This window comes from Tachyglossus aculeatus, chromosome 22 (genome assembly GCF_015852505.1).
Source record: "Tachyglossus aculeatus isolate mTacAcu1 chromosome 22, mTacAcu1.pri, whole genome shotgun sequence".
NCBI lineage: Eukaryota > Metazoa > Chordata > Mammalia > Monotremata > Tachyglossidae > Tachyglossus > Tachyglossus aculeatus.
Genome location: NC_052087.1, coordinates 37,859,434 through 37,985,060, shown reverse-complemented (window position 1 = coordinate 37,985,060; position 125,627 = coordinate 37,859,434). Strand labels below are relative to the sequence as shown.

Below are 125,627 nucleotides of genomic sequence, written 5' to 3'. Positions count from 1 at the left end.
CCTTCTAGACTGTGAGCCCGTTGTTGGGTAGGGACCGTCTCTCAATGTTGCCGACTTGTACTTCCCCAGCGCTTAGTACGGTGCTCTGCACACAGTAAGCGCTCAATAAATATGAATGAATGAATGAATTTGGCTTTAATTCTATTTGTTCTAACGACTTGACTACGCCTGTCCACATGTTTTATTGTCTGTCTCCCCCTTCTAGACTGTGAGCCCGTTGTTGGGTAGGGACCGTCTCTCAATGTTGCCGACTTGTACTTCCCCAGCGCTTAGTACGGTGCTCTGCACACAGTAAGCGCTCAATAAATATGATTGAATGAATGAATGAATTTAGCTTTAATTCTATTTGTTTTAACAACTTGACGACGCCTGTCCACATGTTTTGTTGTCTGTCTCCCCCCTACTAGACTGTGAGCCCGCTGTTGGGTTGGGACCGTCTCTAGATGTTACCGACTTGGACTTCCCAAGCGCTTAGTACGGTGCCCTGCACACAGTAAGTGCTCAATAAATTCGATTGAACGAATGAATGAATTTAGCTTTAATTCTATTTGTTCTAATGACTTGACGACACCTGTCCACATGTTTTGTTGTCTGCCTCCCCCTTCTAGACTGTGAGCCCGCTGTTGGGTAGGGACCGTCTCTAGATGTTGCCGACTTGTCCTTCCCAAGCGCTTAGTCCAGTGCTCTGCACACAGTAAGCGCTCAATAAATATGATTGAATGAATGAATGAATTTAGCTTTAATTCTATTTGTTTTAACAACTTGACGACGCCTGTCCACATGTTTTGTTGTCTGTCTCCCCCCTACTAGACTGTGAGCCCGCTGTTGGGTTGGGACCGTCTCTAGATGTTACCGACTTGGACTTCCCAAGCGCTTAGTACGGTGCCCTGCACACAGTAAGTGCTCAATAAATTCGATTGAACGAATGAATGAATTTAGCTTTAATTCTATTTGTTCTAATGACTTGACGACACCTGTCCACATGTTTTGTTGTCTGCCTCCCCCTTCTAGACTGTGAGCCCGCTGTTGGGTAGGGACCGTCTCTAGATGTTGCCGACTTGTCCTTCCCAAGCGCTTAGTCCAGTGCTCTGCACACAGTAAGTGCTCAATAAATATGAATGAATGTGGGGTTGGGAAAGGAGGGAGAAGGCGGTGGCACGGAAGCAAGGCCCGGGCCAGTGTTGGGGACTCCCGGGGGGCCTTGGAGAGCGTGGGGGTCCCGGGTGGGGAGGGATGGAGGGGGTCGGCGCTCTGATGTCACAAAGGTGGCGGGGTGGGGGCGGCGGGCCCAGGGCCGGCCTCCGCCCGGAGTCGGGCCCTCGGTGGGGCCATGGGTTGCTGTAAATCCACGATCCCGGAGCCGCCCCAGGAAGCCCAGGAAGCGGAGCCGGCGCCGTTGCAAGGTTGGGGGGCGAAGGGAAGAGGGGGCGCGGGGCCGCCCCGAGGACCCGGGTCCTAATCCCCACTCCTGCCCATCGCCCGCCGTGCGGCCCGCGACTTCCCCGTGCCTCGGTTTCCTCGATGAGCTCCCCGTTCTCCCTCCCGCTTGGGACCGTGAGCCCCCCCGGGTGGGCTGATTGACCCGCAGGCACCCCGGCGCTTAGAGCCGTGTCTGACACACGAGGAGCGCCTAGCAGATGCCGTAAAGAAAAAAGTGGGGGCGCGGGACAGGTGCAGCAGCGTGGCGTCCTACATAGAGCCTGGAGGCCGGGAGGTCAATCAATCAATCAATCAACCGTATTTATTGAGCGCTTACTGGGTGCAGAGCACTGGACTAAGCGCTTGGGAAGTCCAAGTTGGCAATATCTAGAGACGGTCCCTCCCCAACAGCGGGCTCACAGTCTAGAAGGGGGAGACGGACAACAAAATCAATCAGTCGTATTTATTGAGCGCTTACTGTGTGCAGAGCACTGGACTAAGCGCTTGGGAAGGACAAGTTGGTAACATCTAGAGACGGTCTCTACCCAACAGCGGGCTCACAGTCGAGAAGGGGGAGACAGACAACAAAATCAATCAATCAACCGTATTTATTGAGCGCTTACTGTGTGCAGAACACTGTACTAAGCGCAACAAAACATATCAACAGAATAGAGTAAATATGTATAAGTAAAATAAAGAAATAAGTAGAGTAATAAATTCACTCAATCGTATTTATTGAGCGCTTACTGCGTGCAGAGCACTGGACTAAGCGCTTGGGAAGGACAAGTTGGCAACATCTAGAGACGGTCTCTACCCAACAGCGGGCTCACAGTCTAGAAGGGGGAGACAGAAAACAAAATCAATCAATCCTATTTATTGAGCACTTACTGTGTGCACAGCACTGGACTAAGCGCTTGGGAAGTCCAAGTTGGCAACATCTAGAGACAGTCCCTACCCAACAGCGGGCTCACAGTCTAGAAGGGGGAGACAAAGAACAAAATCAATCAATCAATCAGCCGTATTTATTGAGTGCTTACTGCGTGCAGAGCACTGTACTAAGCACAACAAAACATATCAACAGAATAAAATAGAGTAAATATGTACAAGTAAAATAAAGAAATAAGTAGAGTAATAAATTCATTCATTCAGTCGTATTTATTGAGCGCTTACTGTGTGCGGAGCACTGGACTAAGTGCTTGGGAAGGACAAGTTGGCAACATCTAGAGACGGTCCCGACCCAACAGCGGGCTCACAGTCTAGAAGGGGGAGGCAGACGACAAAATCAATCCATCAACTGTATTTATTGAGCGCTTACTGTGTGCAGAACACTGTACTAAGCGCAACAAAACATATCAACAGAATAGAGTAAATATGTACAAGTAAAATAAAGAAATAAGTAGAGTAATAAATTCATTCAATCGTATTTATTGAGCGCTTACTGTGTGTGGAGCACTGGACTAAGCGCTTGGGAAGGACAAGTTGGCAACACATAGGGACGGTCCCGACCCAACAGTGGGCTCACAGTCTAGAAGGGGGAGACAGAGAACAAAATCAATCAATCGTATTGATTGAGCGCTTACTGTGTGCGGAGCACTGTACTAAGCGCTTGGGAAGGACAAATTGGCAACACAGAGAGACGGTCCCGACCCAACAGCGGGCTCACAGTCTAGAAGGGGGAGGCAGATGACAAAATCAATCCATCAACGTATTTATTGAGCGCTTACTGTGTGCAGAACACTGTACTAAGCGCAACAAAACATATTAACAGAATAAAGTAAATAGAAGAAATGCGTACAAGTAAAATAAAGAAATAAGCTCCGCCACTTGTCCGCTGTGAGGCCTCGGGCAAGTCACCTCGCATCCCTGCTTCCCTGCTGAAGAGAAGCAGCGTGGCTCAGTGGGAAGAGCCCGGGCTTTGGAGTCAGAGGTCGTGGGTTCGAATCCCGACTCCGCCACAAGGCTGCTGTGTGACCTTGGGCAAGTCACTTCACTTCTCTGAGCCTCAGTTACCCCATCTGTAAAAATGGGGATGAAGACTGTGAGCCCTACGTGGGACAACTTGATCGCACAGGTGATCGGGTTGTCCCACGGGGGGAATCCCAGAAGCAGCGTGGCTCAGTGGAAAGAGCCCGGGCTTTGGAGTCAGAGGTCATGGGTTCAAATCCCGGCTCCGCCAATTGTCAGCTGGGTGACTTTGGGCAAGTCACTTCACTTCTCTGGGCCTCAGTTACCTCATCTGTAAAATGGGGGATTAAGACTGTGAGCCCTCCATGGGATGCCTTGATCATCTTGTAACCTCCCCAGCGCTTAGAACAGTGCTTTGCACATAGTAAGTGCTTAATAAATGCAATTATTATTGTATCCCCCCCAGCGCTTAGAACAGTGCTTTGCACGTAGTAAGCGCTTAACAAATGCCATGATTACTATTATTATTATTATTATTATTCCCTGAGCCTCAGTTCCCTCGTCTGTCAAATGGGGATCGAGACCGTGAGCCCCACGGGGGACGGGGACTGCGTCCAACCCGAGCTGCCCGTCCCCACCCCAGCGCTTAGTACAGCGCCCGGCACCTATTCATTCATTCAATCGTATTTATGGAGCGCTTACTGTGTGCAGAGCACTGTACTAAGCGCTTGGGAAGTGCAGCTAGTAAGCACTTCACGAAGACCAGTGGAAAGAGCCCTGACTTGAGAGTCAGAGGTCATGGGCCTTCTTCTAGACTGTGAGCCCACTGTTGGGTAGGGACCGTTTCTATATGTTGCCAACTTGTCCTTCCCAAGCGCTTAGTACAGTGCTCCGCACACAGTAAGCGCTCAATAAATACGATTGAATGAACGGGCCTCTTCTCTGGGCCTCAGTTACCTCATCTGTAAAATGGGGATTAAGACTGTGAGCCCCCCATGGGACAACTTGATCACCTTGTAACCTCCCCAGCGCTTAGAACAGCGCTTGGCACATAGTAAGTGCTTAATAAATGCCATTATTATATGGAGAAGCAGCGTGGCTCAGTGGCAAGAGCCCGGGCTTTGGAGTCAGAGGTCATGGGTTCAAATCCCGGCTCCGCCAACTGTCAGCTGTGGGACTGTGGGCAAGTCACTTCACTTCTCTGGGCCTCAGTTCCCTCATCTGGAAAATGGGGATGAAGACTGTGAGCCCCAGGTGGGGCCACCTGATCACCTTGTAACCTCCCCAGCGCTTAGAACAGACAGTGCTTTGCACAGAGTAAGCGCTTATCAAATGCCATTATTATTATTATGGGTTCAAATCCCCGCCAGCTGTGTGACTTTGGGCAAGTCACTTTACTTCTCTGGGCCTCCGTTCCCTCATCTGGAAAATGGGGATGAAGACTGTGAGCCCCAGGTGGGACCACCTGATCTCCTTGTAAGCTCCCCAGTGCTTAGAACAGTGCTTTGCACATAGTAAGTGCTTATCAAATGCCATAATTATTATTATTATTATTATTACGGGTTCAAATCCCCGCCATCCCCGCTCCGCCACTGGCCAGCTGTGTGACTTGGGGCAAGTCACTTTATCAATCAATCAATCATATTTATTGAGCACTTCCCGTGTGCAGAGCACTGTACTAAGTGCTTGGGAAGTACAAGTTCCTTTACTTCTCTGGGCCTCAGTTTCCTCATCTGGAAAATGGGGGTGAAGATAGTGAGCCCCGCGTGGGGCCACCTGATCACCTTGTAAGCTCCCCAGCGCTTAGAACAGCGCTTTGCACATAGTAAGCGCTTATCAAATGCCATTATTATTATTATTATTATGGGTTCAAATCCCCACCATCCCCTCTCCGCCACTGGCCAGCTGTGTGACTTGGGGCAAGTCACTTTATCAATCAATCAATCAACTGTATTGAGCGCTTCCTGTGTGCAAAGCATTGTACTAAGCGCTTGGGATGTACAAGTTCCTTTACTCCTCTGGGCCTCAGTTTCCTCATCTGGAAAATGGGGGTGAAGATAGTGAGCCCCGCGTGGGGCCACCTAATCACCTTGTAAGCTCCCCAGCGCTTAGAACAGCGCTTTGCACATAGTAAGCACTTATCAAATGCCATTATTATTATTATTATTATGGGTTCAAATCCCCGCCATCCCCGCTCTGCCACTGGCCAGCTGTGTGACTTGGGGCAAGTCACTTTATCAATCAATCAATCAATCAATCGTATTTATTGAGCGCTTCCCGTGTGCAGAGCACTGGACTAAGCGCTTGGGAAGGACAAGTTCCTTTACTTCTCTGGGCCTCAGTTCCCTCATCTGGAAAATGGGGATGAAGATAGTGAGCCCCCCATGGGGCCACCTGATCCCCTTGTAAGCTCCCCAGCGCTTAGAACAGCGCTTTGCACATAGTAAGCGCTTATCAAATGCCATCATTATTATTACGGGTTCAAATCCCCGCCATCCCCGCTCCGCCACTGGCCAGCTGTGTGACTTGGGGCAAGTCACTTTACTTCTCTGGGCCTCAGTTCCCTCATCTGGAAAATGGGGATGGAGATAGCCCCGCGTGGGGCCACCTGATCCCCTTGTAAGCTCCCCAGCGCTTAGAACAGTGCTTTGCACATAGTAAGCGCTTATCAAATGCCATTATTATTATTATTACGGGTTCAAATCCCCGCCATCCCCGCTCCGCCACTGGCCAGCTGTGTGACTTGGGGCAAGTCACTTTATCAATCAATCGTATTTATTGAGCGCTTCCCGTGTGCAGAGCACTGGACTAAGCGCTTGGGAAGGACAAGTTCCTTCTCTGGGCCGCAGTTCCCTCATCTGGAAAACGGGGATGAAGACGGTGAGCCCCGCGTGGGGCCACCTGATCCCCTTGTAAGCTCCCCAGCGCTTAGAACAGTGCTTTGCACATAGTAAGCGCTTATCAAATGCCATTATTATTATTATTACGGGTTCAAATCCCCGCCATCCCCGCTCTGCCACTGGCCAGCTGTGTGACTTGGGGCAAGTCACTTAATCAATCGTATTTATTGAGCGCTTCCCGTGTGCAGAGCACTGGACTAAGCGCTTGGGAAGGACAAGTTCCTTCTCTGGGCCGCAGTTCCCTCATCTGGAAAACGGGGATGAAGACGGTGAGCCCCGCGTGGGGCCCCCTGATCCCCTCGTATCCTCCCCGGCGCTTCGAGCGGTGCCTCGCGCGTAGTAAGCGCCTACCATATACCAGCGTTGTTATTCATCATCATCAATCGTACTTATTGAGCGCTTACTGTGTGCCGAGCGCTGGACTAAGCGCTCGGGAAGGGCAAGTTGGCGACGTATTGTTGTTGTTACGATGGAAACGGGTTGTCGCGAGCCGTAGGCCGTGACCTGTATATATGTATATATGTTTGTACAGATTTATTACTCTATTTATTTTGCTTGTACCTATCTATTCTATTTATTTTATTTTGTTAGTATGTTTGGTTTTGTTCTCTGTCTCCCCCTTCTAGACTGTGAGCCCACTGTTGGGTAGGGACCGTCTCTAGATGTTGCCGACTTGTGCTTCCCAAGCGCTTAGTCCAGTGCTCTGCACATAGTGAGCGCTCCATCAATACGATTGATGATGATGATGATGACCTGGTCCCCACAGAGGCGGACGGCAGCCGGGAGCCGGAGGCCGAGCGGGGCCACAGGTCCCGCAAGTCCAACGACAGCCTGAAGATCACGGTCATCTGGCGGCGGATGTCCGCCTTCAACCGCAAGGGCTCCGCGCGCAACTCGCAGACGTCTTCCGCCTCCAACTCCCTCGCTCCTTCGACCAGGCTCGGCGTGGTGGAAGAATAAATGGAGTGGCGGCCTTGGGGACGGGGCCCTGTCTGACTGATCCCGCGAGGACGCGGCCGGTTGCGGGGCCGCCAGGGAGTGGGGGGAGTGTGCGAGTGTGTGTGTCTGTGTGTGTGTCTGTGTGTGTGTGTGTGTGTGTGTCTGTGTGTGTGTGTCGGGGGGGTCTCACCCCTGCTCCCCGGCCTCCGGTCCGGTCAGCGCTCAATAAATACAAACGAATGAATGCAGCGTGGCTCAGTGGAGAGAGCCCATTCATTCATTCATTCATTCATTCATTGTGAGAGTGTGTGTCCGTGTGTGTGAGAGTGTGTGAGTGTGTGTGTGTGTGTGACCCCTGGTCCCCGGCCTCCGGTCCAGTCAGCGTTCAATAAATACAAACGAATGAATGCAGCGTGGCTCAGTGGAAAGAGCCCATTCATTCATTCATTCATTGTGAGAGTGTGTGAGTGTGTGTCTGTGTGTGTGTGTGGGGGGGTGGTCTCACCCCTGGTCCCCGGCCTCCGGTCCAGTCAGCGCTCAATAAATACAAACGAATGAATGCAGCGTGGCTCAGTGGAAAGAGCCCATTCATTCATTTATTCATTCATTCATTCATTCATCCATTCATTCATTGTGAGAGTGTGTGAGTGTGTGTCCCGGCCTCCGGTCCAGTCAGCGCTCAATAAATACAAATGAATGAATGCAGCGTGGCTCAGTGGAAAGAGCCCATTCATTCATTCATTCATTCAGTGTGAGAGAGAGAGTGTGTGAGTGTGTGTGTGTGTGTGTGTGTGTGTGTCTCACTCCTGCTCCCCGGCCTCCAGTCCAGTCAGCGCTCAATAAATACAAACGAATGAATGCAGCGTGGCTCAGTGGAAAGAGCCCATTCATTCATTCATTCACATTCATTCATTCATTCACTCACATTCATTCATTCATTCACATTCATTCATTCATTCATTGTGAGAATGTGTGTGTGTGTGTGTGTGTGTGTCTCACCCCTGCTCCCCGGCCTCCGGTCCAGTCAGCGCTCAATAAATACAAATGAATGAATGCAGCGTGGCTCAGTGGAAAGAGCCCATTCATTCATTCATTCATTCATTGTGAGAGTGTGCGAGTGTGTGTCCCGGCCTCCGGTCCAGTCAGCGCTCAATAAATACAAACGAATGAATGCAGCGTGGCTCAGTGGAAAGAGCCCATTCATTCATTCATTCATTGTGAGAGTGTGTGAGTGTGTGTGTGTGTGTGAGTGTGTGTGTGTGTGTGTGTGGGGGGGTGTCTCACCCCTGCTCCCCGGCCTCCGGTCCAGTCAGGGCTCAATAAATACAAACGAATGAATGCAGCGTGGCTCAGTGGAAAGAGCCCATTCATTCATTCATTCATTCATTGTGAGACTGTGTGTGTGTGTGTGTGTGTGTGTGTGTGTGTGTGGTGGTGGTGGGGGGTCTCACCCCTGCTCCCCGGCCTCCGGTCCAATCAGCGCTCAATAAATACAAATGAATGAATGCAGCGTGGCTCAGTGGAAAGAGCCCATTCATTCATTCATTCATTCATTGTGAGAGTGTGTGAGTGTGTGTCCCGGCCTCTGGTCCAGTCAGCGCTCAATAAATACAAATGAATGAATGCAGCGTGGCTCAGTGGAATGAGCCCATTCATTCATTCATTCATTCATTCATTGTGAGTGTGTGTGAGAGTGTGTCTGTGTGTGTGTGTGTGTTGGGGGGGGTCTCACCCCTGGTCCTCGGCCTCCGGTCCAATCAGCACTCAATAAATACAAATGAATGAATGCAGCGTGGCTCAGTGGAGAGAGCCCATTCATTCATTCATTCATTCATTCATTGTGTGAGTGTGTGTCTGTGTGTGTGTGTGGGGGGGGTGTCTCACCCCTGCTCCCCGGCCTCTAGTCCAGTCAGCGCTCAATAAATACAAATGAATGAATGCAGCGTGGCTCTGTGGAGAGAGCCCATTCATTCATTCATTCATTCATTCATTGTGAGAGTGTGTGAGTGTGTGTCCCAGCCTCGGGTCCAGTCAGCGCTCAATAAATACAAATGAATGAATGCAGCGTGGCTCAGTGGAAAGAGCCCATTCATTCATTCATTCATTCATTGTGAGTGTGTGTGTGTGTGTGTGTGTGTGTGTGTGTGTGTGTGGGAGGTGCCTCACCCCTGCTCCCCGGCCTCCGGTCCAGTCAGTGCTCAATAAATACAAACGAATGAATGCAGCGTGGCTCAGTGGAAAGAGCCCATTCATTCATTCATTCATTCATTGTGAGAGTGTGTGAGTGTGTGTCCCGGCCTCCGGTCCAGTCAGCGCTCAATAAATACAAACGAATGAATGCAGCGTGGCTCAGTGGAAAGAGCCCATTCATTCATTCATTCATTCATTCATTCATTCATTGTGAGAGTGTGTGAGAGTGTGTCTGTGTGTGTGTGTGTGTGTGGGGGGGGGGGGTCTCACCCCTGGTCCTCGGCCTCCGGTCCAATCAGCACTCAATAAATACAAATGAATGAATGCAGCGTGACTCAGTGGAAAGAGCCCATTCATTCATTCATTCATTCATTCATTGTGAGAGTGTGTGAGTGTGTGTCCCGGCCTCCGGTCCAGTCAGCGCTCAATAAATACAAACGAATGAATGCAGCGTGGCTCAGTGGAAAGAGCCCATTCATTCATTCATTCATTCATTCATTCATTCATTCATTCATATTTATTGAACGCTTACTGTGTGCAGAGCACTGGACTGAGCGCTTGGGAAGGACAAGTCGGCAACATAGAGAGACGGTCCCTACCCGACAACGGGCTCACAGTCTAAAAGGGGGAGACGGACGACAAAACAAAACGTGTGGACAGGTGTCAAGTCGTCAGAACAAATGGAAATAAAACTAGATGCGCATCATTAACAAAATAAAGAGTAGTAAATATGTACAAGTAAAATAGAGTAATGATAATGATGGCATTTATTAAGTGCTTACTATATGCAAAGCACTGTTCTTTCTGGACAGCTGTTCAGGTTGTCCCACGGGGGGCTCACAGTCTTAATCCCCATTTTACAGATGAGGGAACTGAGGCCCAGAGAAGTGACTTGCCCAAAGTCACACAGCCGACAGTTGGCGGAGCTGGGGTTTGAACCCGTGACCTCTGACTCCAAAGCCCGGGCTCTTTCCACTGAGCCACGCCGCTTCTCGCTATCCCCCCCGCCTTACCTCCTTCCCCTCCCCACAGCACCTGTATATGTGTTTGTACGTATTTATTACTCTATTTTATTTGCACATATTTATTCTTTTTATTTTGTTCATATGTTTGGTTTTGTTGTCTGTCTCCCCCTTCTAGACTGTGAGCCCACTGTTGGACAGGGACCGTCTCTCGATGTTGCCAACTTGTCCTTCCCAAGCGCTTAGTCCAGTGTTCTGCACCCAGTAAGCGCTCAATAAATACGATTGAATGAATGAATATTTATTTATTTTATTTGTACATATTTATTCTATTTATTTTATTTTGTTCATATGTTTTGTCTGAGACTGAGCTCCTTGTCTTCCCTCCCAAACCCTGCCCTCTCCCTGACTTTCCCATCTCTGTTGACGGCACTACCATCCTTCCCGTCTCACAAGCCCGCAACCTTGGTGTCATCCTCGACTCCGCTCTCTCGTTCACCCCTCACATCCAAGCCGTCACCAAAACCTGCCGGTCTCAGCTCCGCAACATTGCCAAGATCCGCCCTTTCCTCTCCATCCAAACCGCTACCCTGCTCATTCAAGCTCTCATCCTATCCCGTCTGGACTACTGCACTAGCCTTCTCTCTGATCTCCCATCCTCGTGTCTCTCTCCACTTCAATCCATACTTCATGCTGCTGCCCGGATTATCTTTGTCCAGAAACGCTCTGGACATATCACTCCCCTCCTCAAAAACCTCCAATGGCTACCGATCAATCTGCGCATCAGGCAGAAACTCCTCACCCTGGGCTTCAAGGCTCTCCATCACCTCGCCCCTTCCTACCTCCCCTCCCTTCTGTCCTTCTCCAGCCCAGCCGGCACCCTCCGCTCCTCCGCCGCTAATCTCCTCACCGTTAGGCCTCGCTCTCGCCTGTCCCGCCATCGATCCCCGGCCCACGTCATCCCCCGGGCCCGGAATGGCCTCCCTCCGCCCATCCGCCAAGCTCGCTCTCTTCCTCCCTTCAAGGCCCTGCTGAGAGCTCACCTCCTCCAGGAGGCCTTCCCAGACTGAGCCCCTTCCTTCCTCTCCCCCTCGTCCCCCTCTCCATCCCCCCGCCTTACCTCCTTCCCTTCCCCACAGCACCTGTATATATGTATATATGGTTGCACATATTTATTACTCTATTTATTTATTTATTTTACTTGTACATTTCTATCCTATTTATTTTATTTTGTTGGTATGTTTGGTTTTGTCCTCTGTCTCCCCCTTTTAGACTGTGAGCCCGCTGTTGGGTAGGGACTGTCTCTATGTGTTGCCAACTTGTACTTCCCAAGCGCTTAGTCCAGTGCTCTGCACACAGTAAGCGCTCAATAAATACGATTGATTGATTGATTGTCTGCCTCCCCCTTCTAGACGGTGAGCCCGCTGCTGGGTAGAGACCGGCTCTATCTGTTGCCGACCTGTCCTTCCCAAGCGCTTCGTCCAGTGCTCTGCACACAGTAAGCGCTCAATAAATACGCTTGAATGAATGAATGAATGAATGAATGAATGAATGACAATGACTGAATGGATGATGATGAAGAGGACGGGGGGAGGGGTCCGGGGGAGGCTGCCCATCGCCCACTCGGCCGCTAGGGGGCGGCGGCCCGCCCTGTGCCGGCCGCGGGCCCCGCACGTCTGACGTCAGAGGGGGCGTGGCGACGCACGGGGGAGACGCAAGGAGGGGGCGTGGCGACGCGCGGAGGGGCGACGCACGGAGGGGGCGTGGCGACGCACGGAGGGCGGGGCGACGCACCTGGGGGGTGACGTCCGGGTGACGTGTCGGCCTCCGGTCCGGTTGTCGGTGGGTCCGGGGGGCCGGGGGAGCAGCGGCAGGCGGAGCAGGTTTGGCGGGAGCGGGAGGAGGAGGAGGCCGCGGCGGCGGAGCGGAGGTGCGGGGCGCGGGGGGCGGCGGGTTGGGGCCGGGGGAGGGGGTGGGGAGGGCTGCTGGGAGGAGGGGGCGTAATGGGGGGAGGGGAGGGAAGGGGAGGGGAGCCGGCCGGCCTCACCCCGCCCCATTGATGCCGCTTGCAGCCCGTCGGAGAGGCGCGCGTCGGGAGGAGCAGCCGGGCCAGCCAATCGGCGGCGGGAGGAGGCGGGGCGGACCCGCCGGGCCAGCCAATCGGCGCCGGTAGGAGGTGGGGAGCGCCAGCCGGGCCAGCCAATCAGCGACGGGGACAGGCGGGCGGAGCAGCGGCGACGGCCGATCGGCGTCGAAAGGGGGCGAGGAGGAGCAGCCGGGCCGGCCAATCAGCGTCGGGAGGAGCAGCTGGGTCGGCCAATCAGCGCCGGGAGGAGGCGGGGAGGAGCAGCTGGGTCGGCCAATCAGCGTCTGAAGGAGGCGGGGCGGTGCAGTTGGGCCGGCCAATCAGCGTCGGACGTAAGCGGGGAGGCGGGGCTGGATGGAGGGGAGGGTTTTCCGGCTTCATAGCAACATTTTGGTTCATTCAGTCGTATTATTATTATTATTATTATTATTATTATTATTATTATTATTACTATAATTATTATTAAGTAATCACGTATCATCTCTCCCCCTTTTAGACTGTGAGCCCACTGTTGGGTAGGGACTGTCTCTATACGTTGCCAATTTGTACTTCCCAAGCGCTTAGTACAGTGCTCTGCACGTAGTAAGCGCTCAATAAATACGATTGATTGATGTATTATTATGGGAAGCAGCGTGGCTGAGTCGTAAGAGCCCGGCCTTGGGAGTCCTGAGGTCGAGGGTTCTAATTCCGGCTCTGCCACTTATTATAATAATAATAATGATGGCATTTATTAAGCGCTTAGTATGTGCAAAGCACTGTTCTAAGCGCTGGGGAGGTTACAAGGCGATCAGGTGGTCCCACGGGGGGCTCACAGTCTTCATCCCCATTTGACAGATGAGGTAACTGAGGCCCAGAGAAATGAAGTGATTTGCCCCAAGTCACCCACCTGACAATCGGCGGAGCCGGGATTCGAACCCATGACCTCAGACTCCAAAGCCCGGGCTCTTTCCACTGAGCCGCGCTGCTTCCCTTTCCCACTTGTCAGCCGGGTGACTTTGGGCAAGTCACTTCACTTCTCCGGGCCTCAGTTCCCTCATCTGTAAAATGGGAATGAAGTCTGTGGGCCCTACGTTGGACAACCTCATCACCTAGTGCTTAGAACAGTGCTTAGCACACAGTAAGCACTTAACAAATACCATTATTATTATTATTATTATTGAGTGCTTACTGTGTGCAGAGCACTGGACTAAGTGCTTGTTTGTGTGTGTGTGTGTGTATCCCAGGTTGGGACACCTCCCTCAGTTATTCATTCATTGAATCATATTTATTGAGCGCCTACTGTGTGCAGAGCACTGGACTAAGCGCTTGTTTGTGTGTGTGTGTGTGTGTGTGTGTGTATCCCAGGGTGGGACACCTCCCCCAGTTATTCATTCATTCATTCAATCGTATTTATTGAGCGCTTACTGTGTGTGGAGCGCTGTAGTAAGCGTTTGGAAAGGACGATCCCCGCCCAACAACGGGCTCCCAGTCCTGGTCCTCCCCCCAGCTCCTCACCCTTTGAGGCACCATCGGTTTCCCTCCCTCTCCCTCGGAGCTGGAAGACAAGGCAGCCCCAAGGCCAAGGCAGGCTCGGGCTTAAAGCAGCGGGGCAGAGGTTGTGGGTTCTAATCCCGGCTCCGCCACATGTCTGCTGGGTGACCAAGCAGTGGCGAGAGCCCGGGCTCGGGAGTCAGAGATCGTGGGTTCTAATCCCACCGGTTGTCAGCTGTTTGACTATGGGCAAGTCGCTTCACTTCTCTGGGCCTCAGTTCCCTCATCTGGAAAATGGGGATGAAGACTGTGAGCCCCATGTGGGGCAACCAGATCCCCTTGTATCCCCCCCAGCACTTAGAATAGTGCTTTGCACATAGTAAGCACTTAACAAATACCATTATTATTATTATTATTGGCACAGTAAGCGCTTAACAAATGCCACCATTTTCTTTTTTCTTTTTTTTTTTTTTTTTACTTCTCTGGGCCTCAGTGATCTCATCTATAAAATGGGGATATTATTATTATTATTATTGGCACAGTAAGCACTTAACAAATGTCACCATTTTCTTTTCTTTTCTTTTTCTTTACTTCTCTGGGCCTCAGTGATCCCATCTATAAAATGGGGATATTATTATTATTATTATTGGCACAGTAAGCGCTTAACAAATGCCACCATTTTCTTTTTTCTTTCCTTTTTTTTTTTTTACTTCTCTGGGCCTCAGTGATCCCATCTATAAAATGGGGATATTATTATTATTATTATTATTGGCACAGTAAGCGCTTAACAAATGCCACCATTTTCTTTTTTCTTTTCTTTTTTTTTTTTTTTTTTTTACTTCTCGGGGCCTCAGTGATCCCATCTGTAAAATGGGGATTAAGACTGTGAGCCCCATGTGGGACAGCCTGATCACCTTGTATCTATCCCAGTGATGGCATTTATTAAGCGCTTACTATGTGCCAAGCACTGTTCGAAGCGCTGGGGAGGTACAAGATGATCAGGTTGTCCCACAGGGGGGCTCACGGTCTTAATCCCCATTTTACAGATGAGGCCCTGTCTCTCCCTTTCCCACTGGCCCTTCTAACCTCTCCCGCCTTAATAATAGTAATAATGGCATTTGTTAAGCGCTTACTACGTGCCAAGCACTGTTCTAAGCGCTGGGGGGGATACAAGGTGATGAGGTTGTCCCATGTGGGGCTCACAGTCTTCATCCCCATTTTCCAGATGAGATAATTTGAGGCCCAGTGAAGTGACTTGCCCAAAGTCACTCAGCTGACAGTTGGCGGAGCCGGGATTCGAACCCATGACCTCTGACTCCAAAGCCCGCGATCTTTCCACTGAGCCACGCTGCTTCTCTGACAGATACCGTCATTATATTATTATTATTATAAGTACGATCGATTCCTCTCCCCCTCCTCCCCCTCTCCATCCCCACCGCCTTCCCTCCTTCCCTTCCCCACAGCACCTGTATATATGTTTGTATGGATTTATTACTCTATTTTACTTGTACATATCTATTCTGTTTCTTTGATTTTGTTAATATGTTTTGTTTTGTTGTCCACCTCCCCCTTCTAGACCATGAGCCCACCGTTGGGTAGGGACCATCTCTATATGTTGCCAGCTTGCCCTTCCCAGTACTGTATATACGTTTGTACGGATTTATTACTCTATTTATTTTACTTGTACATATCTCTTCTACTTATTTTATTTTGTTAATATGTTTTGTTTTGTTTTCTGTCTCCCCCTTCTAGACTGTGAGCCCGCCGTTGGGTAGGGACCGTCTCTATATGTTGCCAACTTGCCCTTCCCAGTACTGTATATACGTTTGTATGGATTTATTACTCTATTTATTTTACTTGTACATATCTCTTCTACTTATTTTATTTTGTTAATATGTTTTGTTTTGTTGTCCGCCTCCCCCTTCTAGACTGTAAGCCCACCGTTGGGTAGGGACCGTCTCTGTATGTTGCCAACTTGCCCTTCCCAGTGCTGTATATATGTTTGTGCGGATTTATTACTCTATTTATTTACTTGTACATATCTCTTCTACTTATTTTATTTTGTTAATATGTTTGGTTTTGTTGTCTGCCTCCCCCTTCTAGACCGTGAGCCCGCCGTTGGGTAGGGACCGTCTCTATATGTTGCCAACTTGCCCTTCCCAGTACTGTATATATGCTTGTACGGATTTATTACTCTATTTATTTTACTTGTACATATCTCTTCTACTTCTTTTATTTTGTTAATATGTTTGGTTTTGTTGTCCGCCTCCCCCTTCTAGACCGTGAGCCCGCCGTTGGGTAGGGACCGTCTCTATATGTTGCCAACTTGCCCTTCCCAGTACTGTATATATGCTTGTACGGATTTATCACTCTATTTATTTTACTTGTACATATCTCTTCTATTTATTTTATTTTGTTAATATGTTTTGTTTTGTTTTCTGTCTCCCCCTTCTAGACTGTGAGCCCACCATTGGGTAGGGACCGTCTCTATATGTTGCCAACTTGCCCTTCCCAGTGCTGTATATACGTTTGTACGGATTTATTACTCTATTTATTTTACTTGTACCTATCTCTTCTACTTATTTTATTTTGTTAATATGTTTGGTTTCGTTGTCCGCCTCCCCCTTCTAGACCGTGAGCCCGCTGTTGGGTAGGGACCGTCTCATTTATTTTACCTGTACATATCTCTTCTACTTCTTTTATTTTGTTAATATGTTTGGTTTTGTTGTCCGCCTCCCCCTTCTAGACGGTGAGCCCGCTCTTGGGTAGGGACTGTCTCTCCATGTTTCCCAAGCGCTTAGTCCAGTGCTCTGCACACAGGAAGCGCTCAGTAAATACGATTGATTGATTGATTGATTGATTGAATGAAGGTCGGGGAGGGAATGACCCTTGCCTCTCCGCTACAGGACGAGGTTATGCGTCTCGATGAACACGCGGAAACGCTACGGATCTAAGAACACGGATCAGGGAGTGTACCTCGGTCTGTCCAAGACGCAGGTCGTGCCCCCCGCAGCGCCCGGAGGCAGCGGCGCCCGCCCCCCCCGCGCCCCCCGCCGCGGCCCCGGCCCCGGCCCCTCGCCCGCCGGACACCATGTCCTGCCGAGACCGGACCCCGGAGTTCCTCTCCGCCTGTAAATCCCTGCAGAGCCGGCAGGTGAGTCGCCGGGAAGCCTGGCGGAAACGGGGAAGGAGCCAGTGACCTCCGCCGCTGGGAGAGATCATCATCATCAGTCGTATTTATTGAGCGCTTACGACGTGCAGAGCACTGTACTAAGCGCTTGAAAAAATAATAATTGCATTTATTAAGCGCTTACGATGTGCAAACCACCGTTCTAAGCGCTGGGGGGGATACGAGGTGATCAGGTTGTCCCACTTGGGGCTCACAGTCTTCATCCCCATTTGACAGATGAGGTCACTGAGGCACAGAGAAATTAAGTGGCTTGCCCAAGGACACACAGCTGACAGATGGCAGAGGCGGGACTCGAAGCCATGACCTCTGACTCCCAAGCCCGGGCTCTTTCCACTGAGCCACGCCGCTTCCCCTAGAGATGCCCCGGGAAGCGCTTAGTCCAGTGCTCCGCACACAGTAAGCGCCCGATAAATACGATTGAATGAATGAGTTGGCCGGGAGGAGGTTCCCGCCTCTTCTGCCGTCATCCGGAGTCCAGTTCTGGGAATTGGGGAGTAGTCAATCAGGCGCTTACTATGTGTCCAGAGCACTGCCACTCGCCAGCTGTGTGACTTACCGTGAGCCCGCTGTTGCGTAGAGATTGGCTCCATCTGTTGCCAAATTGTACTTCCCAAGCGCTCAGTACAGTGCTCTGCACTTAGTAAGCGCCCAATAAATGCGATTGAATGAATGAGTTGCCCGGGAGGAGGTTCCCGCCTCTTCTGCCGTCATCCGGAGTCCAGTTCTGGGAATTGGGGAGTAGTCAATCGGGCGCTTACTATGTGTGCTGAGCACTGCCACTCGTCAGCTGTGTGACGTACCGTGAGCCCGCTGTTGGGCAGGGACCGTCTCTATATGTTGCCAAATTGTAGTTCCCAAGCGCTTAGTCCAGTGCTCTGCACATAGTAAGCGCCCGATAAATGCGATTGAATGAATGAGTTGCCCGGGAGGAGGTTCCCGCCTCTTCTGCCGTCCTCCGGAGTCCAGTTCTGGGAATTGGGGAGTAGTCAATCGGGCGCTTACTATGTGTGCAGAGCACTGCCACTCGTCAGCTGTGTGACGTACCGTGAGCCCGTTGTTGGGTAGGGATTGTCTCCATCTGTTGCCAAATTGTACTGTCCAAGCGCTCAGTACAGTGCTCTGCACACAGTAAGCGCCCGATAAATACGATTGAACGAATGAGTTGCCCGGGAGGAGGTTCCCGCCTCTTCTGCCGTCATCTGGAGTCCAGTTCTGGGAACTGGGGAGTAGTCAATCGGGCGCTTACTATGTGTGCCGAGCACTGCCACTCGCCAGCTGTGTGACTTACCGTGAGCCCGTTGTTGGGTAGGGATTGGCTCCATCTGTTGCCAAATTGTACTGTCCAAGCGCTTAGTACAGTGCTCTGCACACAGTAAGCGCCCGATAAATACAGTTGAATGAATGAGTTGCCCGGGAGGAGATTCCCGCCTCTTCTGCCGTCATCTGCAGTCCAGTTCTGGGAATTGGGGAGTAATCAATTGGGCGCTTACTATGTGTGCCGAGCACTGCCACTCGCCAGCTGTGTGACTTACCGTGAGCCCGTTGTTGGGTAGGGATTGGCTCCATCTGTTGCCAAATTGTACTTCCCAAGTGCTTAGTCCAGTGCTCCGCACACAGTAAGCGCCCAGTAAATACGATTGAACGAATGAGTTGCCCGGGAGGAGGTTCCCGCCTCTTCTGCCATCATCCGGAGTCCAGTTCTGGGAACTGGGGAGTAGTCAATCGGGCGCTTACTATGTGTGCCGAGCACTGCCACTCGCCAGCTGTGTGACTTACCGTGAGCCCGCTGTTGGGTAGAGATTGGCTCCATCTGTTGCCAAATTGTACTTCCCAAGCGCTCAGTACAGTGCTCTGCACATAGTAAGCGCCCGATAAATGCGATTGAATGAATGAGTTGCCCGGGAGGAGGTTCCCGCCTCTTCTGCCGTCATCTGGAGTCCAGTTCTGGGAATTGGGGAGTAATCAATCGGGCGCTTACTATGTGTGCCGAGCACTGCCACTCGCCAGCTGTGTGACGTACCGTGAGCCCGCTGTTGGGCAGGGACCGTCTCTATATGTTGCCAAATTGTAGTTCCCAAGCGCTCAGTACAGTGCTCTGCACATAGTAAGCGCCCAATAAATGCAATTGAATGAATGAGTTGCCCGGGAGGAGGTTCCCGCCTCTTCTGCCGTCATCCGGAGTCCAGTTCTGGGAATTGGGGAGTAGTCATTTGGGCGCTTACTATGTGTGCAGAGCACTGCCACTCGTCAGCTGTGTGACTTACCGTGAGCCCGTTGTTGGGTAGGGATTGTCTCCATCTGTTGCCAAATTGCACTTCCCAAGCGCTTAGTACAGCACCTGTATATATGTTTGTACGGATTTATTACTTTATTTTATTTGTACATATTTATTCTATTTATTTTATTTTGTTAATATGTTTTGTTCTCTGTCTCCCCCTTCTAGACTGTGAGCCCGCTGTTGGGTAGGGACCGTCTCTAGATGTTGTCGACTTGTCCTTCCCAAGCGCTCAGTACAGTGCCCTGCACACAGTAAGCGCTCAAGAAGTACAATTGAATGAATGAATGAATTAGAGAAGCCGTGTGGCCTAGCGGATAGAGCACGGGCCGGGAAATCAGAAGCAACCGGTCTCTAATCCCGGCCCCGCAGCGTATCAGGTGTGTGACCTTGGCCCGGTCACTTCGCTTCTCTTTGCCTCAGTTGCCTCGACTGTAAAGTGAGGATAGATACAAGATGATCAATCAATCAATCAATCGTATTTATTGAGCGCTTACTGTGTGCAGAGCACTGGACTAAGCGCTTGGGAAGGACAAGTAGATCCTCACTGTACAGATGAGGCCCAGAGAAGCGAAGTGACTTGTCCGAGGCCGCACAGCAGACTCGGGGCAGAGCCGGGATTCGAACCCAGGTCCCCCGACTCCCAGGCTGGTCGGGACTCTAACCCCTAGGCCACGCTGCGTCTCAACCTCGAGCTCAACTGAGGAATCTACCATAGTTAAGACTGAATAATAATAATTATGATGGTATTTGTTAAATGTCTTTTAGACCGTGAGCCCACTGTTGGGTAGGGACTGTCTCTGTATGTTGCCGATTTGTACTTCCCAAGCGCTTAGTACAGTGCTCTGCACATAGTAAGCGCTCAATAAACACGATTGATGATAAGCGCTTACTATGTGCAAAGCACCGCTCTAAGCGCTGAAAAAATAGATATCGCTAGTAGAGCCTTTCCTATATATATGTATATATGTTTGTACGTATTTATTACTCTAACTTGTACATATTTACTCTACTTTTTTTATTTTGTTAATATGTTTTGTTGTCTGTCTCCCCCTTCTAGACTGTGAGCCCACTGTTGGGTAGGGACCGCCTCTAGATGTTGCCGACTTGGACTTCCCAAGCGCTTATTACAGTGCTCTGCACACAGTAAGTGCTCAATAAATCAATCAATCAATCAATCGTAAATACGATTGATAAATACGATCGAATGAAAGAAGGAATGAGGACTAAGACTGTGAGCCTTCTGCCGGACAGGGACCGTGTCTAACCTGATTAGCTGGTGTCCAGCCCGGTGCTCGGGAGACTGCCTGGCACGTAGTAAGCGCTTAGCAAATACCATTAAAAAAATCGTGGTTGAGGAAACTGGCCCGGTCACTTTGCTTCTCTGTGCCTCAGTTGCCTCGACTGTAAAATGAGGAATAAGACTGTGAGCCTTCTGCCGGACAGGGACCATAATCTGATTAGCATATCTATTCTATTTATTTTATTTTGTTAGTATGTTTGGTTTTGTTCTCTGTCTCCCCCTTTTAGACTGTGAGCCCACTGTTGGGTAGGGACTGTCTCTATATGTTGCCAACTTGTACTTCCCAAGCGCTTAGTACAGTGCTCTGCACACAGTAAGCGCTCAGTAAATACGATTGATGATGATGATTAGCTGGTATCCAACCCGGTGCTCGGGAGACTGCCTGGCACATAGTAAGCGCTTAGCAAATACTGTAAAAAAAATCGTGGATGAGGAAACTGGCCCGGTCACTTTGCTTCTCTGTGCCTCAGTTGCCTCGACTGTAAAATGAGGACTAAGGCTGTGAGCCTTATGCCGGACAGGGACCGTGTCTAACCTGATTAGCCGGTGTCCAGCCCGGTGCTCGGGAGACTGCCTGGCACGTAGTAAGCGCTTAGCAAATACCGTAAAAAAAATCGTGGATGAGGAAACTGGTCCGGTCACTTGGCTTCTCTGTGCCTCAGTTGCCTCGACTATTAAAATGAGGACTAAGACTGTGAGCCTTATGCCGGACAGGGACCGTGTCTAACCTGATTAGCTGGTGTCCAGCCCGGTGCTCGGGAGACTACATGGCACATAGTAAGCGCTTAGCAAATACCATAAAAAAAATCGTGGATGAGGAAACTGGCCCGGTCACTTCGCTTCTCTGTGCCTCAGTTGCCTCGACTGTAAAATGAGGACTGAGACTGTGAGCCTTATGCCAGACAGGGACCGTAATCTGATTAGCATATCTATTCTATTTATTTTATTTTGTTAGTATGTTTGGTTTTGTTCTCTGTCTCCCCTTTTTAGACTGTGAGCCCACTGTTGGGTAGGGACTGTCTCTATATGTTGCCAACTTGTACTTCCCAAGCGCTTAGTACAGTGCTCTGCACACAGTAAGCGCTCAGTAAATACGATTGATGATGATGATTAGCTGGTATCCAACCCGGTGCTCGGGAGACTGCCTGGCACATAGTAAGCGCTTAGCAAATACCATAAAAAAAATATGGATGAGGGAACTGGTCCAGTCACTTCGCTTCTCTGTGCCTCAGTTGCCTCGACTGTTAAATGAGGACTAAGACTGTGAGCCTTATGCCGGACAGGGACCGTGTCTAACCTGATGAGCTGGTGTCCAGCCCGGTGCTTGGGAGACTGCCTGGCATGTAGTAAACGCTTAACAAATACCATTAAAAAAGTCGTGGATGAGGAAACTGGCCCGGTCACTTCGCTTCTCCGTGCCTCAGTTGCCTCGACTATAAAATGAGGACTAAGACTGGGAGCCTTATGCCGGACAGGGACCGTGTCTAACCTGATTAGCTGGTGTCCAGCCCGGTGCTCGGGAGAGTGCCTGGCACATAGTAAGCGCTTAGCAAATACCATAAAAAAAATGTGGATGAGGAAACTGGTCCGGTCACTTGGCTTCTCTGTGCCTCAGTTGCCTCGACTGTAAAATGAGGAATAAGACTGTGAGCCTTATGCCGGACAGGGACCGTGTCCAACCTGATTACCTGGTGTTCAGCCCGGTGCTCGGGAGACTGCCTGGAACATAGTAAGCACTTAGCAAATACCATAAAAAAAATCGCGGATGAGGAAACTGAGGAAAAGAGAAGCAAAAAGTGACCCGATAGCACACACCCCTTGACCAACAGCACGTAGGGGAACGCGGCCAATTCTCCCGACCACACGCTGTAGTCTGTCCAGATAACCGTGCGTCGTCGGAGGGACGTCCCCCGATTCCCCGACGGCGTTCAGTCTGGAGGGCCCGGTGGAAACGCCCGCCGCGGCCGGACGGAAAGAAAGATAAGAAGCGCTTATTAAGCGCTTATTAAGCTTAATAGCTTCCGGAAAGAGGAAGGGCAGGAGGGGAGTGCGAGGGATCCGCCGACTTCCCCTCCCGATCTTTGCCTCGTAGAACGGGCTGCAGACCAGTCGACCGGCCCTGAGCGCCGTCCGGCAGCGCAGCGAATTCACCCTCATGGCCAAGTGAGTTGGGGAGGGGGAGGTGGGGCGGGTGGAGACGGGCAGCTTGAAGGCCTCCCGCTCCTGGGCCCGCGACTTGGACCGGACTTCCCTCCCCTCCGTTGCAGGCACATCGGGAAGGACCTAAGCAATACCTTCGCCAAGCTGGAAAAGCTGACGATCCGTGAGTGTCGGCGGGAGCCCTTGGGGTGGCCGGGGCGGCTTCCGGTCAGGTGCGCGACCACCTTTTCTTCTTTTCCTCCTTTTCTTCTCAACGTTCCTCTTGACAGTGGCGAAGCGCAGGTCCCTGTTTGATGACAAAGCGGTGGAGATTGAAGAGCTCACTTACATCATCAAACAGGTGAGGCGGAGAGTCAGGCGCCGAGAGCAACGACGGTTGGGGTATCCGTCGAGCGCTTACCGTGGGCCGGGTCCGAGGAACCCGTCCCTGTCTCACGTGGGACTCTCCGGTCTTAATCTCCGTTTTCTTGGGGAGGTGACAGGCCCGGAGAAGGGAAATGACTTGTCCACGGTCACACGGCAGTCGAGGGGTGGAGCTGGGATTAGAACCCTGTCCCCTAGACCTGTGCTCTGTCCACCGAGCCACGTTGCTTCCCTGCAATCAATCAGTGGTATTTTTTGAAGCCACGTCGCTTCCCTGCAATCGATCAGTGGTATTTATTGAAGCCACGTCGCTTCCTTGCAATCGATCAGTGGTATTTATTGAAGCCACGTTGCTTCCCTGCAATCGATCAGTGGTATTTATTGAAGCCACGTTGCTTCCCTGCAATCGATCAGTGGTATTTTTTGAAGCCACGTCGCTTCCCTGCAATCGATCAGTGGTATTTTTTGAAGCCACGTTGCTTCCCTGCAATCAGTCAGTGGTATTTTTTGAAGCCATGTTGCTTCCCTGCAATCGATCAGTGGTATTTATTGAAGCCACGTTGCTTCCCTGCAATCGATCAGTGGTATTTATTGAAGCCACGTTGCTTCCCTGCAATCGATCAGTGGTATTTTTTGAAGCCACGTTGCTTCCCTGCAATCAGTCAGTGGTATTTTTTGAAGCCATGTTGCTTCCCTGCAATCAATCAGTGGTATTTATTGAAGCCACGTTGCTTCCCTGCAATCGATCAGTGGTATTTATTGAAGCCACGTTGCTTCCCTGCAATCGATCAGTGGTATTTATTGAAGCCACGTTGCTTCCCTGCAATCGATCAGTGGTATTTATTGAAGCCACGTCGCTTCCCTGCAATCGATCAGTGGTATTTATTGAAGCCACGTCGCTTCCCTGCAATCGATCAGTGGTATTTTTTGAAGCCACGTCGCTTCCCTGCAATCAATCAGTGGTATTTTTTTAAAGCCACGTCGCTTCCCTGCAATCAATCAGTGGTATTTTTTGAAGCCACGTCGCTTCCCTGCAATCAATCAGTGGTATTTATTGAAGCCACATTGCTTCCCTGCAATCGATCAGTGGTATTTATTGAAGCCACGTCGCTTCCCTGCAATCAATCAGTGGTATTTATTGAGCGCTCACCGTGTGCAGAGCGCTTGGGAGAGCACACTAGGATAATCAATCAATCAATCGTCTTTATTGAGCACTTACTGTGTGCAGAGCACTGGACTAAGCGCTTGGGAAGTCCAAGTTGGCAACATCTAGAGACGGTCCCTACCCAACAGTGGGCTCACAGGCTAAAAGGGGGAGACAGAGGACAAAACCAAACATATTAACAAAATAAAAGAAATAGAATAGATATGTACAAGTAAAATAGAGTAATAAATATGTACAAACATATATACATATATACAGGTGCTGTAGGGAAGGGAAGGAGGTAAGATGGGGGTAATAGGATAATGTAACAGACGCGTTCCCTGCCCACAACCAGCTCACGGTCTAGTGTTGTCTACAGGAATCCTCTTCCCCCTCCGCCGTGCTGTCACGCACTATAGCAATGACCTCGCTCCCTTAAACCCGCAAGCCTCCTGCTTCGGACGCCTCTCCGGAATCCTTTGCTTCTCCCGACCTCCTCATCCCACACTCTTCCCGAGACATTCCCCGTCTCCGCATGCCTTTTCCGTCTTTCGCCAGAACCTTCTGTTTCTGGAGAGCTTCCCCAGGTGACTGCCGGCTTCCTTGCTGCCGGTCCCTGCATCCTCTAGGTTATAAGGGCAAGAGAAGCCGCGTGGCTCAGTGGGAAGAGCCCAGGCTTCGGAGTCAGGGGTCATGGGTTCAAATCCCGGCTCTTCCACTTGTCAGCTGGGTGACTTGGGGCAAAGTCACTTCACTACTCTGGGCCTCAGTTCCCTCATCTGGAAAATGGGGATGAAGACTGTGATTCCCCTCCGTGGGACAACCTGATCACCTTGTAACCTCCCCGGTGCTTAGAACAGTGCTTGGCACATAGTAAGCTCTTAATAAATGCCATCATCATCATCATTATTATTATTGTAACCTCCCCAGCGCTTAGAACAGTGCTTGGCACATAGTAAGTGCTTAATAAATGCCATCATCATCATCATTATTATTATTGTAACCTCCCCAGCGCTTAGAACAGTGCTTGGCACGTAGTAAGCGCTTAATAAATGCCATCATCATCATTATTATTATTGTAACCTCCCCAGTGCTGAGAGCAGTGCTTGGCACATAGTAAGCGCTTAATAAATGCCATCATCATCATTATTATTATTGTAACCTCCCCAGCGCTGAGAAGAGTGCTTGGTACATAGTAAGCACTTAATAAATGCCATCATCATCATTATTATTATTATTATTGTAACCTCCCCAGTGCTTAGAACAGTGCTTGGCACATAGTAAGTGCTTAATAAATGCCATCATCATCATTATTATTATTGTAACCTCCCCAGCGCTGAGAGCAGTGCTTGGCACATAGTAAGCGCTTAATAAATGCCATCATCATATCATTATTATTATTGTAACCTCCCCAGCGCTTAGAACAGTGCTTGGCACATAGTAAGCGCTTAATAAATGCCATCATTATTATTATTATTATTATTACAATTTCCTCTGATCAAGCGATCGTATTTATGGAGTGCTTACCGCGTGCAGAGCACTGTACTAAGCGCTTGGGAGAGTCCACTAGAACAATATGGCAGGCACGTTCCCTGCCCACAATGAGCTGACGGCCGGCGGTCATAAAACCGGGGGTGTCCACGTCATCCGGGCTCTGAAATCGGACTTGTTTCTTGTGAGTCACTAGGTGGTTTCTTTGCCCATCCTTGGTGGCGGGGGTAGTAGTATCAATCAATCAATCAGTCGTATTTATTGAGCGCTTCCTGTGTGCAGAGCACTGGACCAAGCACTTGGGAAGTCCAAGTTGGCAACATATAGAGACGATCAATCAATCAATCATATTTATTGAGCGCTTCCTGTGTGCAGAGCACTGGACCAAGCGCTTGGGAAGTCCAAGTTGGCAACATATAGAGACGATCAATCAATCAATCGTATTTATTGAGCGCTTCCTGTGTGCAGAGCACTGGACCAAGCACTTGGGAAGTCCAAGTTGGCAACATATAGAGACGGTCAATCAATCAGTCAATCGTATTTATTGAGCGCTTCCTGTGTGCAGAGCACTGGACCAAGGGCTTGGGAAGTACAAGTTGGCAACATATAGAGACGATCAATCAATCAATCGTATTTATTGAGCGCTTCCTGTGTGCAGAGCACTGGACCAAGCGCTTGGGAAGGACAAGTTGGCAACATATAGAGACGGTCAATCAATCAATTGTATTTATTGAGCGCTTCCTGTGTGCAGAGCACTGGACCAAGCGCTTGGGAAGGACAAGTTGGCAACATCTAGAGACGGTCCCTACCCAACAGTGGGCTCACAGTCTAAAAGGGGGAGACAGTATGAATGAGTACTAGTATGAATAGTAGTCCTAATAATAAGTGCTTACTGTGTGTGGAGCGCTGTGCTAAGCGCTGGGAAGGAATCATCATCATCAATCGTATTTATTGAGCGCTTACTGTGTGCAGAGCACTGGACTGAGCGCTTGGGAAGGACAAGTTGAATTCACGGTCCCCGTATCCCCGGGCGGGCGGGGATGGAGGAACCGGCGGGACGCACGGCCGGCGGGAAGGGGAGGACGGGGGGGACGGCCGCCCCAGGTGACCCCCGTTTCCCCGGACCCGCGCAGGACATCAACAGCCTCAACAAGCAGATCGCCCAGCTGCAGGACTTCGTGAGAGCCAAGGGGAGCCAGAGCGGCCGCCACCTGCAGACCCACTCCAACACCATCGTGGTCTCCTTGCAGGTGAGGGCCGGGGGGCGAGGCCAGGCGGGGTGGCCGGCGCGGGGAGGGAAGGCTTGCCGGCCCTCACCGACTCTCTTCCTCCCCGTCTCCAGTCCAAACTGGCGTCCATGTCCAACGACTTCAAGTCGGTGCTGGAAGTGAGGACAGAGGTGAGAAGGGGGGTGAGGGCCCAGAGGGAGGTCGGGCGCTTCACGGGGGGCGGCTCCCGCCCCGCCGGGCACCGACCCCCTCTCTCCCGTCGACCGCAGAACCTGAAGCAGCAGAGAAGCCGCAGGGAGCAGTTCTCCCGGGCCCCGGTGTCGGCCCTTCCCCTCGCTCCCAACCACTTGGGTGAGTGACCCCCCCCCCCCCTCCGCCCCCCTCATCCTCATCAATCGTATTTATTGAGCGCTTACTGGGTGCAGAGCACCGGACTAAGCGCCTGGGGAGTACGAGTTGGCAACATAAAATGAATAGAATAGATCTGTACAAGTACAATATGTTTGTACGTATTTGTTACTCTATTTATTTTACTTGTACAGATCTATTTATTTTATTTTGTTGGTATGTTTGGTTACTCTATTTATTTTACTTGTACAGATCTATTCTATTTATTTTATTTTGTTAGTATGTTTGGTTTTGTTCTCCGTCTCCCCCTTTTAGACTGTGAGGCAACCTAAAATGAATATGTGAATTTTAGACTGTGAGCCCACTGTTGGGTAGGGACTGTCTCTATATTTTACCAATTTGTACTTCCCAAGCGCTTAGTCCAGTGCTCTGCACATAGTAAGCGCTCAGTAAATACGATTGATGATGATCAATCAATCAGTCAGTCGTATTTATTGAGCGCTTACTGTGTGCAGAGCACTGTAGTAAGCGCTTGGGATGTACAAGCTGGTAACATATAGAGACAGACTCTACCCAACAGTGGACTCACAGTCTTGAAGGGGGAGACAGAGTACAAAACCAAGCATACTAACAAAATAAAATGAATAGAATAGATAGGTACAAGTAAAATAAATAAATAGAGTAATAAATCTGTACAAACATATATACATATATACAGGTGCTGTGGGGAAGGGAAGGAGGTAAGATGTGGGGGATGGAGAGGGGGTCGAGGGGGAGAGGAAGGAAGGGGCTCAGTCTGGGAAGGCCTCCTGGAGGAGGTGAGCTCTCAGTAGGGCCTTGAAGGGATGATGATGAATAGAATAGATCTGTACAAGTACAATATGTTTGTATATATTTGTTACTCTGTTTTACTTGTCCATATCTATTCTATTTATTTTATTTTGTTAGTATGTTTGGTTTTGTTCTCTGTCTCCCCCTTTTAGACTGTGAGCCCACTGTTGGGTAGGGACTGTCTCTAGATGTTACCAATTTGTACTTCCCAAGCACTTAGTACAGTGCTCTGCACATAGTAAGCGCTCAATAAATACAATTGATGATGATGATGAATAGAATAGATCTGTACAAGTACAATATGTTTGTACATATTTGTTACTCTATTTTACTTGTACAGGTCTATTCTATTTATTTTATTTTGTTAGTATGTTTGGTTTTGTGCTCCGTCTCCCCCTTTTAGACTGTGAGCCCGCTGTTGGGTAGGGGCTGTCTCTAGATGTTGCCAATTTGTACTTCCCAAGCACTTAGTACAGTGCTCTGCACATAGTAAGTGCTCAATAAATACAATTGATGATGATGATGAATAGAATAGATCTGTACAAGTACAATATGTTTGTACATATTTGTTACTCTATTTATTTATTTATTTTACTTGTACATATCTATTCTATTTATTTTATTTTGTTAGTATGTTTGGTTTTGTGCTCCGTCTCCCCCTTTTAGACTGTGAGCCCGCTGTTGGGTAGGGACTGTCTCCATATGTTGCCAGTTTGTACTTCCCAAGCGCTTAGTCCAGTGCTCTCCACATAGTAAGCGCTCAATAAATACGATTGATGATGATGATGAATAGAATAGATCTGTACAAGTACAATATGTTTGTACATATTTGTTACTCTATTTTACTTGTACATATCTATTCTATTTATTTTATTTTGTTAGTATGTTTGGTTTTTTTCTCTGTCTCCCCCTTTTAGACTGTGAGCCCACTGTTGGGTAGGCACTGTCTCTATATGTTACCAATTTGTACTTCCCAAGCGCTTAGTACAGTGCTCTGCACATAGTAAGCGCTCAATAAATACGATTGATGATGAATAGAATAGATCTGTACAATACGTTTGTACATATTTGTTACTCTATTTTACTTGTACAGATGTATTCTATTGATTTTATTTTGTTGGTATGTTTGGTTTTGTTCTCTGTCTCCCCCTTTTAGACTGTGAGCCCACTGTTGGGTAGGAACTGTCTCTAGATGTTGCCAACTTGGACTTCCCAAGCGCTTAGTACAATGCTCTGCACATAGTAAGCGCTCAATAAATACGATTGATGATGATGATACATATATACAGGTGCTGTGGGGAAGGGAAGGAGGTAAGAAGGAGGTAAGATTCTATTCTAAAATCATCATCAATCGTATTTATTGAGCGCTTACTGTGTGCAGAGCACTGGACTAAGCGCTCGGGGAGTACAAGTTGGCAACATAAAATGTATAGAATAGATCTGTACAAGAGAAGCAGTGTGGCTCAGTTTAAAAAGCCCAGACTTTGGAGTCAGAGGTCATGGGTTCAAATTCCGGCTCCACCACTCGTCAGCTGTGTGACTTAGGGCAAGTCACTTCACTGGGCCTCAGTTCCCCCATCTGTCAAATGGGGATGATGACTGTGAGCCCCCCCGTGGGACAACCTGATCACCTTGTAAATTCCCCAGCGCTTAGAACAGTGCTCTGCACCTAGTAAGCGCTTAATAAATGCCATCATTATTATTGTTAATGGCGTTTATAAAGCGCTTACTATGTGCAAACCTGACCACCTTGTAAATTCCCCAGCGCTTAGAACAGTGCTCTGCACATAGTAAGCGCTTAATAACGGCCATTATTATTATTATTATTATTATGATAAGTGGAGACTGGAAGCTCGTGGTGGGCAGGGAATCTGTTGATCGTCTCATCGTCACCCTCTCCCAAGCGCTTAGTACAGTGCTCAGCACGCAGCGAGCGCTCAATAATGACGATTGAATGAACGAGCGAATGAGAATGGGGGGAGGGCAGGAGGGAGGCGCCACGTCTTGCAGCTTTTCTCGCCTCCTCCCTGCTTTCTTCTCCCTCCCTGCAGTAGTAATAATAATAATAATAATAATGGCATTTGTTAAGCGCTTACTATGTGCAAAGCACTGTTCTAAGCGCTGGGGAGGTTACAAGGTGATCAGGTTGTCCCACGGGGGGATCACAGCCTTAATCATCATCATCATCATCAATCGTATTTATTGAGCGCTTACTGTGTGCAGAGCACTGTACTAAGCGCTTGGGAAGTACAAATTGGCAACATATAGAGACGGTCCCTACCCAACAGTGGGCTCACAGTCTAAAAGGGGGAGACAGAGAACAAAACCAAACATACTAACAAAATAAAATAAATAGAATAGATATGTACAAATAATCCCAATAATAATAATAATAATGGCATTTGTTAAGCTCTTACTCTGTGGAAAGCGCTGTTCTAAGCGTTGGGGAGGTTACAGGGTGATCAGGTTGTCCCACGGCGGGCTCACAGCCTTAATCCCAATAATAATAATAATAATAATAACGGCATTTGTTAAGCGCTTACTATATGTGCAAAGCGCTGTTCTAAATGCTGGGGAGGTTACAGGGTGATCGGGTTGTCCCATGGGGGGCTCACAGCCTTAATCCCAATAATAATAATAATAATGATGGCATTTGTTAAGCGCTTACTATGTGCAAAGCGCCATTCTAAGCGCTGGGGAGGTTACAGGGTGATCAGGTTGTCCCACGGGGGGCTCACAGCCTTAATCCCAATAATAATAATAATAATAATTATGGCATTTGTTAAGCGCTTACTATGTGCCAAGCACTGTTCTAAGCGCTGGGGAGGTTACAGGGTGATCAGGTTGTCCCACGGGGGGCTCACAGCCTTAATCCCAATAATAATAATAATAATAATAATAATAATAATAAAAATAATAATAATAATCATAATGGCATTTGTTATGCGCTTACTATGTGCAAAGTGCTGTTCTAAGCGCTGGGGAGGTTACAAGGTGATCAGGTTGTCCCACGGGGGGCTCACAGCCTTAATCCCAATAATAATAATAATAATAACGGCATTTGTTAAGCGTTTACTATGTGCAAAGCGCCGTTCTAAGCGCTGGGGAGGTTACAGGGTGATCAGGTTGTCCCATGGGGGGCTCACAGCCTTAATCCCCATTTTACAGATGAGGGAACTGAGGCCCAGAGAATCAATCAATCGTATTTATTGAGCGCTTACGGTGTGCGGAGCACTGTACGAAGCGCTTGGGAAGTCCAAGTTGGCAACATAGAGAGATGGTCCCTACCCGACAGTGGGCTCACAGTCTAGAAGGGGGAGACAGAGAACAAAACCAAACATACTAACAAAATAAAATAAATAGAATAGATAGGTACAAGTAAAAGATGAATGAATGAACAAGTCGGCGACATCTAGAGCCGGTCCCTACCCAACAGTGGGCTCACAGTCTAGAAGGAGGAGACAGAGAACAAAACCAAACATACTAACAAAATAAAATAAATAGAATAGATAGGTACAAGTAAAAGATGAATGAGTGAACAAGTCGGCGACGTCTAGAGCCGGTCCCTACCCACCAGCGGGCTCACAGTCTAGAAGTGGGGGACGGACGCCGAAACAAAACACGTGGACGGGTATCAAGTCGTCAGAACGAATAGAAATAAAGCTAGGTGCGCATCATTCCTCAAGCGCTTAGTCCAGTGCTCTGCACACAGTAAGCGCTCAATAAATACGATTGATCGATTGATCATTAACAAAATAAATGGAATAGTAAATATGGACGAGCAAAAGCGCCTCCGTGGCCGCAGCAAGTCAGGGGTGTCGGAAGACGAAGCCCAGGGGTCGACGCCGGTTTTTTGGACGTTTACGGGAGAGGGGAGAAGACCAGAACCCAGTTGGGGCTTCCCGCCCTCCCTTGTCATCCATCCGGTCGTATTTATTGAGCGCTCACTGCGTGCGGAGCGCCGGGCTTAGCGCTTGGGGAGGAGAAATGGCGGCGGTGAGGATAGTGACCGATCGATGAATATGTGAATTTTAGACTGTGAGCCCACTGTTGGGTAGGGACTGTCTCTAGATGTTGCCAATTTGTACTTCCCAAGCGCTTAGTCCAGTGCTCTGCACATAGTAAGCGCTCAATAAATACGATTGATGATGATGATGAATAGAATAGATCTGTACAAGTACAATATGTTTGTACATATTTGTTACTCTATTTATTTTACTTGTACATGTCTATTCTATTTATTTTATTTTGTTAGTATGTTTGGTTTGGTTCTCTGTCTCCCCCTTTTAGACCGTGAGCCCACTGTTGGGTAGGGACCGTCTCTAGATGTTGCCGACTTGGACTTCCCAAGCGCTTAGTACGGTGCTCTGCACATAGTAAGCGCTCAATAAGTACAATTGATGATGATGATGATGATCGGTGATGTCCTTAGGTGGCGGGGCCGCGGTGCTGGGGGCGGAGCCCCGGGCCCCCGGAGACGTGGCCATCGACATGATGGACTCGCGGACCAGTCAGCAGTTGCAGCTCATCGACGACCGGGTAACTTGGCACCGGGGCGGGGGGCGGGGGGCAGAAGAGCCGTGGGGTTGGAAGGGCTCAGGAGATGTGGAAGCAGGGGGGCTCAGTGGAAAGAGAGCCTGTATATATGTATATGAATAGACATGCATATATATATATATATATATATATGCATATACATATGCACATATATATATATATGCATATACATATGCACATATACATATATATGCCTGTATACATATATACAGATATATGCCTGTGTGTGTGTGTATATATATATACACACACACACACATATATATACATGCACATATATATATATATATATATACACATATACATATATATGCCTTTGTGTGTGTGTATATATATACACATATGCACATGTATGTATGTATGTGTGTGTATACACGTGTGTATACACATACACATACATGCATGCATATATGTGTATGTGCATATACATACGCACATATGTGTATGCATGCATGTATATGTATATATGTGCATGCGCATATACGCATGCACATATATGCATATATACGTGTATGTATATGTGCATGCATATATATGTGTATGCATGTATATGTACGTGTATATGTGTACGTGCATATACATATGCACACATATGTATGTATATGTGTGTGTATATGTGTATATATATATGTATAAATATATGTTTGTGCATATTTATTACTCTATTTTACTTGTTCATATCTATTCTATTTTATTTTGTTAGTATGTTTGGTTTTGTTCTCTGTCTCCCCCTTTTAGACTCAGTCTTTTAGACTGTGAGCCCACTGTTGGGTAGGGGCCGTCTCTATATGTTGCCAGCTTGTACTTCCCAAGCGCTTAGTACAGTGCTCTGCACACAGTAAGCGCTCAATAAATACAATTGATTGATTGATGTATATATATGTATATGCATATACATATGCATATATATATACGGGCTCTTTCCACTGAGCCACCCTGCTTCCACATCTCCTTAGCCCTTCAAACCCCACCGCTCTGCTGTATATATATACACACATGTATATGTATATGTGTATATATACATATATGTATATATACGTATATATATGTGTGTGTGTGTGTGTTCGTATATATATCCTGTATATATGTATATATGTTTGTACATATTTATTACTCTAGTTATTTATTTATTTATCTTGTACCTATCTATTCTATTTATTTTATTTTGTTAGTATGTTTGGTTTTGTTCTCTGTCTCCCCCTTCTAGACTGTGAGCCCGCTGTTGGGTAGGGACCATCTCTATGTGTTGCCGACTTGTCCTTCCCAAGCGCCTAGTCCAGTGCTCTGCACACAGTAAGCGCTCAATCAATACGATTGATTGATTGAATGAGCCCGGGCTTTGGAGTCAGAGGGCATGGGTTCAAATCCCAGCTCCGCCAGTTGTCAGCTGGGTGACTTTGGGCAAGTCACTTCACTTCTCTGGGCCCCAGTTCCCTCGTCTGGAAAATGGGGATGAAGACTGTGAGCCCCACGTGGGACAACCTGATCACCCTGTATCCCCCCAGCGCTTAGAACAGTGCTTTGCACATAGTAAGCGCTTAACAAATACCATCATTATTATGTGGGATTTGCTGATCTTCCTGCCCCGTCCCACCCCCTTGTCACCCATTCATTCATTCAATCGTATTTATTGAGCGCTTACTGTGTGCTAAGCGCTTGGGAAGTACAAGTCGGCAACATATAGAGACGGTCCCTACCCAATAATGGGCTCACAGTCTTGTCCTTCCTCAATTCTTCCTTTTCCCCTGATAATAATGATAGTTGTGGTATTTAAGTGTTTACTACTTGCCAGGCACTGTACTAAGCGCTGGGGTGGATATCAGCCGGTGGGGTTGGACACAGTCCCTGTCCCACATGGGACTCACTGTCTCAATCCCCATTTTACAGATGAGGTCACCGAGGAGTGGTGGAGTTCGAAGGGCTAAGGAGATGTGGAATTTGCTGATCTTCCCGCCTCCCCCTTGTCCTTCCTCAATTCTTCCTCTCCCCATAATAATAATAGCAATTGTGGTATTCGTTAAGCGCTTACTATGTGCCAGGAACTGGAGCGTGGCTTAGTGGAAAGAGCCCGGGCTTGGGAGTCAGAGGTCGTGGGTTCTAATCCCGGCTCCGCCACTGATCAGCCGTGTGATTTCGGGCAAGTCGTTCATTCGTTCAGTCGTATTTATTGAGCACTTATTGGGTGCAGAGCACTGTACTTCTCTGGGCCTCAGTTCCCTCATCTGGAAAATGGGGATAATGATAATAACGATGGTATTTGTTAAGTGCTTACTACGTGCCTAGCACTGTTCTAAGCGCTGGAGTCGATACAAGGTAATCAGGTTGTCCCACGTGGGGCTCACAGTCTTCCCGTCCAGGAGGCCTTCCCAGACTGAGCCCCTTCCTTCCTCTCCCCCTCGTCCCCCTCTCCATCCCCCCATCTTACCTCCTTCCCTTCCCCACAGCACCTGTATATATGTATATATGTTTGTACACATTTATTACTCTATTTATTTTACTTGTAGATATCTATTCTATTTATTTTATTTTGTTAGTATGTTTGGTTTTGTTCTCTGTCTCCCCCATCTAGACTGTGAGCCCACTGTTGGGTAGGGACCGTCTCTATATGTTGCCAATTTGTACTTCCCAAGTGCTTAGTCCAGTGCTCCGCACACAGTAAGCGCGCTCAATAAATATGATTGATTGATTGATTCCCCGACACAGAGTGAGCTGATTACCTTGTATCGGTTCTGGCGTTTAGAGCAGTGCTTGGCACATAGGAAGGGCTTAACAAGTACCGTCATTATTACTATGATTATTACTAAGGGCTGGGGTGGGCCGTCGACCCCCGGCCCATGTCCTCCCCCTGGCCCGGAATGCCCTCCCTCCACACAGCCACCAAGCTAGCTCTCTTCCTCCCTTCAAAGCCCTAATCAATCCATCAATCAATCGTATTTATTGAGCGCTTACTGTGTGCAGAGCACTGGACTAAGCGCTTGGGAGGTACAAGTTGGCAACATAAGAGAGCTCACCTCCTCCAGGAGGCCTTCCCACACTGAGCCCCCTCCTCTCCCTCCCCATCCCCCCCAACCCTACCTCCTTCCCCTCCCCACAGCACCTGTATATGTTTGTACAGATTTATTACTCTATTTATTTTACTTGTACATATTTACTATTCTATTTATTAGCCCCTTCCTTCCTCTACCCCCTCGTCCCCCTCTCCATCCCCCCATCTTACCTCCTTCCCTTCCCCACAGCACCTGTATATATGTATATATGTTTGTACAGATTTATTACTCTATTTAGTTATTTATTTTACTTGTACATATCTATTCTATTTTATTTTGTTAGTATGTTTGGTTTTGTTCTCTGTCTCCCCCTTTTAGACTGTGAGCCCACTGTTGGGTAGGGACTGTCTCTAAATGTTGCCAACTTGTACTTCCCAAGCGCTTAGTCCAGTGCTCTGTACACAGTAAGCGCTCAATAAATATGATTGATTGATTGATTTTGTTAATATGTTTTGCCTTGTTGTCTGTCTCCCCTTTCAAGACTGTGAGCCCGCTGTTGGGTAGGGACCGGCTCTAGATGTTGCCAACTTGGACTTCCCAGGCGCTTAGTCCAGTGCTGTGCACACAGTAAGCGCTCAATAAATACGATTGAATGAATGAATGAATATAAACCAACGGGGTTCTTCGTCCTTGGCAGGATTCCTACATCCAGAGCCGGGCTGACACCATGCAGAACATCGAGTCCACGATCGTGGAGCTGGGCTCCATTTTCCAGCAGCTCGCACACATGGTCAAGGAGCAGGAAGAAACCATTCAGAGGTGACGTTTCCCCGGACTCCTTAAGTCGCCTTCCCGGGGTAGCGGGGGTTCCCCCTTCTAGACTGTGAGCCCACCGTTGGGTAGGGACCGTCTCTACATGTTGCCAACTTGTGCTTCCCAAGCGCTTAGTCCAGTGCTCTGCACACAGTAAGCGCTCAATAAATACGATTGAATGAATGAATGAGTGCAGGAGGGATGGAGCCGTGGGGGTGGGGGTCTTGCGGATAGTGAAGCAAGCGTGAGCAGCAGCGTGGCTCAGTGGAAAGAGCCCGGGCTTTGGAGTCAGGGGTCATGGGTTCAAATCCCGGCTCCGCCAATTGTCAGCTGGGTGACTTTGGGCAAGTCACTTCGCTTCTCTGGGCCTCAGTTCCCTCATCTGTAAAAGTGGCGATTGAGACTGTGAGCCCCACGTGGGACAAGCTGATCACCTTGTAACCTCCCCAGCGCTTAGTACGGTGCTTTGCACATAGTAAGGGCTTAATAAATGCCATCATTATTATTATTCTCTGGGCCTCAGTTACCTCATCTGTAAAATGGGGATGAAGACTGGGAGCCCCCCCCCGTGGGACAACCTGATCACCTTGTAACCTCCCCAGCGCTTAGAACAGTGCTTTGCACATAGTAAGCACTTAATAAATGCCATCATTCATTCATTCAGTCGTATTTATTGAGCGCTTACTGTGTGCAGAGACTATACTAAGCACTTTGGAAGGACAAGTTGGCAACATATAAAGATGGTCCCGACCCAAAAACGGGCTCACAGTCTAGAAGGGGGAGACAGACAACACGAGAAGCAGTGTGGCTCAGTGGAAAGATCCCGGGAGTCAGAGGTCATGAGTTCAAATCCCGGCTCCGCCAATTGCTAGCTGTGTGACTTTGGGCAGGTCACTTCATTTCTCTGGGCCTCAGTTCCCTCATCTGGAAGAAGGGGATGCAGACTGTGAGCCTCCCCTTGGGACAACCTGATCACCTTGTCACCTCCCCAGCGCTTAGAACAGTGCTTTGCACATAGTAAGCGCTTAACAAATACCATCATCGTCATTATTATTATTAACGTAACAAAACATGTAGACAGGTGTCAAAAACATTATATATGTTATATATATATATATGTATATATGTTTGTACATATTTTTTACTCTATTTTACTTGTACATATCTATTCTATTTATTTTGTTAATATGTTTGGTTTTGTTCTCTGTCTCCCCCGTGCAGTCCAGTGCTCTGCACACAGTAAGCGCTCAATACGATTGATTGATTTGATTGATTGGGAAGTACAAGTTGGCGAAAAGGATCTCTTCAACTCTCTCATTCTCTCTCCTCCCATCCCCGATCCATTCATCCTATCACTAACGACCATTTCTCAGCTCGTCCCCATCCCGTCTCTCCTGCACTTTCCACGCACATTACACTCTGAAGACGAGGGGAAATGAAGCAGCCCCGTTGTCTCAGGGCCCTATAATGTGGGCAAAAAACCCCACGGATTCGAATTCTGGTCTCCGCATTTTTCCGGAGAGCGACGCCCTTTCCGTGTCCCAAGCCACCCTTCCCTTTCCGCCTCTCCCCTCCCCGCCTCTTCTCCAACATCAGGATAGATATTTTACTAGGCAGGCTGACCACTCTGGGCCTCCTACCGCCTCTGATCCCTATTCCTAGCGTGGGGACTCCACCATCATCATCATCAATCGTATTTATTGAGCGCTTACTATGTGCAGAGCACTGTACTAAGCGCTTGGGAAGTACAAATTGGCAACGTATAGAGACAGTCCCTACCCAACAGTGGGCTCACAGTCTAAAAAGGGGAGACAGAGAACAAAACCAAACATGCTAACAAAATAAAATAAATAGAATAGATATGTACAAGTAAAATAAATAGAGTAATAAATATGTACAAACATATATACATATATACAGGTGCTGTGGGGAAGGGAAGGAGGTAAGATGGGGGGGATGGAGAGGGGGACGAGGGGGAGAGGAAGGAAGGGGCTGAGTGTGGGAAGGCCTCCTGGAGGAGGTGAGCTCTCAGCAGGGCCTTGAAGGGAGGAAGAGAGCTAGCTTGGCGGATGGGCAGAGGGAGGCCATTCCAGGCCCGGGGGATGACGTGGGCCGGGGGTCGATGGCGGGACAGGCGAGAACGAGGTACGGGGAGGGGGGATGATCTGGGCAGAGTGAAGTATCACCATCTTTGATCGGGGAGAACTTCTGGCCCGTGAGAACCGGGGCCTCCTGCCTCTAACGGGATCCTGTCCTTGGCCTCCCCTCCAGGATCGACGAGAACGTCCTGGGCGCCCAGCTGGACGTGGAAGCGGCGCACTCGGAGATCCTCAAATACTTCCAGTCGGTGACCTCCAATCGCTGGCTCATGATCAAGATCTTCCTCATCCTCGTTGTCTTCTTCATCATCTTCGTGGTCTTCCTCGCCTGAGCCCCCCCCCCCCACCCCCCGCGGTGGCCCAGACGGGATGGATCTCCTCGGCGGGGCTCGGCTGCGGCCCATCCTCTTCGGCGTGGCGGTAGGTGGCCGGCCCCGGGGGCCGAAGAACCCCTCCTCTCTGCCGGGACTGATGAGGATGGCCCGAAACCCTCCCGCTTTTCACTTTTCTATACCTGGACTTCGCTGTGAAGGGGGCGGAAGGGATGGGGGCTCCCGGCCTCTTCCCGGGGCCCGCCGGGCCCGTTGCACACATGGGGAAGAGGCCCCTCCAAAGGAGAGGAGAGGAGGGGAAATCTAACCCGGGCACTAACTCTGTTAATCCCCTTCCCTCCATCCCACCTGGGGTCCGCCCGGTCCCCCTCGGCCCCAACCCGGGACTGCCGGTGACCGTGTCAATTGGCCCAAGGCCCCGTCACCCCCACGTTGCCCTAATTACATCAGAACTCAGCCCCAACCGGCCGTGGCCTCATTCGGGACGGGGACGCCGCAGGGGACGGGACGGGAGCCGGTTTTGGGGTGGCGACGGGCTCAGGAGTCGTCGAGGTCAGAGGCGAGCGGGGCCGGGATGGGATCGCAGCTCTACCCTTCCCTCCCCGTCCTCGATTTTTGGCCGAGCGCGTTAACCTCATCCTCTTCCTCACGAGCCTCTTGTTTTGTAGCTTCCTTTTCCCCGTCCCAGAACTCCAGCCTAAAAAAGGAAAGTGAACGTGAGAAACGAGCCTGGACTCTTTTAGACTCACAGGCTGTGAGCCCACTGTTGGGTAGGGACCGTCTCTATATGTTGCCGACTTGGACTTCCCAAGCGCTTAGTCCAGTGCTCTGCACACAGGAAGCACTCGATAAATACGATTGATTGGAGGGAGCACTTATTGAGCACTTACTATGTGCAGAGCACTGGACTAAGCGCTTGGGAAGTCCAAGTCGGCAACATATGGAGACGGTCCCTACCCAACAGCGGGCTCACAGGCTGGAAGGGGGGAGACAGACAACAAAACATATTAGAAACATATTAGAACAAAACATAGAGAAGCAGCATGGCTCAGTGGAAAGAGCCCGGGCTTTGGAGTCAGAGGTCCTGGGTTTGTATCCCGGCTCCGCCATATGTCTGCTGTGTGACCTTGGGCAAGCCACTTAACTTCTCTGAGCCTCAGTTACCTCATCTGTAAAATGGGGATGAAGACTGTGAGCCCCCCGTGGGACAACCTGATCACCTTGTACCCCCCCCCCCAGTGCTTAGAACAGTGCTTTGCATAGAGTAAGCGCTTAACAAGTGCCATTATTACTATTATTACTATTATTATTATTATATTAACAAAGTAAAATAAATAGAATAGTAAATATGTACAGGGTCACAGAACAGGCAAGAGGTGGAGCCGGGACTAGAACCTGGGATTGATCCATCGATCGTTGGTATTTATTGAGCGCTTACTATGTGTGGAGCGCCGTGCTAAGCACTAGGGAGAGTACGGTACAACCGAATTAGCAGACACGTTCCCTGCCCGTAACAAGCGTACAGTCTAGAGAGGGAGACGTTAATATGAACAAAATCAGTCAGGTTCAATCTATCAGTTGTATTTATTGAGCGCTTACCGTGTGCAGAGCACTGGACTAAGCGCTTGGGAAGTACAAGTTGGCAACAAGGATCTCTCCTCATCCACACTTTCTAAATATGGATGGGCTCCAAGCCTGTTGGACAGAGCTGGCTTCATCCAGGTCCCTAGCTCCATTTCCATTCTTTCATTGTCATATTTATTGAGCGCTTACTGTGTGCAGAGCACTGGACTAAGCGCTTGGGAAGGACAAGTCGGCAACATACAGAGACGGTCCCTTCCCAACAACGGGCTCACAGTCTAGAAGCTTCCATAGGAGCTTCGGCTGAGGGGGGCCTCTCCGTAGGCCGCTGCTGGGGCTTGCTTTTTATCCCACCCTCAATCAATCGTATTTATTGAGCGCTTACTGTGTGCAGAGCACTGTGCTAAGCGCCTGGGAAGTACAAGTTGGCAACATAAAGAGACAGTCCCTACCCAACAGTGGGCTCACAGTCCTTACTTTTCGGAGATAGACCTTCTGTAGAAACAGGCCACCCACAGTGGAGGGAAATGAGCGGGAGCAAAATGCCCGCCTGCGTGAGGCCAGGCCCCCTGGTTTTTCCACAGCTGGGCTCCGCTCCTCGAATCCACTCCCCTCAATCAATCAATCAATCAATCGTATTTATTGAGCACTTACTGTGTGCAGAGCACTGGACTAAGCGCTTGGGAAGTCCAAGTTGGCAACGTGTAGAGACAGTCCCTACCCAACAGTGGGCTCACAGTCTAAAAGGGGGAGACAGACAACAAAACCAAACATACTAACAAAATAAAATAAATAGAATAGGTATGTACAAGTAAAATAAATAAAGTAATAAATCTGTACAAACATATATACATATATACAGGTGCTGTGGGGAAGGGAAGGAGGTAAGATGAGGGGGATGGAGATGGGGACGAGGGGGAGAGGAAGGAAGGGGCTGAGTGTGGGAAGGCCTCCTGGAGGAGGTGAGCTCTCAGCAGGGCCTTGAAGGGAGGAAGAGAGCTAGCTTGGCGGGTGGGCAGAGGGAGGCCATTCCAGGCCCTCAGGGCTGCTCCCATATTAACGAGAGGTGAGGAACCAGCGGGTGGGGGTGAGGGTACATATTCGGCGACTGTAGGTCAATCAATCAATCAATCAATCATATTTATTGAGCGCTTCCTGTGTGCAGAGCACTGGACTAAGCATCTGGGAAGTCCAAGTTGGCAACATCTAGAGACGGTCCCTACCCAACAGTGGGCTCGCAGTCTAGAAGGGGGAGACAGGGAACAAAACCAAACATATTAACAAAATAAAATAAATAGAATAGATATGTACACGTAAAATAAATAGAGTAATAATCATATATTACTATCATATATATTATATGTATTATATTACATATAATGGAGTGCAATCATATATACATATATACAGGTGCTGTGGGGAAGGGAAGGAGGCAAGACGAGGGGGATGGAGAGGGGGACGAGGGGGAGAGGAAGGAGGGGGCTGAGTGTGGGAAGGCCTCCTGAAGGTCCCCTCCGTCCTCCTCTCTCCCATGGCTCGCGTTGCGCCGCGGGCAGCTGCTGGCCTCTGGCACGAAGGTGTTGTTGGGTCCCGGTCGGTTGAGGGGCTGGAGGGTTTCTTATTTCTTATTCTGCGGGGGCCCAAAAGGGAGGCTTAGCGGAGACGTCGCATGCCTGGGAGTCAGAGAGACCTGGGTTCGAGTGCCGCCTCCGGGTTCTAGCTCCACCGCTTGACTGCCTTGTGACCTTGGGGAAGTCACTTCACCTCTCTGGGCCTCAGTGACCTCATCTGGAAAACGGGGGTGACGACCGGGAGCCACCTGTGGGTCACGGACCGGGCCTAGCCTGATAACCTTGGATCTAGCCCGGCGCGCAGAACGGTTCCGGGCACATAACAAGTGCTTAACAAACCTGTATATATGTTTGTACATATTTACTACTCTATTTATTATTATTATTATTATTATTTATCTTGTACATATTTGTCTTGTACATATTATCTTGTACATATCTATTCTATTCATTTTATTTTGTTAGTATGTTTAGTTTTGTTCTACGTCTCCCCCTTCTAGACGGTGAGCCCACTGTTGGGTAGGGACCGTCTCTATGTGTTGCCGACTTGGACTTCCCAAGCGCTTAGTACAGTGCTCTGCACACAGTAAGCGCTCAATAAATGTGATTGATTAACAAATACCATCCTCCCCAAAAACCAGCTATGAGAGGAAAGAGCCATTTCCACAATCCAAGAGAGGGTTTTGTCCCAGTCCTTCCCACCCCCTCAAAATCCTACTTGACCGCCACTCCGCGCCCATCTTCTCCAAGTCTGGTCCTCGCTCCCACCCATCTCCCCATCTCCTTTCGGTATCTCGGTTCCCTCGGCGGGGGACTCTATCAATCAATCGTATTTATTGAGCGCTTACTGTGTGCGGAGCACTGTACTAAGCGCTTGGGAAGTCCAAGTTGGCAACATAGAGAGACAGTCCCTACCCAACAGTGGGCTTCCGGTCTAAAATGATAACTCTAGTATGATAAACCCCAGGGGAATTTCATTTTTCAGGCATCCATTCAACCGGATTTATTGAGCACTTGCTGTGTGCGGAGCATTGTACTAAGCGCTTGGGAGAGTCTAATACCACAATAAAGATACATTCCCTGCTCAAAACGAGCTTTCAGGCTAGAGGCCTTGTCCCCCAAGAAGCCCACCGAGTGCTCTCCCGCTTGAGGAGCAGCTTGGAGGAGTGGATGGGGCAGGGGCCTGAGACGGAAGGTCATGGGTTCTAATTCCGGCTCCGCCTCTCGTCTGCTGCGCGACCTTGGGCGAGTCGTTTCACTTTTCTGGGCCTCAGTTACCTCACCTGCCAACTTGTACCTCCCAAGCGCTTAGTACAGTGCTCTGCACACAGTAAGCGCTCAATAAATACGATTGATGATGATTGATTGATTGATCTGTAAGATGGGGATTGAGACTGTGAGCCCCATGTGGGGCAGGGACTGTGTCCAACCCCGTTTTAGACTGTTTTAGTCCCTTTTTAGTCCCTTTTAGACTGTGAGCCCACTGTTGGGTAGGGACTGTCTCTAGATGTTGCCAATTTGTACTTCCCAAGCGCTTAGTACAGTGCTCTGCACATAGTAAGCGCTCAATAAATACGATTGATGATGATTGATTGATCTGTAAGATGGGGATTGAGGCTGTGAGCCCCATGTGGGGCAGGGACTGTGTCCAACCCTGTTTGCTGGTATCCACCCCAGTGCTTAGTACAGCTCTTGGCACGTACTAAGTGCATAATGAATACCATAATTCCTTCCCAGGCCAACTAGAAGGTGGCTGTGCTATGAGGGTGGGTTAGATAAATACAGCTGTTCCGCTTGGCATCAATCAATCAATCGTATTTATTGAGCACTTACTGTGTGCAGAGCACTGTACTAAGCGCTTGGGAAGTACAAGTTGGCAACATATAGAGACAGTTCCTGCCCAACAGTGAGCTCACAGTCTAAAAGGGGGAGACAGAACAAAACCAAACATACTAACAAAATAAAATAAATAGAATAGATATGCACAAATAAAATAGAGTAATAAATCTGTACAAACATATATACATCTATACAGGTGCTGTGGGGAAGGGAAGGAGGTAAGATGGGGGGGATGGAGAGGGGGATGAGTGGGAGAGGAAGGAAGGGGCATATGGTAAGTGCTCAATGAATACCATAATTATTATTATTATTCAGATGGTGGTAGAAGTAGGAGTAACAGTGATGGATGAAGAAGCGTGGCTTGGTGGAAAGAGCCCGGGCTTTGGAGTCGGAGGTCATGGGTTCGAATCCCAGCTCCGCCAGTAGTCAGCTGTGTGGCTTTGGGCAAGTTCTTCACTTCTCTGTGCCTCAGTTACCTCATCTGTAAAATGGGGATGCAGACTGCGAGCCCTCCGTGGGACAACCTGATCACCTTGTAATAATAATAATAATGAGGGTATTCGTTAGCGCTATGTGCAAAGCACTGTTCTAAGCGCTGGGAGGAATACAAGTGCACCGCACACGGTAAGCGCTCAATAAATACGATTGAATGAATGAATGAGCCCGTTGTTGGGTAGGGACCGTCTCTATATGTTGCCAACTTGTACTTCCCAAGCACTTAGTACAGTGCTCTGCACACAGTAAGCGCTCAATAAATACGATTGAATGAATACAAGGTGAGAAGCAGCATGACTCAGTGGAAACAGCCCGGGCTTTGGAGTCCGAGGTCAGGGGTTCAAATCCCAGCTCTGCCAATTGCCAGCTGTGTGACTTTGGGCAAGTCACTTCGCTTCTCTGGGCCTCAGTTCCCTCATCTGTAAAATGGGAATGAAGACTGAGCCCCCCGTGGGACAAACTGATCACATTGTAACCTCCCCAGCGCCTAGAACACTGCTTTGCACACAGTAAGTACTTGATAAATGCTATCATTATTATTATTATTATTGTTGTCCCACATGGGGCTCACAGTCTTAATCCCCATTTTACAGATGAGGTAACTGTAGCCTCCCCAGCGCTTAGAATAGTGCTTTGCACATAGCGCTTAATAAGTGCCACTATTATCAGAGAAGCAGCGTGGCTCAGTGGAAAGATCCAGGGCTTTGGAGTCGGAGGTCATGGGTTCAAATCCCGGCTCTACCAATGAACTCTGTGACTTTGGGCAAGTCACTTCACTTCTCTGGGCCTCAGTTACCTCATCTGGAAAATGGGGATTAAATGTGAGCCCCCCCCATGGGACAAGCTGATCACCTTGTAACCTCCCCAGCGCTTAGAACAGCGCTTGGCACATAGGAAGGGCTTAATAAATGCCGTCATTATTATTTAGTGACAACAGACGTCGTGGGAAAAAGGTCGCTCCAGGGCGCAGGCGCAGTGAGGGAAAACGAGCGTGCGCAGGCGCAAGGGAGGCTAACATGGGATGTACATATTGTTTATTTTATTTTGTTAATATGTTTTGTTGTCAGTCTCCCCCTTCTAGACTGTGAGCCCACTGTTGGGTAGGGACCGTCGCTATATGTTGCCAACTTGTCCTTCCCAAGCGCTTAGTCCAGTGCTCTGCATTAAGTAAGCGCTCAATAAATACGATTGAATGAATGACGGGGGGCGGGGCGAGGAGCGAGGCGGGAAACGCGCGCATGCCGCCCGCTGGAGTCCATGCGCAGGCGCACTGAAGCAGAGTCCAAGGCTGCGCAGGCGCAGTGAAGCAGCGCCCAGGTATGCGCAGGCGCGCTGAAGCAGCGCCCAGGTATGCGTAGGCGCACTGAAGCAGCGCCAGGTATGCGCAGGCGCGCTGAAGCAGCGCCCAGGTATGCGCAAGCGCACTGAAGCAGCGCCAGGTATGCGCAGGCGCACTGAATCAGCGCCCAGGTATGCGCAGGCGCACTGAAGCAGCGTCCAAGGATGCGGAGACGCACTGACGCACCAGCCAGGGATGCGCAGGCGCAGTGAAGCACCGCCCTGGGATGCGGAGACGCACTGAAGCACCGCCTAGGGATGCGCAGTCGCACTGAGGCAGCGTCCAAGGCTGCGCAGGCGCACTGAAGCACCGCTTCGGGATGCGCAGTCTCACTGAAGCAGCGTCCAAGGCTGCGCAGGCGCAGTGAAGCACCGCCCGGGGCTGCGCAGGCGGACTGAAGCAGCGTCCAAGGCTGCGCAGTCGCACTGAAGCGCCGCCCAGGGATGCGCAGTCGCACTGAAGTACCGCCCAGGGCTGCGCAGGCGCACTGAAGCAGCGTCCAAGGCTGCGCAGGCGCGCTGAAGCACCGCCCAGGGATCCCCGACCAGGTGGCGCCTGCGCATCGTCCCTCCCCGGCCGGGCGGCGCATGCGCATCGTCCCCCTGCCGGGGCGGAGGGCGGGCCGTCGGCGTCGAAGGCGTCTCGGCCCCCATGGCGGACGAAGGGAAGTCCTACAACGGTGCGTCCCCGCAAGGGAGGCCAGAAATGGGTGGGTGGGTGGGTGGGCTGAGTGTGCTGAGGAGGAAAGGGGCCCGGGAAACCCGGGGGGGGGGCGTTGGTTTGTGGCAGGGGCACCGGGAGGGGGGTGGTGGGAGGTCAGAGGTCAGAGGTCAGGCCTCAGGGGGGGCCCGGCTGAAGGGCCAGGGCGAGGGCGGCCATGGCCCACACGGGGCCTGAGGGAGGGAGGGAGGTCATTCATCCATCCATCCATCCATTCATTCATTCAATCGTATTGATTGAGCGCTGACTGTGTGCAGAGCGCCGGACTAAGCGCTTGGGAAGGCCAAGTCAATCATCAATCAATCAATCAATCGTATTTATTGAGCGCTTACCGTGTGCAGAGCGCTGGACTAAGCGCTTGGGAAGGCCAAGTCAATCAGCAATCAATCAATCGTATTTATTGAGCGCTTACCGTGTGCACAGCACTGGACTAAGCGCTTGGGAAGGACAAGTCGGCGACATAGAGAGACGGTCCCTACCCTTCATTCATCCATCCATCCATCCGTTCATTCAGTCATATTTATTGAGCGCTTACTGCGTGCAGAGCACTGGCCTAAGCGCTTGGGAAGGACAAGTCAATCAATCAGTCGTATTTATTGAGAGCTTACTGCGTGCAGAGCACTGTACTAAGCGCTTGGGAAGAACAAGCTGGCAACGTAAGTCGGCGACAAAGAGATTCATTCATTCATTCATCCATTAATTCATTCAGTCGTATTTATTGAGCGCTTACTGTGTGCAGAGCACTGGACTGAGAGCTTGGGAAGGACAAGTCGGCAACATCTAGAGACGGTCCCTACCCATCATTCATTCATTCATTCATCCACCCGTCCATTCATTCAGTCGTATTTATTGAGCGCTTACTGTGTGCAGAGCGCTGGACTAAGCGCTTGGGAAGGACAAGTCGGCAACATAGAGAGACGGGTCCCTACCCATCATTCATTCATTCCATTCAATCGTATTTATTGGGCGCTTACTGTGTGCAGAGCACTGGACTAAGCGCTTGGGATGTACAAGTCGGCAACAGCGACGGTCCCCACCCATCATTCGTTCATCCATCCATCCATCCGTTCATTCAGTCATATTTATTGAGCGCTTACTGCGTGCAGAGCACTGGCCTAAGCGCTTGGGAAGGACAAGTCAATCAATCAGTCGTATTTATTGAGAGCTTACTGCGTGCAGAGCACTGTACTAAGCGCTTGGGAAGAACAAGCTGGCAACGTAAATCGGCGACAAAGAGACTCATTCATTCATTCATCCATTCATTCATTCAGTCGTATTTATTGAGCGCTTACTGTGTGCAGAGCACTGGACTGAGAGCTTGGGAAGGACAAGTCGGCAACATCTAGAGACGGTCCCTACCCATCATTCATTCATTCATTCATCCACCCGTCCATTCATTCAGTCGTATTTATTGAGCGCCTACTGTGTGCAGAGCGCTGGACTAAGCGCTTGGGAAGGACAAGTCGGCAACATAGAGAGACGGGTCCCTACCCATCATTCATTCATTCCATTCAATCGTATTTATTGGGCGCTTACTGTGTGCAGAGCACTGGACTAAGCGCTTGGGATGTACAAGTCGGCAACAGCGACGGCCCCCACCCATCATTCATTCATCCATCCATCCATCCGTTCATTCAGTCATATTTATTGAGCGCTTACTGCGTGCAGAGCACTGGCCTAAGCGCTTGGGAAGGACAAGTCAATCAATCAGTCGTATTTATTGAGAGCTTACTGCGTGCAGAGCACTGTACTAAGCGCTTGGGAAGAACAAGCTGGCAACGTAAGTCGGCGACAAAGAGATTCATTCATTCATCCATTCATTCATTCGGTCGTATTTATTGAGCACTTACTGTGTGCAGAGCACTGGACTCAGCGCTTGGGAAGTCCAAGTTGGCAACATCTAGAGCCGGTCCTTACCCATCGTTCATTCATCCATCCATCCATCCATTCATTCAATCGTATTTGTTGAGCGCTTACCGTGTGCAGAGCACTGGACTGAGCGCTTGGGAAGGACAAGTTGGCAACATCTAGAGCCGGTCCTTACCCATTATTCATTCATCCATCCATCCATCCATTCATTCAATCGTATTTATTGAGCGCTTACTGTGTGCAAAGCACTGGACTAAGCGCTTGGGAAGGACAAGTCGGCAACATCTAGAGACGGTCCCTACCCATCATTCATTCATCCATTCATTCAATCGTATTGAGCGCTTACTGTGTGCAGAGCACTGGACTAAGCGCTTGGGAAGGACAAGTCGGCAACATCTAGAGACGGTCCCTACCCATCATTCATTCATTCATCCAGTCGTATTTATTGAGCGCTTACTGTGTGCAGAGCACTGGAGTAAGCGCTTGGGAAGGACAAGTCGGCGACATCTAGAGACGGTCCCCACCCAACAGCGGGCTCACAGTTTAGAAGGGGGGGACAGACAACAAAACATATTAACAAAATAAAATAAATAGAATAGTAAATATGAGAAGCAATCATTATCCTCATTCCTTCAGTTCAATCGTATTTATTGAGCGCTTACTGTGTGCGGAGCACTGGACTAAGCGCCTGGGTAGGACAAGTGGGCAACATCTAGAAACGGTCCCCACCCAACAGCGGGCTCACAGTCTAGAAGGGGGAGACAGACAACAAAACAAAACATGTTAACAAAAAGAATAGTAAATATGGAAAATAATCATTATCATTCATTCAGTTCAGTCGTATTTATTGAGCGCTTACTGTGTGCAGAGCACTGGACTAAGCGCTTGGGAGGTCCAAGTTGGCACCTTATAGAGACGGTCCCTACCCAACAGCGGGCTCACAGTCTAGAAGGGGGAGACAGACAACAAAGCAAAACAGATTAACAAAATAAAATAAGTAGAATAGTAAATATGGAAAATCATCATCATCCTCATCATCACCATGGCATTTGTTAAGCGTTTACTATGTGCCAAGCACTTTTCTAATCACTGGGAGGGATGCAGGGTCATCAGGGTGCTAACTTGTACTTCCCAAGCACGTAGTACATTCATTCATTCATTCAATCGTATTTATTGAGCGCTTACCGTGTGCAGAGTACTGTACTAAGCGCTTGGGAAGTACAAGTTGGCAACATAGAGAGACGGTCCCTACCCAACAGCGGGCTCACAGTCTAGAAGGGGGAGACAGACGACAAAACAAAACAGATTAGCAAAATAAAATGAATAGAATAGTAAATATGTACAAATAAAATAGAGTAATAATAAATCTGTACAAACAGATATACAGGTGCTGTGGGGAGGGGAAGGAGGTGGCTCAGTCTGGGAAGGCCTCCTGGAGGGGCATTTGTCATCATCATCATCATCATCAATTGTATTTATTGAGCGCTTACTATGTGCAGAGCACTGTACTAAGCGCTTGGGAAGTACAAATTGGCAACATATAGAGACGGTCCCTACCCAACAGTGGGCTCACAGTCTAAAAGATTTGTCAAGCACTTACTCTGTGCCAAGCACTGTTCTAAGCGCCGGGAGGGATACAGGGTCATCAGGTTGCTAACTTGTACTTCCCAAGCGGTTAGTACAGTGCTCTGCACACAGTAAGCGCTCAATAAATACGATTGAATGAATCAGGTTGTCCTACGCGGGGGCTCCCAGCCTTCATCCCCGTTTGACAGAGGAGGGAACTGAGGGAGTGCGTTGGGTGTTCCCTTGTTCTCACCTAACTGCGTAGTACAGTGCTCTGCACACAGTAAGCGCTCAATAAATACGATTAATAATGATGTGTTAATGTCCAGCACTTGGCACGTAGTAAGCGCTTCACCAATGCCATCGTTACTATTAATGGTATTGGGCTGGGGGCTGTGTTTGGTATGTTCTTTGGTATGTTGGTTCCCAGGGACTGGGAAAGAAACATGATAAATAATTGATGATTTATTTATAAAATGATTTATTTATAAAAAGTGAATGATGATGGCGTTTATTAAGCGCTTACTATGTGCAAAGCGCTAGGGGGGATACAGGGTCATCAGGTTGTCCCATGCGTCTTCATCCCCGTTTGACACAGGAGGGAATTGAGGGAGTGCATTGGGTGTTCCCTTGTTCTCACCCAACTGCGTAGTACAGTGCTCCGCACACAGTGAGCGCTCAATAAATACGATTAATAATGGTGTGTTAATGTCCAGCGCTTGGCACGTAGTAAGCGCTTCACCAATGCCATCGTTACTATTAATGGTACTGGGCTGGGGACTGCGTTTACGACACGAAGGGCGCTCTTTGGTATGTTGGTTCCCAGGGACCGGGAAAGAAACATGATAAATAAATGATGATTTATTTGTAAAATGATTTATTTATAAAAAATAAATGATGATGGCATTTATTAAGCGCTTCACCAGTGCCATCGTTACTATTAATGGTATTGGGCTGGGGACTGTGTTTACGACACGAAGGGCGTTCTTTGGTATGTTGGCTCCCAGGGACCGGGAAAGAAACATGATAAATAATTGATGATTTATTTATAAAATGATTTATTTATAAAAAGTAAGTGATGATGGCATTTATTAAGCGCTTCACCAATGCCATCGTTACTATTAATGGTATTGGGCTGGGGACTGTGTTTACGACACGAAGGGCGCTCTTTGGTATGTTGGTTCCCAGGGACCGGGAAAGAAACATGATAAATAAATGATGATTTATTTGTAAAATGATTTATTTATAAAAAATAAATGATGATGGCGTTTATTAAGCACTTACTATGTGCAAAGCACTGTTCTAAGCGCTGGGGGGGGGGTACAGGGTCATCAGGTTGTCCCAGCGTCTTCATCCGTGTTTGACAGAGGAGGGAACTGAGGGAGGGCATTGGGTGTTCCCTTGTTCTCACCCAACTGCTTAGTACAGTGCTCAATAAATACGATTAATAATGATGTGTTAATGTCCAGCGCTTGGCACGTAGTAAGCGCTTCACCAATGCCATTGTTACTATTAATGGTATTGTGCTGGGGACTGTATTTACAACACGAAGGGCGTTCTTTGGTATGTTTGTTCCCAGGGACCGGGAAACGGGTGAAAAAAAAAGTGATAAGCGCTTACTACGTGCCAAGCACTGTTCTAAGCACTGGGGAGGTTACAAGGTGATCAGGCGGTCCCACGGGGGGGGGGGGGGGGCTCACAGTCTTCATCCCCATTTTACAGATGATGGAACTGAGGCACAGAGAAGTGAAGTGACTTGCCCAAAGTCACCCAGCTGAGAATTGGCAGAGGAGGGATTTGAACCCGTAACCTCTGACTCCAAAGCCCGGGCTCCTTCCATTGAGCCACGCTGCTCCTCGGGGGAAAAGGGAGGGCGGTGGAGAATCAATCAGTCAATCAATCGTATTTATTGAGCGCTTACTGTGTGCAGAGCACTGCACTAAGCGCTTGGGAAGTACAAGTTGGCAACATATAGAGACAGTCCCTACCCAACAGTGGGCTCACATTCTAGAAGTCTATTAATTTATTTATGTATTTTACTTGTACCTATCTATTCTACTTATTTTATTTTGTTAGTATGTTTGGTTTTGTTCTCTGTCTCCCCCTTCTAGACTGTGAGCCCGCTGTTGGGTAGGGACCGTCTCTAGACGTTGCCAGCTTGTACTTCCCAAGCGCTCAGTACAGTGCTCTGCACACAGTAAGCGTTCAATAAATACGATTGATTGATTGATTGATGCACACGGTAAGCGCTCAATAAATACGATTGATTGATTGATGCACACAGTAAGCGCTCAATAAATACGATTGATTGATTAGAAGGGGGAGGCAGAGAACAAAACCAAACATATTAACAAAGTAAAATAAATAGAATAGATATGTACAAGTAAAATAAATAGAGTAATAAATCCGTACAAACATATATACATATATACAGGTGCTGTGGGGAAGTGAAGGAGGTAAGATGGGGGGGAATGAAAATGGGGTGCAGACGGAAGGACCATTGGGAGGTTCAGGTGGAATTTGAGAGGGGTAAGTTGGGGGGAAAAACAGGGCCTTTGAGGAGAGAATTCATTAGTTGGCATCAATCAATCGTATTTATTGAGCGCTTACTGTGGGCAGAGCACTGTACTAAGCGCTTGTGAAGTACAGGCTGGCAACATGTAGAGACGGTCAATCAATCAGTCGTAGTTATTGAGCGCTTACTGTGTGTAGAGCACTGTACTAATCGCTTGGGAAGTCCAAGTTGGCAACATAGAGAGACAGTCCCTACCCAACAGTGGGCTCACAGTCTAAAAGACTGTTATTCCCAAGGGGAATAAGCCCGGCAAGGCCGCACGGAGCGGGAGCGTGCTGGGATTATCCAGAAGGATGGCACCTAGATGTAGGCGTTTCCAGGGGCAGCCGTCGTGGCTCTGACGGCTTAGGAGGGAGGAGGGCTCACAGTGTCCCCGCTTCCGTCCCCCCGGACACTCACACGCGCCCCTCCACTCCAGAGCACGACGACCGCGTCGGGGGCAGCTTCCCCCCGAGGAGGCGGAAAGGCCGCGGCCCCTTCCGATGGAGGCCGCACGAGTCAAGCCAGCGACCCCGCAACCGCGGCGGGCAAGGCCCCCGGCCCCCTCGCCCCGAAGAGGACGACGGTGATGTGGCCATGAGCGACGCCCACGAAGCTCCCCGTGGCCGATTGTGAGTGTCCGGCTCCGGGAGGGGGGAAAAAGGACCGCAGCCCTAATAATAATAATAATAACGACGGCATTTATTAAGCACTTACTATGTGCAAAGCACTGTTCTAAGCGCTGGGGGGGATACCAGGTGATCAAGTTGTCCCACGTGGGGCTCACAGTCTTCATCCCCATTTTTACAGATGAGGCTCAGAGAAGTTTAAGCGACTTACCCAAGGTCACACAGCAGACTTGGTGGAGCCGGGATCCGAACCCATGACCTCAGACCCCAAAGCCCGTGCTCGTCCCACTGAGCCACGCTGCTTCTCTGGATAGGTTGCACCCGTATCAACTAGCTGTTTTGTAGGACTTTGTATTAATGGTCAATTCACAGAACGACTCACGGGTGACGAGCCGGTCATCAGGCGCCACGGGAGCCGTGCCGTACGGCTTTACCCGCGGTTCATCGTAGAGGCTCCGATCAGGGAAATCAATCCCCGGGGAGCATCCGGCCAGGCACATCGGGATGCTCATCCCCAGGGGGTCGCATATTTGGGGGAAATGGGAGTCACTGGGGTCCCCCTGGGTCCCAAGGGGCCAAAGTTGGGGCCTGTATTTTGGGTTGGGGGCATACGGGGTCCATTCCTCGGGGCTAGACCCTGACTGGACAATCGGGGGGAAAAACCCGTGGGTATCTTCCCCGCTCATTTCGCCGCAATTTAGGACAATCTCTCCCAAAATGACCCTCCTGATGACAATGAAAGCAACGCCCCATCATCATCATCATCATCAGTCGTATTTATTGAGCGCTTACTATGTGCAGAGCACTGCACTAAGCGCTTGGGAAGTACAAATTGGCAACATCTAGAGACAGTCCCTACCCAACAGAGGGCTCACAGTCTAAAAGGGGGAGACAGAGAACAAAACCAAACATACTAACAAAATAAAATAAATAGAATAGATATGCACAAATAAAATAGAGTAGTAAATATGTACAAACATATGCATATATACAGGTGCTGTGGGGAAGGGAAGGAGGTAAGATGGGGGGGATGGAGAGGGGGACGAGGGGGAGAGGAAGGAAGGGGCTCAGTGTGGGAAGGCCTCCTGGAGGAGGTGAGCTCTCAGCAGGGCCTTGAAGGGAGGAAGAGAGCTAGCTTGGCGGATGGGCGGAGGGAGGGCATTCCGGGCCTGGGGGAGGACGTGGGCTGGGGGTCGATGGCGGGACAGGCGAGAGCGAGGTACGGTGAGGAGATCAGGGAGTAGGAGTGGCCCATAAGCAGGACCCCTGCAGCATTAGTGGGTTTCATATTTTGTACAAGACGCGCAATCTCTCGCAACTCTGACAGAGGTTTTGCTGCCCACCCGGGAATATACTTATCAAAATAATTGGCGAACCCCCCGCCCCCGTTTCACAAAGACAGTAGTTAGGGCCCTAGCATCCCTTTCGTTATTCAGATTCAACCGTAGAACCGGGCCCTAGCGCCCAGAACGCCCCCCAGGCAGCGGAATTCCCGCCCCGTGTTTCTCCGGTCGCTTCCCGGGGAGCGGGACTGGGGGGAGGAGGATGCCGAGCGTCCCCGCGGAATCGGGATTGGCCTCGCGCGAGAGGGATGTCATCCCTGGAGCTCACCGCCTCCCTCCCTGCCTTCCCCCGCACAGTAATCCCTACGCTCGGCTGAACCGCCGAGGGGACAACTGGCCCGAGAGAGCCCGCAACGAGCGGCGGGACAAGAACGCCCAGGACCGAGGCGGGGCCGGGGCCGCCCAGGACGGCTCCTCGAAAAACTGGTTCAAAATCACCGTGAGTACCGCTGGGGAGAGGGTAGGGTGGAGGTGGGGGCGGGCGGAGAAGCAGCGGGGCTCAGCGGAAAGAGCCCGGGCTTTGGAGTCCGAGGTCATGGGTTCGAATCCCGGCTCTGCCAGTTGTCAGCTGGGTGACTTGGGGCAACTCACTTCACTTCTCCGGGCCTCAGTTCCCTCATCTGGAAAATGGGGATTAAGGCTGAGCCGCACGTGGGACAACCCGATCAACTGCTTAGAACAGTGCTTTGCACATAGTAAGCGCTTAACAAATACCATCTGTCGTCGCTTATTATTACGTATTACGCACTCTTGCCCGAGTGGGGCCGCGCCGAAGGCGGAATGGCGGGACGGTGGAAGGGTCGGGTGGAAGGGAGGGGCGGAGAAGCAGCGCGGCTCAGCGGAAAGAGCCCGGGCTTTGGAGTCCGAGGTCATGGGTTCGAATCCCGGCTCCGCCAATTGTCAGCTGGGTGACTTGGGGCAAGTCACTTCACTTCTCCAGGCCTCAGTTCCCTCATCTGGAAAATGGGGATTAAGGCTGAGCCGCGCGTGGGACAACCCGATCAACTTGTATCGCCCCAGTGCTTAGAACAGTGCTTTGCACATAGTAAGCGCTTAACAAATACCGTCATTAGTTGTCGTCGCTTATTATGACGTATTACGCACTCTTGCCCGAGTCGGGCCGCGCCGACGGCGGAATGGCAGGACGGTGGAAGGGGCGGGCGGAGAAGCAGCGCGGCTCAGCGGAAAGAGCCCAGGCTTCGGAGTCAGAGGTCATGGGTTCGAATGCCGGCTCCGCCAATTGTCAGCTGGGTGACTTTGGGCAACTCACTTCACTTCTCCGGGCCTCAGGTCCCTCATCTGGAAAATGGGGATTAAGGCTGAGCCGCGCGTGGGACAACCCGATCAACTTGTATCGCCCCAGTGCTTAGAACAGTGCTTTGCACATAGTAAGCGCTTAACAAATGCCATCACTAGTTGTCGTCGCTTATTATGTCGTCGCTTATTATTACGTATTACACACTCTTGCCCAAGTGGGGCCGCGCCGACGGCGGAATGGCGGGACGGTGGAAGGGTAGGGTGGAAGGGGTGGGCGGAGAAGCAGCGCGGCTCAGCGGAAAGAGCCCGGGCTTTGGAGTCAGAGGTCATGGGTTCGAATCCCGGCCCCACCAATTGTCAGCTGGGTGGCTTTGGGCAAGTCACTTCACTTCTCCGGGCCTCAGTTCCCTCATCTGGAAAATGGGGATTAAGGCTGAGCCGCACGTGGGACAACCCGATCAACTTGTATCGCCCCAGTGCTTAGAACAGTGCTTTGCACATAGTAAGCGCTTAACAAATACCGTCATTAGTTGTCGTCGCTTATTATTGCATATTACACACTCTTACCTGAGTGGCGGAATGGTGAAAGGGTAGGGTGGAAGGGGTGGGCGGAGAAGCAGCGTGGCTCAGCGGAAAGAGCCCGGGCTTTGGAGTCCGAGGTCATGGGTTCGAATCCCGGCTCCGCCAATTGTCAGCCGGGTGACTTTAGGCAACTCACTTCACTTCTCCGGGCCTCAGTTCCCTCATCTGGAAAATGGGGATTAAGGCTGAGCCGCACGTGGGACAACCCGATCAACTTGTATCGCCCCAGTGCTTAGAACAGTGCTTTGCACATAGTAAGCGCTTAACAAATACCATCATTAGTTGTCGTCACTTATTACTACATATTATGCACTCTTGCCCGAGTGGGGCCGCACTGACGGCGGAATGGCGGGACAGTCTAACTCAAGTAGACGTGTGCTCTGCTCTCTGGGAATTTCCTTTGTTGGACAGTGGAGCCGGGAGGCCGGAACGAAGGGGTCGAGAGCGGATGTGGGACTGAGAGGGCCGAGGGAGAAGGCGGAATCAATCAATCAATCGTTTTTATTGAGCGCTTACCGTGTGCAGAGCACTGGACTAAGCGCTGGGGAAGTACAAGTTACAAGTTGGAAGAGAGGATGGGGGACATTCCAAGGAAAAACAAAGAAGGGTCGAGAGCGGATGTGGGACTGAGAGGGCCGAGGGAGAAGGCAGAATCAATCAATCAATCAATCGTATTTATTGAGCGCTTACCGTGTGCAGAGCACTGGACTAAGCGCTGGGGAAGTACAAGTTACGAGTTGGAAGAGAGGATGGGGGACATTCCTGGGAAAGACAAAGAAGGAGAGGTTGGCCGGAGGCGGCAGTGGAATGTGGTTCGGTGACCCTGGAGGCGTCGGGGCCACCGAAGGGAAACGCTTCCAGGATGCCGCTTCCGTGACCTCTTACTGTCTCGGCGAAACAGACGACTCTGTCTCCCGGGCCCCGAGCTTGGGGCCGACGGGAACAGCCCGCTGTAAACTAAGAAGGGGGTTTCCCCCAGCCCCTCCGGCCTGGGACGCTGATAATAATAACGACGGCACTTATTAATCCCCCTGGCCTGGAATGCCCTCCCTCTGCCCATCCTTCAAGGCCCTACTGAGAGCTCACCTCCTCCAGGAGGCCTTCCCAGACTGAGCCCCTTCCTTCCTCTCCCCCTCATCCCCCTCTCCATCCCCCCCATCTTACCTCCTTCCCTTCCCCACAGCACCTGTATATATGTATATATGTTTGTACATATTTATTACTCCATTTATTTTATTTGTACATATCTATTCTATTTATTTTATTTTGTTAGTATGTTTGGTCTTGTTCTCTGTCTCCCCCTTTTAGACTGTGAGCCCACTGTCGGGTAGGGACCGTCTCTAGATGTTGCCAATTTGTACTTCCCAAGCGCTTAGTACAGTGCTCTGCACATAGTAAGCGCTCAATAAATACGATTGATGATGATGATGATGATTAAGCGCTTACTATGTGCCAAGCCCTGTTCTAAGCAGCAGGGAGGTTACAGGGTGATCAGGTTGTCCCACAAGGGGGGCTCACTCACGGTCTTCATCCCCATTTGACAGATGAGGGAACTGAGGCACAGAGAAGTGAGGTGACTTGGCCAGAGTCACCCAGCTGACATCACTGACTGGCAGAGCTCTCGTTTTGCCGAGAGAAAAGGGGACCGAGCGGCTGGCACGGGAGAGGGGGGATATCGAGGCTGGCGTGCCGGTTTCCGGAACGCTCGAATGGTTCCCCAGACGCAGATATAGATGATAATAATAATGATGATGGCATTTATTAAGCGCTTACTATGTGCAAAGCACTGTTCTAAGCGCTGCAAGGTGATCAGGTTGTCCCACGGGGGGCTCACAATCTTAATCCCCATTTTCCAGAGGAGGTAACTGAGGCACAGAGAAGTGAAGTGGCTTATAATAATAATAATAATAATAATAATGGTATTTGTTAAGCGCTTACTATGTGCCAAGCACTGTTCTAAGCGCCGTGGTAGATACAAAGTAATCAGGTTGTCCCACGTGGGGTTCACAGTTTTAATCCCCATTTTACAAATGAGGTGACTGAAGCACAGAGAAGTTAAGCGACATGCCCAGAATCACACAGCTGACAAGTGGCGGAGCCAGGATTAGAACCCACGACTCCTAACGCCCAAGCCCATGCTCTTTCCACTAAACCACGCTGCTAAACGCTGGGGTAGATGTAGAGAAGGGCCCACCTCTAGAAAGCTTCTAGTTTGGCTCAGGAGATGGGGTGGAGAGTGGGGTCCAGACAGATGTGCGGCTTCTCGAGGGATCCTGGGAGTCATGGGATGGTCCAAACACCTGAATCCTCATTATCATCATCATCATCAATCGTATTTATTTGGCTTGCCCAAAGTCACCCAGCTGACAGTTGGCCCGCAACCTTGGATGTGAGGGGTGATTGAGAGAGCGGAGTCGAGGATGACACCAAGGTTGCGGGCTGTCCATCCCGTGGCCCCCTCCTCCCTCCCCTCCCTTCTGTCCTTCTCCAGCCCAGCCCGCACCCTCCGCTCCTCCGCCGCTAATCTCCTCACCGTTCCTCGTTCTCTCCCGTCCCGCCATCGACCCCCGGCCCACGTCCTCCCCCGGGCCCGGAATGGCCTCCCTCTGCCCACCCGCCAAGCTAGCTCTCTTCCTCCCTTCAAGGCCCTGCTGAGAGCTCACCTCCTCCAGGAGGCCTTCCCAGACTCAGCCCCTTCCCTCCTCTCCCCCTCGTCCCCCTCTCCATCCCCCCCATAATAATAATGATGATAGCATTTATTAAGCGCTTACTATGTGCAAAGCACTGTTCTAAGCGCTGGGGAGGTTACAAGGTGATCAGGTTGTCCCACATGGGGCTCACAGTCTTAATCCCCATTTTACAGATGAGGTAACTGAGGCCCAGAGAAGTGAAGTGACTTGCCCAAAGTCACACAGCTGACAAGTGGTGGAGCCGGGGTTCGAACCCATGACCTCTGACTCCAAAGCCCGGGCTCTTTCCACTGAGCCACGCTGCTTCTCTTCCCCATCTTACCTCCTTCCCTTCCCCACAGCACCTGTATATATGTATATATGTTTGTACATATTTATTACTCTATTTACCTGTACATATCTATTCTGTTTTTTATTTTGTTAGTATGTTTGGTTTTGTTCTCTGTCTCCCCCTTTTAGACTGTGAGCCCACTGTTGGGTAGGGACTGTCTCTAGATGTTGCCAATTTGGACTTCCCAAGCGCTTAGTACAGTGCTCTGCACATAGTAAGCGCTCAATAAATGCGATTGATGATGATGATGATGATGGCGGAGCGGGCTGCGTGAGTTGTGGCATCTCCCCCATCATCCCTCGCTCCCTGCCTCGCTTTAGCCGACGAGGAGCGGCAGCTTCCCGCGGGTCTTTCCACCGGCACGGCTCGTCTGTCTGTGCCGAACGTCACAACCTTCCCGGGCCGCTTCCCGTCAGGCAGCCGCCCGCAGCCCCGGGATTTATTCACCCACCCTTAGCCCTCGGTCCTGGTCTTGATTTACATCAGTCACACCTGTTTATCTCTGTAACCTGCGCCATTTCGGTCCTCGTCTTGATTTACATCAATCACGCCTGTTTATCTCTGTAACCTGCGCCATTTCGGTCCTCGTCTTGATTTACATCAATCACGCCTGTTTATCTCTGTAACCTGCGACATTTCGGTCCTCGTCTTGATTCACGTCAATCACGCCTGTTTATCTCTGTAACCTGCGACATTTCAGTCCTCGTCTTGATTTACGTCAATCACGCCTGTTTATCTCTGTAACCTGCGACATTTTGGTCCTCGTCTTGATTTACATCAATCACGCCTGTTTATCTCTTTTAACCTGCGACATTTCGGTCCTCGTCTTGATTTACATCAGTCATGCCTATGTATCTCTTTTAACCTGCGACATTTCTCCCGTTAACGACTAGAGCGCTGTTTTATTAAGCGCATAGTAAGTGCTTAGTAAATGCCATTATTATTATTATTATTACTAAACAGTATGTTCGAGTAGATGTGTATGATGGATGTCCAAACCAACGCTGGTTTCCTCTGAACTCCACTTGCACAGCTCACCACAGTTGTGTGTTGAGATGATAATAATCAATCAATCATATTTATTGAGCGCTTACTATGTGCAGAGCACATAGTAATAATAATACTATAATACTGTGTATTACTATGTAGTAATACTCTGTAGTAAGTACTAGTACTTACTAGTGCATAGTACTAGTAAGTACTATGTAGTAATTATGTAGTATGTAGTATACTATGTAGTATTAGTATGTAGTAATAATAATAATAATGATGGCATTTATTAAGCATATTTATTACTTATTTATTACCTATTTATTTATGGCATATTTATTACTATGTGCAAAGCACTGTTCTAAGCGCCGGGAGGGTACAAGGTGATGAGGTTGTCCCACGTGGGGCTCACAGGCTTCATCCCCGTTTTACAGATGAGGGAACTGAGGCCCAGAGAAGCGAAGTGACTTGCCCAGAGTCACACAGCTGACAAGTGGTGGAGCCGGGATTTGAACCCATGACCTCCGACTCCAAAGCCCGGGCTCTTTCCCACTGAGCCACGCTGCCGCAACTCACGCAGCCTCGTCCGTCAGCCTCTCTGGTAGATTAAGTTCTTTGCGGTCTCTCACTCGGTTGGACTCTAAAAATATAATGCAGAACTTGGCGCGTAGCAAACACCAAATAGAAACTTCATCGATGGGCAGGGGAGGCCAGGGAACCCTCCTCCATCTCTCCCCTCCATAATAGTAATCATAACAATAATAACGATGGCGTTCGCTAATAATAATAATAATAATAATGGCATTTGTTAAGCACTTATTACTATGTGCAAAGCACTGTTCTAAGCGCTGGGGGGATACAAGGTGATCAGGTTGTCCCCCGTGGGGCTCACAGTCATCACCCCCATTTTACAGATGAGGTCACCGAGGCTCCGAGAAGTTAAGTGACTTGCCCGAGGTCACACAGCAGACATACGGTGGGGGCGGGATTCGAACCCACGACCTCTGACTCCAAAGCCCGGGCTCTTTCCACTGAGCCACGCTGCTTCTCTGCCAAGCACTGTTCCAAGCGCTGGGGCTGATATAATTAATCAGGTCAGCCGCAGTCTCTGTCCCACATGGGGCTCCCAGTCTTCACGCCCGTTTTACAGATGAGGTCACCGAGGCACAGAGAGGTGAAGGGACTTGCCAGCGGTCACCAGCGTGGCTCCGCGGAAAGAGCCCGGGCTTCGGAGTCAGAGGTCATGGGTTCAAATCCCAGCTCCGCCAACTGTCAGCTGGGTGACTTCACTTCTCTGGGCCTCAGTGACCTCATCTGGAAAATGGGGATGGAGACTGGGAGCCCCCCGTGGGACAACCTGATCACCTTGCAGCGCTTAGAACAGTGCTTTGCACATAGTAAGTGCTTAATAAATGCCATCATTATTATTATTTTTCCCCATCCCCACCCCTTAGCAGCCCTGCCCTCTTCAAACAATCAGTCGTAGTTATTGAGCGCTAACTGTGTGCCGAGCACTGTACTAAGCACTTGGGAGAGTACAGTACGACCGAGTTAGTAGACATCCCCTGCCCACAGTGAGCTCACAGTCTAGGGGGGGAGACAGAAGTTAACATAAAAGAAATTACCGATTTATATATAGGTTTTGAGGCGTTGAGGGAGGAATGAATAAAGGGAACAAATCAGGGTGACTCAGAAGGGAGTGGGAAAAGAGGAAGTGAGGGTTTAGTCAGGGAAGGCTTCGTGGGGTAGGCGTGCCTTCAGATAATCAATCAGTCGTATTTATTGAGCGCTTACTTCTTGGAGTAGACGTGCCTTCAGATAATCAATCAATCGTATTCATTGAGCGCTTACTGTGTGCAGAGCACTGGAAGTCCAAGTTGGCAACATCTAGAGACGGTCCCTACCCAACAGCGGGCTCACAGTCTAAAAGGGGGAGACAGAACCAAACCAAACGTACTAACAAAATAAAATAAATAGAATAGATATGTACAAGTAAAATAAATAAATAAATAGAGTAATAAATATGTACAAACATATATACATATGTACAGGTGCGGTGGGGAAGGGAAGGAGGTAAGATGAGGGGGATGGAGAGGGGGACGAGGGGGAGAGGAAGGAATGATAAGCCTTTGAAGGTGAGGAGAGTAAATGTCGGCTGTGAAGAGGGGGCGGCGTTCATCCAGTCGTATTTATTGAGCGCTTACTGTGTGCAGAGCACTGGACTAAGCGCTTGGGAAGTACAAGTTGGCAACATATAGAGACGGTCCCTACCCGACAGCAGGCTCACAGTCTAGAAGGGGGAGGCAGACAGCAAAACAAAACACGGAGACGGGTGTCAAAATCATCAGAACAAAGAGAATTCTAGCTATTCTGGCATTCCATCATCATCAGTTGTATTTATTGAGCGCTGACTGTGTGCAGAGCACTGGACTAAGCGCTTGGGAAGTACAAATTGGCAACATCTAGAGACAGTCCCTACCCAACAGCGGGCTGACAGTCTGAAAGGGGGAGACAGAGAACAAATCAATCAATCAATCGTATTTATTGAGCGCTTACTGTGTGCAGAGCACTGTACTAAGCGCTTGGGAAGTACAAGTTAGCAATAAATACGATTAAATGAATGAATGAACCTCTCTGTGCCTCGGTTACCTCATGTGGAAAATAGGGATTAAAACTACGAGCCCCACGTGGGACAACCTGATCTCCTTGTATCGACTCCAGTGCGTAGAACAGTGCTTGGCACATATAAAGCGCTTAACAAATACCGCTATCAATAATAATAATGATATTTATTAAGCGCTTACTATGTGCAAAGCACTGTTCTAAGCGCTGGGGAATTTACAGGGTGATCAGGTTGTCCCACGGGGGGCTCACCGTCTTATTCCCCATTTTACCGAGGAGGTAACTGAGGCCCAGAGAAGCGAAGTGACTTGCCCAAAGTCACCCAGCTGACAAGTGGCGGAGCCGGGATTTGAACCCATGAACTCCGACTCCAAAGCCCGGGCTCTTTCCATCATCATCATCATCATCATCAATCGTATTGATTGAGCGCTTACTATGTGCAGAGCACTGGACTAAGCGCTTGGGAAGCACAAATTGGCAACATATAGAGACAGTCCCTACCCAACAGCGGGCTCACAGTCTAAAAGGGGGACTCATTCCAGGCCAGAGGCAGGATGTGGCAACTTACATGTTGCCAACTTGGACTTCCCAAGCGCTTAGGACAGTGTTCTGCACACAGTAAGCGCTCAGTAAATACGATTGATTGATTGATTAAGGCCCCAATCGATCCCGTCCCGATCACCCTCTCGTCTGCTAGATCATCATCATCATCATCAATAGTATTTATTGAGCGCTTACTATGTGCAGAGCACCGTACTAAGCGCTTGGGAAGTACAAATTGGCAACATATAGAGACAGTCCCTACCCAACAGTGGGCTCACAGTCTAAAAGGGGGAGACAGAGAACAAAACCAAACATACTAACAAAATAAAATAAATAGGATAGATATGTACAAGTAAAATAAATAAATAAATAGAGTAATAAATAAATAGAGTAAAGCACTGTTCTAAGCGCTGGGGAGGTTACAAGGTGATCAGGTTGTCCCACGGGGGGCTCACAGTCTTCATCCTTCTTCATCTTCGCAACTGGACTTCTAGATGCGAAGAGGACTGTGGGGAGGACCCTGTCGTATTTTTTATGGCGCGGCCTACCTTGTGTTGAAACACTTGGGAAGGGACGGTAGAATTAGAAGACACGGGCCAGTGGGAGAAACGGGTGTAAATCATGGCGGATGTGTAGGTAAGTGCCTAAACGATAAGGCACGGAAGGTGATGAGTACGTAAGTGGCCTGGGTGGGGAGATTTCTGACCCAGGGTGAAGAGAAATGAACGGGGAAAAGGCCTCCAGAAGAAGCTGTGATTTCAGAAGCAGCGTGGCTCAGTGGAAAGAGCCCGGGCTTTGGAGTCCGAGGTCATGGGTTCGAATCCCGGCTCCTCCGCACGTCTGCTGTGTGGCCTTGGGCAAGTCGCTTCACTTCTCTGCGCCTCAGTGACCTCATCTGGAAAATGGGGATGAAGACTGTGAGCCCACCGTGGGACAACCTGATCACCTTGCATCCCCCCAGCGCTTCGGACAGTGCTTTGCACATAGTAAGCGCTTAACAAATGCCATCATTATTATTATTATTATTCAGAAGGGATTTGAAGACGGGAGAGCGGCAGGCAGTGGGGCGGGTGCGAGCTGAAGACCGACCGGCGGCGGGAGAGACGAGACTGAGGCGCATCGAGTAGCTCAGCTTTAGAGGAACAAAAAGTGGTCTGGGTTGTAAAAGAAAAAAATGAAATTATGGTATTTGTCAAGCGCTTACTATAAGGGAGCCCCCTCCTCCCCTTCACCTTACCTCCTTCCCTTCCCCACAGCACCTGTATAGATGTTTGTACGGATTTATTACTCTATTTATTTTACTTGCACATATCTATTCTATTTATTTTATCTTGTTAATAGGTTTTGTTTTGTTCTCGGTCTCCCCCTTCTAGACCGTGAGCCCGTTGTTGGGTAGGGACCGTCTCTATATATTGCCAACTTGTCCTTCCCAAGCGCTTAGTAAAGTGCTCTGCACACAGTAAGTGCTCAATAAATACGATTGAATGAATGAGTGAATGTCACTTCACTTCTCTGGGCCTCAGTTCCCTCATCTGTAAAATGGGGATGAACCTGATCACCTTGTAATCAATCAGTCGTATTTAGTGAGCGCTTACTGTGTGCAGAGCACTGGACTAAGCGCTTGGGAAGTCCAAGTCGGCAACATATAGAGACGGTCCCTACCCAACAGTGGGCTCAACCTCCCCAGCGCTTAGAACAGTGCTTGGCACATAGTAAGCGCTTAATCAATGCCATTATCATTATTATTATTAACCCGAGAAATGCCAAGCTCACAGAACTGACAGAAGGGGATCGCCCTTCCCCACCCCATCCATCCCCGGAGGACCTCAGGGACAGAGCAATCCCGCCGCCCCAATCTCGCCAGCTGTTTAATCCTGGTGATCACAGTTCCTTTCCTAGACTAGCCGTCGTTCCCAGTTTAAGGAAGACAGCTCCTGTTCTTTTAAATAATGAGTTAGGCGGAGCGGCAGTAGCCGGGAAAGCCAGCCAGAGGCCGGGCGTCATCAGGAAAGGCCGAGAAAACAAAAAACAAAGGCCGGATTTGGCCTCCGCCGCGGCTGACCTTGGAATCCCCCGTCGCGATCCGGCCGCCCCGCCTCGGGAAGGGGCCGGTGGAGCTGGAGAAAGTCCAGGGAAGGGCAGGGAGGACGATTTGGGGGCGGAGAGTCTCCTGAGGATGCACCCCGAGGGTTGAGTGCCTGCGGGCCGGTCAGACGAGGCCTGAGCGGGAGGCACGAAGCCACCAAAATGGGGGTGCCGCTCACCGAGTCCCCTGTCGCCCGTCATTAAAGGTGGTAAATTCCAAACCGAAGGAAATCCTTCGCACGGGCGGGAGCGGGGGATAAAGGTCTGGGATTTGTTACCCCAGACCGTTGGATCAATCAATCAATCAATCATTCGTATTTATTGAGCGCTTACTGTGTGCAGAGCACTGGACTAAGCGCTTGGGAAGTCCAAGTTGGCAACATCTTGGGTTCTTGCTCCCCACCGTGATTAAATAAGGCCTCCGGGTGAGTCCGGTCGTCGGCCGTCCCCCCCCCGGGCTTCCTCCGTTATTCCCGTCGCGGTCCTTCTCCGTCCCTTAGATTCCCTACGGCAAGAAGTACGACAAGTCGTGGCTGCTGAACGCCCTCCAGAACAAGTGCAGCGTCCCCTTCAATCCCGTCGAGGTGAGGCTGGGTCATTCAGTCGTATCTGTGGGCAGAGCTCGGGACTAAGCGCGTTGGGTAGGGACCGTCTCTACACGTTGCCAACTTGGACTTCCCAAGGGCTTAGTCCAGTGCTCTGCACACCGTAAGCGCTCAATAAACGCGATTGGTGATGACAAATCGGCAGCGTACAGAGACGGTCCCTACCCGACGACGGGCTCGCTCGGGACGGGGGGCGGCGGGGGGGAGCGCTGGGGCGAGATGTGCGTGGCCCGGGGGGCGGCCACGGAGACCCTCCCACCTCTCCCCTCGACGCTCTCCCAGTTTTACTACGAGAACAACCGAGCCCAGTTCTTCGTGGAAGACGCGAGCACGGCGGCCGCCCTGAAGGCGGTGAACCACAAGATCGCCGACCGGGACAACTACAGGGTACCGGCCGGGGGGGGCCGGGCGGCCGCGGGAGCCCCTCCGGGACCGGCAGCGGCCCCGGCGGGGCTGACCCGGTGCCCCCCCGTGCCTCCCTTCCAGATATCCGTCATCATCAATCCGTCGGCCCCTCCCCAGTCGGTGCAGAACGAGCTGAAGCCTGAGCAGGTGGAGCAGCTCAAGGTGAGACCGGGATTCCTATTTTCCCCATCCCTCCCTCTTCCCCCCTTCCGTACGTCCCTCCTAACGCAGTCTTCTCACCTCACTCCCACTCCCCCCGGGCTCTGCGGTTTCCCTCTGACCCCCCCCCCCCGTCCCTCCCCGCAGATTACCATGAGCAAACGCTACGATGGCTCCCAGCAGGCCCTGGACCTCAAGAGCCTCCGTTCCGACCCGGGTAGGAGCCGTACGGCGCGGGGGCGAGGCGGCGGGGAAGGCGGGCCGCGGGAGCGGCCCCCGGAGCCTCCCCTCCGGGGGTCTCTGACCGCCCCCGGCCCCCCTCGCCCCTCTTCCGCCGCAGATCTGGTAACCCGGAACATCAACGTCGTCCTCAACCACAAAAATTGCATGGTGGCCACGCTGCGCATCATCGAGGAAAATATCCCCGAGGTGAGCGGGGCCGCCTCCTGCCCTTCCTTCCTCTTCCCCCCCCCATCTTACCTCCTTCCCTTCCCCACAGCACCTGTATATATGTAAATATGTTTGTACATATTTATTTATTTATCTTGTCGGGGCCGCCTCCTGCCCTTCCTTCCTCTTCCCCCCCATCTTACCTCCTTCCCTTCCGCACAGCACCTGTATATATGTAAATATGTTTGTACATATTTATTTATTTATCTTGTCGGGGCCGCCTCCTGCCCTTCCTTCCTCTCCCCCCCCCAATCTTACCTCCTTCCCTTCCCCACAGCACCTGTATATATGTATATATGTTTGTATCACTCTATTTTACTTGTACCTATCTATTCTATTTATTTTATTTTGTTAGTATGTTTGGTTTAGTTCTCCGTCTCCCCCTTTTCGCCTGTGAGCCCACTGTTGGGTAGGGACTGCCTCTATATGTTGCCAACTTGGACTTCCCAAGCGCTTAGTACAGTGCTCTGCACACAGTAAGCGCTCAATAAATACGATTGATGATGATGATGCCCGGCCACAGACGCTTCCCGGGCCCTCCGCTCCCCCGTCCCGCTAGACCCGCCCCCCCGGCTAGAGCGCGGGCCTGGGACTCTGAAGGTCACGGGTTCTAATCCCGGCCCGGCTGCCGTGTGGCCTTGGTTAAGGCGCTTCACTTTCCTGGGCCTCAGTGACCCCGTCCGTGAGCCCCGTGGGGGATAGTACTAGCGGTGTTTGTTGAGCACTTACTACATCATCATCATCATCAATCGTATTTATTGAGCGCTTACTATGTGCAGAGCACTGTACTAAGCGCTTGGGAAGTACAAATTGGCAACATATAGAGACAGTCCCTACCCAACTGTGGGCTCACAGTCTAAAAGGGGGAGACAGAGACCAAACATACTAACAAAATAAAATAAATAGAATAGATATGTACAAATAAATTAAATAAATAGAGTCAAAAAATATGTACAAACATATATACATATATACAGGTGCTGTGGGGAAGGGAGGGAGGTAAGACGGGGGGATGGAGAGGGGGACGAGGGGGAGAGGAAGGAAGGGGCTCAGTCTGGGAAGGCCTCCTGGAGGAGGTGAGCTCTCAGCAGGGCCTTGAAGGGAGGAAGGGAGCGAGCTTGGCGGATGGGCAGAGGGAGGGCCATGCCTGGCATACAGTACATGCCAGGTACTGTACTGAGCGCTGGGGTGGATACAGGGCAAAGCAGGGGAACACCGTCCCTGTCCCACGCGGGGCTCACAGTCTCAATCCCCATTTTACAGTTGAGGTCACTGAGGCCCAGAAAAGCGAAGTGACTTGCCCAGGGCCCCGCAGCAGAGAAGTGGCAGAGCCGGCCTTGGAGCTCACAACCATCTGACCCCCAGGCCGCTATGCCACAGGCTTGGGAGTCCGAGGTCGTGGGTTCTAATCCCGCCTCTGCCACTTGCCAGCCGTGTGACTCACCGGGACCCCGTGGTCGGGCAGGGATCGTCTCTATCCGTTGCCGAACTGGCCTTCCACCATCATCATCATCATCAGTCATATTTATTGAGCGCTGACTGTGTGCAGAGCACTGGACTAAGCGCTTGGGAAGTCCAAGTTGGCACCATCTAGAGACGGTCCCTACCCAACAGTGGGCTCCCAGTCGAAAAGCAGCGTGGCTCAGTGGAAAGAGCCCGGGCTTTGGAGTCAGAGGTCGTGGGTTCAAATCCCGCTCCGCCACTTGTCAGCTGTGTGACTTCACTTCTCTGGGCCTCAGTTCCCTCATGTGTAAAATGGGGATGAAGACTGTGAGCCCCTCGTGGGACAACCTGATTGCCGTCTATCTACCCCAGCGCTTAGAACAGTGCTTTGCACATAGTAAGCGCTTAACAAATACCAACATTGTTATTATTATTAAAAGGGGGAGACAGAGAACAAAACCAAACCTACTAACAAAATAAAATAAATAGAACAGATATGTACAAGCGAAATAAATAAATAAATAAATAGAGTAATAAATATGTACAAACATATATACATATAAACAGCGCTTTCCAAGCGCTCAGTCCGGTGCTGTGCGCACAGGAAGCGCTCGATAAATACGATCGAATGAATTAGAGAGAGAAGCAGCGTGGCTACAGGGAAGCGGCGTGGCTCGGTGGAAAGAGCCCGGGCTTTGGAGTCAGAGGTCGTGGGTTCGAATCCCGGCTCCGCCACGTGTCTGCTGTGTGACCTTGGGCAAGTCACTTCTCTGAGCCTCAGTTCCCTCATCTGGAAAATGGGGATGAAGACTGGGAGCCCGACGTGGGACAGCCTGATCACTTCGTATCCCCCCCAAGCGCTTAGAACAGTGCTTTGCACGTAGTAAGCGCTTAACAAATGCCAACGTTATTATTATTATTATTATCATGGTTCCCGGGCCCCCAGACCTGCCCGGCCACAGATGCTTCCCAGGGCCCCCCCCCGTTCCCTCGGATCTTCCTCCTTCCCCCCACCTCCCCACTTCCAGCTTAGCCTGCCCGGGGAGGAGGCCGCCTGTGGTCGGGAGCGTCGGGCGGCGGCGGCGGCGGCGGCGGCCCCGGGCCCTCTCTCAGATGTCCGCGCGGCCCTCCCTCCCCGCAGCTGCTGTCCCTGAACCTGAGCAGCAACAAGCTGTACCGGTTGGACGACCTCGGGGACCTGGTTCAGAAGGCCCCCAACGTGAAGATCCTCAACCTGTCCCGCAACGAGGTGGGTCCCGGAGGAGGGCGGGGGGGGGGGGGGCCCGAGCCCCGACGGCAGGAAGGGGAAGAGTCCTCCTCACCCGCCGCCCCCCCCCCCCACCTTGCCGTAGCTGAAGTCGGAGCGGGAGCTGGATAAGGTGAAGGGATTGAAGCTGGAGGAGCTGTGGCTGGATGAGAACCCCCTGTGCGACAACTTCCGGGACCAGTCCTCGTACATTAGGTCAGCGCCAGGCCCAAATCGAGGCCCGCTCCTCCTCCTCCTCCTCCTCCTCCTCCTCCTCGCCCCCACCGCCCCCCGGCAGGCAGGCAGGCAGGCAGGCACCCCCTCCCCGCCTCCCCCGGCCCCCACGGATCGCCCGGCTCCAGGAAAAGGAAGCCCCCCGCCTTCTGATGAAGGCCGGGGCCCGCCCCCATCTCCCTCCCTCCCTCCCCGTGGTCCTCGTCTGTCCGGCTCCCGTCTCCCCCTCCGTTCCCCCTGCTTGTCCCCTCCCTCCTCCTGCTTCTTCCTTCCCGGCGGCACTCAGTCCTTTCTGGAATCTCGTCCCCTTTTCGGCTCTGAGGAGGCCGGGCCCCTCTCCCCTCAGGCCTCGGGCATCCTTCCCCCGGGCTGAGGCCGCCGCCGCCGCCCGGACCGGGCCTCGGTCCCCCGCCGCCGCCGCCGCTTCTTCACGTGGCCGGCGAGACGGGCCCCTCTCACGCCTTCCCGCCGAGAGACGGTGAACTCCGGGAGCTGTGGTGCCCTGCGGCCTCCCTCTCGCTCCCTCAGAAACCGAGAGTCGGGGTTCCCTACCGGCCCCGGGCTCCCCAAAGCTCGGCCGGGAGCCGGGCGTCCCCTTAAGCCCCCGCCGCCAGCGGCAACGGGGCGGTCCCGTGATGTGAACTGGGCTCGGAGGCCACGGGGGTGCGGGCCGTCGGGGAGATGGCCGCCCCCCGCCCTCCCACTGGCACGCGCCCCAGTCCCCCGGCTGGCCCCGGAAGATGGCTGGTTAGCCAGAGACGGGTAAGATTCCTCAGGGCAGGAACAACCTAAGACAGGCACAGCCGTGCAGGGGCCAGCAGGAGAGGAGCCCGGGGGCCGACAGAGGTGGGGCACAGATCCCCACCCCCCCGGCTCCGCCGGGGCCTGCGTCCGCTCCCTTCCGCGGGGCGTCTCCTCCTCCTCCTCCTCCCCCGTCCGCCGCCCAACGGGCCCGGGCCGAGGGCAGAGCCTCAGCCGACGCGAACCGCTTGCCCGCTCCCGAAAATACTCGCCCGCGGCGTCCGATTTTGGAGCCCGAGATGAGGGGCAGAGGAAGGAATGGATTTTGTGCCGCCGTGCCTCTCTTCCCCCTCCCCTTCTGTCTCCCTCCTGCGTCTTCCTCCTCCTCCCCCGTCTTCCCACCGCTCCTTCCCTGCGGCTCTTCCCCGCTCCTTCTGTGGCTCCCCTCCCCGGCCGTCCCCCGTGCCCAGCGGCGTCCGCCGCCGCTCCGTCCACCCCCCGCCCCCCTTCCCGTGGTGTCTCGGCCCGGGCCGGGCCCGACGGCAAGGACGGACGGCGCCTCCCGAGGTCGCGGGGTCCCTGGGTTCCCATCCCCTTCCCCCCGTCCCCCGGGCTGCGCAGGTGAGTATGAGGCAGGTAAGAGGGGGGAGCCCCTCGGCCGGCCGAGGTTTTACTCCTCGAGGCCCTGGAGAAGGGGAGCGAGTCAGGGGAGGGACCCGGGGCAACCGGCGGAAGCATCCCGTCGCCCCGCGCGCACGGGGAGCGCCGGAGAGAAGCCGCCGATCGAGGGATCGGACCGGTTGATGGAGCGGGGGCCCCGGGGAGCGGGGGGCCGGGGCCGGCGGGCGGGCGGGGCCGTGCCTCGGGGGTCTCGGTGTGTTTGCTCCTAGAGCGGCCCAGGCGGCCCCGGCGGCTCTGAGGTGGCATTCACTCCTGTCCCGTTCTTGACAGCGCCATCCTGGAGCGGTTCCCCAAGTTGCTACGACTGGTGAGTCGCGTCTTCCGGCCCGTCCGATCGCCCCGTTTTTCTCGGCTCGGGTGCGTCTCGTCTCTCCCTGTCTCACGTCCGTGCACGCGCTCTCTCCGTCTGTCCGTCTGGCTCTCCGTGTCTGTTTGGAAGTCTCGTAGCCCCGAGTCCCAACATCCGTCTCTTTGTCAACTCCGGCACCATCCCGTGTGCCTTTTCTGGGCCCCTCGACCTCCCCCCTCTCCCCGATCCCTGCCTGCTCTTTCCCCCGAGCCCCCTCGAGCCTCAGCTTGCCCGTGTCGGCGGCCCCCGGCTCCCCTAGCCCCCCGCCGTCCCGAGCGCTCGTCGGGGAGCGTTTCCACGGGGCCGAGCCCGGAACCGGAATCAGACCCGGTCCCCGCCCCCCTCTCGTTTCCCCGCCCCAGGACGGTCACGACTTGCCGCCGCCGATTGCCTTCGACGTGGAAGCGCCCACCACGCTTCCCCCCTGCAAGGTGAGGGGGCGAGGGTCCCCGGCCGGGGGCGGGGGAGCGCGGCGGGAGCCGCCGTTCGCCGGGCCGACCTTTCTCCTGTCTCGTTGGACCGACAGGGCAGCTACTTTGGCTCTGAAAACCTGAAGGCCCCGGTCCTGCATTTCCTCCAACAGTGAGTGTCTGAGGTGGAGGTGGTGGAGAGCGGGGCGCGGGTCAGGATCACCCCCTTTGGCACCCCGGGTCCAGGTATCCGCTCCCACTGGTTGCCAACTTGTCCTTCCCAAGCGCTTAGTCCAGTGCTCTGCACACAGTAAGCGCTCAGTAAGTACGATTGATGATGATGATGCTCTGCACGCAGTAAGCGCTCAATAAATACGATTGATTGATGGAGTCGGAGTCGGCCCTCTCCGTCTGCTCCCGGCGGCCGTGCTGCGCTTCATTTGGGAGGGGGGGAGATAGCCTGCCCTTTTACGATCCAGTGCGAGTTGTCTTGTCATCATCATCATCATCATCATCAATCGTATTTATTGAGCGCTGACTGTGTGCAGAGCACTGGACTAAGCGCTTGGGAAGTCCAAGTTGGCAACATATAGAGACGGTCCCTACCCAACAGTGGGCTCACAGTCTAAAAGTCTGTCTTATGGGCCGTTTGGCCGAAGGCCAACTTGTTCTTCCCAAGGGCTTAGTCCAGTGCTCTGCACACAGTAAGCGCTCAATAAATACGATTGATTGATTGATTAGAGAATGGGGAGTCCAGTGACCCCCTTTTTTTTTTCTCTTTACGGTCCTCGTTAAGCGCTTACTGTGTTCCAGTCACTTTCCTAAGCGCCGGGGTAAGTACGAGCTGATGGGATCGGACGTGGCCCAGTTTACCCCGTGGGGCTCCCAGTTCAGTTTCATTCATGCAGCCGTCTTTATTGAGCGCTCACCGTGCGCAGAGCACCGCACTAAGCGCTTGGGAAGTCCAAGTTGGCAACAGATAGAGACGGTCCCTGCCCAACAGCGGGCTCACAGTCTAGAAGCGGGAGACAGACCACAAAACAAAACAAGCGGACGGGTGTCGATGCCGTCAAAATAAATAGAGTTAGAGTTCCCATTTTCCAGATGAGGTCACCGAGGCCCAGAGTAGTTCAGTGACTCACCGCCGGTCACTCAGCAGACAGGTGACGGAGCCGGGATTAGAATACCTGTATATACGTATATATGTTTGTACGTATTTACTACTCTATTTTATTTGTACGTTTATTCTATTTATTTTATTTTGTTAATGTGTTTGGTTTTGTTCTCTGTCCCCACCTCATGATGGACTGTGAGCCCACTGCTGGGTAGGGACTGTCTCTAGATGTTACCAACTTGTGCTTCCCGAGCGCTTAGTACAGTGCTCTGCACACAGTAAGCGCTCAGTAAATACGATTGATGATGATGATGACGATGGGGGGGACTGGGTGGTTGGAAAGCAAGCGCGGTCAGCGCACCCACCCCGGCCCCGAGCCCAGGAGTCAGCAGGTCGTGGGTTCTAATCCCGGCTCCGCCTCTTGTCAGCTGTGTGATCTGGGGCAAGTCACTTCTCTCTGCCTCAGTTCCCGCATCTGGAAAATGGGGATGAAGACTGTGAGCCCCCCGTGGGACAACCTGATCGCCGTGTAACCTCCCCAGCGCTTAGAACGGTGCTTTGCACGTAGTAAGCGCTTAGCATCTCGTGGGATGGGAGAAAGCCGGGTGGAGCGGGCAAGGACTCCACGTTTGGCCGTCGTCTGCGCCCGTGCAGGTATTACACGATTTACGATTCCGGGGACCGGCAGGGACTGCTGGACGCCTACCACGACGGCGCCTGCTGCTCCCTCAGCACCCCGCTGAGCGCCCAGAACCCAGCCCGGTAAGCGGGAAAGGCCGGCGGGATTTGAGCCGTGGTCGGCTGGATTTGAGCCCTCTCTCCCATCCCCTCCCTGCCCCGGCCGAGGAGCTTGGGAAGCTGCCCCAAGAGCCATTTGCTTCCTCCCCTCAACCGGTCCCTTTTTCTCTCTCCCCCCTGCCTGCTTGTATTCATTCATTCGTTCAATCCCATTTATTCATTCATTCAATCGTATTTATTGAGCGCTTCCCATGTGCAGAGCACTGGACTAAGCGCTTGGAAAGTTTCCCCAAGAGCCATTTGCTTCCTCCCCTCAACCGGTCCCTTTTTCTCTCTCCCCGCTGCCTGCTTGTATTCATTCTTTCGTTCAGTCCCATTTATTCATTCATTCAATCGTATTTATTGAGCGCTTCCCATGTGCAGAGCACTGGACTAAGCGCTTGGAAAGTTTCCCCAAGAGCCATTTGCTTCCTCCCCTCAACCGGTCCCTTTTTCTCTCTCCCCGCTGCCTGCTTGTATTCATTCTTTCGTTCAATCCCATTTATTCATTCATTCAATCGTATTTATTGAGCGCTTCCTATGTGCAGAGCACTGGACTAAGCGCTTGGAAAGTTTCCCCAAGAGCCATTTGCTTCCTCCCCTCAATCGGTCCCTTTTTCTCTCTCCCCGCTGCCTGCTTGTATTCATTCATTCGTTCAATCCCATTTATTCATTCATTCAATCGTATTTATTGAGCGCTTCCCATGTGCAGAGCACTGGACTAAGCGCTTGGAAAGTTTCCCCAAGAGCCATTTGCTTCCTCCCCTCAACCGGTCCCTTTTTCTCTCTCCCCGCTGCCTGCTTGTATTCATTCTTTCGTTCAATCCCATTTATTCATTCATTCAATCGTATTTATTGAGCGCTTCCCATGTGCAGAGCACTGGACTAAGCGCTTGGAAAGTTTCCCCCAAGAGCCATTTGCTTCCTCCCCTCAATCGGTCCCTTTTTCTCTCTCCCCGCTGCCTGCTTGTATTCATTCATTCGTTCAATCCCATTTATTCATTCATTCAATCGTATTTATTGAGCGCTTCCCATGTGCAGAGCACTGGACTAAGCGCTTGGAAAGTTTCCCCAAGAGCCATTTGCTTCCTCCCCTCAACCGGTCCCTTTTTCTCTCTTCCCCCTGCCTGCTTGTATTCATTCATTCGTTCGTTCAATCCTATTTATTCATTCATTCAATCGTATTTATTGAGCGCTTCCTGTGTGCAGATCATTGGACTAAGCGCTTGGGAAGTTGCCCCAAGAGCCATTTGCTTCCCTCATCCGGTCCCTTTTTCTCCCTCCCCTCTCCCTGATTGCATTCATTCATTCGTTCTTTCAATCCTATTATTTATTCATTCATTCAATCCTATTTATTGAGCGCTTCCCGTGTGCAGAGCACTGGACTAAGTGCTTGGAAAGTTTCCCCAAGAGCCATTTGCTTCCCTCAACCGGTCCCTTTTTCTCTCTCCCCCCGCCTGCTTGTATTCATTCATTCGTTTGTTCAATCCTATTTATTCATTCATTCAGTCGTATTCATTGAGCGCTTCCTGTGTGCAGATCATTGGACCGAGCACTTGGGAAGTTGCCCCAAGAGCCATTTGCTTCCTCCCCTCAACCGGTCCCTTTTTCTCTCTCCCCTCTGCCTGATTGCATTCATTCATTCGTTCTTTCAATCCTATTTATTCATTCATTCAATCCTATTTATTGAGCGCTTCCCGTGTGCAGATCATTGGACTAAGTGCTTGGGAAGTTGCCCCAAGAGCCATTTGCTTCCCTCAACCGGTCCCTTTTTCTCTCTCCCCACTGCCTGCTTGTATTCATTCATTTGTTCGTTCAATCCTATTTATTCATTCATTCAGTCGTATTTATTGAGCGCTTCCTGTGTGCAGATCATTGGACTAAGTGCTTGGGAAGCTGCCCCAAGAGCCATTTGCTTCCTCCTCTCAACCGGTCCCTTTTTCTCTCTCACCCCTGCCTGCTTGTATTCATTCATTCGTTCGTTCAATCCTATTTATTCATTCATTCAATCCTATTTATTGAGCGCTTCCCATGTGCAGATCATTGGACTAAGCACTTGGGAAGTTGCCCCAAGAGCCATTTGCTTCCCTCAACCAGTCCCTTTTTCTCTCTTCCCCGCTTCCTGCTTGTATTCATTCATTCGTTCTTTCAATCCTATTTATTCATTCATTCAATCCTATTTATTGAGCGCTTCCCTTGTGCTTGTATTCATTCATTCGTTCTTTCAATCCTATTTATTCATTCATTCAATCCTCTTTATTGAGCACTTCCCGTGTGCAGAGCACCGGACTACGCGCTTGGGAAGTTTCCCCAAGAGCCATTTGCTTCCTCCCCTCAACCGGTCCCTTTTTCTCTCTCCCCCCTGCCTGCTTGTATTCATTCATTCTTCCTTTCAATCCCATTCATTCATTCATTCAATCCTATTTATTGAGCACTTCCCGTGTGCAGAGCACTGGACTAAGCGCTTGGAAAGTTTCCCCAAGAGCCATTTGGTTCCTCCCCTCAACCGGTCCCTTTTTCTCTCGCTCCCCTGCCTGCTTGCATTCATTCATTCGTTCGTTCAATCCTATTTATTCATTCATTCAGTCGTATTCATTGAGCGCTTCCTGTGTGCAGATCATTGGACTAAGCGCTTGGGAAGTTGCCCCAAGAGCCATTTGCTTCCCTCAACCGGTCCCTTTTTCTCTCTCCCCTCTGCCTGCTTGTATTCATTCATTTGTTCTTTCAATCCTGTGTATTCATTCATTCAATCCTCTTTATTGAGCGCTTCCCGTGTGCAGAGCACCGGACTAAGCGCTTGGGAAGTTGCCCCAAGAGCCATTTGCTTCCTCCCCTCAACCGGTCCCTTTTTCTCTCTCCCCCCGCCTGCTTTTCTTCATTCATTCTTCCTTTCAATCCCATTCATTCATTCCTTCATTCAATCCTATTTATTGAGCGTTTCCCGGGGCGAGGAGGGGCGGGAGACCCTGGCCTCGACTGGGCCGTTTTCTCCGCTGCGTTGCAGGAGCAGTTTGGGCGAATACATCAAGGACAGCAGGAACGTGAAGAAGCTGAAGGATCCCAGTGAGCGCGGGGCGACGGGTTGAAGGGGGAGGGTCCGGGGGGCGGCCCGGGTCTCGGGGAGCCCCCCGTCTTGAGGGTCGTCTCCCCCCGCTTTCCAGCGCTGCGGTTCCGCCTCCTGAAGCACACTCGCCTCAACGTTGTGGCTTTCCTCAACGAGCTGCCCAAAACCCAGCACGACATCAACTCCTTCGTGGTGGACATATGCGCCCAGACGGTGAGCCCTGCCCTCCGAGCCCCCGTCCCCGTCCCCGTCCCCCGGGGTGGAACCGTGACCCTGCCGCCCGTTGCCTTTTCAGAACACGTTGCTGTGCTTCGCCGTCCACGGGGTTTTTAAGGAAGGTGAGTGTCTGTTGGGAAGGGACCGTCTCTATATGTTGCCAATTTGTACTTCCCAAGCGCTTGGTACAGTGCTCCGCACATAGTAAGCGCTCAATAAATACGATTGATGATGATGATGATGATGATGTTGATTCTCCCCTCCCCAACCGCCCGATTTCGACGCGGCTCGCCCCCTCCGCCTGCACTTCCCATGCGCTTAGTACAGTGCTCCACACATAGTAAGCGCTCAATAAATATGGTTGATGATGATGCTGTTGATTCTCCCCTCCCCAACCGCCCGATTTCGACGCGGCTCGCCCCCTCCGCCTGCACTTCCCAAGCGCTTAGTACAGTGCTCCGCACATAGTAAGCGCTCAATAAATGCGATTGATGATGATGATGATGATGATGATGTTGAGTCTCCCCTCCCCAACCGCCCCGATTTCGACGCGGCTCGCCCCCTCCGCCTGCACTTCCCAAGCGCTTAGTACAGTGCTCCGCACACAGTAAGCGCTCAATAAATACGATTGATGATGATGATGATGATGATGTTGATTCTCCCCTCCCCAACCGCCCCGATTTCGACGCGGCCCGCCCCCTCCGCCTGCACTTCCCAAGCGCTTAGTACAGTGCTCCGCACATAGTAAGCGCTCAATAAATACGATTGACGATGACGATGATGACGATGATGTTGATTCTGCCCTCCCCAACCGCCCCGATTTCGACGCGGCCCGCCCCCTCCGCCTGCCTCACTTCTGCTTCCCTCCCGCCGACAGTGGATGGGAAATCCCGGGACTCGGTCCGAGCCTTCACGAGGATGTTCATTGCCGTGCCCGCGGGCAATTCTGGGTGCGTTTTTCCCGCGCCGGAGTTGGGGGGTGGTGGTGGTGGTGGTGGCGGGGGGGATCGCCGGCGGGTCCGGTCGGAGACGGGGCCGGAGGAAGCGTGGCCGGCGGGGCCGCTGACCGCCTTCCGCCGGCCAGGCTGTGCATCGTGAACGATGAGCTGTTCATCCGGAACGCCAGCACGGAGGAGATCCGCCGGGCTTTCGTCATGCCGGCCCCCACCCCGTCCTCCAGCCCCGTCCCCACCCTGTCGGCCGACCAGCAGGAAATGCTGCAGAACTTCTCCACCCAGTCCGGCATGAACCTCGAGTGGTCGCAGAAGTGAGTCGGCTCCCCGGGAAGGGAGGGCGGGCGGAGGCGGGAAGGGAGGACTCCGGCCTCATCTCGGGCCCCCTTACCATCCCAGGTGCCTCCTGGACAACGACTGGGACTACGCCAGGGCAGCGCAAGTCTTCACCCAGCTCAAGGTACGGAACGGGGCCGGGGGAATCAGTAGGTCACGGGTTCCAATCCCGCCCCCGCCACCCGTCCGCCGTGTCACCTCGGGCAAGTCACGTCGCTTCTCTGGGCCTCAGTTCCCTCATCTGTACAATGGGGATTGAGACTGTGAGCCGCCACCGTGGGACAGAGACTGGATCAATCAATCAATCAATCGTATTTATTGAGCGCTTACTATGTGCAGAGCACTGTACTAAGCGCTTGGGAAGTACAAATTGGCAACACATAGAGACAGTCCCTACCCAACAGTGGGCTCACAGTCTGGACCCAACCTGATTTATTTTATTTTGTTAGGATGTTTGGTTTTGTTCCCTGTCTCCCCCTTCTAGACTGTGAGCCCGCTGTTGGGTAGGGACTGTCTCTATAGGTTGCCAATTTGGACTTCCCAAGCGCTTAGCACAGTGCTCTGCACATAGTAAGCGCTTAATAAATACGATTGATGATGATGATGATGATTTGCTTGCATCCACCTGAGCGCTTAATCAAGCAATCGTATTTATTGAGCGCTTACTGTGTGCAGAGCACTGTAATACAATGCCTACCCCATAGTGAGCGCTTCACAAATACCACTATGATCATTAAAGGGGGCCGGGGGTGGGGTGGGGGAGAGTGCTTGAGCTTTCAATCAAACAGTGGTATCTATTGAACACTTACTGCGTGCAGAGGACTGTAATAATAATAACGGTATTAAGCGCTTACTATCTGCCAAGCACTGGGGTAATCAATCAATCAATCAGTCAATCGTATTTGTTGAGCGCTTACTGTGTGCAGAGCACTGTACTAAGCGCTTGGGAAATACAAGTTGGCAACATATACAGTCGTCATCATCATCAGTCGTATTTATTGAGCACTTACTGTGTGCAGAGCACTGTACTAAGCGCTTGGGAAGTACAAGTTGGCAACATGTAGAGACACTCCCTACCCAACAGCGGGCTCACAGTCTAAAAGGGGGAGACAGAGAACAAAACCAAACATACTAACAACATAAAATAAATAGAATAGATAGGTACAAGTAGAGTAATAAATATGTACAAACATATATATATATATATATATATATATATATACATATATAAAGAGCCCGAAGCCTGGGCTCTTTCCACTGAGCCCCGAAGATCAATCAATCAATCAATCAATTGTATTTATTGAGCGCTTACTGTGTAGTACAGTGCTTTGCACATAGTAAGCGCACGATAAATACGATTGATGATGATGATGATGTGTGCAGAGCACTGTACTAAGCGCTTGGGAAGTCCAAGTTGGCAACATCTAGAGACAGTCCCTACCCAACAGTGGGCTCACAGTCTAAAAGGGGGAGACAGAGAACAAAGCCAAACATACCAACAAAATAAAATAAACAGAATAGATATGTACAAGTAAAATAGAGTAATAAATATGTACAAATATATGTGTGTGTATATATATATATAACTTGGGAAGTCCAAGTTGGCAACATCTAGAGACAGTCCCTACCCAACAGTGGGCTCACAGTCTTTAAAAGGGGGAGACAGAGAACAAAGCCAAACATACCAACAAAATAAAATAAATAGAATAGATACGTGCAAGTAAAATAGAGTAATAAATATGTACAAATATATGTGTGTGTGTATATATATATATATAACTTGGGAAGTCCAAGTTGGCAACATCTAGAGACAGTCCCTACCCAACAACGGGCTCACAGTCTAAAAGGGGGGGACAGAGAACAAAGCCAAACATACCAACAAAATAAAATAAATAGAATAGATATGTACAAGTAAAATAGAGTAATAAATATGTACAAATATGTGTGTATATATATGTATATATACATATATATGTGTATATATATGTGTATATATGTATATATACATATATATGTGTGTGTGTGTGTGTGTGTATATATATATATATATATATATATGTATAAGCGCTTGGGAAGTCCAAGTTGGCAACATCTAGAGACAGTCCCTACCCAGCAGTGGGCTCACAGTCTAAAAGGGGGAGACAGAGAACCAAACCAAACATACTAACAAAGTTAAATAAATAGAATAGATATGTACAGGTAAAATAGAGTAATAAGTATGTACAAATATATATATGTGTATATATATGTATATATACAGATGTGTGTGTGTGTATATATATACATATATACATGTGTGTGTATACACGTGTGTGTGTGTATAAAGAGCCCGAAGCCCAGGCTCTTTCCACCGAGCCCCAAAGATGGCTTTTTGGGCCAGACGCAGAGGCCGGGCGGGCCTGGTGGGTCGAGGGGAACCGGGGGACCGTTGACGACCTCGCGTTTCTCTTCCGCGCGCACAGGCCGGGGGCAAGATCCCCGAGGTGGCGTTTCTGAAGTGACGGGTCGTCCCGCCGGACCGTCGGATCTCCCCCCCCGACCGCCGCGCCGTGGCCGGGGCCTCCCCCTTCGGACTGTGAACGCGGGGCCGCCCGCCCCCCTCCGCCTCCCGGGCCGGCGGCAGCCGTCTGGGGGGGAGGCCTCCCTCCCCGTCTCGACGCCTCCGCCAAGGTGAAGCTCCTCGCGTCTAAGACCCCCGCCGACGCTCACCCGGGGAGTGAGAGGGGCCCCCCGGGACCGGCCCCCCTCCTCCCCTCGGGGGGCCTTCGATTCCTTCCTTCTTTTTACGATAAAGGATGAAGTTTTATTTCGTGTGGAGTCTCTGTAGCCACCAGCGTTACCCCTGCCCTCAGCCCCGGGTCTCCGGCAGCCCCCCCGGCGCGGAGCGTGTAGCCGAGTGTGTAGCGCTCGCCTTGTCTGGATGGCTTCCTCCCCCTCAGTGGGGCAAGGAGATGGGGGTTTTCCTCACCCATCCATCCATCCATCCCCCCTCATGTTGCCTGCTGCCATTTTAATCAGTCGAAAGCCAGCTGTTTCCCTCCTTTTTCCCGCGCGCATGCGCGCCCGGGCTGTGACTCTCGCGATGATTGCTCCGTCAATAAATGGTCAATGAAGCCGGAAGTCAGCGTCCTGGGGGGGCGTGGCCCGCGCCGGAAGTCCCGCCCTCCCCCGGAAGTGGTCGCCGGGAGCGTCATGGCGGCGGCCTCGTGGCGCCGGGCGGTCGGGCCCGGGCGTCCGCGGTGGCTGCACGAGGCGGCGCCGGGCCGGGACGTCTTGCTGTTCGAGCACGAGCGGGGCCGCTTCTTCGGCTTCCTGGGCCTCTTCTGCGCCGCCCAGGGAGTGTTCTGGACGGCCATGGCCGCCAACGCCCTGGCCGGGCCGCAGAGCCCCAGGCGGGCCCCGCCCGACGGACCGGGAGCGGAAGTGGCGCCCGCGCGGGACCCGCCCGGCGGACCGGAAGCGGAAGTGGGGCCCGCGCGGGGCTCCGCCTTGTGGCGCCGTGGGCTGGCCCTCGCCTGTGCCGCCATTGGTGAGCAGCCATTCATTCATTCATTCATTCGTATTTATTGAGCGCTTCCTGTGTGGAGAGCACTGGGCTAAGCCCCTCAACCAGTCACTTTTTCCTCTCTCCCCCCTGCCTGCTTGCATTCATTCATTCATTCAATCCTATTTATTCATTTATTCATTCGTTCGTTCGTTCAATCCTATTTATTCATTCATTCAATCGTATTTATTGAGCGCTTCCCATGTGCAGAGCACCGGACTAAGCGCTTGGAAAGTTGCCCCAAGAGCCATTTGCTTCCTCCCCTTAAGCGGTCCCTTTTTCTCTCCCCCCCTCCCCCCGCCTGCTTGTATTCATTCATTCAATCCTATTCATTCATTCAATCCTATTTATTGAGCGCTTCCCGTGTGCAGAGCACCGGACTAAGCGCTTGGGAATCTTCCCCTGGAGCCATTTGCTTCCCACCCTCAAGCGGCCCCTTTTTCTCTCTCCCCCCTGCCTGCGTGCATTCATTCATTCATTCGTTCAGTCCTATCTATTCATTCGTTCAATCGTATTTATTGAGCGCTTCCTGTGTGCAGAGCACTGGACTAAGCCCCTCAACCGGCCCCTTTTTCTCCCTCCCCCCCTGCCTGCTTGTATTCACTCATTCGTTTAATCCTATTCATTCATTCAATTCTATTTATTGAGCGCTTCCCGTGTGCAGAGCACTGGACTAAGCGCTTGGGAAGCTGCCCCAGGAGCCATTTGCTTTCCACCCTCAAGCGGCCCCTTTTTCTCTCTCCCCCCTGCCTGCGTGCATTCATTCATTCATTCGTTCAATCCTATTTATTGAGCGCTTCCTGTGTGCAGAGCACTGGACTAAGCCCCTCAACTGGCCCCTTTTTCTCTCTCTCCACCAACTGCTTGTATTCATTCATTCGTTCAATCCTATTCATTCATTCAATCGTATTTATTGAGCGCTTCCTGTGTACAGAGCACTGGACTAAGCGCTTGGAAAATTGCCCCAAGAGCCATTTGCTTCCTCCCCCTCAACCGGTCCCTTTTTCTCTCTCCCCCCGTCTGCTTGCAGTCATTCATTCGTTCAGTACCGTTCATTCATTCATTCAGTCGTATTTATTGAGCGCTTCCTGTGTGCAGAGCACTGGACTAAGCGCTTGGAAAGTTGCCCCAAGAGCCATTTGGTTCCTCCCCTCAACCAGTCCCTTTTTCTCTCTCCCCCCCTGCCTGCTTGTATTCATTCATTCGTTCAATCCCATTCATTCATTCAATCGTATTTATTGAGCACTTACCGTGTGCAGAGCACCGGACTAAGCGCTTGGGAAGTTGCCCCAGGAGCCATTTGCTTCCCACCCTCAAGCGGCCCCTTTTTCCTCTCTCCCCCCTGCCTCCTTGCATTTATTCATTCATTCGTTCGTTAATTCCTATTCATTCATTCGTTCAATCGTATTTATTGAGCGCTTCCTGTGTGCAGAGCACTGGACTAAGCCCCTCAACCGGCCCCTTTTTCTCTCTCCCCACCAACCGCTTGTATTCATTCATTCGTTCAATCCTATTCATTCATTCATTCAATCCTATTTATTGAGGGCTTCCCGTGTGCAGAGCACCGGACTAAGCGCTTGGGAAGTTGCCCCAGGAGCCATTTGCTTCCCACCCTCAACCGGTCCCTTTTTCTCTCTCCCCCCTGCCTGCTTGCATTCATTCATTCATTCGTTCAGTCCCATTCATTCATTCAGTCGTATTTATTGAGCGCTTCCTGTGTGCAGAGCACTGGACTAACCGCTTGGAAAGTTGCCCCAAGAGCCATTTGCTTCCTCCCCTCAACCGGTCCCTTTTTCTCTCTCCCCCCTGCCTGCTTGTATTCATTCATTCGTTCGTTCAATCCTATTTATTCATTCACTCAGTCGTATTTATGGAGTGCTTCCTGTATGCAGACCACTGGACTAAGCGCTTGGGAAGTTGCCCCAAGAACCACTTGCTTCCTCCCCTCAACCGGTCCCTTTTTCTCTCTCCCCCCTGCCTGCTTGCATTCATTCATTTATTCATTCGCTCAATCCTATTTATTCATTCATTCAGTTGTATTTATTGAGCACTTCCCGTGTGCAGAGCACTGGACTAAACGCTTGGGAAGTTTCCCCAAGAGCCATTTGCTTCCTCCCCTCAACCGGTCCCTTTTTCTCTCTCCCCTCTGCCTGCTTGTATTCATTCATTCGTTCTTTCAATCCTATTTATTCATTCATTCAATCCTCTTTATTGAGCGCTTCCCGTGTGCAGAGCACCGGACTAAGCGCTTGGGAAGTTGCCCCAAGAGCCATTTGCTTCCTCCCCTCAACCGGTTCCTCTTTCTCTCTCCCCACCTGCCTGCTTGTCTTCATTCATTCGTTCGTTCAATCCTATTTATTGAGCGCTTACCGTGTGCAGAGCACTGGACTAAACGCTTGGGAAGTCCACGTCGGCAACAGAGACGGTCCCTACCCAACAGCGGGCTCACAGTCTAGAAGAGAAGCAGCGTGGCTCAGTGGAAAGAGCCCGGGCTTTGGAGTCTGGGGTCATGGGTTCAAATCCCGGCTCCGCCAACTGTCAGCTGGGTGACTTTGGCCAAGTCACTTCGCTTCTCTGAGCCTCAGTGATCTCATCTGTAAAATGGGGATGAAGACGGTGAGCCCCCCCGCCCCCCATGGGACAACCTGATCACCTTGTAACCTCCCCAGTGCTTAGAACACTGCTCTGCCCATAGCGCTTAATAAATGCCATTATTATTATTATTATTAGAAGAGGGAGACAGACCACAAAACAAGTAGGTGGAAAATTAATAAATGCCATTATTATTATTATTATTAGAAGAGGGAGACAGACCACAAAACAAAACAAGTAGACAGGTGGCAAATTAATAAATGCCATTATTATTATTATTATTAGAAGAGGGAGACAGACCACAAAACAAAACAAGTAGACAGGTGGCAAAGTAATAAATGCCATTATTATTATTATTAGAAGAGGGAGACAGACCACAAAACAAAACAAGTAGACAGGTGGCAAATTAATAAATGCCATTATTATTATTATTATTATTAGAAGAGGGAGACAGACCACAAAACAAAACAAGTAGACAGGTGGCAAATTAATAAATGCCATTATTATTATTATTATTATTAGAAGAGGGAGACAGACCACAAAACAAAACAAGTAGACAGGTGGCAAATTAATAAATGCCACTATTATTATTATTATTATTATTAGAAGAGGGAGACAGACAACAAAACAAGTAGACAGGTGGCAAAACAAATAGAATAAATAGAATTATAAAGAGAATTTTAGCTATATGCATATCATTAACAAAATAGAATAGTAAATATGGACAAGTAAAATAGATTAGTAAATCTGTACAACTATATACACGTGCTGTGGGGAAGGGAAGGAGGTAGGGCGGGATGGGGAGGAAGAGAGGAAAAGGGGCTGCCTGGAAGCCCAGCCTTCATGAGCTGGAACGGGGGAGGGAGGGAGAGCTGGGCAGGGACTGTCTATGTTGCCAACTTGTCCTTCCCAAGCGCTTAGTACAGTGCTCTGCACACAGTAAGTGCTCAATAAATACGACTGATTGATTCATCGAGAGCGTGTGACTCGGGCCTCCCCGCTCCTCTTTCATGGGCTCCTAATAATAATAATAACGATGATGATGGTATTTTCTAAGCGCTTACTATGTGCCAGCCACTGTACTAAGCACTGGGGTGAATTCATTCATTCAGGTGTATTTATTGAGCGCTTACTGTATGCAGAGCACTGGACTAAGCGCTTGGGAAGGACAGGTCGGCAACATCTGGAGGCGGTCCCTACCCCGCAGCGGGCTCACAGTCTAGAAGGGGGAGACAGGCAACAAAACAAAGCACGTTAACAAAATAAAATAAATAGAATAAACATGTACAGATAAAATAGAGTCATTCAGTCAATCGTATTTATTGAGCGCTTACTGCGTGCAGAGCACTGGACTAAGCGCTTGGGAAGGACAAGTCGGCAGCATATAGAGACGGTTCCTACCCAACAACGGACTCACAGTCTAGAAGAGGGAGACAAAACAAAGCAAATTAACAAAATAAAATAAATAGAATAGTATATATGTACAAGTAAAATAGAGCAATAAATCTGTACAAACATATATCTAGGTGCTGTGGGGAGGGGAAGGAGGTAAGGCTGGGAGGATGGGGAGGGGAAGAGAGGGGGCTCAGTTTGGTCACCTTGTATCTATCCCAGCGCTTAGAACAGTGCTTTGCACATAGTAAGCGCTTAATAAATGCCAGCATTATTATTATTAGACAGACAACTACTCCCCCTCCCCCCTTCAAAGCCTAATTGAAGCCTCATCTCCTCCAAGAGGCCTTCCCTGACCGAGCCCTTTCTTCCTTTTCTTCAGCTCCCTTTATTCCTCATCTCCCCCCCGACCCCACAGCATTTAGGTCTCCCCCTATTTATTTTATTTTGTTAATACGTCTTGTCGTCCGTCTCCCCGCTCTAGACTGCGAGCCCGCTGTTGGGCAGGGACCGTCTCTATGTGTTGCCGACTTGTCCTTCCCAAGCGCTTAGTCCAGCGCTCTGCCCACAGTCAGCGCTCAATTCATTCATTCATTCAATCGTATTTATTGAGCGCTTACTGTGTGCAGAGCGCTGGACTAAGCGCTTGGGAAGGACAAGTTGGCAGCGTCTAGAGACGGCCCCTGCCCAACAGCGGGCTCACAGTCTAGAATAAATACGATTGAATGAGTGGATCATGGGCAGGGCACAGTCTATCAATCAATCAATCGTATTTATTGAGCGCTTACTGTGTGCAGAGCACTGGACTAAGCGCTTGGGAAGTCCAAGTTGGCAACATCTAGAGACAGTCATCATCATCATCATCATCATCAATCGTATTTATTGAGCGCTTACTATGTGCAGAGCACTGTACTAAGCGCTTGGGAAGTACAAATTGGCAAACATATAGAGACAGTCCCTACCCAACAGTGGGCTCACGGTCTAAAAGGGGGAGACAGAGGCCAAAACCAAACATACTAACAAAATAAAATAAATAGAATAGATATGTACAAATAAAATAAATAAGTAAATAAATAGAGTAAAAAATATGTACAAACATATATACATCTATGCAGGTGCTGTGGGGAAGGGAAGGAGGTAAGATGGGGGGGATGGAGAGGGGGACGAGGGGGAGAGGAAGGAAGGGGCTGAGTGTGGGAAGGCCTCCTGGAGGAGGTGAGCTCTCAGCAGGGCCTTGAAGGGAGGAAGAGAGCTAGCTTGGCGGATGGGCAGAGGGAGGCCATTCCGGGCCCGGGGGATGACGTGGGCCGGGGGTCGACGGCGGGACAGGCGAGAGCGAGGTACAGTGAGGAGATTAGTGGTGGAGGAGCAGAGGGTGTGGGCTGGGCAGTAGAAGGAGAGAAGGGAGGTGAGGTAGGAGGGGGCCAGGGGATGGACAGCCTGGAAGCCCAGGGTGAGGAGTTTCTGCCTGATGCGCAGATTGGTAGCCACTGGAGATTTTTGAGGAGAGGAGGAGTCTAGAATAAATACGATCGAACGAGTGGATCGTGGGCAGGGAACGGGTCCGCTCTACCGTCTTCTCCCGAGCGCTCGGAGAGCGCGGCGGACCGACCTCCTGACTCCGTCCCCCGGCAGGTTCCCTGGTGCTGACGGCGGGACTGCTGTTCTCCCACCGGTCCGTGCGTTCCGTGCTGCTGCGAGCCGGGGGGCAGCGGGTCACCGTCACCACCCACGCCCCCTTGGGCCTGGGAGCCCAGTTCACCGTGCCCCTGCGCCACGTGTCCTGCCTGGCCCACCGGGGCCAGGTGCCCGCCGTGCTGCCTCTCAAGGTTAAGGGCCGGCGCTTCTACTTCCTCCTGGACAAGGCCGGACGCTTCCCCAACCTGCCGCTCTTCGACGTCACCGTGGGAGCTTACCGGAATCTGTGAGGGAGGAGTGGTGGCGAGGCGCCGAGCTGGGACTAGACGCCGGGAAGAAGAAATAAAAACGAAGACCCCCCCGCTGTCGGTCCCTGTCCGTCTCTCACCCCGGCGGGGAATCGTTCAGGAGCCACACGGGTGGGAGGGCGGAGGGGAGGACTTTTATTCTATCTGTCAATCAATCAATTGTATTTATTGAGCGCTTACGGTGTGCAGAGCACTGGACTAAGCGCTTGGGAAGTACAAGTTGGCAACATATAGAGACAGTCCCAACCCAACATCATCATCATCATCAATCATATTTATTGAGCGCTTACTGTGTGCAGAGCACTGGACTAAGCGCTTGGGAAGTACAAGTTGGCAACATATAGAGACAGTCCCTACCCAACATCATCATCAATCGTATTTATTGAGCGCTTACAGTGTGCAGAGCACTGGACTAAGCGCTTGGGAAGTACAAGTTGGCAACATATAGAGACAGTCCCTACCCAACATCATCATCAATCATATTTATTGAGCGCTTACGGTGTGCAGAGCACTGGACTAAGCGCTTGGGAAGTACAAGTTGGCAACATATAGAGACAGTCCCTACCCAACAGCGGGCTCACAGTCTAAAAGGGGGAAACAGAGAACAAAACCAAACCTACTAACAAAATAGAATAGATATGTACAAGTAAAATAGAGTAATAAATATGTACAAACACATACAGGTGCGGTGGGGAAGGGAAGGAGGTAAGATGGGGGGATGGAGAGGGGGACGAGGGGGAGAGGAAGGAAGGGGCTCAGTCTGGGAAGGCCTCCTGGAGGCCTAGACTGTGACTTCTAGACTGTATTGTCTGCAACAGGTGCCTTCAAGGCCATTAACAAGTAACACTGATCTATGTAAGGTCGTAGGTCAGATGACATCCTGACAAGACAGTGACAACAGAAGATAACAGAATTTACACACCTATTTATACAAGGCCATAGGGCAGATAACAACAACCTCTACAAGGCAGTAAAAACAGAGAATTTACAGCATCCTGTCGGTCCTAATTGGATTCCTGAAATTCCTAAATGCTCCCTCCCATGTTGCTGTAACTCAATAAAAGACACAGTGAGAATGGGATGGGGCTGCTTGATCTGGGTTCCTGGCCCCTTGCAGCCGCGCGCGCTAATAAAATCCACTTTTAAATTACTACCCGGGTCTCACTCACTGATTCTCGGCACAACATAAGGACCGTCTCTATGTTGCCAACTTGTACTTCCCAAGCGCTTAGTCCAGCGCTCTGCACACAGTAAGCGCTCAATCAATACGATTGAATGAATGAATGAATAAAGACGACTGTGAGCCCACTGTTGGGTAGGGACCGTCTCTCTATGTTGCCAACTTTTCCTTCCCAAGCGCTTAGTCCAGCGCTCTGCCCACAGTAAGCGCTCAATCAATACGATTGAATGAATGAATGAATGAATAAAGAAGACTGTGAGCCCACTGTTGGGTAGGGACCGTCTCTCTATGTTGCCAACTTGTCCTTCCCAAGCGCTTAGTCCAGTGCCCTGCACACAGTAAGCGCTCAATCAATACGATTGAATGAATGAATAAATGAATGAATAAAGACGACTGTGAGCCCACTGTTGGGTAGGGACTGTCTCTCTATGTTGCCAACTTGTTCTTCCCAAGCACTTAGCCCAGCACTCTGCACACAGTAAGCGCTCAATCAAGACGATTGAATGAATGAATGAATGAATAAAGACGACTGTGAGCCCACTGTTGGGTAGGGACCGTCTCTCTATGTTGCCAACTTGTCCTTCCCAAGCGCTTAGTCCAGTGCCCTGCACACAGTAAGCGCTCAATTAATACGATTGAATGAATGAATGAATAAATGAATGAATAAAGACGACTGTGAGCCCACTGTTGGGTAGGGACTGTCTCTCTATGTTGCCAACTTGTTCTTCCCAAGCGCTTAGCCCAGCGCTCTGCACACAGTAAGCGCTCAATCAAGACGATTGCATGAATGAATGAGTGAATAAAGACGACTGTGAGCCCACTGTTGGGTAGGGACCGTCTCTCTATGTTGCCAACTTGTCCTTCCCAAGCGCTTCGTCCAGTGCTCTGCCCACAGTAAGTGCTCAATCAATACGATTGAATGAATGAATAAATGAATGAATAAAGAAGACTGTGAGCCCACTGTTGGGTAAGGGCCGTCTCTATCTGTTGCCTAATTGTCCTTCCCAAGCGCTTAGTCCAGTGCTCTGCACACAGTAAGCGCTCAATCAATACGATTGAATGAATGAATGAATGAATGAATGAATGAAAGAACCGGGAACCATTGGCCCCTTGCCCCTCACCCCGCCTCCCAGCCACCACACCGCTTTATTTGCATTCGCGCGCACGCGCGCACACACAAACACGCGCGCGCACCCCCTCCCTCCCCACGCATGCGCCCACACGCACATAGACGCGCGTGCACCCCCTCCCTCCCCACGCATGCGCCCACACACACATAGGCGCGCGTGCACCCCCTCCCTCCCCACGCGCGCGCACCGGGGGGCGCACAGAGGGCCCCAGCGTGGCTCAGTGGAAAGAGCCCGGGCTTCGGAGTCCCCATTTTACAGATGAGGAAACCGAGGCACGGAGAAGTGACTTGGCCAGAGTGCAAAGCAGCCCCGGGGGTGGGGGTCAGAGTCGGGCGGAGCTGCTCTTCCCCCACTCCCCCACGGGATCTGATGGAGAAGCAGCGTGGCTCAGTGGAAAGAGCCCGGGCTTTGGAGTCAGAGGTCATGGGTTCAAATCCCGGCTCCGCCGCGTGTCTGCTGTGTGACCTTGGGCAAGTCACCTAACTTCTCTGCGCCTCAGTTACCTCATCTGTAAAATGGGGATTATGACTGTGAGCCCCATGCGGGACAAACTGATCACCTTGTATCCCCCCCAGCGCTTAGAACAGTGCTTTGCACATAGTAAGCGCTTAATAAATGCCATTATTATTATTATTATTATCTAATCTCCTCACTGTACCTCGCTCTCGCCTGTCCCGCCATCGACCCCCGGCCCACGTCATCCCCCGGGCCTGGAATGGCCTCCCTCTGCCCCTCCGCCAAGCTGGCTCTCTTCCTCCCTTCAAGGCCCTGCTGAGAGCTCACCTCCTCCAGGAGGCCTTCCCAGACTGAGCCCCTTCTTTCCTCTCCCCCTCGTCCCCCTCTCCATCCCCCCGTCTTACCTCCTTCCCTTCCCCACAGCACCTGTATATATGGTTGTACATATTTATTACTCTATTTATTTATTTATTTATTTATTTATTTTACTTGTACATTTCTATCCTACTTATTTTATTTTGTTGGTATGTTTGGTTCTGTTCTCTGTCTCCCCCTTTTAGACTGTGAGCCCACTGTTGGGTAGGGACTGTCTCTATGTGATGCCAATTTGTACTTCCCAAGCGCTTAGTACAGTGCTCTGCACATAGTAAGCGCTCAATAAATACGATTGATTGATTGATTGGGATGCGGGGCTGCGGCCGCTCCCCGGGGAGAGCCGCATCCAGCGCTTAGCACATAGTAAGCACATAGTACATACACATAGCACATAGTAACGGCTTAAATTCCCTTCAAGGCCCTACTGAGAGCTCACCTCCTCCAGGAGGCCTTCCCAGACTGAGCCCCTTCCTTCCTCTCCCCCTCGTCCCCCTCTCCATCCCCCCATCTTACCTCCTTCCCTTCCCCACAGCACCTGTATAGATGTTTGTACATATTGATTACTCTATTTATTTATTATTTTACTTGTACGTATCTATTTTATTTTGTCAGTATGTTTGGTTTTGTTCTCTGTTTTCCCCCTTTTAGACTGTGAGCCCACTGTTGGGTAGGGACCATCTCTCTATGTTGCCAACTTGTCCTTCCCAAGCGCTTAGTCCAGTGCTCTGCACACAGTAAGCGCTCAATAAATACGATTGATTGATTGATTGATTGAAATGCCGTCAGAGAAGCAGCGTGGCTCAGTGGAAAGAGCCCGGGCTTTGGAGTCGGAGGTCACGGGTCCAAGCCCCAGCTCCACCAACTGTCAGCTGTGTGTCTTTGGGCAAGTCACATCACTTCTCTGTGCCGCAGTTCCCTCGTCTGTAAAATGGGGATTAAAACTGTGAACCCCCCCGTGGGACAACCTGATCACCTTGTAACCTCCCCAGCGCTTAGAACAGTGCTTTGCACATAGTAAGCGCTTAATAAATGCCATTATTATTATTATCATTATTATTATTATTATTATCCCCGCAGCTCCGGGCCTTCTCTGCCAGGGGCCTCCCCCCAACCCCCCGCCCTCGGGACCCAACGGGGCGACCCTCCCCCTAACCCACCTCCCCACCCTCAGTGCGGCCACGTGGGAATTTACTTGCAGGAAATAATAATGATGGCATTTGTTAAGCGCTTACTATGTGCCGAGCGCTGTTCTAAGCGCCGGGAGGGGAGATCCAAGGGGATCAGGTTGTCCCTCGGCGGACTCACAGTCTTCATCATTAGAGGAGCAGCTGTGGCTCAGTGGAAAGAGCCCGGGCTTTGGGGTCAGAGGTCGTGGGTTCAAATCCCAGCTCCGCCAATTGTCAGCTGGGCGACTTTGGGCAGCGTGGCTCAGTGGAAATCAATCAATCGTATTCATTGAGCGCTTACTGTGCGCAGAACACTGGACTAAGCGCTTGGGAAGTACATGTTGGCAACATATACAGTCCCTACCCAACAGTGGGCTCACAGTCTAAAAGGGGGAGACAGAGAACAAAACCAAACGTACTAACAAAATAAAATAAATAGAATAGGTAGGTACAAGTAAAATAAATAGAGTAATAAATATGTACAAACATATATACAGGCGCTGTGGGGAAGGGAAGGAGGTAAGATGGGGGGAATGGAGAGGGGGACCAGGGGGAAAGAGCCCGGGCTTTGGAGTCAGAGGTCATGAGTTCAAATCCTGGCTCTGCCAATCGCCAGCTGTGTGACTTTGGGCAAGTCACTTCACTTCTCCGGGCCTCAGTTCCCTCATCTGGAAAATGGGGATGACGACTGTGAGCCCCCTGTGGGACCACCTGATCGCCTTGTAACCTCCCCAGTGCTTAGGACAGTGCTTGGCACCTAGTAAGCGCTTAATAAAGGCCATCAAAAAAACCCCCCCAAAAGTCACTTTGCTTCTCCGGGCCTCCGTTCCCTCATCTGGGAAATGGGGGTGAAGACTGTGAGCCCCACGTGGGACAACCGGATCACCTTGCATCATCATCATCATCAATCGTATTTATTGAGCGCTTACTATGTGCAAAGCACTGTAACTAAGCGCTTGGGAAGTACAAATTGGCAACATCTAGAGACAGTCCCTACCCAACAGTGGGCTCACAGTCTAGAAGGGGTAGACAGAGAACAAAACCAAACACACTAACAAAATAAAATAGAATATATATGTACAAGTAAAATAAATAGAGTAATAAACATGTACAAACATCTATACATATATACAGGTGCATTCCCCCCCCCCCCAGCGCTTAGAACAGTGCTTTGCACATAGTAAGCGCTTAACAAATACCAAAATTATTATTATTATTATTATTATTATTATATTCCGGGGGGGGGGGCAGGGCCGTCTCCCTCAGGGCTGAGAGAAAAATGGGGGGGGAGCGGGGGGGAAACCAGCGACTCCTTCCCCCTCAGCCCGCTCCGCCCCGCCCCCACGCGGCCGCCCGCGGCATTTCTAGACGCGCGCGCGTGCGCGCGCCGGGGGGGGGGGGCTAAGGGGATGGAGGCCAACGGGGCGCGGGGGGGGGGGGGGGGGCAGGGCCGCCTCCCTCAGGGCTGAGAGAAAAACGCGCACGCGCAGAGGGGCCCCCCCCGGGGGGGGCGGGGCCTGAGGGGATGGGGGGGCCCCGGGGGGGGGGCAGAGAGGCCTGAGGGGGGCAGGGAGGAAGAGACGGGGGCAGGGCCGCCTCCCTCAGGGCTGAGAGAAAAACGGGCGGGAGGGAGGGAGGGAGGGGGCGCGAGGAACTGGGAGATGAACCAGCGGCTCCTTCCCCCCCCGCCCCCACCGCTTTGATTCCACACACGCGCACGCGCGCCGGGGGGGCCAGAGGGGCCCCGCGTGGGACAGGCGCGCGCAGAGGGCCCCCCGGGGGGGCGGGGCCTGAGGGAATGGGGGCAGGGCCGCCTCCCTCAGGGCTGAGAGAAAAACGGGCGGGGGGGAGGGAGGGGGCGCGAGGAACCGGGAGATGAACCAGCGAGCCGCTCCTTCCCCCTCGCCCCGCCCCCACCGCTTTATTTCCATACACGCGCACGCGCGCCGGGGGCGGGCAGAGGGGCCCCGCGTGGGGCGCGCGCGCGCTGAGGGACCCCCCGATGGGCGGGGCCTCAGGGGATGGGGGGCCCCTCCCTCAGGGCTGAGAGACAAGCGGGCGGTGGGGGGGGGGCCGCGAAGAGCGGGGAAATGAACCAGCGGCTCCTTCCCCCTCACCCCGCCCCCCCCGCTCTGTTTCCACACGCGCGCACGCGCGCCGGGGGGGCGGGGCCTGAGGGGATCGGGGGCCCCTCAGGGGGGAAGAGACGGTGGGGGGCGGGGGCGGGGCCGCCTCCGTCAGAGAAAAACGGGCGGGAGGGAGGGGGCGCGAGGAACCGGGAGATCAACCAGCGGCTCCTTCCTCCTCCCCCCGCCCCCACCGCTTTGTTTCCACACACGCGCATGCGCGCCGAGGGGGGCCCCCAGAAGGGCCCCGCGTGGGGCGGGCGCGCGCAGAGGGCCCCCCGGGTGGGCGGGGCCTGAGGGGATGGGGGGTCCCTCGCGGGGGGGGGGGTAGGGCCGCCTCCCTCGGGGCTGAGAGAAAAACGGGCGGGCGAGGAACCGGGAGATGAACCAGCGAGCAGCTCCTTCCCCCTCGCCCCGCCCCCACCGCTTTATTTCCACACACGCGCACGCGCGCCGGGGGGCTCGCGCGCAGAGGGCCCCCCGGGGGGGCGGGGCCTGAGGGGGTGGGGGGCCCCTCGGGGGTGGGCAGGTCCGCCTCCCTCAGGGCTGAGAGAAAAACGGGCGGGGGGAGCGCGAAGAACCGGGAAATGAACCAGCTGTCCCTTCCCCCTCGCACCGCCCCCAACGCTTTGTTTCCGCACGCGCGCCGGGGGGGCGGGGCCTGAGGGGATTGGGGGCCCCTCGTGGGCGGGGGGGGCAGGGCCGCCTCCCTCAGGGCTGATTTTCATGCGCGCGCAGGGGGGCCTCGAGGGAGGCGGGCGCGCGCCGAGAGCCCCCCCCTCCCGGGGGGGGCAGGGCGGGGCCTGAGGGGATTGGAGGCCCCCACCGCACCGCTTTATTTCCATAAGCACGCATGCGCGCGCGCGCACGCACACACGCGCGCGCGTAGAAGGCTCCCGGGAGGGGGGGGGCAGGGTTGGGCACGGGGCCTGAGGGAATGGGGGCCGGAAGCCAGCGCCTCCTCCCCCCCCCACCGCTTTATTTCCATACGTGCGCGCACACAAACGCACAGACGCACGCGTGCACGCGCGGGGGGGCCGCAGAGGGGCCCCGCGTGAGGCGCGCACGCGCAGAGGGCCCCCCCGGGGGGGCGGGGCCTGAGGAGATTGGGGGGCCCCTCGGGGGGCGGGGCTGGGAAGCCTGAGGGGGGCAGATGTACACACTGAGTACTCTATTGGTACCTATTTATTCTATTTATTTTATTTTGTTAATATGTTCCGTTGTCCGTCTCCCCCCTTCTAGACTGTGAGCCCGCTGCTGGGCAGGGACGGGCTCTAGATAATAATGTTGGCATTTGTTAAGCGCTTACTATGTGCCAAGCACTGTTCTAAGCGCTTGGAGGGGGGGGGTACAAAGTGATCAGGTGGTCCCACGTGGGGCTCACAGTCTTCATCCCCATTTTACAGATGAGGGAACTGAGGCTCAGAGAAGCGAATTGACTTGCCCGAGGTCACACAGCAGACATGTGGCGGAGCCAGGATTCGAACCCATTACCTCGGACTCCAAAGCCCGGGCTCTTTCCACCGAGCCACGCTGCTTCTCTAGATGTTGCCGACTTGTACTTTCCAGGCGCTTAGTCCATCCTCATCATCAATTGTATTTATTGAGCGCTTACTGTGTGCAGAGCACTGGACTAAGCGCTTGGGAAGTACAAATTGGCAACATATAGAGACGGTCCCTACCCAACAGTGGGCTCACAGCTCTGCACGCTGTAAGCGCTCAATAAATACGATTGAACGAATGGAGAGGCGGGGGCGGGGGGGGCAGGGCCGCCTCCCTCAGGGCTGTGAGAAAAAGCGGGGGGCAGGGGTGGGAACCGACAGCTCCTTCCCCCCTCAGTGGGATTCATTCAATCGTATTTATTGAGCGCTTACTGTGTGCAGAGCTCTGTACTGAGCGCTTGGGAAGTGCAGGTTGGCAATGTATAGAGACGGTCCCTACCTAACAACGGGCTCACAATCTAGAAGGAGAAGAGGGACAACAAAACAAGTGCACAGGTGTCATCAGAATAAATAGATGCACATCATTAACACTGTCATAATGGACTGCTCCAAGCATTCAGTACAGTGCTCTGCACATAGTAAGTGCTCAGTAAACACCACTAACTGATTTGCTTTAAGCTTCCTGGAAATCAGGACCAGCCCCTCCAACCACTTCCTCAATCAATCAATCGTATTTATTGAGCGCTTACTATGTGCAGAGCACTGTACTAAGCGCTTGGGAAGTACAAATTGGCATCACATAGAGACAGTCCCTACCCAACAGTGGGCTCACAGTCTAAAAGACCTCAGACTCTTGGTGTTACGCAGAAGTTAGAAAAGGGGTGAGAAGAAGAAAATCCATCCTCTTCGGAGACACAAAAAGGGCCGGGAATGGGGTGGGGGCAGTGCCCCCCAAACCCGGTAGGTCCGGCCGGCCTGAGGGAGAGGAAAAAGGGCGGACGGGGCCGGGCGGCTCCCCACTTCCCCTCAGCCCGCCCCCACTTTGACCGGGGCTGAAGGGGGGCAAAAATAAATCAATCGTATTTATTGAGCGCTTACTATGTGCAGAGCACGGGCAAAACAAAGAAAGCAGCGTGGCTCGGTGGAAAGAGCCCGGGCTTTGGAGTCCGAGGTCATGGGTTCGAATCCCGGCTCCGCCACATGTCTGCTGGGTGACCTCGGGCAAGTCACTTCTCTGAGCCTCAGTTCCCTCACCTGTAAAAGGGGGATTAAGACTGTGAGCTCCACGTGGGACAACCTGATCACTCTGTATCCCCCCAAGCGCTTAGAACGGTGCTTTGCACATAGTCAGCGCTTAACAAATGCCAACATTATTATTATCGTTAACAACCCGCCTCAGTTCCCTCACCTGCAAAAGGGGGATTAAGACTGTGAGCTCCACGTGGGACAACCTGATCACTCTGTATCCCCCCAAGCGCTTAGAACGGTGCTTCGCACATAGTCAGCGCTTAACAAATGCCAACATTATTATTATCGTTAACAACCCGCCTCAGTTCCCTCACCTGCAAAATGGGGATTAAGACTGTGAGCTCCACGTGGGACAACCTGATCACTCTGTATCCCCCCAAGCGCTTAGAACAGTGCTTTGCACATAGTCAGCGCTTAACAAATGCCAACGTTATTATTATCGTTAACAACCCACCCCCGTCCCCGTCACTTCGCTTCTCTGAGCCTCAGTTCCCTCACCTGCAAAAGGGGGATTAAGACTGTGAGCTCCACGTGGGACAACCTGATCACTCTGTATCCCCCAAGCGCTTAGAACAGTGCTTCGCACATAGTCAGCGCTTAACAAATGCCAACATTATTATTATCGTTAACAACCCACCCCCGTCCCCGTCACTTCGCTTCTCCGAGCCTCAGTTCCCTCACCTGCAAAAGGGGGATTAAGACTGTGAGCTCCACGTGGGACAACCTGATCACTCTGTATCCCCCAAGCGCTTAGAACGGTGCTTCGCACATAGTCAGCGCTTAACAAATGCCAACATTATTATTATCGTTAACAACCCGCCTCAGTTCCCTCACCTGCAAAATGGGGATTAAGACTGTGAGCTCCACGTGGGACAACCTGATCACTCTGTATCCCCCCAAGCGCTTAGAACAGTGCTTCGCACATAGTCAGCGCTTAACAAATGCCAACATTATTATTATCGTTAACAACCCACCCCCGTCCCCGTCACTTTGCTTCTCTGAGCCTCAGTTCCCTCACCTGCAAAATGGGGATTAAGACTGTGAGCTCCACGTGGGACAACCTGATCACTCTGTATCCCCCCAAGCGCTTAGAACGGTGCTTCGCACATAGTCAGCGCTTAACAAATGCCAACATTATTATTATCGTTAACAACCCGCCTCAGTTCCCTCACCTGCAAAAGGGGGATTAAGACTGTGAGCTCCACGTGGGACAACCTGATCACTTTGTAACCCCCAAGCGCTTAGAACAGTGCTTTGCACACAGTCAGCGCTTAACAAATGCCAACATTATTATTATCGTTAACAACCCACCCCCGTCCCCGTCACTTCGCTTCTCTGAGCCTCAGTTCCCTCACCTGTAAAAGGGGGATTAAGACTGTGAGCTCCACGTGGGACAACCTGATCACTCTGTATCCCCCAAGCGCTTAGAACGGCGCTTTGCACATAGTAAGCGCTTAACCAATGCTGTCATTATTATTATTGTTAACAACCCACCCCCGTCCCCCCCAGTCTCCCCCCAAAAAGGGGCGAGTTGGGCGGCCCTCCTCACCCCCCTCAGCCTCCCTTGGGGCAGAAGGAGAGGAAGAAAATGGCAGCTGGGGGTGGGAGGTGGGTAGATCCCCCGACCGGGCCCGGCAGCAGAAAAAGGGGTCACGGGGGCCGGGGAGGGTGGAGAGAGCACATAGTAAGCGCTCAATAAATACGATTGATGATGATGATGATGAAGAGACGAACGAGACACCAAACAGAGACCCATTAGGGGTAGGGGGGCTGCTGGATGGGGTTCTCCCTTGGGGCAGAAGGAGAGGAAGAAAATGGCAGCTGGGGGTGGGAGGTGGGTAGATCCCCCGACCGGGCCCGGCAGCAGAAAAAGGGGTCACGGGGGGACGGGGAGGGTGGAGAGAGCAGGGGGCCGCGGCCCACCTTCCTTCCTTCCCTCAGAGGGGAAGGTACAGGGAGTAGTCGGAGAGGGCCCAGCGGCGGGCGGGCCGGGCCGTGCGGCCGATCATGGGCAGCTTCTGGGCGTAGCGGGAAGCGGGGCTGGGCCCGTGGTGGGGCGGGAAGGCCGTCTGGAAGAGCCGCCCCCGGCACCGGCGCCCGGCCTGCCGCCCGGCGATGAGGAACCTGAAGTGGGGGGCGCCCCGCGGGGCCACACGGCTCTTCGGGAACACGTCCCGGGCCCCGGGCCGCAGGCCCTGCTGGCGCGGGGCCCCGCGGGGCCGGTGCGGCCGCACCGCGGGCGGCATCGCCGGTGGCATCGCCGGCGGTGGCGGCCGACTCTCGGCGGGCGGCAGCGCGCAGGCCGCGGGGACCCCCGCCGGCCCCCGGCCCCCGCCGCCGCCCTCCTCCTCGCGGGGGCTGACCGTGGCGCTGGCCGTCAGCTGGGGCATCTTGCGGACGGCCTCGGCCGCGGCCGCCGGCTCCTTCTTGCCCCCGGCGGGCCGCGGGGCGGCCGGGGAGGGCTGCCCCGTGCCGAAGCGCGTGGCCAGGCTGTCCCCGAAGAAAGCGTACAGCTCCCGGTAGGTGTCTCCCAGCGGCGCGGGGGGCGCGGGGGTCCCCAGCCCCACGGCCCCCGGGGCCGAGGGACCCCCTGGCCCGAAGCCCGGCTCGCCCGCGGCCGGCGAGTCCTGCAGGAGGAGGCTGGCCCAGGGCAGGTCCTCCGGGCGACGGCCCGCTGCTCCGCCATCGCCGGCCCCGCCGGCCTGGGCCTTCATCTTCAGCAGCCGCTCCACCGCCACCTGCACGGAGGGACGGCGGCACCCGGGGGGTCACCCGTCCCGCCCTCACGCCCTCTCCACCCTCCCGAGGACCGCCAGCGGGCCCCGAGACTCTTTCGTCCCACGTACGTTAAGGGATATCCTATTTATTTTGTTTTGTTGGTATGTTACATATCTATTCTATTTATTTATTCTAGTTGGTATGTTTGGTTTTGTTCTCTGTCTCCCCCTTTTAGACTGTGAGCCCGCTGTTGGGTAGGGATCGTCTCTATGTGTTGCCAATTTGTACTTCCCAAGCGCTTAGTCCAGTGCTCTGCACATAGTAAGCGCTCAATAAATACGATTGATGATGATGATGATGAAGAGACGAACGAGACACCAAACAGAGACCCATTAGGGGTAGGGGGGCTGCTGGATGGGGTTGTGAACGGGGAAGGTAATAATAATAATGATGATGATGGCACTTATTAAGCGCTTACTCTGTGCAAAGCACCGTTCGAAGCGCTGGGGAGGCAGCAAGGTGATCAGGTTGTCCCACGGGGGGCTCCCAGTCTTCATCCCCATTTTCCAGATGAGGGAAGTGAGGCACAGAGAAGTGACTTGCCCAAGGTCACACAGCAGGTAAGTGGCAGAGTGAGGATTAGAACCCACAACCTCTGACTCCCAAGCTCAGGGTGTTTCCACTAAGCCACGCTGCTTCCTACTAGAGGGGGTTAACGGGAAGCGTTGTTTCGGGGAAGCAGCGGGGCTCAGTGGAAAGAGCCCGGGCTTTGGAGTCAGAGGTCGTGGGTTCGAATCCCAGCTCCGCCGCTTGTCAGCTCTGTGACGTTGGGCATGTCACTTCACTTCTCTGTGCCTCAGTTACCTCATCTGTAAAATCGGGATTAAAACTGTGAGCCCCCCCATGGGACAACCTGATCACCTTGTAACCTCGCCAGCGCTTAGTACGGTGCTTTGCACATAGTAAGCGCTTAATAAATGCCATCGTTATCGTTATTATCTGTAAAATGGGGATTAAAACTGTGAGCCCCCCCGTGGGACAACCTGATCACCTTGTAACCTCCCCAGCGCTTAGAACAGTGCTTGGCACATATAGTAAGTCTTCTAGACTGTGAGCCCACTGTTGGGTAGGGACTGTCTCTATATGTTGCCAAGTTGTCCTTCCCAAGCGCTTAGTACAGTGCTCTGCACACAGTAAGCGCTCAATAAATACGACTGATTGATTGATTGATAGTAAGCGCTTAACAAATACCATCATTATTATTTTGAGGGAAACCATGGCCCAGAGTGAGGGGATCTGGTCCCAACGAGGGCTTGGGTTCCCCCAGGTTCGGCCTCGGGCCTCGGGTGAGAATTCAGCGAGGGGGCAGTTACTCACCAGGATGGCTCCGTAGACTTTGTGCCCGTCGGCCTTGACCTGAGCATTGGAGACGGAGTAGTCATCCAACACGGCCTGCAGGTTGGCCCAGTAAGTGGACAGGTGAGGGTAGAGGACCGTCTCTACTGCCTGGGAACAGAGGAGGAGAGCGTGAGAGAGGGCAGACCGCCCACTGTTTTTCCTTTTCAATCAATCAATCGTATTTACCGAGCGCTTACTGTGTGCACAGCACTGGACTAAGCGCTTGGGGAAATACAAAAGTTGGCAACACATAGAGCCGGTCCCTACCCAACAGCGGGCTCACAGTCTAGAAGGGGGAGACAGAGAACAAGACAAAACATATTAACCAAATAAAATAAATAGAATAGATATGTACAAACAGAAGAGATATGTACAATAGATATGTCCTTTTCATTCATTCATTCAATCATTCATTCATTTGTATTGATTGAGCGCTTACTGTGGGCAGAGCACTGTACTAAGCGCTTGGGAAGTCCAAGTTGGCAACACATAGAGACGGTCCCTACCCAACAGTGGGCTCACAGTCTAAAAGGGGGAAACAGACAACAAAACAAAACAAATAAAATAAAATAAATAGAATAGATATGTACAAATAGAATAGATATGTACAATAGATATGTCCTTTTCTTTTCATTCATTCATTCAATCATTCATTCATTCGTATTGATTGAGCGCTTACTGTGGGCAGAGCACTGTACTAAGCGCTTGGGAAGTACAAGTCGGCAACACATAGAGATGGTCCCTACCCAACAGTGGGCTCACAGTCTAGAAGGGGGAGCCAGACAACAAAACAAAACAAATAAAATAAAATAAATAGAATAGATATGTACAAATAGAATAGATATGTACAATAGATATGTCCTTTTCTTTTCATTCATTCATTCAATCATTCATTCATTCGTATTGATTGAGCGCTTACTGTGGGCAGAGCACTGTACTAAGCGCTTGGGAAGTACAAGTCGGCAACACATAGAGATGGTCCCTACCCAACAGTGGGCTCACAGTCTAGAAGGGGGAGACAGAGAACAAGACAAAACCTATTAACAAAATAAAATAAATAGAATAGATGTGTACAAATAGAATAGATATGTACAATAGATATGCCCTTTTCTTTCTATTCATTCATTCATTCAATCGTATTGATTAAGCGCTTACTGTGGGCAGAGCACTGTACTAAGTGCTTGGGGAAATACAAAAGTTGGCAACACCTAGAGACGGTCCCTACCCAACAGTAGGCTCACAGTCTAGAAGGGGGAGACAGAGAACAAGACAAAACATGTTAACAAAATAAAATAGATATGTACAAACAGAAGAGATATGTACAATAGATATGTCCTTTTCTTTTCATTCATTCATTCAATCATTCATTCATTCAATCGTACTGTTTGAGTGCTCACTGTGGGCAGAGCACTGTACTGAGCGCTTGGGAAGTACAAGTTGGCAACACATAGAGGCAGTCCCTACCCAACAGCGGGCTCACAGTCTAGAAGGGGGAGACAGAGAACAAAACAAAACAAATAAGATAAATAGAATAGATATGTACAAATAGATATGTACAATAGATATGTCCTTTTCTTTTCATTCAATCATTCATTCATTCATTCATTCAATCGTATTGATTGAGCGCTTACTGCATGCAGAGCACTGGACTAAGCGCTTGGGAAGTCCAAGTTGGCAACACAGAGAGACGGTCCCTACCCAACAGCGGGCTCACAGTCTGGAAGGTCACAATGTCCAATGTCCAAAGGTCACCAATCCAAGTCCAGATATGATGATGCAGAAGGGAGAAGAGCGTGGCCCAGCAGTTAAACCACGGGCCTGGGAGTTGGAAGGACCTGGGTTCTAATCCCGGCTCCGCCACGTGTCTGCTGTGTAACCGTGGGTAAGTCACTTCACTTCTCCGGGCCTGTTCCCTCATCTGGAAAATGGGGATTGACACTGTGATCCCTATGTGGGACAGGGACTGTGTCTAACACGATCAGTTTGTGTCTGCCCCAGCGCTCAGTACACCGCCTGGCATATTCATTCATTCAATCGTATTTATTGAGCGCTTACTGTGTGCAGAGCACTGGACTAAGCGCTTGGGAAGTACAAGTCGGTAACATTCATTCATTCAATTGTATTTATTGAGCGCTTACTAATAATAATAATAATGGCATTTATTAAGCGCTTACTATGTGCAGAGCACTGTTCTAAGCCCTGAGAAGGTTACACGGTGACTTACTGTGTGCAGAGCACTGGACTAAGCACTTGGGAAGTACAAGACGGTAACATTCATTCATTCAATCATATTTATTGAGCGCTTACTGTGTGCAGAGCACTGGACTAAGCGCTTGGGAAGTACAAGTCAGTAACATTCATTCATTCAATCGTATTTATTGAGCGCTTACTGTGTGCAGAGCACTGGACTAAGCGTTTGGGAAGTACAAGTCGGCAACATTCATTCATTCATTCAATCGTATTGACTGAGGGCTTACTGGGTGCAGAGCACTGGACTAAGCGCTTGGGAAGTACAAGTCGGTAACATTCATTCAGTCATTCAATCGTATTTATTGAGTGCTTACTGTGTGCAGAGCACTGGACTAAGCGCTTGGGAAGTACAAGTCGGTAACATTCATTCATTCAATCGTATTTATTGAGCGCTTACTGTGTGCAGAGCACTGGACTAAGCGCTTGGGATGTACAAGTCGGTAACATTCATTCATTCAATCATATTTATTGAGCGCTTACTGTGTGCAGAGCACTGGACTAAGCGCTTGGGAAGTACAAGTCGGAAATAGTTATTCATTCAATTGGATTTATTGAGCGCCTACTGTGTGCAGAGCACTGGACTAAGCGCTTGGGAAGTACAAGTCGGCAACATCTAGAGACGGTCCTTTCCCAACAACGGGCTCACAGTCTAGAGGGGGGAGACGGACAACAAAACTTGGGGACGGGTGTCAAGTCATGAGAATAAATAGAAGTCAAGCTAGATGCACATCATCAACAAAATAAATAGAATAGTAAATATGTAGAAGTAAAATAAATAGAGTAATAAATCTGTACAAACATATATCCAGGTGCTGTGGGGAGGGGAAGGAGGTAAATAATAATAATAATGGCGGCATTTATTAAGCGCTTACTATGTGCAAAGCACTGTTCTAAGCGCTGGTTATGTACAAGTAAAATAAACAGAGTAATAAATCTGTACAAACATATATCCAGGTGCTGCGGGGAGGGGAAGGAGGTAAATAATAATAATTATTATAATGGCGGCATTTATTATGCACTTACTATGTGCAAAGCACTGTTCTAAGTGCTGCTTATGTACAAGTAAAATAAATAGAGTAATAAATCTGTACAAACATCTATCCAGGTGCTGTGGGGAGGGGAAGGAGGTAAATAATAATAATAATAATAATAATGGCGGCATTTATTAAGCGCTTACTATGTGCAAAGCACTGTTCTAAGCGCTGCTTATGTAGAAGTAAAATAAATAGAGTAATAAATCTGTACAAACATCTATCCAGGTGCTGTGGGGAGGGGAAGGAGGTAAATAATAATAATAATGGCGGCATTTATTAAGCGCTTACTATGTGCACAGCACTGTTCTAAGCGCTGGTTATGTAGAAGTAAAATAAGTAGAGTAATAAATCTGTACAAACATCTATCCAGGTGCTGTGGGGAGGGGAAGGAGGTAAATAATAATAATAATGGCGGCATTTATTAAGCGCTTACTATGTGCAAAGCACTGTTCTAAGCGCTGGTTGTGTACAAGTGAAATAAACAGAATAATAAATCTGTACAAGCATATATCCAGGTGCTGTGGGGAGGGGAAGGAGGTAAATAATAATGATTATTATAATGGCGGCATTTATTATGCGCTTACTATGTGCAAAGCACTGTTCTAAGCGCTGGTTATGTACAAGTAAAATAAATAGAGTAATAAATCTGTACAAACATCTATCCAGGTGCTGTGGGGAGGGGAAGGAGGAAAATAATAATAATAATGGCGGCATTTATTAAGCGCTTACTATGTGCAAAGCACTGTTCTAAGCGCTGCTTATGTAGAAGTAAAATAGAGTAATAAATCTGTACAAGCATATATCCAGGTGCTGTGGGGAGGGGAAGGAGGTAGGGCGGCGGGGATGGGGAGGGGAAAGGGGGCTCACTTCATTTCTCTGGGCCTCAGTTTCCTCCTCTGTAAAATGGGGATGAAGACTGTGAGCCCCCCGTGGGACAACCTGATCATCTTGTAACCTTCCCAGCGCTTAGAACAGTGCTGTGCACATAGTAAGCGCTTAATCCATGCCATCGTTGTTACTTTGAGGGCAATGCGGGGGGGGAACGAGAGACCCGCACTCTTGGTTGGACGGACCCGCCTCAGCTCAGTCCCGTCTTCCGTCCCTCCTCTTGATTATAAGTGTGTTACGGGCAGTGGACACGCTTACCGTTCTGTTGTCCTCGCCCCAGCGCTTAGTACGGCGCCGTGCACGCAGCAGGCGCTCAATACATACGACAGACTGACTTCTTGAGCCTCCCCTTAATAATAATAATGATGATGGCATTTATTAAGCGCTTACTATGTGCAAAGCACTGTTCTAAGCGCTGGGGAGGTTACAAGGTGATCAGGTTGTCCCATGGGGGGCTCACCAACTTCTGGAGCCTCCCCTTAATAATAATAATAATAATGGCATTTATTAAGCGCTTACTATGTCCAAAGCAGTGTTCTAAGCGTTGGGGAGGTTACAAGGTGATCAGGTTGTCCCATGGGGGGCTCACCGACTTCTTGAGCCTCCCCTTAATAATAATAATGGCATTTATTAAGCGCTTACTCTGTCCAAAGCACTGTTCTAAGCGCTGGGGAGGTTACAAGGTGATCAGGTTGTCCCATGGGGGGCTCACCAACTTCTTGAGCCTCCCCTTAATAATAATAATAATAATAATGGCATTTATTAAGCGCTTACTATGACCAAACCACTGTTCTAAGTGCTGGGGAGGTTACAAGGTGATCAGGTTGTCCCATGGGGGGCTCACCGACTTCTTGAGCCTCCCCTTAATAATAATAACAATAATAATGGCATTTATTAAGCGCTTACTATGACCAAAGCACCGTTCTAAGTGCTGGGGAGGTTACAAGGTGATCAGGTTGTCCCATGGGGGGCTCACTGACTTCTTGAGCCTCCCCTTAATAATAATAATAATGGCATTTATTAAGCGCTTACTATGACCAAAGCACCGTTCTAAGCGCTGGGGAGGTTACAAGGTGATCAGGTTGTCCCATGGGGGGCTCACTGACTTCTTGAGCCTCCCCTTAATAATAATAATGATGGCATTTATTAAGCGCTTACTATGACCAAAGCACCGTTCTAAGCGCTGGGGAGGTTACAAGGTGATCAGGTTGTCCCATGGGGGGCTCACTGACTTCTTGAGCCTCCCCTTAATAATAATAATAATGGCATTTATTAAGCGCTTACTCTGTCCAAAGCACCGTTCTAAGCGCTGGGGAGGTTACAAGGTGATCAGGTTGTCCCACGGGGGACTCACCGACGTCTTGAGCCTCCCCTTAATAATAATAATAATAATAACGGCATTTATTAAGCGCTTACTCTGTCCAAAGCAGTGTTCTAAGCGCTGGGGAGGTTACAAGGTGATCAGGTTGTCCCATGGGGGGCTCACCAACTTCTTGAGCCTCCCCTTAATAATAATAATAATGGCATTTATTAAGCGCTCACTCTGTCCAAAGCACTGTTCTAAGCGCTGGGGAGGTTACAAGGTGATCAGGTTGTCCCATGGGGGGCTCACCGACTTCTTGAGCCTCCCCTTAATAGTAATAATAATAATAATGGCATTTATTAAGCGCTTACTCTGTCCAAAGCACTGTTCTAAGCGCTGGGGAGGTTACAAGGTGATCAGGTTGTCCCATGGGGGGCTCACCGACATCTTGAGCCTCCCCTTAATAATAATAATAATAATAACGGCATTTATTAAGCGCTTACTCTGTCCAAAGCAGTGTTCTAAGCGCTGGGGAGGTTACAAGGTGATCAGGTTGTCCCATGGGGGGCTCACCAACTTCTTGAGCCTCCCCTTAATAATAATAATAATGGCATTTATTAAGCGCTCACTCTGTCCAAAGCACTGTTCTAAGCGCTGGGGAGGTTACAAGGTGATCAGGTTGTCCCATGGGGGGCTCACCGACTTCTTGAGCCTCCCCTTAATAGTAATAATAATAATAATGGCATTTATTAAGCGCTTACTCTGTCCAAAGCACTGTTCTAAGCGCTGGGGAGGTTACAAGGTGATCAGGTTGTCCCATGGGGGGCTCACCGACGTCTTGAGCCTCCCCTTAATAATAATAATAATAATAATAATAATAATAATAATAATAGCATTTATTAAGCGCTTACTCTTTCCAAAGCACCGTTCTAAGCGCTGGGGAGGTTACAAGGTGATCAGGTTGTCCCATGGGGGGCTCACCGACTTCTTGAGCCTCCCCCTTAATAATAACAACGGCATTTATTAAGCGCTTACTATATCCAAAGCACGGTTCTAAGCGCTGCGGAGGTCACAAGGTGATCAGGCGGTCCCACGGGGGGCTCCCAGTCTTCATCCCCATTTTCCAGATGAGGGAACTGAGGCCCGGAGAAGTGAAGTGACTAGCCCAAAGTCACCCAGCCGACAGGTGGGAGAGCCGGGATTGGAACCCACGGCCTCGGACTCCAAAGCCCGGGCTCTTTCCCACCGAGCCCCGCCCCAGGAGCGGCCCGCCCCCGCTCCGGGACCGAGGAGGAGGAGGACGGGCGGCGTCGCCCGCGTCGCCCGCGGTGCCCGCGGTGCCCGTTACCTTCCAGCCCAGGGCGTGCAGGCCCACGACGGCGCCGTAGTGCGAGCACAGGGGCCGCACGGGATCGGCCAACACCTTCTGCAGCGACAGGAGGATCTGCTGGTACAGCCCGCTCACCAGATCCCCGTGAGTCCTGTGGAGGGACGGGACAGTTACGCGACCCCCCGAGCGGCCCTGCTGAGAGCTCACCTCCTCCAGGAGGCTTTCCCACTTTGGCTTCTCTCATTGGAGAAGAACTGTGGCTCAGTGGAAGAGCACGGATTTTGGAGTCAGGGGTCATGGGTTCGAATCCCATCTCTGCCAATTGCCAGCTGTGTGACTTTGGACAAGTCATGTAACTTCTCTGGGCCTCAATTCCCTCATCTGTAAAAAGGGGATTAAGACTGAGAGCCCTCCATGGGACAACCTGATCTCCTTGGAACCTCCCCAGTGCTTAGAACAGTGCTTTGCACATAGTAAGCACTTAATAAATGCCATCATTATTATTATGTCCTCAAAAATCTCCAGTGGCTACCACTTAAGAGAAGCAGCGTGGCTCAGTGGAAAGAGCACGGGCTTTGGAGTCAGAGGTCATGGGTTCAAATCCCGGCTCCGCCACTTGTCAGCTGTGTGACTTTGGGCAAGTCACTTCACTTCTCTGGGCCTCAGTTTCCTCAGCTGTAAAATGGGGGTTAAGACTGTGAGCTCCATGTGGGACAACCTGATCACCTTGTACCTCCCCAGCGCTTAGAACAGTGCTTTGCACATAGTAAGCGCTTAATAAATGCCATCATTATTATTATTATTATTATTATTATTCCCACACTCAGCCCCTTCCTTCCTCTCCCCCTCGTCCCCCTCTCCATCCCCCCTATCTTACCTCCTTCCCTTCCCCACAGCACCTGTATATATGTATACATGTTTGTGCATATTTATTACTCTATTTTACTTGTACATATCTATCCTATTTATTTTATTTTGTTAGTATGTTTGGTTTTGTTCTCTGTCTCCCCCTTTGAGACTGTGAGCCCACTGTTGGGTAGGGACTGTCTCTATGTGTTGCCAATTTGTACTTCCCAAGCGCTTAGTACAGTGCTCTGTACACAGTAAGCGCTCAATAAATACGATTGATTGATTGACTGATTGATATTTATTACTCTATTTATTTTACTTGTACATATCTATCCTATTTGTTTTATTTTGTTAGTATGTTTGGTTCTGTTCTCTGTCTCCCCCTTTGAGACTGTGAGCCCACTGTTGGGTAGGGACTGTCTCTATATGTTGCCAACTTGTTCTTCCCAAGCGCTTAGTACAGTGCTCTGCACACAGTAAGCGCTCAATAAATACGATTGAATGAATGAAAGTCCTCGTTCCCCTCTCCATCCCCCCATCTTACCTCCTTCCCTTCCCCACAGCACCTGTATATATGTATATATGGTTGTACATATTTATCACTCTATTTATTTATTTTCCTTGTACATATCTATCCTATTTATTTTATTTTGTTAGTATGTTTGGTTTTGTTCTCTGTCTCCCCCTTTTAGACTGGGAGCCCACTGTTGGGTAGGGACTGTCTCTATATGTTGCCAACTTGTTCTTCCCAAGCGCTTAGTACAGTGCTCTGCACACAGTAAGCGCTCAATAAATACGATTGAATGAATGAAAGTCCTCGTTCCCCTCTCCATCCCCCCATCTTACCTCCTTCCCTTCCCCACAGCACCTGTATATATGTATATATGGTTGTACATATTTATCACTCTATTTATTTATTTTCCTTGTACATATCTATCCTATTTATTTTATTTTGTTAGTATGTTTGGTTTTGTTCTCTGTCTCCCCCTTTTAGACTGGGAGCCCACTGTTGGGTAGGGACTGTCTCTATATGTTGCCAATTTGTACTTCCCAAGCGCTTAGTCCAGTGCTCTGCACACAGTAAGCGCTCAATAAATACAATTGATTGATTGATTGATTGACAGAACTCACATTTCTATTCCTTGGGTGGCTGTTGTGGTTAAACGGTATCAGCGCTTACTGCGCGCCCGGGCTTTGGAGTCAGAGGTCATGGGTTCAAATCCCGGCTCCGCCGCTTGACAGCTGAGTGACTTTGGGCAAGCCACTTCACTTCTCTGGGCTTAGTCCAGTGCTCTGCACACAGTAAGCGCTCAATAAGTACGATTGAATGAAGCTGCACCCCCATAAACTCCTTAAATGGGACTCCACACTCACGAAAGCGCTTAGTGCAGTGCTCTGCACACAGTAGGCGCTAAATAAGTATGATTGAATGAAGGTGCACCCCCATAAACTCCTTATATCATCATCATCATCATCAATCGTATTTATTGAGCCCTTACTATGTGCAGAGCACTGGACTAAGTGCTTGGGAAGTACAAATTGGCAACATATAGAGACAGTCCCTACCCAACAGTGGGCTCACAGTCTAAAAGGGGGAGTCTAAAAGGGGGGGAGTCTAAAAGGGGGGAGTCTAAAGGTGGGGGGGGAGTCTAAAAGGGCTCACAAAAGCGCTTAGTCCAGTGCTCTGCACACAGTAAGCGCTCAATAAGTACGATTGAATGAAGCTGCACCCCCATAAGCTCCTTAGATGGGACTCCACACTCACGAAAGCGCTTAATACAGTGCTCTACACACAGTAAGCGCTCAATAAGTACGACTGAATGAAGCTGCACCCCCATAAACTCCTTAAATGGGACTCCACACTCATGAAAGCGCTTAGTCCAGTGCTCTGCACACAGTAAGCGCTCAATAAGTACGATTGAATGAAGCTGCACCCCCATAAACTCCTTAAATGGGACCCCACACTCACAAAACCCGAACGCCCAACCCATCCAGGCTCTCCGTGCAAGGAAGTAACAGACCCAAAGGGAGCTTTTTTGGGTGAACGCCACCACGCACAGTTCCCCCTTTTAGACCGTAAGCCCACTGTTGGGTAGGGCCCGTCTCTCTGTGTTGCCAACTTGGCCTTCCCAAGCGCTCAGTCCAGTGCTCTGCACCCAGGAAGCGCTCAATAAATACGACTGATTGATGGATTGATCGATTGATAAGCCCGCCCCGGTACCAGAAGATGTGGCTGAGGAGCAGGGCGGCCCCATCGCGCAGCGTCCAGTGGTCGTTGAGGGGGTTGATGGAGGCGGCCAGCGGCTCCAGGACGCAGTAGAGGACGCTGCCGACCAGGGAGCGGACGTAGGGCCCCAGGCAGAGGTGCGGGTTGCGGACCAGGCTCCGGGCCACCTGCAGCAGCCTGTGCAGCTGCTCCAGGTCGTGGCTCACTGACTTCACCTGCCCAAGGGACAACACCACCGGTGAGCGGAGGGCGGACCGCCACCGCCGCCGCCTCCCCGCTCCTTTCCGCCTCCGGCTTCCCCTCCCGGCACCACTCACCCCGCTGACCACGTAAACGAAGTAAGGCAGCAGGGCCGCGATCTTGGAGTTGGTCTGCAAATCCTGAAGGGCAACCTAAAGGGGGGACGGGGTTCAAATCCTCCCCCTCTGCACAGAGTAAGCGCTCAATAAATACGATTGATGAGGATGATGATGATGAGCCACGCTGCTTTAGACTGTGAGCCCCCTGTTGGGTAGGGACTGTCTCTAGATGTTGCCAACTTGGACTTCCCAAGCGCTTAGTCCAGTGCTCTGCACACAGTAAGCGCTCAATAAATACGATTGATGATGATGATGATGAGCCACGCTGCTTTGGACTGTGAGCCCCCTGTTGAGTAGGGACTGTCTCTAGATGTCACCAACTTGTCCTTCCCAAGCGCTTAGTCCAGTGCTCTGCACACAGTGAGCGCTCAATAAATACGATTTATGATTGATGCTGATCCCTTCTAATAATGATCAATCGTATTTATTGAGCGCTTACTGTGTGCAGAGCACTGGACTAAGCGCTTGGGAAGTACAAGTTGGCAACATCTAGAGATAGTCCCTACCCAACAGTGGGTTCACAGTCTAAAAGACAGTGGGCTCACAGTCTAAAATGCCATAATGATGGCATTTATTAGGTGCTTACTATGTGCAGAGCACTGTCCTAAGCGCTGGAGATGTATATATGTTTGTACATATTTTTTAACTCTACTTATTTATTTAATTTATTTGTACATATCTATTCTATTTATTTTATTTTGTTAGTATGTTTGGTTTTGTTGTCTGTCTCCCCCTTTTAGACTGTGAGCCCACTGTTGGGTAGGGACTGTCTCTATATGTTGCCAATTTGTACTTCCCAAGCGCTTAGTACAGTGCTCTGCACATAGTAAGCGCTCAATAAATACGATTGATGATGATGATGATGATGATGATGATGATGATGATGGAGAGGTTACAAGATGATCGGGTTGCCCCACGGGGGTGCTCGCAGTCTTCATCCCCATTTTACACATGAGGAAACTGAGGCCCAGAGAAGTGAAGTGACCTGCCCAAAGTCACACAGCTAATTGGCGGAGCCAGGATTCGAACCCATGACCTCTGACTCCAAAGCCCGGGCTCTTTCCCACTGAGCCACGCTGCTTCTCTAGGCTGCTGTTTCTCTATCCCTTCTAGACTGAGAGCCCGCTGTTGGGTAGGGACCGTCTCTAGATGTTGCCAACTTGGCCTTCCCAAGCGCTTAGTACAGTGCTCTGCACACAGTAAGTGCTCAATAAATACAACTGAATGAATGACTGAATCCTCAGCCGGCCCGTCATATATATGGAGTGCTTAATGCGTGCAGAGCACTGTACTAAGCGCACAATATAACAATAAACAGATTTTCCTGCCCTCAACGAGCTTACAGTCGTTGGGTAGGGACTGTCTCTATATATTGCCAGCTTGTACTTCCCAAGCGCTTAGTCCAGTGCTCTGCACACAGTAAGCGCTCAATAAATACGACTGATTGATTGATTACAGTCTAGAGGGGGAGATGGACATTAACAGAAATGAATCACGGATACAATTTAAAAACTTATCAAATAAAAAATAAATTTAAAAAATGGATTTATAAATGAATTCATAATAAAACCCCGACTCTTGTGGCCTATCATCATCATCACTGATGTTTGTCGAGCACCTATAAGATGCCTTATGCTGATGATGATGATGATGATGGTATTTGTTAAGCGCTTACTATGTGCAAAGCACTGTTCTAAGCGCTGGGGGTTACACTGCCCTAGGTGCTTGGGAACAGTGAAGGAACTCACATTTTAGGGGATGACGCCCTCCCACCCTCCGGCAACGCCCCAAACAGAAATCTAATCAAACACGCAAAAAAAGGGCACTGCTCGGAGCACCACGGTCATCTCCCCTCACACTCCTTTCTCCCGCCAATCAATCAATCAATCAATCGTATTTATTGAGCGCTTACTGTGTGCAGAGCACTGGACTAAGCGCTCGGGAAGTCCAAGTTGGCAACATCTAGAGACAGTCCCTACCCAACAGTGGGCTCACAGTCTAAAAGGGGGAGACAGAGAACACAACCAAACATACTAACAAAATAAAATAAATAGAATAGATATGTACAAGTAAAATAAATTAATAGAGTAATAAATATGTACAAACATATATACATATATACAGGGGGCCAATCTGCTCCCTACCCCGAGTGCGGCAACAAAATCCCCAAATCCCAAAGTGGGAGGAGTGGGGATCATCATCATCATCAATCGTATTTATTGAGCGCTTACTGTGTGCAGAGCACTGGACTAAGCGCTTGGGAAGTACAAGTTGGCAACATCTAGAGACAGTCCCTACCCAACAGTGGGCTCACAGTCTAAAAAGGGAGAGACAGAGAACAAAACCAAACATACTAACGAAATAAAATAAATAGGATAGGTACAAGTAAAAGAAATAAATAAATAAAGAGTAATAAATATGTACACATGTATATAGGTGCTGTGGGGAAGGGAAGGAGGTAAGATGGGGGGATGGAGAGGGGGACGAGGGGGAGAGGAAGGAAGGGGCTCAGTGTGGGAAGGCCTCCTGGAGGAGGTGAGCTCTCAGCAGGGCCTTGAAGGGAGGAAGACAGCGAGCTTGGCGGATGAGCAGAGGGAGGGCATTCCGGGCCCGGGGGAGGACATGGGCTGGGGGTCGATGGCGGGACAGGCGAGAACGAGGTATGGTGAGGACCCCACCCTCCTCACCTTCATCAGCTGGGGGTCGTCCCCCAGCACAGCCCGGGTGACTTGCTGGTAGTACTTGAGCAGGTCGTCCGTCAACGAGGAAACGGCATTGGGCACTGCGGAAGTGCAGAGCGCGGTCCAGAACGGGGTTTCCTCCCGCCGAGAGCCCCATCGCCCTCCCTCACGGCAGTCGCCGCTTTATTTATTTTACTTGTACATACCTATTCTATTTATTTTATTTTATTAGTATGTTTGGTTTTGTCTCCCCCTTTTAGACCGGGAGCCCACTGTTGGGTAGGGACCGTCTCTATATGTTGCCAATTTGTACTTCCCAAGCGCTTAGTACAGTACTCTGCACATAGTAAGCGCTCAATAAATGTGATTGATTGATGATTGATTGCAACGGGACGGCAGGCGGGAACACGTGGCCGAGAGCCAGACGACTGGCTTCCGCGCCTCGGGGAGTCAGGAAGGGTGGAAGGGGTCAGGCCCGCCGCCGATGCGCTTAGTCCAGTGCTTTGCACGCAGTAAGCGCTCAATAAATACGATTGATGATGATGCCAGCTCTTACCGGATCCTTGAGGCTCCAAGTTGCCTTTGCCATCCAAGTAAGAGACGTGAACTGCAACCGAGACAGCGCAAAAGAGAGACAGGGAGAGAGAAGTCACCCAAGGCCGGGACCGGCCCTCGCTCTCGGCCATCTCGCTGCCGACCCCTCGCCCGCGTCCCGCCTCGGGCCCGAAACGCCCGTCAGACCACCACTCTCCCCCCCCCGAAACCATCAAAATCTCCTCCGAGAGGCCTTCCGTGACTAAGACCTCGTTTCCTCTTCTCCCATCCCCTTCTACGTCGCTCTTGCACCAGATTTTGCTCCCTTTTATTCACCTCTCCCTCAGCCCCACAGCCTTGTCCATATCTGTAATTTATTCATAGTAATGTCAGTCTCCCCCTCTAGACCCTAAGCGCGTTTTTTTTTAATGGCATTTATTAAGCGCTTACTATATGTGCAAAGCACTGTTCTAAGCACTGGGGAGGTTACAAGGTGATCAGGTGGTCCCACGGGGGGCTCACAGTCTTCATCCCATGTATATATGTTTGTACATATTTATTACTCTAGTTATTTATTTATTTTATTTGTACCTATCTATTCTATTTATTTTATTTTGTTAGTATGTTTGGTTTTGTTCTCTGTCTCCCCCTTTTAGACTGGGAGCCCACTGTTGGGTAGGGACCGTCTCTAAATGTTGCCAATTTGTACTTCCCAAGCGCTTAGTACAGTGCTCTGCACATAGTAAGCGCTCAATCAATACGATTGATGATGATGATGATGATCCCCATTTTCCAGATGAGGTCACTGAGGCACAGAGAAGGGAAGTGACTAGCCCAAAGTCACACAGCTGACAGAACCGGGATTTGAACCCATGACCTCTGACTCTTTTCACTGAGCCACGCTGCTTCTCTGTAACAATCTTGCCCTGTGTCGTGGGCAGGGAATATGCCTACCGACTCTGTTCTACAGTACTCTCCCAAGCGCTTAGTACAGTGCTCTGCACACGGTAAGCGCTCGGTAAATGCCACCAATTGATTGAATGATTGGACCCCGTCATGATGGGACCTCTTCCTCAGCCCCATCCCGTCACCCACCCCTAACTGCCTTGAGAAGCAACGTGGCTCAGCGGAAAGAGCCCGGGCTTGGGAGTCGGAGGTCGCGGGTTCAAATCCCGGCTCCGCAAATTGTCAGCTGGGTGACTTTGGGCAAGTCACTTCACTTCTCTGGGCCTCAGTTCCCTCATCTGTAAAATGGGGATGAAGACTGTGAGCCCCCCGTGGAACAACCCGATCACCTTGTAACCTCCCCCCCAGCGCTTAGAACAATGCTTTGCACATAGTAAGCGCTTAATAAATGCCATTATTATTATTACTATTATTATTCTCTGGTCCTCAGTTACCTCATCTGGAAAATGGGGATGAAGACTGTGAGCCCCCCGTGGGACAACCCGATCACCTTGTAACCTCCCCAGCGCTTAGAACGGTGCTTTGCACATAGTAAGCGCTTAATAAATGCCATTATTATTATTACTATTCTCTGGGCCTCAGTTACCTCATCTGGAAAATGGGGATGAAGGCTGTGAGCCCCCCGTGGGACAACCCGATCACCTTGTAACCTCCCCAGCGCTTAGAACAGGGCGTTGCACATAGTAAGTGCTTAATAAATGCCATCGTTATTATTATTATTATTCTCTAGGCCTCAGTTACCTCATCTGGAAAATGGAGATGAAGACTGGGAGCCCCCCGTGGGACAACCTGATCACCTTGTAACCTCCCCAGTGCTTAGAACAGTGCTTTGCACATAGTAAGCGCTTAATAAATGCCAGTATTATTACTATTATTATTATTCTCTGGGCCTCAGTTACCTCGTCTGGAAAATGGGGATGAAGGCTGTGAGCCCCCCGTGGGACAACCCGATCACCTTGCAACCTCCCCAGTGCTTTGCACATAGTAAGCGCTTAATAAATGCCAGTACTACTATTATTACTATTCTCTGGTCCTCAGTTACCTCGTCTGGAAAATGGGGATGAAGACTGGGAGCCCCCCGTGGGACCCCCCGATGACCTCGTAACCTCCCCAGTGCTTTGCACATAGTAAGCGCTTAATAAATGCCAGTACTACTATTATTATTATTCTCTGGTCCTCAGTTACCTCGTCTGGAAAATGGGGATGAAGACTGGGAGCCCCCCGTGGGACCCCCCGATGACCTCGTATCCACCCCAGTGCTTAGATCGGTGCTTGGCACGAAGTCAGCGCTTCACAAATACCCTCCCCGTCGTGGCCTCGGCCCCGCCGGCCCCTCATCCGTCGCCCCCGTCCCCGTCCCCTGCCCAACAGGCCGGCCGGCCCCAAGGCCCACACCTCTCACGACCGTCTCGGCGCAGCCTTTGGGGATGTTGGTTGCCAGGGCGAGCTCCACCAGGTTCACCTCCCTGTCTTCGGGAAAGTAGAGGTCCCCCTCCTTGGCGGGGCGGAGAGGCAACGCCTCCTGGGAGCCGTACCCGCACACCGCCTGCGAAAGAAATCTCCGGTGGCTGCCTGGCAACCTCCGCATCAAGTAAAAACTCCTCCCCCTGGGCTTCCAGGCTGTCCATCCATCCCCTCGCCCCCTCTTACCTCCCCTCCCTTCTGTCCTTCTCCAGCCCAGCCCGCACCCTCCGCTCCTCCGCCGCTAATCTCCTCACCGTTAGGCCTCGTTCTCGCCCGTCCCGCCGTCGACCCCCGGCCCGCATCCTTTCCCTGGCCCGGAATGGCCTCCCTCTGCCCATCCGCCAACTTTGCTCTCTTCCTCCCTTCCAAGCCCTACTGAGAGCTCACCTCCTCCAGGAGGCCTTCCCACACTCAGCCCCCTTCTTCCTCTCCTCCTCCCCATCCCCCCGGCCCACCTCCTTCCCCTCCCCACAGCACTCGTCCATATATTTGCACAGATTTATTACCCTATTTATTTTCCTTGTCCATATTTACTATTCTATTTATTTTGTTAACGATGTGCCTATAGCTTTAATTCTATTTTTTTCTGACGATTTTGACCGCCCCTTCATCTAACTCATTCCCACTTGCCCAAAGCCTCCTCTCCAGCTCGGCCTGACCCCATCCCTCCATGACCCCCCCCCCCCCCTTTTTTTTTTAATCGTATTTATTGAGCGCTTACTACGTGCAGAGCACTGTACTAAGCGCTTGGGAAGTACAAATTGGCAATATTGAGCGCTTACTATGTGCAGAGCACTGTACTAAGCGCTTGGGAAGTACAAATTGGCAACATATAGAGACAGTCCCTACCCAACAGTGGGCTCACAGTCTAAAAGGGGTATTTTAGACTGATGGTATTTGTGAAGCGCTGACTACGTGCCAAGCACCGATCTAAGCACTGGGGTGGATACGGAGGTCATCAGGTCTCTCTCAACTTCCCTCCCTCCCTCTTTCTCTCTCAATTTCTCTCCCCCTCTCCGTCTCCACTCACCTCCACGTTGCTCCAGCGGAGTGCCCGGTTGAAATCCTCTACCGTCAGCTTCCGCCGTTTGGTGTGCTTCATGAACTGAGAGCTGTTCTGCGGAGAAGAAACGAGACACCGGGTATAAATATTGATTTTTTATGGGTCCTTACTTTGGAGGGAGGCCCAGGCCTGAAGATGGAGGACTAGGAAGAGAAGGAGCATGGCCTAGGGGGATAGATTAGTAGCGTGGCTCAGTGGAAAGAGCCCGGGTTTTGGAGTCAGAGGTCACGGGTTCAAATCCCGGCTCCGCCACTTGTCAGCTGGGTGACTCTTTTAGACTGTGTGACACAGTCCCTTTTAGACTGTGAGCCCACTGTTGGGTAGGGACTGTCTCTATGTGTTGCCAATTTGTACTTCCCAAGCGCTTAGTACAGTGCTCTGCACATAGTAAGCGCTCAATAAATACGATTGATTGATTGATTGACTGATTGACTCTCGGCAAGTCCCTTCTCTGGGCCTCAGTCACCTCATCTGGAAAATGAGGATTAAAACTGTGAGCCCCATGTGGGACAACCTGATCGCCTCGTAACCTCCCCAGAGCTTAGAACGGTGCCTTGCACATAGTACGCGCTTAATAAATGCTATCATTACTATTACAGAGCAAGGGCCTGGAGTCAGAAGGACCTGGGTTCTAATCCCGGCTCTGCCACCTATTTGCTGTGTGCCTTTGGGCAACTCACTTCACCTCAGTTATCTCATCTGTAAAATGGGGAGTAAGACTGTGAGCCCCATTGGGGCAGGGACTGTATCTCACCAGATTTGCTTGTCTCCACCCGAGCGTTTAGCAATAAAAATGATAACCATCATAATAATAATGATAATGGTATTTGTATTATTAAGCCCTTACTACATGCCAAGCGCTGTTCTAAGCACTGGGGTATATTCATTCATTCATTCAATCGTATTTATTGAGCGCTTACTGTGTGCAGAGCACTGTAGTAAGCGCTTGGGAAGGACAAGTTGGCAACATCTAGAGACGGTCCCTACCCAACAGTGGGCTCAAAATCTAGAAGTATATCACAGTATATACAGTATAGCACAGTATATCCACGTTAACTAGGTTGGACACAGTCCCTGCCCCACTTAGGGTTTACACTCTTAATCCCCACTTTACAGATGAGGGAACTGAGGCCCAGAAGTAAGGTGACTTGACCAAGGTCACACAGCAGACATGCGGCGGAGCCAGGATTAGAACCCAGGCCCACGCCCTACCCATTGTAGGGCTTCGCATAGTACAGGACTCAATACAGTGCCCGGCCCATAGTATGCACTTGGCAGATATCATTATTATTGGGGTTTTGTTGTGGTTATGAAAAAGACTTAGAGAAAACCAAAGGGTGATCACTGGGATGTCCGAGAATCAATCGTATTTATTGAGCGCTTACTGTGTGCAGAGCACTGTACTAAGCGCTTGGGAAGTACAAGTCGGCAACATCTAGAGACAGTCCCTACCCAACAGTGGGCTCACAGTCTAAAGGGGAGACAGACAACAAAACCAAACATACTAACAAAATAAAATAAATAGAATAGATATGCACAAGTAAAATAAATAAATGGGAATAAAAGAATAAATGGAGAATGAAAGGAGCTGCTTTTCTAGATGGTGGACAAGCTCCCCGAGATGGGAAGAGTCGCACCTAAGCAATCAGCGCTTAGAACAGTGCTTGGCACATGGTAAATGTAACCCCTCCTTCCTCTCCCCCCTCCATCCGCCCCGCCTTACCTCCTTCCCCTCCCCACAGCACCTGTATATATGTTTGTCTGTATTTACTACTCCATTTATTTTATTTGTACATATTTATTCTATTTATTTTATTTTGTTAATATGTTTTGTTTTGTTCTCTGTCTCCCCCTTCTAGACTGTGAGCCCGCCGCTGGGTAGGGACCGTCTCTAGATGTTGCCGACTTGGACTTCCCAAGTGCTCCCTTTATACTTCCCAAGCGCTTAGTCCAGTGGTCTGCACACGGTAAGCGCTCAATAAATACGATTGAATGAGGCCCTACTGAGAGCTCACCTCCTCCAGGAGGCCTTCCCAGACTGAGCCCCTTCCTTCCTCTCCCCCTCGTCCCCCTCTCCATCTCCCGCATCTTTCCTCCTTCCCTTCCCCACAGCACCTGTATATATGTATAGATGTTTGTACAGATTTATTACTCTATTTATTTATCTTACTTGTACATATCTATTCTATTTATTTTATTTTGTTAGTATGTTTGGTTTTGTTCTCTGTCCCCCCCTTCTAGACTGTGAGCCCGCTGTTGGGTAGGGACTGTCTCTATGTGTTGCCGACTTGTACCTCCCAAGCGCTTAGTACAGTGCTCTGTACACAGTAAGCGCTCAATAAATACGATTGATTGATTGATTTTACTTGTACATATCTATTCTATTTATTTTATTTTGTTAATATGTTTGGTTTTGTTCTCTGTCTCCCCCTTCTAGACTGTGAGCCCGCTGTTGGGTAGGGACTGTCTCTATGTGTTGCCGACTTGTACCTCCCAAGCGCTTAGTACAGTGCTCTGCACACGGTAAGTGCTCAATAAATACGATTGATTGATTGATTTTACTTGTACCTATCTATTCTATTTATTTTATTTTGTTAATATGTTTGGTTTTGTTCTCTGTCTCCCCCTTCTAGCCTGTGAGCCCGCTGTTGGGTAGGGACCGTGTCTATGTGTTGCCGACTTGTACTTCCCAAGCGCTTAGTACAGTGCTCTGTACACAGTAAGCGCTCAATAAATACGATTGATTGATTGATTTTACTTGTACCTATCTATTCTATTTATTTTATTTTGTTAATACGTTTGGTTTTGTTCTCTGTCTCCCCCTTCTAGCCTGCGAGCCCGCTGTCGGGTAGGGACCGGCTCTAGATGTTGCCGACCTGTACTTCCCAAGCGCTCGGTCCAGCGCTCTGCACACGGTAAGTGCTCAATAAATACGATTGATTGATTGATGATTGATTTTACTTGTACATATCTATTCTATTTATTTTATTTTGTTAATATGTTCGGTTTCGTTCTCTGTCTCCCCCTTCTAGCCTGCGAGCCCGCTGTCGGGTAGGGACCGGCTCTAGATGTTGCCGACCTGTACTTCCCAAGCGCTCGGTCCAGTGCTCTGCACACGGTAAGCGCTCAATAAATATGATTGATTGATTGATTTTACTTGTACATATCTATTCTATTTATTTTATTTTGTTAATATGTTCGGTTTCGTTCTCTGTCTCCCCCTTCTAGCCTGCGAGCCCGCTGTCGGGTAGGGACCGGCTCTAGATGTTGCCGACCTGTACTTCCCAAGCGCTCGGTCCAGTGCTCTGCACACGGTAAGTGCTCAATAAATACGATTGATTGATTGATGATTGATTTTACTTGTACATATCTATTCTATTTATTTTATTTTGTTAATATGTTCGGTTTCGTTCTCTGTCTCCCCCTTCTAGCCTGCGAGCCCGCTGTCGGGTAGGGACCGGCTCTAGATGTTGCCGACCTGTACTTCCCAAGCGCTCGGTCCAGTGCTCTGCACACGGTAAGTGCTCAATAAATACGATTGATTGATTGATGATTGATTTTACTTGTACATATCTATTCTATTTATTTTATTTTGTTAATATGTTCGGTTTCGTTCTCTGTCTCCCCCTTCTAGCCTGCGAGCCCGCTGTCGGGTAGGGACCGGCTCTAGATGTTGCCGACCTGTACTTCCCAAGCGCTCGGTCAAGCGCTCTGCACACGGTAAGTGCTCAATAAATACGATTGATTGATTGATGATTGATTTTACTTGTACATATCTATTCTATTTATTTTATTTTGTTAATATGTTCGGTTTCGTTCTCTGTCTCCCCCTTCTAGCCTGCGAGCCTGCTGTCGGGTAGGGGCCGTCTCTAGATGTTGCCGACTTGGACTTCCCAAGCGCTCGGTCCAGCGCTCTGCACACGGTAAGTGCTCAATAAATACGATTGATTGATTGATGATTGATTTTACTTGTCCATATCTATTCTATTTATTTTATTTTGTTAATATGTTCGGTTTCGTTCTCTGTCTCCCCCTTCTAGCCTGCGAGCCCGCTGTCGGGTAGGGGCCGTCTCTAGATGTTGCCGACTTGGACTTCCCAAGCGCTCGGTCCAGCGCTCTGCACACGGTAAGCGCTCAATAAATACGATTGAATGGACGGATGGATGGATGGATGAACAAATTCCATCATTATCATTATCTGGGGGAGGAGAGATGGGGGGCCGGGGCGGGTTACCTGGGTGGCTTCGCGAAGCCGGTAACAGACGTCCTCGGCCAGCAGCGCGGCCACCTCGTCGCTCAGCTCCAGCCCGGCGCTCTCGGCCATGAGCCGCACCGACTCCCGGGGGATCTCCACAAAGCGCCGCTCCTCCCGCTCGGCCATGGGCCCGGCGGGTCTGCGGTCCCGGCTGACGCGGAGCAGGGAAAACGGGATCAAATCCCGCTCTCTGCCAGTCTCCCGGAGGAGGCCCTTCCCGGGAATCTGGGCCGGGCGCCCCTCCTGCCCCCGGCCCTAGCGGAACCTGCTCCAGGCTGCTCTAAAAGTCGAAGGGTGTCGTTCATTTCTACACCGTGAGCCCACCGTTGCGTAGGGACCGTCTCTATATGTTGCCAACTTGGACTTCCCGAGCGCTTAGCACAGTGCTCTGCACGCAGTAAGCGCCCAATAAATACGATTGATTGATCGATTCAGTCGTATTTACTGAGCCCTTTCTGTGTGCACGGCACCTGGGAAGTGCAAATCGACTGGGAGCCCCCCGTGGGACAACCTGATCTCCTTGTAACCTCCCCAGCGCTTAGAACATTCATTCATTCAATCGTATTTATTGAGCGCTTACTGTGTGCAGAGCACTGGACTAAGCGCTTGGGATGTACAAGTTGACAGTGCTTTCCATATAGTAAGCGCTTAATAAATGCTATCATTATTAGTATTATTAATAAATACGATTGAATGAATGAGCCATGTGGGACAACATGTTGCCAACTTATCCTTCCCAAGCGCTTAGTCCAGTGCTCTGCACACAGTAAGCGCTCAATAAATACCACTGAATGAATGAATGAAGCGCTCTCCCCCTTCTAGACTGTGAGCCCACTGTTGGGTGGGGACCGTCTCTAGATGTTGCCGACTTGTCCTTCCCAGGCGCTTAGTACAGTGCTCTGCACACAGTAAGTGCTCAATAAATACGACTGAATGAACAACGAATGAATGAAGCGCTCTTCCCCTTCTAGACCGTGAACCCGTTGTTGGGTAGGGACCGTCTCTAGATGTTGCCGACTTGTCCTTCCCAAGCGCTTAGTCCAGTGCTCTGCACACAGTAGGCGCTCAATAAATCCGATTGAATGAATGAATGAATGAATGAAGCGCTCTCCCCCTTCTAGACTGTGAGCCCGCTGTTGGGTAGGGACCGCCTCTAGATGTTGCCAGCTTATCAATCAATCAATCAATCGTATTTATTGAGCGCTTACTGTGTGCAGAGCGCTGGACTAAGCGCTTGGGAAGGACTATAGTCCTTCCCAAGTGCTTAGTCCAGCGCTCTGCACACAGTAAGCGCTCAATAAATACGATTGAATGAATGAATACGATTGAATGAATGAACAGCCTGATCACCTCGTATCCCCCCGCCCCCCTAGGTTTAGAACAGGGCTTGGCACATAGTAAGCGCTTAACAAATAGCCTCATTATTATTATTATTATGATTACCTCTGCCCCTGTGCCCTTTGACCCCTTGAGGGACTGCAGGGTGAGGCCTGGGCCTCCCCCACGCCCCCATCCCCCTCTCACCCCCTCTCACCTGGGGCCCAGGAGCCCCTTACGTCGCCTGGGCGTCCTTTACAGAGCCCTACAAGTCGCAGTCACGTGGCCGGGCAGATCAACACGCGCGCACGCGCACTGGGTCCGAAAAACCATCCCGGCCAAACCCGCCCCCCGCGCCCCAGAGCCAATCATCTGTCGCGATCGGCAAATCCCCGCCCACCCCGAGCCAATCATCTGTCGAGATCGACAAGCCACGCCCCCCGCAGCCCGGAGCTAATCGTTCTGTCGAGATGGACAACCCCGCCCGCCGCGCCCTAGAGCCAATCATCTGTCGAGATCGGCAAAGCCCCGCCCACTGAGCCAATCATCTGTCGAGGTCGACAAGCCACGCCCCCAGCGCCCCAGAGCCAATCATCTGTCGAGATCGACAAAGCCCCGCCCACTGAGCCAATCATCTGTCGAGGTCGACAAGCCACGCCCCCCGCTCCCCAAAGTCAATCGTTCTGCCGAGATGGACAAGCCCCGCCCCCCGCAGCCAATCATCTGTCGCGATCTCCCCCTTCTAGACTGTGAGCCCACTGTTGGGTAGGGACCGTCTGTATATGTTGGCAACTCGTTCTTCCCAAGCGCTTAGGACAATGCTCTGAACACAGTAAGCGCTCAATAAATACGATTGAATGAATGAATGATTCATTCATAAATACATTATTCATAAAGCGCCCAATAAATACGATTGATTGATTGATTGATTGAAAAACAAGCCCCGCCCCCGCGCCCGAACCAATCATTCTGTCGATATCCACAAGCCCCGCCCCCTCGCCCCAGACCCAATGATCTATCGAGGTCGACAAAGCCCTGTCCCCCCGCCTTCACCAATCATTGTCGAATTGTCAATCCCCGTCCCCCAGAGCCAATCATCTGTCGCGATCGACAAGCCCCGCCCCCGCGAGCCAATCATCTGGTGAGCTCGACAAGCCCGCCCCCCCCAGGCCCGGGACATTAGCTACTGCAGGTTCCCGGTCACGTGAGAGGGCGCTGTAGTCGCCGCGGGCGGAGCCATGTTGCCGCTCGTGGCCACGTGACAGGGGAGGCTTGCGTTCCTTAAAGACACAGCGCTCCCTTTCCTGGCTTTAGCCAAAGAATACGAGGAACGCGCTGGCAAGGAGAGCGTTGGATTGTCACCATCATTATCAATTGTATTCACTGTGCGCTTACAGTGTGCAATGGACTGTACTAGGCGCTTGGGGGAGTAGCAATAATAATAATAATGGTATTTGTTAAGCGCTTACTATTTGCAAAGCATGGTTCTAAACACTGGGGGATACAAGATAATATAATGGTATTTGTTAAGCGCTTACTATGTGCAAAGTATGGTTCTAAACACTGAGGGATACAAGATATTAATATAATGGTATTTGTTAAGCGCTTACTA

At 51.0% G+C, this 125,627-nt stretch overlaps 6 protein-coding genes across 7 annotated transcripts; 4 read left to right on the top strand and 2 right to left on the bottom strand.

The window, feature by feature from the left end:
* Positions 1 to 1,289: 1,289 nt before the first annotated feature.
* Positions 1,290 to 7,326, top strand: LOC119943391 (testis-expressed protein 54-like). Its single transcript, XM_038764344.1, has 2 exons — positions 1,290 to 1,403; positions 6,991 to 7,326. Exons 1-2 carry the CDS (start codon positions 1,331 to 1,333, stop codon positions 7,182 to 7,184), a joined length of 267 nt encoding a protein of 88 aa, XP_038620272.1. The 5' UTR covers positions 1,290 to 1,330; the 3' UTR covers positions 7,185 to 7,326.
* Positions 7,327 to 12,135: 4,809 nt separating this feature from the next.
* On the top strand, positions 12,136 to 39,631 carry STX5 (syntaxin 5). Its single transcript, XM_038764342.1, is given in 13 exon segments — positions 12,136 to 12,198; positions 12,388 to 12,733; positions 16,778 to 16,903; positions 16,905 to 17,025; positions 22,732 to 22,802; positions 22,907 to 22,962; positions 23,069 to 23,139; positions 26,931 to 27,047; positions 27,140 to 27,196; positions 27,296 to 27,377; positions 32,638 to 32,744; positions 36,447 to 36,568; positions 38,834 to 39,631. Coding segments are annotated over 11 exon segments (1,071 nt in total). The 5' UTR covers positions 12,136 to 12,198; positions 12,388 to 12,733; positions 16,778 to 16,796; the 3' UTR covers positions 38,994 to 39,631.
* Positions 39,632 to 46,394: 6,763 nt separating this feature from the next.
* Positions 46,395 to 81,588, top strand: NXF1 (nuclear RNA export factor 1). The gene is made up of 21 exons (XM_038764238.1): positions 46,395 to 46,497; positions 52,967 to 53,159; positions 54,797 to 54,938; positions 66,100 to 66,183; positions 66,487 to 66,591; positions 66,691 to 66,771; positions 66,916 to 66,985; positions 67,109 to 67,197; positions 69,803 to 69,910; positions 70,014 to 70,123; positions 71,834 to 71,870; positions 72,275 to 72,343; positions 72,439 to 72,494; positions 74,091 to 74,198; positions 77,218 to 77,276; positions 77,375 to 77,490; positions 77,573 to 77,615; positions 78,371 to 78,443; positions 78,578 to 78,760; positions 78,846 to 78,906; positions 81,245 to 81,588. Exons 1-21 carry the CDS (start codon positions 46,470 to 46,472, stop codon positions 81,281 to 81,283), a joined length of 1,854 nt encoding a protein of 617 aa, XP_038620166.1. The 5' UTR covers positions 46,395 to 46,469; the 3' UTR covers positions 81,284 to 81,588.
* A 74-nt stretch (positions 81,589 to 81,662) lies between these two features.
* On the top strand, positions 81,663 to 88,433 carry TMEM223 (transmembrane protein 223). The gene is made up of 2 exons (XM_038764240.1): positions 81,663 to 82,311; positions 87,946 to 88,433. The coding sequence occupies exons 1-2, from the start codon at positions 81,891 to 81,893 to the stop codon at positions 88,236 to 88,238; spliced, it is 714 nt and encodes a 237-aa protein (XP_038620168.1). The 5' UTR covers positions 81,663 to 81,890; the 3' UTR covers positions 88,239 to 88,433.
* Positions 88,434 to 94,022: 5,589 nt separating this feature from the next.
* LOC119944125 (proline-rich proteoglycan 2-like) lies at positions 94,023 to 95,417 on the bottom strand. The gene is made up of 6 exons (XM_038765345.1): positions 95,306 to 95,417; positions 95,114 to 95,235; positions 94,884 to 94,982; positions 94,681 to 94,795; positions 94,259 to 94,388; positions 94,023 to 94,080 (listed from the first exon to the last, which is right to left on the bottom strand). The coding sequence occupies exons 1-6, from the start codon at positions 95,415 to 95,417 to the stop codon at positions 94,023 to 94,025; spliced, it is 636 nt and encodes a 211-aa protein (XP_038621273.1).
* Positions 95,418 to 98,875: 3,458 nt separating this feature from the next.
* TAF6L (TATA-box binding protein associated factor 6 like) lies at positions 98,876 to 124,286 on the bottom strand. Of its 2 annotated transcripts, none has more exons than XM_038764582.1 (11): positions 124,233 to 124,286; positions 122,678 to 122,849; positions 118,411 to 118,497; positions 117,312 to 117,462; positions 114,973 to 115,023; positions 114,423 to 114,517; positions 111,694 to 111,768; positions 111,371 to 111,591; positions 108,319 to 108,451; positions 101,475 to 101,603; positions 98,876 to 100,117 (listed from the first exon to the last, which is right to left on the bottom strand). In XM_038764582.1, the coding sequence occupies exons 2-11, from the start codon at positions 122,822 to 122,824 to the stop codon at positions 99,317 to 99,319; spliced, it is 1,890 nt and encodes a 629-aa protein (XP_038620510.1). In that variant the 5' UTR covers positions 122,825 to 122,849; positions 124,233 to 124,286; the 3' UTR covers positions 98,876 to 99,316. The 2 variants fall into 2 exon arrangements, with proteins under 2 accessions (XP_038620510.1, XP_038620511.1); XM_038764583.1 differs by having other exon boundaries at positions 122,678 to 122,837; positions 124,233 to 124,246.
* Positions 124,287 to 125,627: the final 1,341 nt, after the last annotated feature.

Coding starts and splice junctions, on each gene's coding strand:
- NXF1 (XM_038764238.1), top strand. CDS start 46,470: ATGGCGGACGAAGGGAAGTCCTACAACG. Junction 54,939..66,099: donor AAAACTGGTTCAAAATCACC/GTGAGTACCGCT, acceptor TCCGTCCCTTAG/ATTCCCTACGGCAAGAAGTA. Junction 77,616..78,370: donor CCACGGGGTTTTTAAGGAAG/GTGAGTGTCTGT, acceptor TCCCGCCGACAG/TGGATGGGAAATCCCGGGAC.
- TAF6L (XM_038764582.1), bottom strand. CDS start 122,824: ATGGCCGAGCGGGAGGAGCGGCGCTTTGTGGAGATCCCCCGGGAGTCG. Junction 117,463..118,410: donor TCCGCTGGAGCAACGTGGAG/GTGAGTGGAGAC, acceptor TTTCTTTCGCAG/GCGGTGTGCGGGTACGGCTC. Junction 111,592..111,693: donor TCGTTTACGTGGTCAGCGGG/GTGAGTGGTGCC, acceptor TCCCTTGGGCAG/GTGAAGTCAGTGAGCCACGA.
- TMEM223 (XM_038764240.1), top strand. CDS start 81,891: ATGAAGCCGGAAGTCAGCGTCCTGGGGGGGCGTGGCCCGCGCCGGAAG. Junction 82,312..87,945: donor CCTCGCCTGTGCCGCCATTG/GTGAGCAGCCAT, acceptor GTCCCCCGGCAG/GTTCCCTGGTGCTGACGGCG.
- LOC119943391 (XM_038764344.1), top strand. CDS start 1,331: ATGGGTTGCTGTAAATCCACGATCCCGGAGCCGCCCCAGGAAGCCCAG. Junction 1,404..6,990: donor GGAGCCGGCGCCGTTGCAAG/GTTGGGGGGCGA, acceptor TGGTCCCCACAG/AGGCGGACGGCAGCCGGGAG.
- LOC119944125 (XM_038765345.1), bottom strand. CDS start 95,417: ATGAAAATCAGCCCTGAGGGAGGCGGCCCTGCCCCCCCCGCCCACGAG. Junction 95,236..95,305: donor GAAACAAAGCGTTGGGGGCG/GTGCGAGGGGGA, acceptor TTTTTCTCTCAG/CCCTGAGGGAGGCGGACCTG. Junction 94,081..94,258: donor GCGTGTGTGGAATCAAAGCG/GTGGGGGCGGGG, acceptor CCATCCCCTCAG/GCCCCGCCCCCCCCGGGGGG.